This window comes from Rhinolophus ferrumequinum, chromosome X, assembly GCF_004115265.2.
Source record: "Rhinolophus ferrumequinum isolate MPI-CBG mRhiFer1 chromosome X, mRhiFer1_v1.p, whole genome shotgun sequence".
Classification (NCBI taxonomy): domain Eukaryota; kingdom Metazoa; phylum Chordata; class Mammalia; order Chiroptera; family Rhinolophidae; genus Rhinolophus; species Rhinolophus ferrumequinum.
The window spans coordinates 522,685-629,268 of NC_046284.1; the positions used below are offsets into that span (position 1 = coordinate 522,685).

At 38.0% G+C, this 106,584-nt stretch overlaps 2 protein-coding genes, 1 long non-coding RNA gene and 1 pseudogene across 11 annotated transcripts; 1 reads left to right on the forward strand and 3 right to left on the reverse strand.

Annotated features, from left to right (window-relative positions):
* Positions 1 to 763: 763 nt before the first annotated feature.
* On the reverse strand, positions 764 to 1,279 carry ZCCHC13 (zinc finger CCHC-type containing 13). The gene has a single exon (XM_033115814.1). The coding sequence runs from the start codon at positions 1,277 to 1,279 to the stop codon at positions 764 to 766; it is 516 nt and encodes a 171-aa protein (XP_032971705.1).
* A 5,473-nt stretch (positions 1,280 to 6,752) lies between these two features.
* On the forward strand, positions 6,753 to 47,120 carry LOC117022311 (uncharacterized). 9 transcript variants are annotated; one of them, XR_004423025.1, is made up of 9 exons: positions 6,753 to 6,939; positions 16,784 to 16,924; positions 27,561 to 27,662; positions 27,970 to 28,039; positions 28,707 to 29,771; positions 37,382 to 37,594; positions 38,196 to 38,316; positions 40,557 to 45,212; positions 46,560 to 47,120. It is a non-coding gene; the product is annotated as an uncharacterized LOC117022311 (long non-coding RNA). The 9 variants fall into 9 exon arrangements; XR_004423026.1 differs by having other exon boundaries at positions 27,575 to 27,662; XR_004423028.1 differs by lacking the exons at positions 27,561 to 27,662; positions 27,970 to 28,039; positions 28,707 to 29,771 and having other exon boundaries at positions 46,560 to 46,750; positions 46,909 to 47,120.
* Positions 47,121 to 63,877: 16,757 nt separating this feature from the next.
* LOC117023764 (ribosome biogenesis protein NSA2 homolog) lies at positions 63,878 to 65,722 on the reverse strand. Its single transcript, XM_033108923.1, has 2 exons — positions 64,800 to 65,722; positions 63,878 to 64,218 (listed from the first exon to the last, which is right to left on the reverse strand). Exons 1-2 carry the CDS (start codon positions 65,405 to 65,407, stop codon positions 64,080 to 64,082), a joined length of 747 nt encoding a protein of 248 aa, XP_032964814.1. The 5' UTR covers positions 65,408 to 65,722; the 3' UTR covers positions 63,878 to 64,079.
* A 20,547-nt stretch (positions 65,723 to 86,269) lies between these two features.
* LOC117023773 (dnaJ homolog subfamily B member 6-like) lies at positions 86,270 to 86,962 on the reverse strand (annotated as a pseudogene).
* Positions 86,963 to 106,584: the final 19,622 nt, after the last annotated feature.

Consider the following 106,584-nt stretch of genomic DNA (forward strand, 5'->3'; position numbering starts at 1 on the left):
TTTGGTCATTTTTTTTTCTCATTGATCTCTCTGTAAGCTATTTAAACACATTATACATATTTTTCTGGTTTATTTTCATTAAACTATACACTCCATGTAGGGCCAGAGAGAGATGTCTTTCAATGTTATTTAAAAGCTAATGAAGTCAGAAAATTCAAGCAATCAATGCATAATAAAGTTAAAGTTACTTTGACAAGGTCATAGTCATTTCTAGAATCAGCTTTATTTGTGCAATGTATCTCTGAGGAAATGTCACTACTTAAGTGTGTCTTGTGTATGTAAGACAGAAGCATCTGTGGCTTCCCACCCCAGTCTCTATCGTTTCATCTGGTGTTCTTTTTTTCTATATCTATTTATCTTCATTTGACAACTATGTATTTTACTTGTTAACAGATTCCAGGCCTGTGTTCACAAACTTGGTCTGATTTGTTTACTGATATATCCCCAAGTTCTCCAATAGTAGCTGGTAGGTCTTAATTAAAGGTTAAATGAAAGTACATCCAAAGAATCTAGAAATTACCTAAGGTTCAGAATGACCGATAAGTGGATTCACCTGTGATGCACAAACACATTAATTATAAGACATCTAAAAGTGAATTCCTTTTTTTGAGATATTTTCCCCCCAGCTCTTTCCTTCTTTAACATGGTAATTAAAGCTAACTGGCCTGGCCTCCATCTATCAATCTTCGGTTATTCAAGCAGTTTCAGAGAAAATAATACAATTATCAATCAGTAAAAGGGGCGGGGGCAGAAAGGAAACAACTTAAGCAGTAGCTTCAACGGGGCATTCCCGGGCTAAATGGCCGGCCTTGCCACAGCGGTAACAGTTGATCTCGGTGGTCCTGCTGCAGTTGATGGCCATATGGCCCATCTCACCACACCGGTAGCACTTGATTTGGTTGCACTCTTTCTGAATGTGGCCGTATTTGCCACAACAGTAGCACTTGTGCTCTTCCTGATGGTCGCAATCACGAGCCAGATGTCCTGGTCTGCCACACGTGTAACAGCACAGCTCTTTCTCTTGCTTACGCTCGACACAGTCTTTGGCGATGTGGCCACTTCTCCCACAGTTGTAACAGATGTCCTTGAGAAGGTCACAGTTCCTAGCGTGATGCCCTGACTCACCACAGCGGTAACAGGTATCAGGTAGAGTGGTGGGACTGCACTCAGAACCTCTGCCATGGCTTCTGGCCCCGCGGCCTCGAGCCCCTCCTCCTCTAGGGCATTCCCGGGCCCAGTGTCCTAAGCGTCCACACCGGAAGCATTCCTTACTGCTCATGGCTGCAGTGACATGTGAGATCTTGCAGTGAGGGGGGCCACCACCGCCCCAGAGGCCCTGACGCGACTCCCCTTAGGGCGGCTTAGAAATCAGTGGCTGTTTTTCTATAGGGGCCTCCACGACGTCACACAAGGTTTGTACACGGCCCCATTCATATGTCACAGGCGTTCCAGCGGCCATTCCCTCCTATCCTTGAAGCCAAAAGCGCCTCTCAATGTTTTCCGTTTTTTAAAAATAAAAGCTTGGGTCGCTGAATTTGAGTTTGAATCCCTCCCTTTTCAGAAAATGTGCCCTGTGGGATTTCTTACAATTAAGACCTACACGTTCTTTGTGGTCTAGTAGATGACCAATTTTTACATATGCACTATGGACATAGGAAAAATACATGTGAGATGTGTCTAATCCAGTAAATGAAAGACACAAATGATAACATATTAGACTAACCCATTTTTTTGTTTTAAAAAATAAAACACAAATGTCCATAAAGATATGACATACATAAGATAGAAAAAAAATCTCTAAAATGCCGGAAAGATTTACTCACAATTTAGCCTATTTTATTGTACTAATCTTAGTTTTCAACATAGTCACCACCATTTACGTTATAAAACATAACACAGTTGAAGCATTCAGTATAAATAATTCATTATTACTTGGGAAATAAATTACAAAACCATAATTTACATATTGGACAGATTTCCTCTCTGTTTTCCAAATTGTTTATGTCTTATATAAACCTCATAAAGACCTATGCACATGTTGTTCATTTATATAGATACAGAAATAAGTATGGAAAACTACATACTGAAATATCAACAGAAGCTATTTTGGGGTTATATGATTGAATGTGACCTTTTTCTCCTTATTTTCCTTCTCTGTAATTTACAATTTTTGAAAATATTTTGGGTTGTTTAATTTTAAAAATTCACAATAAACATTTTTCTTTAAGTTACAAGTTAGCTATATGATTTGCTTATGATTTTTTTCAGGCAGCCAATACAAATGTATTTGGTAAAACACGGATATAAGAATAGTGAATGTAGGGTATTATGCTAAGTGAAACGTCAGAAAAACAAAGACAAATACCACGATTTCACTTATATGTGGACTAAAGCGTACACAAACACACACACACACATACAAACACACACACAAATAGACTCATAGATACAGAGAACAAACTCATGGTTGCCAGATGGGAGGGGGTTTTGGAAGCTGGGTGAAAAAGGTGAAGGGATTAAGAGGCACAAACTGGTAGTTACAAACTAGTTCCAGGGATGTAAATTAGAGCATAGGGAATATCGTTGATAATATTGTAATAACTATGTATGGCCCAGGTGGGTACTAGACTAATTGGGGGATCACTTCATAAATTATATAAATGTCTAACCACTATGCTGTACACCTGTAACTAATATATTGAATGTCAACTGTAATTGAAAAATAAATAAATAAATTTTAAAAAAGAATACTGAACATAGCTGTTGCTCTTTATTTTGAATTTGACTTAATAGGCATGTGCAACTGGTTCCATAAATGTAATGACAAAGAAAAATGTTTTCAAAAATGAATAAACGTTTAGAGCCAAAGAGCATGGGTAGTTGCTACATACAGAGTGATGAAATAAATTTTCTTCCTAATCAATTAAATGGTGCTGTATAAATGGTTTCAAAAGCAAAAATTCTCTCTTTAGTTCAAAACTTGATATATGCTTATTAAATTAACCTTATCAATTATCATATTTAAATCTTCCTTTAGGTTTATATTTTTATTAAAGTAATGAATGCCCATAGTTTAAAGTATTGATTTTTCAATGGATCAATATCCAACATTTACATAACTATAACTATGTAAATGATACTCATGGCTGAGCCATGAATACTCTGATCACTTTTCATTACCTACACAGCATTTTGTCTCCTGGAGTTACTGTCATTCTTCATGTATTAATTTCTCATATACTTTTCTCCATTCTATTTCATAGATCTATATGGCTATCGTTATGAGTACCATACAGTCTTCACTACTGTGACTTTACATTTTGTTTTGAAATTAGGAAGAGTGAGGATTCCAACTTTGTTCTACTTTTCCAAGATTGTTGTAACTATTCTGAGTCCCTTGCATTTCCACATGAATTTTAGTGGCAATTTGTCACTTTCTGCAAAAAAGGCAACTAAGATTTGATATACGAGGTCTGTCGATTAAGTTCGCGAACTCACCCTAGAAAAAGTGCTACATACCTCATTGTTGAATATCACTACAGTCACCGTTGAAGTACTCCCCTGGGGAAGCTATGCACCGACACCAGCACCTAGTCCACCCTTCAAAGCAATTATGGAACTTTTTTTCTGGAATGGTCATCAGAGCTGTCATCGTATTACCCTTGATGTCCTGAATGTCATCAAAATGTCTTCCTTTCAATATTTCCTTTATCTTCGGGTAAAGAAAGAAGTCATTGGGGGGGCTAGATCAGGTGAGTAGAGAGGGTGTTCCAATACAGTTATTTGTTTACTGGCTAAAAACTCCCTTACAGACAGTGCTGTGTGAGCTGGTACATTATCGTGATGCAAGAGCCATGAATTGTTGGCGAAAAGTTCAGGTTGTCTAACTTTTTCACGTAGCCTTTTCAGAACTTCCAAATAGTAAACTTGATTAACTGTTTGTCCAGTTGGTACAAATTCATAATGAATAATCCCTCAGATATAAAAAAAAGTTAGGAACATCTTTGCAACAAGTTCGCAAACTTAATTGTCTGACCTTGTATAGTGTGGAATCCGTAGACCAATGTAGGGAGTATTACCTTAACAATATTAAGTCATCCAACACACGAGCACAGGATGGTGTCCCATATTTTAGGTTTTCATTTTCATTTCAATGTTTTGTAGTGTTTAGTGTATAAGTCTCACAGTCTTTTGCTAAATTTTCCCCTAAATATTGCATTCTTTTGGATTGTTCATTGTTAGTATATAAAAACATAATTATTTTTGTATATTGATCATCTATCCTGCAACCTTGCTAAACTGAACTGATTTAATAGTCTCAACAGTTTTATAGTGGATAATTTAGGTTTAGGATTTTCTATAGACAAGATTATATCAATTGCAAGTAGGGATAGTATTGAATTCTTCCTTTCCATTCCAATTTACTTTACTCAAAGTCCACCAATCTAAGTGTTAATCTTATCCAAAAAAACACCCCACAGAAACATCCAGAATAATAGTTGACCACACATGTGGGTACCATGACCCAGCCAACTTGGCACATAAAATTAACCATCATAACCTCTAAAAGATGGTCATTTTCCTAAGAAATGTTATAGGGTGGGGGAAAACACGGAAATAGAACCTCGGAATGTAAGCCTAAGGTGGATGGATACAATAGGGGCCTCCAAATTTCTCTTTTATCACTCCTGAGGAACTGCTTATGAACTGGGAAGGTCAGACAAATAGGTAGGCCCAAGACCATAAGTATTTTATAGAGTTCAAGATTTACAAGCTGTGCCTCCTTCTTCAACTTCTCTTCAGATGGGACCATAGTATATTAGGGAAGTTTTGTCAAAAGGAAGAGAAGTGGGAAAAGCAACTAACTCTATCTGCAAAAATTATTATATGCTAACCTCAATTTTATAATATTTAAAAAATAGAATGCTGTCCATTTATTAAAAATGATAAAGATGATAATTGGGAACATGAAAAAAAGTTAAAACAACACATTACATCTATAGAAACGTTGATGTTAAACCATTACATATTTAAACACAAATTGAAAAAACAAAGATAAGCTAATGGGCTGGAAGATTTTTTTTTTCGGGTGATGAAAAATTCTAAAATTGTGGTGATGGCTGTACAACTCTGTGAATATACTAAAATCCATTGCATTGTACACTTTAAGTTGGTGAATTGTATGACATGTGAATTATATCTCAATAAAACCTTTGTAAGAAAAAAGGGAACACAAATAAAAGCAATTGTTATAATAGTGTTGTAGAACTCTGGGCAAAATTTCCTTTCCTTTCCTTTTATTTTATTTTTTTTAAAGATTTTTTATTGGGGAAGGGGAACAGGACTTTATTGGGGAACAGTGTGTACTTCCAGGCCTTTTTTCCAAGGCCAGTTGTTTCAATCTTAGTTGTGGAGGGCGCCCTTCAGCTTCAAGTTGTTGTCCTTTCAGTCTTAGTTGTGGAGGGCGCAACTCAGCTCCAGGTCCAGCCGCCCGTTGCTAGTTGCAGGGGGCGGAGCCCACCGTCCCTTGCGGGAGTCCAACCGGCAACCCTGTGGTTGAGAGCCCACTGGCCCATGTGGGAATCCAACCGGCAGCCTTCGGAGTTAGGCGCACGGAGCTTTAACCGCCTGAGCCACCTGGCCAGCCCCAATTTCCTTTTATTTTAACTCTTAAGAAATAACAAATGATTCTTTTAATTTAGGAGAGAGGTTCTTTGTACCACTATCACTTCAGGGGATCTCTTTTTTCTTTCTGAATATTGTACATTGTTCTATAACTTTTGTGCATGTTATGTAAAAAACAAACTTCCATTATTTCTCTGAATAATGTTAATGTAACATTCTTAATTAATTAGAAAAGATGATAATGTACACATTTTATGGGTCTCAGGATTTATGGATTTGTGGGTCTCAGTTTTTGACATTTCCAAAGTGGCTTTCTTAGAAAGCAAGAAGAACCAGATATTAAAGTAAAACATCGTGAAGAGAACCAAATATTATTTTGTATTCTCTTCTGCTCACATCCAAAGAGGAATCCATTTTCACAACCTCTTAAAACGAATATGTGAATTTCTCACAGAAGACAGGAACAAGCCTGCTATTTAGCAGTGAAGGGCACTGAAGAGTAGCTTTAATGTCCAGACAATACCAGGGTTGTGAAGAGAAAGAAAAAGGCATTGTATATTGCTACCTGCCCCCAAACTGAATGAACACCTTTGCCCTTTTGGCTTCGTGCAAGGGGTCTTTTGGTTCCCTGTCTCTGGGTCTCCTCCTTGGGTTTATCATCCATCATCACGCGTCCTGTTTGCTTGACACTAGCTGGTTGGGCCTAGCTTGAGAGCTGCTTTGGAGAAAATTGTGTGGATATAATACCTTTTTAACAACACTTTTTGCAATTTTTTTTTAATACTGTTTGCAATGTCAGGCACTCAGGGAGAAGAGTAAGACGCCGAGTAGAGCTGCGGGCGGGTAGGGAAGGCCACTAAGGATAGCAGAACCAATAGGCAGGCAACAGGGAGACTTAGCAACGAAGGTAGTAGCCTGAGAAGAATGGGAACGGGATTGACTAAGGAAGGATGGGCTGAGGAAGGGATGGTGGTGGAAGCCGCTTTGACCAAGGGAAGGCCAGGTGAAAGAAGCTAGGGATCCGCGCCAAGACCGCCTGAGGTTAGCCTTCCAGAAGTGGTTGGAGGTGGGGGTGGGGAGGAGAGGGAGTGCTCAGCGCATGCGCTGGAAGCATTGCGGTGATCCTGCAGAGGCAGTCCTTAGCTGGCGTCAGACTTGCGGCTGGAGGCACGGCTGGTGTGCCTGGTGTCCAGTGCCACCTTGTCCTGCTGCTGCCACCCTGGCGCCGCGAGCTCTGTGCCGATGCTCCCTTCACCCTGTCTTGGGACGGCCGGCACTAAAAATTCATGCTGCGACACTCGATTCAGCCAGGAGGTAAAAAAGGAACGACATAAGGGAAGAATGTGGAGGGCGGCGGAGAGAACTCGGGCCAGGGAGATCCTTAATTTGTTTGTGTGTTCTCCCTGTTCATGAGCGGGAAGAAATTGGGGGGCTGTGCGGCCACAGATCTACAAAAGGGCGTTGAGCGTGTACTTCCCACTGTGAAAGGAATAGATTCCTTTCCTCTAACCAAGGCTGAGGTACCTGGGCGTCGGTATTTTCCCTAACGTCCACTGTTAAACAATTTTGGAGTGCCTCATGTGTAGCAGGTGTATTTGAAGGGCGGGGCCCTGGGACTAGGCTCATCTGATCCTGAGAGCTTTCTCTGCCTTTGTTCAGGGTGCTGGGTCTTAGTATGGAGTCCGAAGGTATTCTAGCCCCTCCCTGGGGGTCGAGGGGAATTCAATCCCAATTTGGCATCTGTTTGGATCACCTGCAACGCAGCCTTTTCCGTACTCCACTTCCCTAGTTTATCACACTTACCACCGTTAGGGAATGCTGGTCGTGGCTCTCCTTGAGCACTGGGGCACAACTGTAGCAAGAAACACGTCCAGATAGCCATCAGGCGCGAATATATAAAAAATGGATGTGGGAGGGCAGAGAACAGGGGAGGACCGGCGCGGTGCCGGGGTATATTTGGTAGGCTGGGGAGGTGCAGGAGCACGCAGGTATGTTTCAGAAGGCCGGCGGTGAGAGGGGCGCTTGTGGGGGAGAGCGGGAGGTACGCATGCGCAAGCCTTAGGGCGAGGGTCTAAAGTGTATTTAAGAAAGGAAAATTGGTGGTAGACGGTACCCGCTGTTGGGGGGGGAGAGTGAACGTGCGCATGCGTATTTGAGACGGCGTTGCCGGCTTTAACGGTAGGGAAGAGGCGCGCATGTGTATGTTAGCCGGAATGACGGGGAGGGGAGGCGAGCCGCGTACGCGTAATTCAGATTGCAAAATGGCGAGGGGGGAGGTAAGTTGTCCTTGCTTGGCCATCTTGGGCTAGGAGGACCTGCAGCGAAGCAGATCTACCGTTCTAGTTCAGTGAAGGGATCAGCCTGAGTTGGAGTTGCCCTTGGCTGCGGCCAAATCCACCGGAAATTAACCCAGACTCTTAGCCTCTCGCTGGACTTTGGATACTGTGGGTTTAAAAATGCGGAGGCGATGGTGGCTCTATAGGTTTCGGCAGCTGGCTGTGGATAGGAAATGCGGAAAATCGGAGCACTTGGAGACCGGCCACATTCGGAGGACTCTCTGTCGGACTTGCAGATATTGCTTCGCTGAACTTGGCTCTGGACACATTCTCTTATTCCATCAGAATAGCAGAACACAGTATAGTCCCAGTATTGTGAGAATCTACTGATATGTTTGTCAGAAGTCCTTGATTTTCTCCCCTTGAAAATATTGGGGTGAAGATTTGGCTGTGCTTCCAAATCCTTTGTTACTCTTTGCTTCAAACCTAGGATTTGGGCAAATGGTAATTGGTGGTATGAAGGTGACCTGGGCTCACACCCTTTCCTCTAAAATTATTTTTTTCTGTAAAACTTTGAGCACGGTTTCGTCTAGGGAGATGACTTTTCTTTTTAGGCAGCCTTACTGTCATGTCTCTCAGAGGGCTGTCAGTGAGGATCAATTGTTAATCGCGAAAACTAATGATTTACCACTTAGATGTGTAATAGAAAGGGCTCAGGATTCAAAGTTAAGACAAGTCTTTTCTAGTAATCCTAGCTGTAATCTCATGCTGGTCCTTTACTTTCTCTGGGCCTATTTCCCTATCTAATAATAATTATGCACAAACGTCTACAGCACCTAAACTATGTATTTTTACACGTCTTCACTCATTTACTACTCTGGACAATCTTAGGAAGTAACAACACCATTGTTCACCATTTGAGGAACACAGATTGAGTAATTTGTCCAAGGCTTTACCTCTAGTTGAATGGCTGAAAATGCATTTTTATCCAGGTACTATGGCTCCAGAATCCTGTACTATTAAACATCATGCTTTACTGCCCTAAAATGAAGGTGCAAATTTAAAGGACCCTTCCTTTATTATTTCAAATTTTGTTTGTAACTTGCCTGTGCTTTTTAAGAAAGGACACCTGTTTGGTGCTTTTTACTCAGTGCATTTGTCTTCTACACACATAGAAGACAAAAAGGAAAGAATTGTTGATTTGGATCCTAGTGGGGTGGCCATCCTTATCTACCCTTGTCTTCTGTGCTTTTTGTTCTGCAGAGGGTTTAAGATGGCCGACTGTGGCAGGCTGGACACACCCTTCTTGTTTTGCCAGATTTGAGATCTAGTCTATTGCTTTGAGACAACCCGTCATTTGCTGCAGTAGAGATTTTCTTTTTACCCATTAGTAATATTTTGGTGTATTAATACAAATCTCTAATACTAAAGGAAAGGTTATTGCTTTTTTCCCCTTATACTACAAGACTGAAATACCTGCATTTCTTTTATTTTTTGGTTAGGATAGATATTGGAGTAGAATTACTACATCAAACGGTATGAACATTTTTAACACTCAACATGTGTTGCTACATTTCTTCCACAAAAGGCTGTACCAATTTTTACTCACTCAAGCATTGAGTAGTATTTGTTTTAAAAAATTATTTTATGGATAAAAACCAGTATTATTTAAATTTTGCATTTCTTTGGTTATTAGTGAGTTTGAATTCCTTTTTCCTCCGTATATTTCTTAGCAGTTTTATTTTCCTTGACATGATGATAGCTCATGTATTAGATTGATTTATCTGCTTGAGTTTCAGTTTAGCGTTTCTTATTGTTATCTATTTTAATGTGTTCTGTAAATAAAGGCTATTACTCAGATTTCTGTAAGGTTTTAAATATATACTACAAGTTATTGTTTGCCTTTTAATTTTTGTTTTTAAATTTTTGGTTAGCGGAGACTTGAAATCATGTGGTCAAATCTTTTGTGACTTTTCTTCCAGTGTTTACATTCCATAGTTCCCTCAATCTAGAAATTTGGTAAATATTCATTGCATCTTTGAGAGTAACCATTAAGTATGGGGAAAAATCCACAATTTCACCACCCAGAGATAATAAATGTGTTAACTTCTTTTCATTCTTTCTTCATTTTCTACAGTTGCTCATATATTTGTACTATTTATATCGTGTTTTGTGTTTAACATTATAAAATGAATTTCTCCATGTTAAATATTCTTTGTAATTGTCATTTAATGGTTTCATAATATTTTGTTGTATGGAGGTATTTTAAGATTTTCAGTATTTAAAATTATGGAATGAATGTCTTGTCATTTAGTTTTTGTTTATCTGTTTTGAGTTATTTTGTAAAATAGAGTTGCAGAATTAGAATTATTCATCAAAAAGTTTGAACATTATAAAGACTTGCCATAGTAGTGTTCCAAAAAATTATGTCAGTTTTTATACCCAGTCATTAAGGTACTTAATTTTTTTTGTTTTTTTGCTAACTTTGCATAGTTAGCAAATAGTAAAATAGTAAAATAGTAAGAGGACGGCATCTTTGTTTTACAGTACGTTTCTCTTATTATTGGCGAGGCTGGACTCTCAAATGGTAATTATTAGCTCATTTCCTTTTGTGGACTATGCAATTTGAGTCTGAATGTTATCTCTGTAAGAGCTCTGCATTATGTGCTCTGTATAAGGATCTATTATCACCCGTCATTTGTTGCAAATGACAAATGTCATTTGTTGTACATCTACTCCTGGTTTATGTTTGTTGCCATTGAGTCTGAAGATATTTTTGTGATGCCAAAGTCAGCTGCTGAGTGGGGTACATGTCAGATTCTTGGTAGCCAATTTGAGATAACATTTGTCTGTCCTCTAAATAGATAGCCATTTCTTTTTATCTAAAAGGAAAGCATTCTTGAGTTCTGCACAGCAGTGGTGTTCCCTGGCTGTGGGTGTGGGGAGAAGACATGGCAACATTTTGTCCCTAATAAGACACCAACTTAGACAAGACACAAAACTGTAGTCTGCTCTCCCCCTGCTCATTCAGGGACCGATCTTATTTTGAATATTTATGAGTGATCTGGGAGAGGATATGAATGTAGTGTAGTGTCCATAGTTGTAGATAACACTAAGATCTTTGGGGATATAAAACCCTAACAGGAACAAACTGCAACACCTGAGAAGACTGACAGTTGGCAGAATGAACAGTATAGGCAAGAGCAGTGTATGACTTTAAGGGAAAGTAGTATGTTAAGCATAGAAAATAGTAGCCTCAGAGACATTGGGTCCCAAGACAGGGATCTGGCTGTAAATGGCAACAATTGATTGATGTCATCAGCTCAGTTTACTGGTGCACAGACAAAAGCCGTTAAAAACCGAGGCCTTAATTAAGAACAGTATGGGACACAGAAAAATTCCATCTTGTCCTGGTATAAAACCATTTGAACCAATTGACTAGTTAACAGTGGATGTCTCCTCAAGGAGTCTCTTGCTATCTATCACTCACTGAATTTTGAAAAGAGTACAGGAAGAGTGTGTTACCTCTTTGTTTCCTTTTTCTTATTTATAATGTATAGGTGATTTAGATTAAATATTCTGAAACCTCTTTGGGGAGGGTGTAGGGTAGGGTGGGTGTCTTATTCTGGTTTCCTGAAACTGGGTCTGTTATTTGTGGTTCAGAGAATCAGTTTAATTAATTTATTAAGTAAACCTTTATAAATGATTCCCACTCCATGAGCTGTATACTCTCTCTTTTATACTTAATAACATTGTAATTCTTTTATGTTTTCAATGAAGAGATTATTGGATTTAGAGGTGCCAAGCAGAGCTGTAACTGCTTTTTGCTATCCAGTTACACTGGGTTAATCCAGTTAGTTATAAACTCCTATTTTTTTCAGGATTTTGCTAATTACAATTACAGATGTTAAAACAGGTTTATGTGTGTGGTGGGGAGGTTGACAGATACATAATAAGCAAAACAAAATGAAACAACAGCAAGAAAGCTTGTGTCGTAAAGAAGGTGGTTAACAAGGTCTTTTACTGAAGGTCTATACCTGTCTTGTGCATGGGAGTCCCATTTTACACCATGCCGTTGTCTAGTTTCCAAATTCATCTATCATCAGGAGTTGGGGAGAGCTTGGGTTTTTGAAATAGCCTAAAAGCATATAACCTCTCATTTCTACAGTTTATTACTCCCCTCTCTTGATGTTACAGCAGCCTGGAGCAGCGCCCCCTGGAAAGAAATTTTACATCGGCCATTATAATACAACCTGATAAGTGTCACAGCACTTATCAGGTTGTATTGTAATTGTCTGTGTATTTGCCTCTCTCCCCTCCTATGTTATCAGTTATACTGTGAGCTCCTTGAGGGCAGGGACAGTGTCTTCATCTCCAGAGCCCAGCCTGGCACATTAGTAGGCCTCAGTAAATGTTTATTGGATGAATAAATGAATGACTCATCAACAAACCTTTATTGTGTGCCTGCTAACGTGATCTCCACAGGCTCTGGACTGTCAGCTTCTTCTTCAAAATGTGTGTGGTCAGAGACTAGCTGTTTCTTTCCAATTATGTATATATATTCTCAAGAGTTTCTCCTGAGATAAGGCTCTTTTTGTGTTTGGAGTTTGGTCCTTGGTATTTACAGATGTTGCTAGCTACTGTTCTTACTGTTGCCAGTCTCTTCTTGGTGGGACTTGCGTGATAGCTGCTGGATTGGGCGCCTCATCCTCACTACCCAGTGGTTGCTAAATGGTTCCAATTTGTAGATTCATCCCCTTTTCACTCCTCTTCAGGTCATCCTCTGAATGGTATTCCTAGGTAGGGCTGTGCATTCTAAATCAGGGGTGGGCAAACTACAACACGTGGGCTGCCTAGTTTTGCAAATAAAGTTCAATAGGAACACAACTGTGCTCATTTGTTGATGTTTTGTCTGTGGTCTCGTTGGCCTCCACCAGCAGAGTTGAGTAGCTGCATCAGACATGTTGGCCCACGAAGCCTGGCCCTTTCCAGAAAAGGATTGCCTACTCCGTTTTTGGATCATCATTCAATAGTGATGGTTCCATTCCCCTCTCCATTCACCAGAAATACTTTTAGCATCTCAGAAACTCATTTATTTACCTCATTCATTATTACTTATGATACGTCTTTTTCCTATTTTACAGAGGGGTCAGCTAGGATACACTTCAAACTAGGAGAGTATAAGCCCTCCCCTAGGGTCTACAGTCAGCCAGTTATACTGTCTTTCAACTTCAAGTTTTGAGCTTCCACTCTAGAAATTCCTTTTGTTATATCCTAACTTCAAACATGTGGACATTTCATTGCCTTGGTGCCTTATTCCTTGCCACCCTCCTTTCTACACAGCTCTTTGAAATGACAATATGGAAAATGAGGTACTAATGTGAGATGAGGCAGAAAGGTAGGCTGAGGCAAATGTTTAGACAGTCTGAATGCTAATTTTTAAACAAAGAAATGGAGTTTGTGAAATAGTCACTTATTCAGACTTAAATAGGAGTGAGCTTGGACTATCAAGAGCTGAGGGCCCTCCCCTCTACCTTTCCTAACCTACCACACCTTGTCTTGGTAACCTGCCTGTGAGTATATTGTGATTCATTTCATTTCATTAAAAAGAGTTCCAAGTCCAATGCAAGAAAGCTAGATCTAAAAATCCAATATGGAGAGACTATCAGATAGTGTCATTCTTGGGGTAAAATAGACGGAAGGAAAGGTCTTGCAGTATTATTTTTGAAGTTCTTATTAGATTTTTCCCAGCATTCTATTATGCAAAATTTCAAACACGCATACAGAAGACAGAAGATTTGAATGGATTGTACAGTTAAAACCCACGTACCCATCACATCTATGTTGCTGTATTTGCTTTATTGCATATTTATCTAATAAAATACTTGTCATCCATTTTGATCTCATTTGTATCTGACCCATCATGGTGCTGAAAAATAGTTTCTTTTGATTCTTTTTTTTTTTTAATTTTATTTTTTAAATTTATTGGGGTGACAATTGTTAGTAAAATTACATAGAATTTCAGGTGTGCAATTCTGTATCACATCATCTATAAATTACATTGTGTGTTCACCACCCAGAGTCAGTTCCCCTTCCATCACCATATATTTGATCCCCCTTACCCTCATCTCCCACCCCCCAACCCCCTTACCCTCTGGTAACCACTAAATCTTTTGATTCTTATCTGTACGTATTTTCCAAGTTGGCATGGATACCATTGCAGCATAACTATGTAAAAGTAGATCTGCTTGGAAATGAGAGTCCCGGGGAGGAGCCATTTTGTTTCCAAAAGAAAATGGCTGCAGCTCACTGTTGTTTACTGGAAATAGTAGGAGAAGGAAAGATGGAAGTCCAGGTCCAGTGTTAACCACTCTTTCCAATAATAGACTGGCCTGCCCTTCATTCATTTCACTGTCTTGGGGGGCAGGTGGTTTTCTGAAGAGGCTTTCTCTTGGTTCTTTACAACAAAGTCACATCAAAATGCCACTGAGATGATACTTGGCATTAACACAATTCCTTGGAATTTTTGCAAGTGGATTTTTAATTTGGACTACTGTCTAGTATTCTTTTCGACCTTTTCTGTTAACAATAGCCATAGAGTTAATGAGGAACCACTACAAACTCAAATCTTATCATTATCATGAACATAATAATGGTAAATGTTACCTGTTTGTGTCTGTCTCCCTTCATTTAAGCCTAAGGGCAGAGGCCGTATCTTACTCATCTTTGTAAGTCTCTTAGTAATAAATGTTTACATTAATAAAAAATGCATTATTGCATGTAACAACATAGGCAAAGATTTAAAAATGCTATGCTCGTGTTGGTGGGGTATGTCCAATTTTAGTGTAACCATTTGTTAGGGGCAGTTTGGCAGTATGTATTAGTGGGCAGAATAAATATTGTATGTCTTTTGCCCTAGCAATTTCATTTCTAGGAATATACCCCCAAATATTCTAAATGAATTTAAATATTCTAAAGAAAATCTAGAGAAATATCCTAAGGTATTGTAAAAGACTTAGGTATGGGAATGTTCACAATGTTGGTAGCAGTAGAAAATGGAAAAACTTAACCTTTTCACGAGTAGGAATTTGGATAAATAAATTTTAGTGTATTTGTGTAATAATACAACATAGACATTAAACATAAAAATAGTCTGATAGTTTGGTATTTGACAAATAGTCTGGTATTTGACTTTGAAAAATCTACCCAGTGTATTAATTGAAAGAAAAGATAACAGAGCAGTTCTATGATTTCATCTCATTTTTGTGAAATAAAAATTCATGTTTGTACATGCACATAAAAGTAGTTGGAAGAAGATTCCCCCAAAAGTGTTAAACTTTTTGGGATTCTGTGAATTTTAGTTTTTATCCTTAACATATTTCTGGAATTAAAAAAAAAAAGTGCCTTTATGACTTTCAAAGTTAGACAAACATTGAAACTATTTCCATTTTGAAATGTGTTGACCTGAACAGAAGTGGAATAAATGGGGTGGTGAGGCAGCAGGAAACTGGAGCAGTTTCGTTTGGAAAAGAGCTGGGTGAGGTGGGAGAAGGCAGTGGTGGAAATAAGATTGCTGTCTCCAGAGGAAGGCAGTAAGTACCAACTACTCTGTTCTTGGTTCCTTAGCAGAGGCATTTCACACATCACAGCTTACACTTACCATTTATTGCCCACATCCCTGTACACATTCCTTTCCCACCCTTGTCTCTCTGGGCTTTAATAAGCTAAATAATTACTAGTGGCAACAGCTGCTTGTGGGTATTCTTGCCCTAGTAATGGCTACTTTACTTTTTCCAGTAAAGAGATGGCTCAAACTCATCAAGGCTCCTGACCCTGCCCCTCCCTCCCTCTACCCCCCATCTACAGTGGGAGAGCTTTCTGCTTAGGCCTCCTGATCACTAGTAGGTTATAAGACATAACTTTCTGCTGCTGATGATGAAATAGTTTAGAATGAGCCCTGAGAAACTGCTCCTTGGGTCTGCCTGGGGTTTGAGGGTTGCCTGCATCTCACTGAGTAACAGGAAACCTAGTTGCAATAGATGGTGCTGCCAGCATTGAATGATAAAAATTTATTGCCTGGGCTTTGGGCCATCGCTGAATTGCAGAGTTCTGGGTTGCTTTTCCTGCTAAGCAGCTAGGACCTGAGAAACTTGGAAGTAGTAGTCTGCTTCCTTAGAAAGAAAGGACCCTTGGGGATCTTTGGCTTGTCCTTTGTGTCTCAGCTCTGAGTACCATTCTTCCTAGTGGTTGAGTCTTGGAGGTAGGGGACTAGCCATAGACCTACCTAGCTCCTTGCAGATATGTTCAGTTCCTTTTCATACATGGGTAAGGTGAGTCCTGGTGGCAGTTGAGATTATAAATGAAAATAAATCACAAGTCTTGGTCCAAAGAACAGAGTTTTGTTACCTTCCTCTTCAGTGTGAATCAAATGCAATGTGATGACTACATGGAGGTTTGATTCCATTTTACAGGGCTGTTTTAGTCAGGAGTATGGAATGGAGGGTCATAACTGCCAGACATAGAAGGTCCCCTAACAGATCAAGTTTACCACCATTCAAAGATAAGGATGTTGAGGTTGAAAGAGGGGAAGGACTTACAGGCAGGCCAGCATAGGACTTTACATCTGAGTTCTAACGCTTTGGTAGAGTTACTCAGTGACTCTCTACCCAACTTATCTCATTTAAAATGGAGGCAAGAATCCATAGTAAATAGTAATTGCAGGCGGTACAACAGCTTTTGCCAGATAAAGAACATGATTGTGACAGTAATAATAATGCTTAGCAAGAGTGAAATGTGACTTGACTAATGTGGTAATGAGGTAAAAGTCAAACCTTGACTGTTCTGTCTCACATTGTTTCTCCTTCTTTCTCCCAATCCTACAGGTGATAAAAATTGCGATTCGAAGCCATGCCACTGGTGAAGAGGTATCTTGAGCCCTGCCTGCCCCAGTGAGGTTACTAGACAATTAGGAGAGGCTCAAATCAGCATTTTGCACGTGGTTGTGAAACCATTGTGAACTCTTGGTAAGTGGTCAGTGGCTTTTGCTCACTGAACCCCAGTTCTCTTCCATCCTCCTTTCCTTTTGGGACAGCAGACCTGTTGTTTTTTCTTTTTCTTTAGGCTAGTCATCTAACACCCACACACAACTTTTGAAAATTTCGTTTAAGGTCATATTATGTTAATAGTAGTGCTTATCACTTGTAAGTACCTTTTCTGTTCCAGACAAGTGCTTTTTTGTACAAATTTGTTACCTCATCTTAACAGTAACTCTGGGAAGTAGGATTTGTTCCTACTTTACTGGTAATAAAAGTGAAGATCAGACAGGTGATATCGCCAACGCAACACAGTGTGTGTCACATTGCAGAGATCTTAACTACCTCACTATATGCGAAGTCTTAGTCATTGGGACTTCCTGCCTCCTCGTGGGGTCGTGGGGTCGTTGTCACTGTCTTCTTCTAGAACATAGGGTCACATGTGAAGAGTTCATTGTCAAAGGGAGACAGGTGGCAAGAGCCATGTGTAGGTCCCTCTAACTTATAGAGATGACCACTTAGAATGGACTACAATTTCTTTCTCTCCTATTTGTTTATCTTTGTCTTCTCACCTTTTATTATTACCCTCATTCTCCTGCATGATGTTTATGTTGCACAATTTCTATAGGTTATGCTTTCTTCTACACCAAACAAAAACATTGCTCTTAGTAATACTTTATCTGATGTGTTTCCTTGGCAAGGGAAACAAAAGAAAAGTAAGCAAATGGGACTACCTGCAAACTAAAAAGTTTTTGCACACCAAAGGAAACTATCAACAAAACGAAAAGGCAACCTATTGAATGGGAGAAAATATTTGCCAATGATACATCCAGTAAGTGGTTAATATCCAAAATGTATAAGGAAATTGTGTAACTTAACACCAAAAAGTAAACAATCCAATTATAAAATGGGTAGAGGACCCAAATAGATATTTTTCCAAATAGGACACCCAGATGGCCAATAGACTTATGAAAAGATGCTCAATATCACTAATCATCATGGAAATGCAAATTAAAACCACAATGAGATATCACCTCACTCCTGTCAGAATGGCCATCATCAATAAATCAACAAACAAGTGCTGGCGAGGATGTGAAGAAAAGGGAACCCTTGTGCACTGTTGGTGGGATTGCAAATTGGTGCAGCCACTATGGAAAACAGCATGGAGGTTCCTCAAAAAATTAAAAATAGAACTACCTTATGACCCAGCAATTCCACTCCTGGGTATTGAGCCAAACAAATCCAAACACTAATTCGAAAAAAAAATATATGCACTCCTGGGTTTACTGCAGCACTATTTACAATAGTCAAGATAATGGAAACAACCAAAATGCCCATCAATAGATGACTGGATAAGAAGAGGTGGTACATACATACAATGGAATATTATTACTCGGCTGTAAAAAGAGTGGAATCTTACCATCTGTGACCACCAGGATGGACCTAGAGGGTATTATGCTAAGTGAAATAAGTCAGACAGAGAAAGACAAATACCATGTGATCTCACTTATGTGTGGAATCTAAAAAACAAACAAAAATAAAATAAAAGGCAAGGTACCTTGATAGTCACAATAAAAATAGCTGCTGTGTGGGACCTACACTCAGCACTCCACAGGAATCATCTCATTTAATTCCCACGACAACCTAATTTATTCAAGGTCACAAAGTTAGGAAGTGGCAGAGGTAAATCTGAATTCTTGCTGTGTCATGCCAAGGTCCATTCACATTAAGTCTTAATCATACTAGACTACAACCTTCAAAATAGGCTTTGATTTTTTTTTTTTTTTAATGTGGTACACAGATGAAGCTATGTGAGCAATGGCTGTCAGAATTCAGAGAAAGGATTCAATATGGGTTGATAGAATGATATAGTAAACAGAGAGGATTTGGGGACAAGGAACAGCTGGATTTTATAGCCCTGGAAAATGGGTAGGGGATATGATAGATGGTGGAAAGGTCAAGTGCCCAGAGGTGTATGGAGGGCTTGTTACGAAGTACGTAGCTGACATTGATAGCTTTGGCAGGTTCTAGGGACACAGGAATCCAGGCAGATAGTTGGGACTTTGTTCATTGTTAATAGGTTGAATTGTGTCCCCCAAAAGATATGTTGAGGTTCTAATCCCCAGTATTTGTGAATATATTTGGAAATAAGGTCTTTGCAGATGTAATCAAGATGAGGTCATACTTGATTAGGGTGGGTCCTAATCCAACATGACTTGTGTCCTTATATGAGAGGGAAATTTGGACACAGAAATATAGGAAGAAGACCATGTGAAGATGGAGGCAGAGACCATAGTTTTAAGCCGCCTAGTTTGCGAACATTTGTTATGTCAACCTGTGAAACAATAGAAATACATATACATATCTGCCTCCAGTTCCTGTCAAAGCTCTCCTAAACCCCTTGTAATTTCCTAAGTGATAAGAGTGCTAGGCGCCTCTTTTGTTCTATTATTTAGTCTTTGACCCCTGGTTGCTGACACAGGACTCCTAAATCCTTTGGAATTTCCTGGGTGATGGGAGCATCTTTTGTTCTAATGAGGCAACTCTTCGTGGGCTCCTGGATTGCTTCTCCATGGGGGCTGAGCACCAGAGAGACCAAGCCATGAGTAGAACTACGAACTTTCAGCCTGATCCCCCATCCTTCGGGAAGGGGAGAGGGACTTGAGACTGAGTTAATGATCAATCTTACCTACACGTTGAAGACTCCATAAACATCCCAAAAAGATGGGGTTCAGAGAGCTTCTGGGTTGCTGAAAACAGAGGTGCTGCACCCAGAATACATGCAAGTTTCATGCACTCTGCCTCATACCTCACTTTATGTATCTTTCCACTTGGCTGTTCATCTGTATCCTTTATTATATCTTTTATAATAAACTGCTAAACGTAAGCAAACAAACAAAGCATGGTGGCTGGAATTGGCCCGTGGGCTGGAGTTGTGACATTTTACTCTTACAACTTCTGCTTAGTCACTGCTTTTCTCCCCTCCTCCCCTAATGTCTTAGAGCACTTTTTCATCTCCAGTCTCTGCTACTGATGACTTGTTTTTGTCCATATTTCAGAGTTATAAGTGTTGTGCCTACTTGCTCGCGGACCGTGAAAGAATTCATAAGTCAGGTAGAAATATAGAAGAAAGATTTATTAAAGTAAGAGAAGGGTCAGCTGGGCAGAGTCTGCTGGAAACTACTGCAAACTACTGCATCGAGTTTTTGTTTGGTCTCAAGTTTTATATTTTCTAACCAGGATGTAAATTGCTTCGGCCTGTAGTGGAATTTTCTGTTGAGTTTAGCTTTGTCCGTTGGGGTGGGGGAAGGTGCAGTTAAGCTGGTTATTGCAACCTTTGCTTATGTTATGTAGATTTAAGTTGGAGCCTGGAGTGGATCTCATACAGATGCAAAACGTCTCCCAAGTCACAGGGCCAGCACTGAGCGGAAGTAAATAGAAACAATGAAACTAGTCTGCATAGTAAATGTATAGGAAGCAGAACCATTAAGGCCTGGCGGAAAGGAGACAATGAAAGAGAGAAAAAAACTTTAAAAAGTCCAAGGCTAAATTGCACTTGTTAAATCAAATTACACCAGAGATCCAAATCTCAAAATAGAAGACTTATAGGGCCACCATTACAATCCCCTGTCTTAACATTCCCCCATCTCTGATCGGCAATGAAAAATCTTTGGAAATTGGGATGAGGGTCTGTCTTCTGTAACTGCTTCAGAGCTGGTCGGGGGCGTAGAGCTGTCCTTACCTACAAGAATAAACTTCTGAGAGCACTGGTGACAATAGCCAGATGGGATGGTCTCTGGTTTTCTGCCTGATATCTTGCTTCTACTACGAGCTGCTTTCCCTATACTCCGTCTTCCTGCCTTCCTCTACCTCCTAGCGACTGAATACTTGTTTTTTTCTTATTCATAACTTGAGCATTATGCCCTTAGGTTGGTTTCTTCTAGCTTCTAATGCATCCATTAACAACAGGCTTCTTCATACTTTATGTGAGGGGTTGCAATTGCAAATGCCTGCAGAGTCCCGATCGGGTAAATGTGTAAGATGCTTATATTTTCTTTCTTTCTCTTGAAATGCTTCTTTGGGTTTTCTCTTTTTTTTGTTTTGATTTTGGCTTTTCTTTCGTTTATCTACTTCTGATAGAGACATTGGAAAAGAGATTTCTCTGCTCTTCAAATAAAAACAAGAGTGTTTGGAATTGCAGTCACCTGGAATGTGCACCAAAGGCTGAAATATTGACAGGATTTCCATCTCTACAAGGAACCAGATTTTTTTTTTAATTAAAGTTTATTGGGGTGACAATCGTTAGTAAATTTGCATAGATTTCAGGTGTACAATTCTGTAATACTTCATCTGTATATCACATTGTATAGGAACCTGATTTTTTATTCTTTTAATGCTACAGGCCCACACAGTGTGTTTATAAATGCTTTTACAATCTCATAGTTTCTACTTCATGATTTTGGCATATTTGTAGTGTTAAGTTTTTTCCACGTGGTATGGGAGTTTGCAGTTTCCCCTGGACAGTATTTAAAACTAGGTCACAATTTTTTAAAAAAATTAATTTCAGGTGTACAAAACAATGTAATAGTTAGACATTTACACCCCTCACAAAGTGATAACCCCCATCCCCAATCTACTGCCCCCTGACATCATATAAATCTATTACAATTCCATTGTCTCTATTCCCTATGCTGTACTCCACATCCCGTGACTGTATGTGTGTGTGTGTGTGTGTGTGTATATATATATATATATATATATATAGTCATAGTTGACATACAATATTATTCGGCTTCAGGTGTACAGTGCAGTGGTCAAGCATCTACACCGTCCATGAAGTGGTCTCCCTAATAAGACACGTGCCCATCTGACACCCTACAAAATCTTTACATTATTGATTACATTCCCCAAACTGTCTTTCATATCCCTGTGGCAGTATTGTAGTTACCACTTTATGCTGTGTAATCCCTTCTCCTTCTCCCTCATCTCCACCCAAAACTAGGTCATAGTTTTGAATAGAGTTGTGTAGATTAGAATAGACTACATTAGGAACAAATAAATTAAGATAGAATGTAAATAATAACATATTGGTCTCCATCCGGCTTTGTGAGGTTTTTGTTTCAGCTCTGATTGTGTATATGCGTATCTTTGGTCCAATGTAATTGCATTTCTTACTAGGATGTCCTAAGAGTCCAAATAAATTCTATATTTGAATAAAGAAAATTTAAAAGTAAAGAAAACAAAGTTCTGTTTCCTCTCTGAGGAAAATGGTTTGAGGATTGGAAATGGTTCTAAGACATCTGGGAATGTTGGCAGTGGGTTTGTATCATCCGTTAACTTTAACTTCATTAAAAAAATTTGTATATAAGGTATACAATATGATGATTTGATATACATAGTGAAATGATTACTAATGTGGGGAGGAAGAAACTTTCCTCTACCCTCCAGGTTCTTCTGGCTGCTCTAATAATCAAATAGATGTGAGACAGATTAACACGCGAAAATAAGCTGATTTAATACGTACACATGGGACACTGCACACAGGAGAGTCAGAGACTCCACAGGCAGGAGAGGTAAGGAGATAGAAAGGGACCTGGGTAGAGAAGACATCCTGAGCTAGGGTTGAGGTAAGATGCCCTGGGGGCTTCAAAGGGTCACTACAGGATGAAAAGAGCAGAGCAGATGGTTAGTGACTATCAGGTTGCCCTGCCCTATAGGTGGGTCAAACACAGATGGTGGCTGATCGCTGATTGTGGCTCAGGCCCCTAATTGAAATTCTTCTAGGCAGTTAAAGGGACTCTGGAGCCTGAAGGTAAAATTGCCTTTAGTTCAAAGTAATTTGCATACCACTGATATGTCAGTTATCTTCTCACCTAGTTACTTTTTTTTTTTTTTTGATGAGAGCACCTGAAATGTACTGTCAGCAAAATTTCATAGTCAATCCAGTATTAACTGTACACATGCCTTCCTCACTCATCTTCCTCATAGTATTTGCATCCTCATGACTGGCTTTGCCATTACCCTGTCTTTGGTGAGGCTTTTAGCTTCAGCTTTTACTGCTAATTACGAAGTTCTCATTGTTTCTATTCAAATTCCAACGAGTGAGAATCTAATTAGCTTAGTTTATCTTTTTTTTGTGCAGTGCTTTTTAGACTTGTCATAGACTGCTGGCAATATATGCATTGATCCCAGCAACTGCTCAGTGGAGAAGATGTGAAACAAAACCTGGTCACCAAGAGCTGCTCTATCGCTGGGACAATGGACAAGGTGGTGGTCTTTAGAAAGCAGTGGGTGTACTTTTGGTAGGAACCTGACCTGATAGGTTTCCTCCAATGGTTCTCAAACCTGTGGTCTAATTCATGTTATTCTATGACTGTTGAAATGGTAATTGAGCTTTCCAGGGTCAGCAGCTCATTGTGAGAAGAGAAACAACTGTCAAATCCTGCTTTCCTCATTTCTTTGAAGTTGCTGTAATACAGCCACAGTTGCCTCAGGGTTTCACCCTAAATGGATACATGTATGAGTCACAAAGGCAATTGTGTAATTAGTGGCTTTGCCACAGCATAAGCTGCACTTCCAAAAAAAAAAAAGTTTCATCCTGTTGTGTGGAGGGGATTGTGTGTGATTTTCACTCCACAGTCACCCTCTAACAATTCCAGATGTTTCATATTTCTGCTGAGGGTCTGTTTCCTGCAACTATATACCTGTTACAAAGTTCTGAACTAATTCGGCTCTTTGATCTCAAGAAATGAATCACTTATCCTTCCTCATTGATAGGGTTTGTCATATGTAAACATGTAGAACAATGTGGAAGATAGGGGTTTATTGTTCCTGGCCATCCTTAACCACTGTTCATGCTTCTTTTGCTATTAACTGTGGCTTCCCCAACCTTGATTTCTCTCTCTACCTTCTAGGTTCTGCTCACTTGTCCTCATAGATTGGAGTTCCTTATAAATTTGCCTTCATGAACTCCTTTAGAGAAGAGACTTAAAGTGTCTGTTGCAAGGCTTGGCAAACATTTTCTCTAAAATCCTTTAGCCTTGTTGGCCACACAATCCCTGTTGGAACTATTCATTCCGAGAATCAGCCATAGCTAATGAAAGCAAAATCTGTCCGCAGCCAGATTTACCCTTTGGCTGTAGTTGCTGACCCCTTGTCTGTTCCCTACTTGTTTATAGGAAAGTTTCTTGTTTATTCTTTCTCAATATTTACTTAGCTACTGTTCTCCAATTCATCATTAACTTGAATTTAAGAATTACTTTGTAAAATTTTGCTTTGCCAGAAAAATTCACTTGGGGATATTATAATAGCATTTGATTTGTAAATTCATTTGCTCAGAATTAACATGTTTACAACATTTCTCCCCTCGTAGAGGCATTTATTCAAGTCTTTTTATATCCTGATAATCATAATTTTCATTATGTGGATCCCAATATTTCTTATGGTATTTTATGCCATATGTAGCCACAGTTAATTATATGTTTTTTTTCTATTTTAATGACTGGTTATTTTTCCTACTTTATTTCAAAATGGAAGTGCTATTTTTCCTGGTTATAAAGAAGTACTTTTTATAACCAATTGAAGTAACACAAGAATATAAAGAATACAGTCAAGATAAACTATAATCCCATCATTCAACTAAAACCACTGTTAAACTTTTGGTGTATAGACTTCTTCAGTGTCATAGTCTCTTTGATGTTACTGAGCATCATTTTATCTACTTATACCACCTGTTCAGAATCTGTGCCAATTAAGCAATTTTATGATTGATTATAACTTGGTTCAGAAAATGAATATGGTCTGCATGTAGAAAGAAGTGTTCTGGTTACATTGATGGTACATTTTTTGTAGTAAATTAAGAAATTGGCGTGTTAAAGATTATTTACCTCTCATTATATGTCAGCTATGATGAATGCCCATATAATTTATCTTTGTACAGTCAACTCATCATTTCCTTACCAACCATAATTTTTAGTCACAGAAGCTGCAGTGAATTCTCTCAGGGCCCTGAGCATGATTTGTTCCCATGAAAAAGAACCTAACAAAAGATTAATAGTGTGGACATGTTCTTGGCAACAGGCATGAGCGGAAGTATGCATTTGGAAGTATTAGAGAAGAGAATGTGATAGTAAAAATCAGTGGTTATAGTAAGGAGAAAATCCCCTGTTTTCTAATTGTACGTACAGAATTACTTTAGTCAATTTAGAGATAGCAACATGTGTATGCTTTGTCCTGGTCCTGGGGCATTCAAGTAAAGAGAATTGCATGAAGTATTTGTAACTAAAAAATATGAGTGCCTACTGGAACTTGATAGTAACGCCATTAACTGAAAGTAAGATATCAGATATTTGAACTTAGAATAACAGCTTAATATCTAAAAAGAGGTTTTGTATCACTGGGAACAAGTTTAGGAAACAAATGTAATTTTTCTTTTTTTCGAGAAGCATACTCTCTCCCCTTACCTCCCCCCCAGCCCCCCACCCCAAAGACTTGCCTGGTGGGGAAAATGCAGTGTTTTGCCTAAAAATCAGCTTGCCATTTGGTTCTGAGTCAGAAGTAATTACTAAGCTGTGAGTTTATGTTCTATAGATGTAACCTCATTTATTGACAGTTCCAATTCAGTGATTTAAAATGTGACAGTAAGGAGAATTATAACCCAAAACATCTAATAGTTATAATGTAAATATGTATTATGTTTAATTGCGGTTGTTAAAATGCAATTTGAAACTTGGGGGGAAATAAAGGTTGCCTATATAATTTGGCAGCTCAATATAAAAAAAACCAGATGGTGTGTTGGGCTGCTCACATAGGCGCGTACCAAATTCCAGACTTCCAGAAGGAAATAGTCTCAGGCCTGCTATGTTAACTCTTTCCTGTGTACATTGGTTGCATGTATAATAATAGATAAAAATTAGAGCATTCTATAATTGATCACGTTCAGACCCTGGTTTTAAGGAAAGAGGCAGGCCACTTTGATAAGAGTGATTTTAAATATGTGACTTGTTATGTTTGGGGCATGTAAAACATTTTGGGAGCCTTTTAGGTTATGTCAAAGTGTGACCTAAGTTTTTTGTGAAGTATTTTTAACAAAATCTTTTGATACATGGCTTTTTTTTTTTTTTGCTTCATTTTTTTTCTCCTCCTAGTGTTGCAAATAGTTAACTGAGAGAAGTGTGTTAATTTTAAATGTTGGGTGTCATTCCTTCCCCACATATTAAGTTGGAAATTGACATTCAAGGAACCATTCTTTCAAAAAACAGTCAAAGGGTATATTAAATTTTTGTTCTACAGTTTCACATAAATTTAATTAGAAAACTGAAAGTTAATTTAAAATAACAGGCCTCTCCATTTGACAAGATTTAAAAGCAGATTTTCCTATCTGGACATAATTCGATTCTGCTAATACTGTTTTCCCCCTTTATCAGAAATTGGAGGAATTGCTGTAACCTCTTTGATGCATTTTCCTGGTAAAGTTAAAAATGTTGAAGTCTGTACACCAAAATGTTCACACTGGTTATCTTCTGAGACAGATTTATGTGTTTTGGGTGCTTTGGTTTCTCTTTGTTTTTTTTTAATGAAAATATATCGGAAAAAAGTTAATAATTTAGTTGGTGGATTAACGAAAGATTAAAGGTGTTCTGACACCAGTTCTCTGACAGCACCTGGCACTCCTGCAGTTTAATTCAATCCTGTTCCCAGAAGTTAAGGGCAAAGTCTTCTGAAGACTGTCCCCCTGCTTCAGCTAACCTTAAGGCTGCCTGGTAAATTCAGGGGTTCCCATTACTGTCTCAGGTTAATTTGCTAGAACGATTTCCAGAACTTTCTGAAAGGGCTATATTTAGAATTATAGTTTTATTACAAAGGACACAACTCAGGAGCAGCCAAATGAAAGAGATGCGTAGGACAAGTTCTGGGAGGGTTCTGAATAAGGAGCTTCCATGCTGACCCATTGGTCTTAGGACATGACACCTTCCTGGCACATCAAAACGTTCATCCACCAAGAATTCCTTGAGCTCTGGGTGTCCAGAGCTTGATTTTATTGGGGTCTTATGTCATTGGCCACTCAATTAAGTTCAGTCTCCAACTCTTCTCCTCTCCCTGGAGGTCTTGGAGTGGGGCTGAAAGTCTGAACCTTCTAATCATATTCTTGGATTTTCATCCCTTCTCTGGAAACTCTCTAAAGGGCCTACTTTGAATCATCTAGTTAGCATAAAGTCCGGTGTGGTCACAAGGGGCTTCCTATGAATTACAGAAGAACACTCCCATTTCAGGCTTTTAGGAGTTCTGTGCTACCAAAGGGGACAAAGACCAGATTTATTATACATTTTTACATTTGCCTATGGGTTTCTAAGGTTTTTGTTCTAGTTCTTATTTGTTATTTAAAACTTGAGTGCTTCTGAACCGTCACCTCCAGCCAAGGCAGCCGAGGGTATTTCCTCTTGTGATGGCTCCATCCTAATAACCTTATATGTACATATTTATGCAAATTAGCCTGACTTCATGGAAGAAGCCTTTGGAATGAGAATTGTTCCAAAGTGCTCCATTGGCTTCCCAAGTAGATAACTGCGTTTTAGACAAAAAGATTCCTGGGAGTCAACCTGCCATCAAGTCACCTGTTTTGCCCCAGACGTTTCTTTCCAGGTTCAGCTTTGGACATCCAGGCCCCTCTGCGTTCAGCTCTTCAGCCTCCATTTGACTTCGCATTTCATGCACTGCAGAGTTAAGTCAGGTGAGGCGTCATCATGTCCCGTGGTCTGTAATGTTGCTGGGAATAGGGCCGTCTTTCCACAAGAGGGAGAATAAGTTATAAACCAGAATGCTTTGTTCAATGGGTTGAATTTTAGAGAAAAGCCATTAATAACATAGATTTCATGGTCTTTTACATTCCAAGAAAGCTTTGAAATTGTTTGGGATTCAGGTAACCCACATATATCAAAGGAAGTTAAGTATTAGATTCCACTGAAGTGCAGCTAGCCTCCCACATCAGGGCAGTGCTTTCCTAAACACGTTTGTTTGTTTGTTTGTTTGTTTAATAGGAAAGAAAACGGCTGTGCACAGAGGGAGAGCCGAGCATTGTCTATCCTTCAGAGACACCCCTGTGGCAGGGTAGGAGGAGGGTGGGCTTTGGGTATCAGACCTGCGACTCCAGTGTTCACTGTGGCCTTTTGGAAAGTCAGGCTTTACTCCTTTTTCAGTAAAAAAGAAAAGAAATCCCTTTGGGATTGAGAATCTTTTCTATTTATTGGCTCTCAGCCTTGATGTGGTCTTGAAGTTTTGAAATTTCTAGCTCTTAAGTTTTTTCAGGTTTAAGTTAAATGCACTTAAATTGACATACGCATGAACCATTTTAGTTGCAGTGTGCACAAGTCCTTACCCCAAGCATGGTACCGGGGTCAATTTGTTACCTGGCAACATGGTCCCAGTTTGTTACCTGGGAACATGGTCGTTGCAACATGGTCTTAAGAATGAATCATGTGGCCCTTGGTCTCATTTTACCTCTTCAAAGGTGGTTGTGTGTGCTGGGCTGACTGTCAAAGGCTTCTTGTATTGGGCTCTGGCTTCTGCTCCATGCCTTGCCTCCCTGCCTGTGTCTGTAAGCTCAGGTGACTCAGCAGAGGGTGAGCAGGGTGAGCCGGAGCCCTTTGTAGGTTCCCCCATTATCTTCAGCCTGTGACTTAGGTTAGTCTGTCCGGTAAGTCGCTTTGTTTCACCCTGGCCCCTGAAGGATGCCAAATATCAGAAACTATAATCACTTACATGTGTCCCCTTACAGCACACCCTAAGGTAGCTTTCCTCAGAATCTGGAGGTGCCTTCAGATCCAAGGAGCACGGTGCTAGGACGAGGCCTCATTTGGCATTATTACACTTTCCATGGTCAACAACCTGTTGCTGCTTTGGCATAGTGCTTTGAAGAAATCAAGCATCAGTCCAAGAAGAAATGTGATCAAAGCAGCTGTCTTCACATCACCGCATCTCCCTGGCAAGGCCCAACCATACCTCTGCCCTCTTAATGCTGGTCCTGGTTGTGTGTATTATGGGGATCAGTGATGGCGTATGCTCTGGGTGAATTCAAGCACTGGGAGAGGGACTACTTCTGGCTGTCATTTAGAGAAGTAGAAAAGGGGTGGTTTTCTGTAATGTCACGCTGATAGGGAGCAGCATGGAGGGGAGGTATATACCCTGTAGGAATCGGAAAACAGGTTTTTGTCACCGCTCAATGCTCAGTATGTTGCAAATAGAGTTTTGGGACCATCATCTTCATATACAAGTCCCAACTTGAGATGCCTCCATTATGGTATCCAAGAGCCCTCTCCTCCCCTCCCCTGGCTTTTCATGCCCTAGGGGACTCATGGGCCAGCCTGTGTCCTGCCAGTGTGTCCTGAGTATCTATGATTGTGCTCAATTTGGGAGAAGGGTGGGGAATCAGCAGTATTAAGATCTTAAAAGACTTTGTGTATTTCAAATGCCTCAAAGAATCTTACAGTCTGGTACATGCAGGACATTGAAGCAACAAATACACATAACTAGAGACATACTAACTTCACTCGAAGCACGTAGTTCCCATGCTTTCCACTTGAACTTAAGAGAGGTTAAGTAAACGCAGTAGTGCTGCGTGCATGCTAGAGTTGGGCGGTCTTAAGGAATACCATAGTTGTGTTAGGGCCACAGCACGTGGTAAATAATGTAGTGACAGGGTTTTCAGTCAGTAGGATGGTTGCAGACACTGACCTGCAGAATAACTTGGAACAAGTTTATGATGAAAAGAAAGACTGCTTTCATCGGGAGGAGGACTGAGCCTGATGCAGTTTGTCTGTGGTGCCCTCAGAAATTGATGAAGGTAATCTTGGTTCATGTCCACCACAGTGGCCAGTGCCCCTTGTCTTATTTGTCCTTTGCATGAGGTGTGCTTACTGTACTTAGTTTTTAAAGGGGCCCTAAAGTTTCCTTTGCACTTTGATTCACATCTCACCATCAACCACATATTAAAATCACTCAACAAAGGAGAGGTTTGCAAGCTTTAAAAATGACATACTGGAAGAGGTGGGAATAAAACTGGCTTCTGAATCATCTGTTTTAGACTAACTCCACCAAAAAGAAAACCAAGTGGCATTTTAAAGTGAAAAGCATTGCTGTTTTGTATGGGCAGCTCACCACAAAATTGTGGGGAAATAAATTCTTTTCGCGGTGACCTTGGAGTGTGGGTGGGATTCATGAATACACTTCCCTGCTGGGCTGTTTCAATAATTGGAAGGAGCACAGAAGATTTGTCATCGTTGGAAGGTAAGGTCGGTTCACCATTGCTTCCTCCCTACCTTGCATGTCAACTACAAACAGGTCTCCCCAGAGTCCATCCTATACCCCATCCACACAAAGGCCCTTCCTAGGGCCTCAGCATATTGTGCAGTGCTCCCCATCACAAACCCCAGTACAAAGAAGAAATTACAATGGCAACAATGTTGTAATGTTGTAGGCAGTGAAATTCCTTGATGCCTACTTAGTATCAGTGCCTATCTTCCATGTCTTTACAATCTGAAAAGGCTCTGAGACAATTTTATCACCTGTAGTGCCCTTTGGGAACCATATGTTGGCAATACAATCTCCAGGCACTGGCTTTAAGGACATTTTTCCTGCTAGTGGACAGGAAGGTCTAGTCCCACTAGCACTTTCTGTCTTAGTCTAATGGGGCTCCTCTGAATGCTGCACTTCTCAACTCTCCCCAGACGGGCTTGGTTGAATTTTCAGAGTGAATTTCTACTAATACTATCATTAGCCGTTACTATTCCTTTCAAGCATTCTGCCTAGGCTATATTACTTACATTTTCATAAAGTCAAGGTTATGCTGACAATTCCCTACATTAATAGTGTGGCTAAGCTTTCTTAGCAGTTTTTGGTAAATGTCTTTGGAATGTTGCTTTCTTGAAAGCGTGTTGATGCCATACCCCCTTTTTTTTTTAACATTTTTTTTTTTATCATACCCCTTTTTTCATTGTCCATTTGCTGCTCCTAAGTAAGCTCCTGTAGACACTGCCTTATTGTTGCATCAGCGACAGTCAGTGCTGGAGAACTGCTGTCCTAAAGTACATCTTACACATGGTGGTCCGTTATTTTTCTAGCTTAAATGAGTTTTCAGACAGGATTTAACACCCAGTTAATTGGCAGCTAAATTCAGCAAATAGATTCTCTGCCGTGCATTCAGTTATGAATTCCAATTTCAGTTTCTCTATGGACACATGAGAAGTAAGGACATCTTTCATATGTAGCTGCATAACCCTGTCCCTTGGTAATCTGGTGCAGAGTCTTCTGTTACAAAGTTTAGACCTAGTAAAATTTTAGAATTTTGCCATTCATTAACAAACACATTGCATCTTAAGGGCCTTTGATTCTAGGAACTAAATATTCATACTAACATATATACTTACACAGTGATATACCAGTCATTCTTTTTAGGTGCAATGTTTAATTTTACATAGAAATCCATTAGCTACCGTTGTTTCCCCGAAAATAAGACCTAGCCAGACATCAGCTCTTAAGAGCTGGTCTTACTTTACTATAATATAAGACCGGGTCTTAATGTAATGTAATATAATATAATATAAATATAATACTGGGTCTTATATTAATTTTTGCTCCAAAAGACGCATTAGAGCTGATGGTCCGGCTAGGTCTTATTTTCAGGGAAACACAGTAGTTGGGTTATTTCCATCCAGTGCAAATAGGTAATGCAATCAAGTTGCCCAATTGGCACCCACTTTATCCATTAATTGCAATTTGTAGTGAAATAATGCTATTGGATGTCAGTTTTCTGTGGGAAATTTGACCTTGTAAAATGGACACAGATGGTACTGCAAGCCTGGGTAGCTAATACTTCATCATATTTGTGTTAATTCGTGTTGCTGTTATATAGCAGCCACCTATCATATTTGTTGGCACTGCCTACCAGCTTGCAAATAAGAGTACAAATTTATGGAGTTCCCTGTCTACTTTGTTGTCCCTTCAGGGGTGTCGTTACCTGCCAATGTTTCGGGGTGTTTTCCAGTTTCATTTCATTAGCATCCCTCAATTCTCTGCCAGCACAATAGGCTTTAGAAAGAAAATTTGCCACAACTGATTTCCATATCTTCAGGAACCTATCTGCTTTTTGGGGGAGTGATTTTCGTCTCAACTTATCCCATTGCCCATCGTATCTTTCACAAAACTTATCAAATTTGGTGCTTGTGTTGGACAAAAAGACCCATTACCATAGGTCTTCTGTAATACTTCATTTGTCTGTCTTCACAGTGTCATCCTTTAAAATTATTAGCTTGATTTGAAGAAAATTCCTCCCACTGCACTACATGCAGCTTTGGGAACCAGCAATTCAGTAATGAAGGCATTTGGTGGAGTAACATTTTAACACTGTTTGGGGATCTATATTCCATTGACCGTTAGCTCTTCATGCTGAATGTGCCGTGCATGCATTGGATTTATTCCCATTGTCATTTGCAAGTAATTTTACAACACTTATCTATCTCCCATATTGATAGCGAGTATTTATCCTGGCATATTTCTAACTTTCAGATTCGACACTGTTTCAGAGTTAGGCAATTATTGGGTGTTTTTCTACTAAATTTGTCCACACGGCCTCACTTTTTAGCAGGTGCCAAGTTTCCACTCGAATTTTTGTTCTGAACGACCTTTGACAGGCAAAAGTATGTATGGGTAAATTTAGTCATAAGCATATGCCGGATTCTGTTAGCCTCAATACTGTCTTATGGCCATTATTTTATTATTAGTTCCACTGCTTATTAAATCTATGGTAATTGCGTGGACTTTTCATAGGTTGTAATGTATCAGGCCTTTCCAGACTTGTCTCTAAACTGCGGACAAATTGGAGCTAATCCACAATGGTATGCTAGCCAATTGGCATATTCACCGTTGCCCTTTGGGAATTTAGATGCTTTGAAGTTCATGTGAATGTCTGAAACTGGTGCCATCAGCGGTGCTACATAATCAGAAATATTGAGATTAGTAGGAATCTGGCGCCATCTTGTGGACACAAGGTAACCGTTATGCAGTACCTAATTTGTCCACATGATGGCGCCCTTTGCCAAATACTGAGATACCACAACTTACTCCCCTATTTTCCAGTAGTAGTATTACCATCTGATTCCTCTATGTTGAGTCACTAATATATTGTAAGATTGTTGAGCTTCTTTTATTATTAGACATTTAAATTTTAACGAGTACTCGTAGGTTTAGGTATCTATTGGTAGTGTGATTTTCTTGTTTATAGCTCACTTTGGTTGTGTGATATGTAGTCTTGCCAATTACTTAGTTCCAACATAACATGATAAGAATGGGGTTTTCACTTGTAAAACTTCAAGAAAACTTCATTCAGTTTTTGCAGTGTAGTGGACAAAAAGGAAACAGTGGAAACCCAATGTTACTCAATTTACCCCAAAACACAATGCCTTTTCAATATGTTAAGTTTACCACTCCCATCAGAAACAGGGTCATAATATTACAATCTGATAGTACTAAAGAGCCAAAAATATTTCAGTCTTCATAAAAACTGTTTATTCGATTCTAATATTGTTAATTTTATCTCCAATTCACTGAGGTAAGCAGCATTTTTAAAGTAGGTCAGTGTAATTATTATGTATGTTACAGTGGCTATTTTCCTATAAGTTTGGGCGTCTGCCACCAAATTTCTGCAGCTTTTTGTGTCCTTCATTGTCAAAAAGTATTTCAAGGTTCGCCATCTTGTGGACACAATAGTTTTCTTTCTATATCCTGTAGTACTGTATTAGTCCACAACACGTCGCTCTTCTCAAACGACGTGCCATAGCCTGCATCACAAATTTGGTTCTGACAGAGTATTAAAATAGTAACCTGAAGACTCTGCTAATGAGCCAAAAATACATTTGAGGAATTTCAAGGGCACTTATTTCATTTCTTGATTTTGTGCAATGACAGGTTCTAGCTCAAAGTTTGTCATTGGTGTTTGAGTGCAGTATAGTTTGTGTACAATTTGTTTAATTCAGTATCCCTCCTTCTTAGCTTAATCATTCTGATTTATCACTACCAGTTTTTAAATTTCACTAGCAAACTGAAAACTATATGGATGATTTCTTTACATCACATACCAAAGATCATGTGTTTCTCCTCAAACCAGTCACTCTCACAGGAAAACATTACTCCATATATGAAAAATGTCTGAGGGAGTAAATTGTTAAAGGCTTAATGTACTATTCCAAAATTTCCAATATTGTTATTTCATATATTTTATTGTACTTTTGTTGCAGTAACATTAGCTGACTTTGGTTAAATGTAAGCACATGCCCTATAAGCTGATATGACATGGTTTTTAGTTATATCCTCTTGGCTTGATCCGTTTATCATTATGGAACATTCTTCTTTGTCTCCTGTTATAGCCTTTGTTTTAAAGTCTATTTTGTCTGCTATAAGTATTGCTAATCCAAATTTTTTTTTTTAAGTTTCCATTTTCATGAAATGTCTTTTTCTATCCCTTAGTGTGTGTATTTTGATCTGAAGTGTGTCTCTTGTAGGCAGATATATAAGGGTCTTGTTTTCTTATTCAGCCACCCTATGTCTTTTGATTGGAACATTTAATCCATTTACATTGAAAGTAATTGTTGATAGATATGTAGTTATTGCCATTTTATTTATATTTTTGATCTTTTCCTTTTAAAGAAGTCTCTTTAACGTTTCTTCTACTGGTTTGGTGGTGAGGAACTCCTTTAGCTTTTTCTTGTCTGTCCTTTGATTCTAAACGTTAGCCTTCCTGGGTAGAGTAGTTTTGGTTGTAGGTCCTTGCTTTTCATCACTTTGAGTTATTTCGCGCCACTCTTGGCCTGGAAAATTTCTGTTGAAAAAATAGCTGATAGTATTATGGGAGCTCCCTTGTAGGTAACTAACTGCTTTTCTCTTCTTGCTTTTAAGATTCTCTCTTTGTCTTTAACCTTTGCCATTTTAATTATGTGTCTTGGTGTGGGCGTCTGTGGTTTCATCTTGTTTGGGACTCTACGCTATCTGGGCTTGAATATCCATTTTCTTCACCAGGTTAGGGAAGTTTGCTGTCATTATTTCCTCAAATAGGTTTTTAATCTCTTGCTCTCTCTCTTCTGGTACCCCTGTGATGTGAATATTGTTATGCTTGATGTTGTCCCAGAGGCCCCTTCAACTCTCCTCATTTTTAAAATTCTTTTTTCTTTTTACTATTCCAATGGCTACTTTATCTTCCAAATTGCTGATTTGATCCCCTGCTTCATGTAATCTGCTATTGATTCCTTCCAGTGTATCCTTCATATCTGACTGTTTCTTTTTTTATGGTTTCTATGTCTTCTTATCCTTATTATCTCTTTGTTGAAGTTCTCCCTGAGATTACTGAGCATCTTTATAACCAGTGTTTTGAACTCTATCTGGTAGATTGCTTGCCTCTGTTTCATTTAGCTCTTTTCCTGGAGTTCTGTCCTGTTTTTTTATTTGGGACACGTTTCTTTGTCTTCTCATTTTGGCTGCCTACCTGTGTGTATTTCTATGTATTAGGTAGATCTGCTGTGTCTCCCAGTCTTGGCAGTTTTGCCTTACGTAGTAGGTGCCCTAACGGGCCCAATGATGCAGTCTCCCTGGTCACCTGAGCTAGATGCTCCAGGTGTGTCTGTTTTGTGGGTTGTGTGTGCCTTCTTGTTGTTGACCCTTGATTGCTATTGGCACGTCAGTGGTGGTCACCAGATTAATGCAGACTCAGATTTGGTGCTGGTGATAAGCCTGGGGCTACTCAGAAAAAGGGACAGAGCATGCTGAGGCCAGCTGCCACCTGCCTGGGGCCCAGGGACCCCCGAGAGTTGTCCAAGAAAGACCACAACAAGGGCCAACACACTCACTGCCAAAAGCTCAGATTTTTCTTCTTGAGTCATGTTTGATTGGTTGTCTTTCTAAGAATGTGTCCATTTCATCTAAGATATCTAATTGGCATACACTGTTTGATAATATTCCCTTGTGATTCTTTTTGTTCCTGTAAGATTGATAATAATGTCCCGTCTTATTCCTGATCATATTTTGAGTTTTCTCTTTTTTAATGGTCAGTCTAGCTACAGGTTTATCTTTTTTTTTTCATTGTTTCAAAGAACCAAATTTATTTTCCTTGATTTTCTCTATTTCTTTCATTTATTTTCATTCCAACTTGTATTATTTCCTTCTTCCTGATTTATTTGGGTTTAGTTTGCACCTTTTTCTAATTTCTTAAGGTAGTTTGCTCATTTGAGATCTTAATTATTAATGTTGGTAATTATAGCTACAATTTTCCCTCTAGGGTCTGTTTTTATTGTATCTCCTAAGTTTTCTATGTTCTGTTTACATTTGCTTTCAAAGTATTTTCTAATTCTCTTTGTGATTTCTTCCTTGACCCATTGGTTATTTAAAAATTTGGTGCTCTATTGTTAGATGAATGTTTACAATTCTTATATTTTCCTGATGGATCCTCTGATTAAAATAAATTTTTTTTTTTTTTGTCTCTAGTAACAATCTTTTCTTAATTCTACTTTTTATTGGTATAGCTACTCTAGCTGTCTTTGATTACTGTTTTGACTGGTATATCTTTTTCCAAACTTTCACTTGCAACCTGTTTGTGTCTTTGAATCTAAAATGTGTGTCTTATCTTATAGATAGCCTATAGATGGATTGTATTTTTTAAATGTTTTGTCAACTCTTCCTTTTGATTCGATTTAAAAATTGTTTTGTTTAATGTAATTACTGGTAAGGTAGGACTGATGTTTTCCTATTTGTTTTCCATGTGTTTTATGTCTTTTTGTTTCTCTGTTCCTCTATTACTGCCTTCCTTTGTGGTAAATATTTTTGTTCTATTTTAATTCCATTGTTTCTTTTATTATATTTTTTGAACTATTTTTTTCATGTTTGCTTCTATTTCAGTAACATCTTACCTTAAAATAATTGACTTCACATTAATGCCAACTTAATTTCAGTTGTGTTCAAAATTTGCTTCATTATAGCATTGTTCCCTTTTTGTGCTATTATTATGCAAATTACATCTGCATACAATATAAACATCAACACAGTTTTCTAGTTATTCCTTTATGCTCTTGTATTTAAGTCAGAAATAAGAAGAAAGTGTTACAAATAAAAGTAGAATTTTTTTTTTTAATTTATTGGGGTGACAATTGTTAGTAAAATTACATAGATTTCAGGTGTACAATTCTGTATCACATCATCTATAAATTACATTGTGTGTTCACCACCCAGAGTCAGTTCTCCTTCCATCACCATATATTTGATCCCCCTTACCCTCATCTCCCACCCCCCACCCCCCAAAAGTAGAATTTTTGACTTTTATATTTATACAGTTACTTTTAGTTTCATGTACATGTGAGTTTCTGTTTGGCGTCCTTTCATTTCTGCCTAAAGAACTCCGTTTTTTATCTCTTGTAGGACATGTCTGCTAGTACTGAATTCTTTTGATTTTTGTTTATCTGGGAATGTCACAATTTGTCCTTCATTTATCAAGGATATTTTTGCTGGATACAGAATTCTCAGTTAACATTTTTTTCTTCAGTAGTTTAAATATGTTATATCGCTATTTTTTGGTCTCAATGGTTTATGACGAGAAGTCAGTTTTAACTTATTGAGGATCCATTGAACATGGTAAGTTGTTTTTCTCTTGCTGCATTCAAGATTCTGAAGTCAACTGAACAATTAGACTATCATGAGTATAGATTTGAATTTCTTTGAGTTTATCCTTTTTGGCATATATTGATCTTGCAGGTATAGATTAATATTTTTTTTCATCAAATTTGGCAAGTTTTTGGCCATTATTCACGTATTTTTGCTATCCCCTTCTCTCCTTTGTTACCTTTACTAAGAGTAATTCTTTTTCATTATCTTATACTAAGAGAACTTAAGGCTATATATAGTATTGGCTGAATCTCATAAGTAGTGTTCTTATTTTGTTGTGCACTAAAAATGTTTACTATATAATTTACATTTTATTATATAAATTAGTATATGTTACATTTTATTATAATTTATATTATTTTATTGACCCAATAGTTATTTACTGTGAGGACCTCTGGTTTGAACTACTTTTTCTTTTAAAAAATATGGTTTTACTGCATTATGATTAGACAATGTGGCTGCTGTCATTTCCCACATGCCTAGTTTTTAGTAACAACTTTATCTAGTAAGGCAAGTCCCTCATTCTTATTTTTTTTTAAATATCTCTATCTTCATGTACTTATTCTTCCAGGAGACCTTTAGAAACTTGTGAAGTTTTCAGTACAAATACCACTGGAATTGCAATTGGAATGGCATTGAATATATAGGTTAACTTTTGGAGAGCTATCGTCTTTGTACTCTTCTCACACATGGTATGTTTCTCCTTTTATTCAGGTCTTCAGTATTGTTTGTGTGTATCTATTCCACTGATTATCTTTAATATTTATTTCCTAGTTTCTGAAAGAATCAGGCAAATGTCTTAGGAACTGAGATTCTGGTGGGAAAAGTACAGATGTTATCTACATAGACTAGACTCTTCAGTATAGAATGTGACAAAATGTATTTGTGGATATGATGTTACCATTTCTCCCACATGGCCCTAGGAGCCTGCACTATTTAGAATGTTCTAGATCCCTGTTTTTTGTAACTACAGAGGTGATAGCTAATATTAGGGAAGTTATGTAGTAAGCCATTTGTTTTTACTGCTGTCAGCATCCCTTTGACCTTCCCCTTTCCCATTTAGAAGTGCTTCCTCCATATTGCAAGCTTCTAGGGACTCAGTGCTGACTGTTTACAAGATATGTATCCATTGAAGACCTTCAAACCGTCTAATATAGAGCTAACTGGTTGTGTTCTTACTACAAATGTTTAGAATCAGAGAGGTAAGAATCCTGTTCCACCTGTTGGTTTTGTTTCAATTTTAAGATCAGCTCTCTGAAAGGGGGCTAGAGGAGAACATCCAGGATACAGAGAGTGATTTGGACTTAAGAGTCTATGAGAAGGGCCGGCCCGGTGGCTCAGGCGGTTGGAGCTCCATGCTCCTAACTCCGAAGGCTGCCGGTTGAATTCTCACATGGGCCAGTGGGCTCTCAACTACAAGGTTGCCAGTTCAATTCCTCGAGTCCCGCAAAGGATGGTGGGCAGCGCCCCCTGCAACTAAGATTGAACACGGCACCTTGAGCTGAGCTGCCGCTGAGCTCCCGGATGGCTCGGTTGGAGCGCATCCTCTCAACCACAAGGTTGCCGGTTCGACTCCTGCAAGGGATGGTAGGCTGCGTTCCCTGCAACTAGCAACGGGCAACTGGACCTGGAGCTGAGTTGCACCCTCCACAACTAAGACTGAAAGGACAACAACTTGAAGCTGAACGGCACCCTCCACAACTAAGATTGAAAGGACAACAACTTGACTTGGAAAAAAGTCCTGGAAGTACACACTGTTCCCCAATAAAGTCCTGTTCCCCTTCCCCAATAAAATCTAAAAAAAAAAAAGAGTCTATGCGAAGCATCATAGGAGCTGTTTTGAGGACAACTCCTCAAAAATAGAGGGTTTGATGGTCTTTTCAGATTGATTATGGAGTCAGGAATGGTTGGTTTTTGCTTTTGAAAGCAGTTGTAGTTAATGGAGAAACAAATTTAAGAACTGCCCAAAGATAAAAATACTCTTGGAAGTGATACCTAGTGGCATGTGTGACCACTTGGGATGGAATTTGAGAATCTCCCTGCATAGAGTGAGAGGTTGGATTACAGGCACTTGAAAGTCACATTTATTCTTGAGATTTTGAGTGTCTGAGTCAGGGAAAATGATTCAATACACCCTCCATGTTTTACTGATGAGGAAACTGAGTACCAGAAGTAAAACTCAGAATATTTTGTAGGCATTCTTTGATTTGTATTGGGAGGAGGTGAAGACCAGACTAGATGATTTCATGGGTATAGAAGGGTTGTGTTGCTTTTATCCATCCTTTAGTATACTCTTGGTTGCAGCTCACCACATTAGATTAAGTGGCATTTTAACAAACATTGATCAAAAACACTAAAGGTTTAAGGAGGAAATTGAAAGCTTTAGTAGCAGGTTGTAGAAGATATTTTGGGTCATGAGGTCCTTCTGGGTTGCCTTGAAACCATTTATTTTCTGCTCCACGTTCAAGGGTTATCGGGGAAGCAGACCACCAGAACATGAGTTATATTGTAAGCTTGCAATCAGTCTAGTGTGGATGGAAATGAGGTCTCCATCCTTGCCCACAACTCTGGGAGCCACTATTCACTCATGGTTCTGTGACATAGGCTCAGAGTGATGGCTCTCTTTGTTATGTTGTAGATGTAGAACCTCAAGGAAAGAAGGACCTTAAAAAGTCTTATATTCAAAACAGCTTATTTTAATTTGACCCTAATTCCTTTTATAATATACCCAACAGATGGTCTTTTAGCCTCTGAGTAACTGCTCTTACTGATGGGGGAACTCTTTTATGAGTCAACTTGTCTCTTCTTTCAAGACCTCTTTATAGTATTGAGCTGAAGTATATTTTTCTTCAGCTTCAGGTCACTCAGCATTATTTGTATTGTGCCCCAACTCAAGAATATTGCTTTATTGTTCTCTCTCCTGAATCTTCAGCTTCTTCTCTCTGCTGCCTTTTGAGCTGCCAGGCAGTGTGCTGGGTGATGGGGATATGGAGACGAACTAGATACAGTCCCTGCCCTCAAGGACTTCTCAGTTTAATGAGAGAGTTCGATATGTACAACAGTATGGTATGCTCCACAATGGAGGTATGTATAAGGTACTAATGGGGTTCAGAAGAGAAATCATTTGACTGAGTCTGGAGATGCTAGAGGTTGGAGGAATTAGTGCTTAAGTTCATTCTTAAAAGAAGTAAAGATTGACTGGGCAGAAAACAGATGGAAGGACATTCTAACCAAAGGCATGGACACTGGAAATAGAATAATGAATTGGGAACTACAAGTGGTTCATGAAATTAGGTTGGAAATGTAGGCTGAGAATAGATTCTTAGATAGTATGCCATGAAATTTAGATTTCATTTTGAGTGTTTTAAGAAGGGGGAGCTTTCGGTAGTCACTCTGCCAGTAGTATGGAGTATGTTCTGGAAGATTTTCAAATCTGGACAGGGAGATCAGTTAGGAGGAAACTATAGTAAAGGTGATAAATGATCTAAGGCCACAAGAAATGGGAGTGGAGAAGGGATAACCTCTTAAGTAAGATTATAAAAACACAGACATAATAGAACATGGGAAAATTAAGGTGGTGAAGAGTGGGAAGAAAATCAAGGCTTTCAGACTTTGGCAAACGTGCACCCTCCTACTGCCAGCCCTGGTCTTGATGGAAGATCCTCTGATGTTCTTTAAATGAGTGTTGCTGTGACCAGGGCTTGGCTGTACAGATTTTGTAAGTTTCATTCTCAGGAAAACATCTGAACAGCTGCAGGGCTCTTATAGTATTACTAAGTTCTATCTAAAACCCACTCAGGGAAGAAATGGCCTTATTATTGTGTCGATAGCTTTATTTTGCTTAGGGATTTAAAAATGTTCATGGCTACAACTCCAAGTAAAAAATACATTCAATAATTGAAAACCTAAACATGTCCAGTGTTTTTCTCTTTTGTCAAAGCAATATAAACACAGTTTTCTTTGGGAAAGTCTGCACTTAAGGCTCAGAGCAGTGACCCTGGGGATTCAGAGAATGACTTTCTGTGACTAGAATGATTAATAATAGATTATATTTAAGTAGGCCTTATGCATTTTCAGTGGACCTTATGTAACTAGCCATCCTGAAGGGGAATAGTAAGAAGACGGGCTGGGAGACGAAGTCCTGAGCAGGATGGCAAAGCAGCACAGTGAGAATTTGGGCCTTGGGACTAGATAGCCTGGGCTCCAATCTGCTGTGACATGTTTTCACCTCAAATGCAAAATAGGGATTATAATATCTTTTTGCAGTGATTTCAGTGAAGGGGGGGACGGTAAAGATTTAATGAGACTATTTATGTAAATTGCTTAGAACAGGTCTGGAATATGCTGCTGATAATGATGGTAACCATGACAAGGATAAAAGCAGACAGTTAACGAGAGGGTGCTTGTACTTGACATTGTCAAATAGGTTGGGAAACCAGATGAATTTTGTCCATGCCCTGATCGCTAATGTATTGCCTTTGTTCTTATTTCCAAGTAGAAAGCTGTTGAAAAGTTGTGTAACATCTGAATAGGGGTTATCTTAAAAACATAGACAAATGCTTTGGAAATGGTCAAAACTGGATTTGAAACGTGACTCAACTGCTTACTAGCCGTGTGATCTAAGGCGTTACTTAACCTCATTGAACTTCAGTTTCTACATTTAATACAATAACTAATCTGCAGGGTTTCCATGAGTATATTTGTAAAGTGTATGCCAAAAGCACTCTATACATTATAGCTATTATTGTTAGTTCTTGGACACTCACCGCGTGACAGAAACAACAGCAGGCCCTGGTGGCTGGGAGGACTTCATGGATCCAACAGCAGCCTGGAGTTGTGCTCTTCTGAAGAAATCCTACTCGGATGGATATAATACAACCTGCTAAGTGTCCTAGCACTTAGCAGGTTGTATTATCATTGTCCGTGTCTATGGCTCTCGTCTACCAGACTCCAAATTCCTTACGTGCAAGGACAATGCCTTATTCATCTTTGTATTCGCAGTGCCTAATCCAGTGCACATTGTAGGTCTCATTAAATGTTTGTTGAATGAAAAAATGAATCATCAACAGACATTAATTGGGCGCCTGCTCTGTGATCTCCATGGGCTGAACTTCTCCCCGCCAGTTGCCTACAACGTCCAAGCTGTCTTCAATGTGCTTTCTCCTGAAGCTTACTCCTGTCTTCTAATTCTTTTGTGGAGGATTTTTCTGTGTAGTGCAAAGATAGCAAATATACTTCATCTCAAGGACCATCTCCAATTGATTGATAGTGTTTTCTAAAAAGGTTCTGAAGCCAGGTCTCAGCTCAGTGTGAACAGGGTTTATAACTAATTAGTGATGCTTGCTGAGGGTGGGGGAAGAGGGAGCAGTAATACATGTGCCACATACATGTCATTTAATATTGTGTTTTCCGTAAAATACTCTTGTTTCTATGCCTGCGTTTTCGTCATGGCTATTTGCAAGGTGTTCCTTGTGTAGGACCAGAGTGATCGCTGATCAGCAACTTCATCCTCAGTCTGGAATTTGCTCCTGTGGCTGGTATTCACAATTTCCCCCTTGCAGCTTTACCTCAGCCATCCCCTTACCTACACTGACAGGTAGGCCTCCACTTTCTGTTCAGCACTCAACAGGTTCATATTTCCGTTTTCTTCCTTAGTGTGATAAGTCATTATTGCTCCATGAGAAGCCTGCTTTCTGTGAGAAGATAGGACAACTAGAATACAAGTTAAACCATTCTTCCAGGGCCCTACAGTGAGTCATCTAAGCTGTGTTAATAAGGGAGAAAATTGAATGTGGTTGCAGGCAAGGGCAGGAAGAACCGAGAAGGTAGTCATTGTAGATGTGAGACAGAGAGGTGATAACAGATGGAATAAGATACTGAAAGATGATGCAGGTAGGTGGGAGGGTGAAAGACCTATGGCTCTAGAATGTGGCTGGAGGGTTAGCCTCAGGTGAAAGGAACTACCTGTTCACTGGAGCATAGGGATAGGGATAGGAAGGACACCTAACAAGGGTGTTGAAGATTTCTAATTGTAGAGGTAAATGATGGAGAGCAAGATGAGCAGCGACAGGATTGTGTAGGCAAACTAGAGTTTCTAAGGAATATCCAAAATGTCTGGCCTAAAGTCTGAGTGAGGCCATTAACAGGAGAGCTTCTATTATATCAAAGTGAAGAACTAGTTTCAAACTTGCATAGAAACTCAGGAAAATAGAAAGTGTTCTTGGGCCATGGTCACAGGCAACATTTGGTTGCCTGGGACTGACCTTGACTGATTGAAGAGTACACAGTTAGCAAGAGGACTTACACAGAAATGGATCTGAGAATCCAGACTACATGGAAGGACATTAGATCAGAAGTGAGCTCAGAGTCTGTGAACAAAGAGGGGACTAGTGTGATCAAAATAGTTGACTAGTTGGAAAACTGGAATGATAGGACCTGGAATCACAAAGTAGATTTTGTAATGTTAAGATTTCACAACTGGAGTAGTCTCGATACCTGTGAAGCAGCTAGGACATCAAATGGTCATTTATATGGATATTTAAGTGACCCATGGTTACAGTAAAAGCTTGGCTGGGGTGAACACTGTGGGCCCGATACAAGAGGCTTCAGTGAGTGAGAAATGATGTGGAGGTTGGCATTGGGGTGGAGTATGAGCCTCGGAAGAGTGGCGGGGATTACTAGAAGATACAGACCAGTTTGCACATTGCACTAAGGTTTTGGCCAGCAGAATGAATGCCAGAGAAAATGATCCATAGTGAGTACCTTTTGCCGGCACCTTGCTATATGCTATCCATTTACCCATTTTGGGTCTGTCACCTTTTAGATGTGACGGTGAGCAGCAATCCCAGGGGAGGACAGCTAGGGGAGCCGCTGGCCGTAGCACTGATGGAGTCCTGTGGATATCTCCTCTAACTCTTTGAAAGAGCAGCAGACTGGTCAACTTGAAGTGGCATAAAGATTTAGGATTAATTTTTTTCCTTGACCTTGACCTAACTTCATTGAATGGTACAAGCTTTTGTTGGCTGTGCTCCGTAATGTACTTTAGCCTCTGAGTGTCTAAGTTGAGGTATGAGCTAATACTGTCTTTCAAAAAATCCAGGCACGGAACTTTAAAAACACATATTGAGTAACTAGAACAAGACACACAGTCCTATTATCTAATTGAGCTTTAAAGATGAAGGGATCCATCCTGTTTAAACCCTACTGTAGCTGTTTCTGTTCTGTTGGGAAGGAGGCCTAGAAATTGATGCAGAGGGATGACCCTTAGGACTTGGAAGGTAAAGATTAGAAGAGTGTCTGTGAACCCTCTGACATTGCATGCAGTCAATTTTCTTGTTATGATCTTCAAATGAACCAATATTCCAGGAAAGGTTTGGAGGCACTGTGTTTGAGTGGCCAGGACTTCAGACAGCCCACCCCCTCCTGTGGGGGCTGCTTTATATTTATTCCTTAGGAGGAGCTGCTGGAAGACTTCATGTGAGAGAAGAAAAGGAAAGAAGCAGAGGATAATTACAGCCTCTTTTCATCTGAGCTTCACAAAGCATGATTCAACAGAGGGATCACTCTCCTGAGACTCTCCAGACCACAGGTTGCTCTTTTCAACTGCATGCTTAGCTCTCTTGAATGCTTTTCTTTTCAGAAGTTGTACTGTATGTGTCCATGAACTGTTATTTCTCATAATGAGCAACCTATGTTTACAGCAAACAAAAACAAAAACCCTAAATTCTGGCATAATACTTGTCCTATTAGGCCTCCAGTAGTTAAAAATTGCTGGGTCCCCAGTGCTGGTAAGTAGGCTACCAGAGGAGTTTGGATTTCAGCAACAAAACACACCAGCTTCATGGAAGGAAGGCAGTCAATTGACTTGAAAGTAATCTGTCAGTCATCTGCAATTGGGGGAACATTCATGTTAATCAGCCTGTTACCCACTACCACCTGATGTCATGGCAGCCACTCCTGGAGAGGCTGTAGTCAAGGCCAGCAACTCTATGTCAACTAATTATGAAATGCCAGGAGGGCTTGCCCCTACCCATGGACCCCTTCTGACTTGGTCATCAGAGGTTAAGACCTGTCTTAGACATATGATATGTAATTACAGAAATCTTATGGGTTATTAGTAAGCAGTATTAGGAGTCCTGGTTACATTTTGTCTCTTTGGGGGATGGGCAGGATAGGGCATGGGGGAAGTGGAAAGCCTTGTGCCTTTCAGATGTTCCCAGTGATTACTTAGCTGACCCTCAGTTACACCTCATTTCTTCAGATCCCTTCTAATATACGCATTGCTCTTACTAACCACTTCTCATTCTCTGCCCCACTCTGATGGCTTTCTCCAGGTGTTATTTTCCCTTTTCCTTCCCCAGGGTATCTGTAATAGCCCCTATTTGGGAACAGCCTTATTGTGAATAAGTGTATGACGCCTCAGTGAGTGTTGGGAGTGAAACCCATGCTTCTCTCTGGAGAGATGAGTGGAGGGCAGAGAAGGAGAGGGAGGCTATGAAATCCCATAATGGAGCAACAAGTGTTTTGACTGTTTAGTGGGTATTGGACCTAGAAGCCTTCATGAAGGGAGCAGACCTGAGATCTGATGTTTGTGAGTGAAGTCCTTACTGCCCCTAGGATGGCAGGAAGCAGGGAAGAAAGTGGGGAGCGGGGGGGGGGGTCATAAAATTCTTTACTTCAGTGCAGGAGCACTGAGACTCACTCCACAAACCTGTGGTTTTTGAAGGTGGATTGAAGGTAAATTGTTGCACTTCTGTCACAACTTGTAGAATCATTGGCACCACTCTTCTCAGGTAGGGCTGCTTTTGTGGGGGTCTCTGTTGACCCTTATTGAGAATTGACCCAGAACAAGGTTTGCAATTTAGACCTCTCTGGTTCAGTCACAGGGTATTAACGGAGTGGGGTTTTTTTGTTTTTTGTTTTTGTTTTTAAACAGGATAGATGAGCCAGAAGCAGTGGGCAGAATGGCTCCAGGCAACCCCAGTCATCAGATACGGCATAAGGGAACTATATAATGAAAGGTCAATCCTTGGACCTACTGTCATTCTCCAGAGCATGATGGAATAAAGAAGAGCTGCTTTGCAGAAGGGTTGTAAAAGATCCTTTCACAGAAGAGATTTAGACGAGGTGAAATTTCCAGCTACGTAAGATGGGCTTTTAAAGACATCTGTTCCCTACATGGGTCATGGAGATGGATCCCAGTATCAGCCTGGGGCTGACTAGGCCAGTTTAACTTGGTTTCATGCTCTTGGAGTGATTGCTGCCACTCTGTCTCCCTTTGGCAGGTGTTCATCTGCAGTGAGTCCTGAAGGAGCAAGAGGACAAGCAGCCAGGGACAACACTGTGGCCTTCTGAGTGAAGACAGCAACTGAAAAGATGATGCAATGGACTAGAGTGAAGACAATGAGCTGCCGCTGAGATGCCAAGGGGCAGCCAGATGGCTCAGTTGGTTAGAGCACAAGCTCTCAACAAGGTTGCTGGTTTGACTCCCACAAGGGATGGTGGGCTGCGCCCCCAGCAACTAGATTGAAAACGGCAACTGGACTTGGAGCTGCGATGTGCCCTCCACAACTAGACTGAAAGGATAACAACTTGACTTGGAGCTCATGGGTCCTGGGAAAAAAACACACTGTTCCCCAATAAAGTCCTGTTCCCTTTCCCCAATGAAATGTTTAAAAAAATAAATAAATAAAATTACAACTAAATTATAGAACAATCAACCTGGAGATTCATCCGAAGTCTAGCTGAACAGAACTCCAGTAACTAAAGATGTAAAGAAGCACATCAAGACTGGAAGAAGGGGCAGACATGAAACAGGCCCGTTCCACACCTGCATGTGGCGGTTGAGAATCAGGAGGGATATCTCGGCTGTGGAGGTCCTACCTGAGGAGTGAGGGGTCCAGCCCCACACAAGGCTCCCCAGCCCAGGGCATCAGTGATTGAAGAAGAATCCCTATAACATCTGGCTGTGAAAACCAGTGGGGGGATTAGTCCACCTGGGTGAGACAGAGGGCTGCTGGAAATCCAGGCATCGTCTTAAAGGGCCTGCATAGACTCACTGAACAATTAGAAAATTAATAATTGATCTAAACAACACTAGAATCAACTTGTCATAACTGACATTTGTACAACACTATATCCAACAGCAGCAGAATTTATATTCCTTGCAATTGCACACGGAATGTTCACCAAGATAAACTATATTCTAATTCATGAAATAAACTAACAGGTTGGCTTCTTTCACTTAGCAATATAAATTTAAATTTTCTCCATGTCTCTTCATGGCTTGATAGCTCATTTCTCTTTTTTTAAAAATTTTTTTAATTGGGGAATATTGGGGAACAGTGTGTTTCTCCAGGGCCCATCAGCTCCAAGTCATTGTCCTTCAGTCTAGTTGTGGAGGGCACAGCTCAGCTCCAAGTCCAGTCGCCATTTTCAATCTTTGTTGCCGGGGGCGCAGCCCACCATCCCATGTGGAAATTGAACCAGCAACCCTGTTGTTAGAGCTCGCGCTCTAACCAACTGAGCCATCTGGCCTGCCCCTCATTTCTTTTTATCCCCCAATAATGTTTCATTTTATGGATGAACCCAATTTATCCATTCAACTATTAAAGGATGTCTTGGTTGCTTCAAATATGGGGCAATTATAAATAAAACTACTATAAACATTCATGTGAAGGTTTTTGTGTAATCTTAAGTTTTCACTCATTTGGATAAATACCTAGAAGTGTGATTGCTCCACATCCTTGTCAGCATCTGTATTATTAATATTTAGGATTTTAGCCATTCTAACAGTTGCGTAGTGGTATCGTTTTAATCTGCAATTTCTTAATATATGAGGTTGAGTATCTTTTCATATGCTTATTTCCCATATGTATATCTTCTACGGTGAGATGTCTGTTCGAATTTTTGCTCATTTAAAAAATCAGGTTGTTCATTTTCTTATTATTGAGTTTTAAGAGTTCTTTGTGTATTCTGGATAACAATCATTTATTGGGTATATCTTTTGGAAATATTTTCTCCCAGTCTGGCTTGTTTTCTCATTGTCTTGATAGTGTCTTTTGCAGAGCAGAAATTTTTTATTTTAAGGAAGTCCAATTTATCACTTCTTTCTCTCATGGATCATGCTTTTGGTGTTGTATCTAAAAAGCCATTGTCAAACCCAAGGTCATCTAGATTTTCTTATATGTTATATTCTAGAAGTTTTACAGTTTTGCATTTTACATGTAGGTCTATGATCTATTTTAAGTACATTTTTTTGAAGCATGTAAGGTCTGTGTACATCTCCCAATCAAAGCTGGTGAGTGGTAGCCAAGAGTACAAGGACTCCTTTTCTTTACCCAGTCCCTACTAATAAGATGGACATTCCACTTCAGGTGTGGAGGGCCTAGAATATTGGAACCCTGACTTCTCCCCCTTACCCCACTTTCTCGTGGGGCAGAAGTTCCACACCGGGAGAGAAAGAGCATAGAATTCAAGAGACTACCACTCCAGCCAGTATCCATAGTAGTTTTTCAGAGAGTTTTCCCAGGGGTCCATGCAGTCCACAAGAAAAGTTGAGCTCCAAAGCTCTACCGAAAAAAAAATGACTATTTGAAACAGAGTGTGGAAAGTTCAAGTCTAAGGGCAGTCTTTAAATCATTAGTTCCTCTCAATTAACAGCGAGAGACCAACTAGTTTGCCAGAGAGAACCAGGGAAAGATATAGCTAAGAAAAGCTCTCCTGGGAGTAGAACCAACCACAACGATTGGCTTCAAAAACTGTCATGAATTTCATTGGATCAGGACTGCTGAGCAATTTATACCTCACAGCATTGTTGAAAACACTAGAGCAGTCAGCTGGTAATTAGTAGAGCCTAACAGATAGAATATAATAATATATGAAGCAGACAGCTTAAAAGAGTTCAGATAGTGAAAGAGAATACTGCTAAAATCTCATCCCAAAGTGACTATGCACATGCTCAAGGCTTCACAGTACAAGGTAAGAGTCTTCACTAGAACATCCTAGCCATGAAACAAACAACAAAAACCAAGAGAACAACAATAAAAACAAGTCTTGTAGAGGGATAGGTTACAATCCAGGGTTTAACATATTACATAAAATGTATAAAGACAATGTCTCATCAAATAGAGAATATCAGTAATGATACAGAAGTTATTTAAAAATAACCAAATGGAAGATTAGTACTTTAAAAGTAAATAACAGATAAAAAATTCATTAGTAGGGCTCAACAGATTTCAAGTGGCAGAAGAAAGAATCCATGAACTCAAAGATAGGTCAATAGTGCTTATATAATCAAAGAACAACGAGAAAACAGAATAAAGGAAAATGAAGAGAGTCTTAGGGAAATGTGGGAAAACTTTTAACATACCAACATGTGTTAACAGAAATATCAGGAGGCAGAAAAAACGTGAAGACATATGGATGGAATGTCAAATTTGATGAAAAATATGGGGTGGCTGGATGACTCGGTTAGAGCGCAAGCTCTTAACTAGGTTGCTGGTTCAATTCCCACATGGGCCACTGTGAGATGTGCCCTCTGTAACTAACGATTGAGGGCGGCAACTGGACTTGGAGCTGGAGCTGAGTTGCACCCTCCACAGCTAGACTGGGGGAAAACGACTTGACTTGGAGCTGATGGGCCTTGGAAAAACACACTGTTCCCCAACATTCCCCAATAAATTTTTTTTTTTAATTTGATGAAAACCATTATTCCTCTCCAAGGTCACCATGTGTGTTGCCTAGTACTGCGTGTGAGGGAACCACCAAGCAAAGCTGGAAACAAGCTGCAGATGTCTTTCTATCTGTCTGTCTCTTCCCCCCGCCTCTCCTTTTCTCTCTGTTTTCCAGTCCTATGGTCGGAAAATGGGGCCTTATTTACCCCACAATGCCCCACACTTTTTTTTTTTTTACTGTACCCATGGCTGGAACCAAGCAACAGGTTGACAGAGAAAAAAAGAATGAGTGTTTACCCTCCTGTGATAAGCAGAATTTGTAAAATGTTCTCGCAAAGATGTCTCACTCTAATTCTCATTGTCTGTAACTATGATGTTACTCTACTGATTATGCTGTTACATGGTGCAGTTGACCTTAAGATAGTAAGATTATAATTGATTACCAAGGTGGGCACATTGTAATTATATGAGTCTTTAAATGCACAGTGTTCTCCAACTGATGGTAGAAAAGGAAGTCAGAGAAATGCAGCAGAGTGGGAAGGTAGAGATTTTATGCAGACTTTCATGCAGACGCTGCTGGCTTTGAAGATTCAGAAGGCTGCACGAAAAGGAGTGCCAATGGCCTTAAGGAGATGAGACCCAGCTAAGAGCTAGCAGGGGAACAGAGACCTCAGTCCTGCCCTGTTAGAAGTGAATTCTGCCAACAACCCAAATGACCCTGGAAGAAGATTATTCCGAATAAGAGCCTGGTCCAGTCAACATCTTAATTTTAGTCTTATTTTACTATAAGACCAGGTCTTATATAATAATATAATAAATATAATACCGGGTCTTATATTAATTTTTGCTCCCAAAGACACAATAGCGCTGATAGTCCGAATAGGTCTTATTTTTGGGGAAACATAGTATTTTGAAATAATCACAGAACATTCTGTTCATGACAAGGCCTATCCTAAGAGAAACTATTTTACCAGAGCATAACTGACTGGAGTTTTAGTCCGTTAAAGGGAAGGGAAACATCCAACTCCAGCCTGCTGTAGACTTCCATGTGTTGGAAAGGAAATGAACTCTCATCCCACCAAAGGGAGAAAAATCTGACAAGCACTTGTGAAAGTCATAGGTCGGGGCAGAGGTCCACTAAAATCATGAGAATTTATCACAGGACTTTAGAACATTTGCCTACTCCCCACAACACATATTTACCACCAACTCTAAAAGGCCCGTGTACAACAAGGGGAGCAAAACCAAATAAACCACAGAAATTTTAAGCCTCTGACAGCTACATTTATAGCAAACAGTAAACAGCCTAACTCCTAGCTAGATAAACATAAGACTTCACACTAAAGGCTCATTTATCTCAGTTACTTTAACTGACTACATCATTTCTGGCTTTCAACCCAAAATTACATGGTATAATAAAAGATAAAAAACAATATGAAGAGACAGAGGAAGCATCAGAACAGACACAGATATGGCAGAAATGTTGGAATTATCAGACAGGGAATTTAAAACAACTAGGATTAACATGCTAAGTAAGGGCTCTAATGGAAAAAGTGAACAACATGCAAGAATGATGTATAATGTCAGCAAAGAAATGAAAACCATAAAACAGAATAAAAAAGAAATGCTAATCAAAAATACTGTAACAGAAATAAAGAATGCCTTCGATGGGTTCACCAATTCAGTGGATATAGCCAAAGAATTAGTGAGCTTGAAGAAATTTCAATAGAAACTTCTAAAACTGAAAAGCAAACAAAAAAAGTGGAAAAGACAAACAATATACAAGAACTATGGGACCATTACAAAAGTTGTAACATACACATAATGGGAATATCAGAAGAAGAAAAAGACCAGAATAAATATTTGAAACAAAAATGACTGAGAATGTCTCAAAATTAATGACAGACACCAACCACAGATTCAGGAAGCTCAGAGAATAGGACAACCCCTCCCCACCCCACCCCATCCCCCCAAAAACCTACACAAAACAACAACGACGAACTATACTTAAACATATCATATTCAAACCGCAGAAAACCAGACAAACAGAAAATCTTAAAGAAGCCAGAGAGAGAAACACTTTACCTATAGAAGAGCAAGGATAAAAACCTATTTGGGACTTCCCTTCAGAAACCATGAAATCAAGAAGAGAGTCAAGCAAATATTTAAAATGTTAAAAGAAAAAAAAATTCCACCAATTTAGAATTCTGGATCCAGTGAAATTATGCTCTGAAAGTGCAGGAGAAATAAAGAATTTCACAGACAAGCAAAAACTGAGAGAATCTGTCACCAGTAGACCAGCGTTGCAAGAAATGTTAAAAGAAGTTATATAGGTCAGAAACTCAGATCTTCAGAAAAGGAACAAAAGAAGCCACATAAATTAAAATGTTTTCTTATTCTTAATCAATCTAACAGATAACTGTTCAAAATAAGAATAGGAACAAAGTATTCGGTGGTGATTGCTTATGAGTGATTGGAATGAATGACAGAAATATAATAGACAGGAGGGAGAACTGGAAATACTCTTTTTATAAGATTCATGCACTACCCAAGGAGGAGGATAGTTATTTAAAAGAGAACTTTTCATTAGTTATAAATGTATATGGCAAACTCAAAGGCAATCACTAAAAAGTAAAAAAGAACTAGGATATGTTTAAAAAAAAAGAAGAAAAAATGTAATCATATAAAATATTCAATTAAAACCAGAGAAGGCAGAAAGAGTAGAAAACAAAAAAATAATGAGCAAGGGCAGGAATAGAAAATAGTAACAAATATGGTAGGTATTAATCAAATTCTATCAATAATAATTTTAAATTTCAATTGTCTAAATACAAAAGTTAAAATATGGAGACTGTCAGAATAAATAAAAAACAAGACCCAACACTACTCGTATGTTGTTTACAAGAAACCCAATGTAAATATGAAGACACAAATAGATTAAAAGCAAAGGAATGGAGAAAGACATACCATGCTAACACTAATTAAATAAAGGCATCTATTCTCCAGGAAGACATGACAGTCCTTAAGGTGTATGTGTCTAACACCTGAGTACCAAAACACATGAGGTAAAAAGCTGATGGAATGGCATTGACAAAAAGATGAATCCACTACTATAGTTTGATATTTTAAAACCCCTCTATCAACAGTGGGCAGATCCTTCAGGCAGAAAATCAGTAAGGACACAGCTGAACTGAAGAGCAGCATTTCTCAGCTGGATCTAATTGACATCTGTACACTACTTCATCCACCAACAGCAGAATACACATTCTTCTGAAACGCACATGGAACATTCACCAAAATAGAGCACTTTCTGGTCCACAGAAGCCACCAAACAAATTTAAAAGAACAGAAATCATATAAAGTATGCCTTCAGACCATAATGAAATTAAACCAGAAGTCAGTAACACAAAGATAGCTGGAAACCCCTAAAGTACTTGGAGATTAAACAAAACAGTTCTAAATAACATCTTGGTCAAAAAAGAAGTCTCAAGAAAAATTTTAGGAGCGGGCCGTTTAGCTCAGTTGGTTAGAGCGCGTGCTCTTAACAAGGTTACTGGTGCTATTCCCACATGGGCCAGTGAGCTGCGCCCTCCACCACTAGATTGAAGACAACAAGCTGCAGCTGAGCTTCCGGAGGGGCGGCCGGAGGGCTCAGTTGATTAGAGCACGAGCTCTGGACAACAAGCTTGCAGGTTCAATTTCCACATGGGATGGTGGGCTGTGACCCCTACCACTAAGATTGAAAACGGCAACTGGACTTGGAGCTGTGCTGTGCCCTCCACAACTAAGATTGAAAGGAAAACAACTTGACTTGGAGCTGATGGGTCCTGGCAAAAACAAACTGTTATCCAATAAAATTTTTTAAAAAATTTTAAAAAACATTTCAAACTTAATGAAAATGAAAATATAAAAATGTGTGAGAAATAGCAAGAGCAGTGCTTAGAAGGAAATTTATAGCATCAAATGTATATATTAGAAAAGAAGATCTAAAATCAATAATCTAAGCTTCCACCTTAGAAACTAGAAAAACAAATTAAACCCAAAGTAAGTAAAAGAAAATAATAAAAATTAAGAGCATAAATCAATGAAATTGAACACAGAAAATCAATAGAGAAAATCAATGAAACAAGAAACAATTTCCTTGAGAACATCAATGAAATTGACAAATTTTTATTAAGGTTAATTAAGAAAAAAGAGAAAAGACACAAATTATTAGGATCAGAAAGGAAAGATGGGCCATCACTACTAATTCCATATACATTAAAAAGATAATTAGAGTATTATGAACAACCTGATGCCCACAAATTTGATGATCTAGACCAGCGGTGTCCAAACTGTGGCCTGCGGGCCAACTGCGGTCCGCGATCCATTGTTAATTGGCCCTCAGCAAATTCCAAAAATATATTTAGTTTACTTAAATAAACCAGGTGAAGCAATACGTACTTCACCTCGAGTGAGTGGCCCGGCTGTCTGTGTATTTTACCGCATATGGCCCTTCGTGAAAAACGTTGAAAAAAGTTTGGACACCCCGATCTAGATGAAACAGACCAATTCCTTGAGTAACACAATCTACCAAAACTCACACAATGAGAAACAATCTGAATGTGCATATATCTATTAAATAAATTGAATGTATAATTAAAAACTTTCCAAAACAGAAAGCACCAGGCTTTCAACAGTCAATTCTACCAAACATTTAAGGAAGGAATGATACCAACTCTTTACCATCCTTTCCAAAACAAAGAAGCAGAAATAATACATCCTAACTCATTTTATGAGGCTAGCATTTCTCTAATACCAAAACCAGACAAAGACATTACAAGAGAGGAAAACTACAGAAAAATATCACTCGTGGGCATTCATGTAAAAACCCTCAACAAAATATTAAATAGTAATATCGAACTCAACAACATATAATAAAATTATACACGAGCAAGCAAAATTAATTCCAAGTATGCGAGGCTGGTTCAACATTGAAAAACCAATTCATTTATTCCATCATATCAACAAGCTTCAGAAGAAAAATTATATGGTCATATCAATAGATGCAGAACTTGACCCAACTTTAACTTACAAAATTACAATAAAGAAAACACATTCGCAAAAGAATAGACAAATAGATAATAAAACAGAACAGAGAGCCCAAAAACAGACCCTCGCAAATACAATCAACTCATCTTTGATAAAGGAGCAAAGGCAATATGGTGTTGGACAATTGGGTATCTACATGCAATAAAATTAAAATAGACACAAACCTCAGACTTTTCACAAAAATTAACTGTCCCATTTTTTCTTTTTAACAAGTAAATCCATCCCAATCATATCTTGACTATACATAAAATTCTTTTCTCAATATTTCTTTTCCACAAACCTGTAACTTTCAACATTCATTCACCGTTTGTCTTATCCTCTTCTTTTTTATCCTGGAACAACCATTTACTTTAGGACAAAATGACTTTTTATTTCCTTTACAAAAACAAATAAAACATGTTCTTCATGCCTTTCCTTATCCAAAAAACATTCTATTTTCCTCACCTACTTTTCACAGAGTCATTTTCTCTCACTCTTATTATCTCTAGTAGTTTTATAAAAACCGATACCTCTTTTAAAAATCAATTTTGGAAATACCCTCCAGAGGTAGAGAAACATCACATATATACAACATATTTCCAGAGACACATGTAAACATAGACACAAACAGAAAGCCAGTAGCTTTCATTCCAAAACGTTAGCCATGAATCAGGAACCCACTCACATAGGTCAAACTTTTTACCGACATTAGCGATAGATTACGGGGCAAAAAACCTCTACAGCAGTCTGTATTTTTACAGGCCCTCTCCCCCTTACTTAGTGTCTCTGGGCAATGTTTTGGTTATCTCCTGGGATGTTTTACATTTGAAAGCCATGACAAGTTTAACAACTTCTAGGGGAAAGAGATGTGTTCTCCTAGGCGGTTTGGGGTAATTGGTATTTAAATTTTCCTTTGCATTAAGAGCTGCAGGGCTTGTTAAGTCCCCAGTTCCTTATCAATCAATCACAACTTTCTCCTCTTCATTCTCATCACTTTCCTAGATACCAGCTTTTAGCATTTTAATCAGGCTTTGTCACAAGCACGCAGATCTTAATCATCTTAATCGCTGGCATCCTGTGCCCTCCTAGCTTTGCAAAACAGCATGCTAAAGTCTCCAACTTCTTATCCTGCTCCCACATCTTGTCTGGCAGCCTCGAAGCTGGCAGAGCAGTGGACAAGCACATGTCCTTCTCTAATGTCAGCTCTTCTTCCAACTTTCTAACCTGGGTTTCCGCCTCTAGTTAGGCATCGCTGCCCACTTGAACTGCCCAATGTGCTCCGCATAGTTCCTCAAAGGAGCCCATTAAAGCAGCTAGTGTTTTTAGGGCGTCTTCATACTCACATAGTGGTTCACAAGCATCTAACACATGGCCACCCCTCCCCACACAGAGTTCCACGGCCAACACAAGATGTCCCCCTCAGATGCCTCTTTCCCAAAGCTCATCTTTTGTCTCCAGGCTGGCTCACAACTTGTTGGTTCGTAAACTGGCCCCCAGAGGAGGGCACGGAGAGACTGAAGAGAGGCGGATCACTGCAGATGAGTAGATAACAGTTCTAATGAGCATGGGAACTTACTTAGGACGCTTGTCTTGGGTACTTCCAGATAAGTTTCCTGTTCCCACTTGCCAAACCTTAAAAGTATCTATACAGGTCCTCACTGGGTCCAGTCACATACACCGTCCAGATGGTCTCAAGGCTGCATCCTTGGGGCAGCTTTGGGCACAGGGAAGGCAGGGGAGGAGAGGGAGTGGGAGCCTCCATCTGCCTGGGTTCAGCTCACCAACTGGTGGGCACGTCTTCTCAATGACCTCCCCAACATCTTGCAATATTTGATTTCAAATTTTCTTCATATTATGGAATTATTTTGAACTACAGTTTCAGCATATTCTCTTTTCTGTTGCTTTGGTTTGTTTTTCAGGGACTTGGATTATTTATGTTGGGTCATCTTTGCCTATTACCAATACTCCCCACTTCCTTTTGAATACTTTTTTTTTTTAAAAGATTTTATTGGGGGAGGGGAACAGTGTGTACTTCCAGGACTTTTTTTCCACGTCAAGTTGTTGTCCTTTCAGTCTTAGTTGTGGAGGGCGCAGCTCAGCTCCAGGTCCAGTGGCCGTTGCTAGTTGCAGGGGGCACAGCCCACCATCCTTTGCTGGAGTCTAACCGGCAATCCTGTGGTTGAGAGGACGCACTCCAGCCGACTGAGCCATCTGGGAGCTCAGCGGCAGCTCAGCTCAAGGTGCCGTGTTCAATCTTAGTTGCAGGGGGTGCTGCCCACCATCCCTTGCGGGAGTCGAGGAATCGAACTGGCAACCTTGTGGTTGAGAGTCCACTGGCCCATGTGGGAATCAAACCGGCAGCCTTCAGAGTTAGAAGCATGGAGCTCCAACCGCTTGAGCCACCGGGCTGGCCCCCCTTTTGAATACTTTTGATTTCTTTCTTCATTATATTTATCAAGGTATAATTTGGGTACAATAAAGTACATAATTTAAAGAGTGCAATTTGATGGCTTTTAATATATGTATATACCTGTGAAAATACAACCCCAATCAAGATATGTAACACTTCCATTATCTCCCCAAATTTCTTATGCCCTTTTACATTCCATTCCCATCCTCAGGTAATGGTTGATGTACTTTTAAATCACTAGAGATGTTTGCATTTTCTACAATTTTATGAGTGGAATTACACAGAATGTCCCCTTCATCTATATTGTTATACGATCAGTAGTTCCTTTCTTTACATTGGTAATAGTCCACTGTATGTATGTAATACATGTTATTCATATATTTATACTGTTTCCCAGAAATAAGACCTAGCCAGACCATCAGCTCTAAATGCATCTTTTGGAGCAAAAATTAATATAAGACCCTGTGTTATATATTATATTAAATACCCAGTCTTATAGTAAAATAAGGGTTTTATATGTAAATATTTGTCCCCCCTTCTTCCGCCTACCCCCCCCCCACTCCGGTTCAAGCCGTTGTTTCTCAGTCTAGTTGTGTAGGACAGAGCTCCCTGGCCCAGGCTGGTATTAGGAGCCTTGCGCTGCCCCCGCCCCGACCCCGCAGCGGAAGCAGTCGGTCGCCAGTCGTCAGTTGGCAACTCACAGCAGCTCATGGCAGCTCTCGCCGGCTGCCGGCCGCTCACACTGGCCACCGGCTGCTCATGGCAGCACACGGCCACTCACGGCAGCCCAGCTCCAGGGACAGCTGTTGTTCAAAATCTCAGCTGTAGAGGGCGCAGCTCACTGGCCCATATGGGAATCGAACAGGTGACCTCAGCATTAGGAGCACGGCGCTCCAATCTTACCTGAGACACTGGGCCGACCCCCAGTCTTATATTAATTTTTGCTCCAAAAGATACATTAGAGCTGATGGTCGGGCTAAGTCTTATTTTCGGGGAAACATGGTATGTTTATAGCCATTTAAGTTGATTGCAATTTTCTACTATAGTGAATAAATCTATGTTGTATACATAAGTCTTTTTGTGGACATACATTTCCATTTCTCTTAGGTAAATATTAAAGAGTGGAATTACGGGTTTTATGAAAGGTGTATTTTAACTTTATATTTAAAACTACCAAACATTTTCCAATGAAGCTGTCGCATTTTGCAATCCCAACAGCAGTGTAGGAGTTCCAGTCACTCCCTATTTTTACCAAGTGTTGGTATTGTGAGTCTTTGAAATTTTTCCCATTTTAGACTGAAATAAATTAATTTTCCTCATTAAAATCAACAGCAGTATTTTCTCTACTGTTTCTATAAAAAACACAAAACATTTTTTTGCAAGTTTTCTAGATTTTGCTTGTAAATCTAGATTAGGCAGAAGACACAGTCATCGAAAAAGCCAGAAGAAAACATACGAATTCGAATTCGTTGTCATTATCTTAGGCCTTTACTGAGCCTAAAATGTAGGTAGGCTCAATAAAGGAATGTAAATATCGACAACAGGAAGTGAAACAACGGCAGGCAGTTTCATTCAAATTTAACTGTAACTTGTTCTTTTCCATTTGTTTGATAGAGACAGACTCTACAGTGAACTCCTTGCTGGGTGATCTCACAGTTTCTCTAACTTTCTGTTAATCTTCTTAACTGTCCATTACAAATTTTTAACAAAAGACTTAAAATACCTACTAGTCAATGATCAATTATGAGTTTCATTGTGCAGTTTTATAAAATGTACCTCTTGCCTTAATATACCAGAATGTTACTAGCAGAAATAACACAGAAATGCAACATGACACTCCAGTAGTGGTTTTTGGAGGAATATATTTATCTTTAAAGCAAGAAAGTAGACAGTAGCTACTGAACTGGTAGATCACTGATATGAGACCAGAGACTATACGAGACCATAAATAAACATATTCAGTGATTTACTAGCCTACATACACCTTCAACGTTTCCTTCTAATATCAAATATAAGATGAAAAAAATTTAAACATTCTCTTGGGTATTCTCAATAATTTCTGAACTGTCGTTCAGTTCAAATATTTTAGAATTTCTCTTGTGATTCATTCCTTGATCCATGGATTATTTAGAAGACTGTTGGTCATTTCCCAAGATACTTTGGTATCTTGTTATGTTATTGTTGATTTCTATTTAGTGCTTTTCTGTACAGAGAGCATACTCTGTATGAGTTTATTAGTTTAAGTGTATTAAAACATTTTGTGGCCCCAAAAATGGTCTGTCTTGGTGAGCATTCCACATACATCTGAACACAGTTTGTATTCTACAGTTGTTGGGTATAGTGTTCTATAAATATCAATTAAACGAGGGTGACTGATAGTGTTAGATTTTCTATATTTACTGACTTTTTTGGGAGCTTTTTATTCTATAAATTGCTGAGAGAAAGGTAAGTTGTAATCTATTGCATATATTTACCACCTTTTAAAAGTCAATTAACCAGTGAAAGGACACTTAGATTGTTTCCAGGTTTGGCAACAGTAAATAAAGCTGGGCATTGGGTGTTTTTTTAATTTTAAAAATTTTATTTATTTTTTTCAATTACAGTCAATATTACTTTATACTAGCTTCAGGTGTACAGTACAGTGGTCAGACATTTATATAATTTACAAAATGATCATATAAAGCTGTTCTAAAAGTTAAAGGTTTTACTCTGGGAGGAGTCAGCCAACTATGGCCCAATCTGGCCCATCATGTTTTGTGTGACTAAAGAGCTAACAATGGTGTTTACATTTCAAATGGCTGGAAAAAACTAAAGAATATTTCATGACACATGAAAGTGGTCTGATCCAAATTTTACTCTCTGTAAAAAAGTTTTGTTGGAACGTACCCATGCTCATCCACTCACATTTCCTATGACTTCTTTTGTGTTACAACAGCAGAGTTAAGTAGTTGTGATAGAGACCACATGGCCCACAAAGACTAAAATACTATTTGGTCCTTTACAGAAGATTTCTGGAGCCTTGTCTACGACGAATACTTAGGGATAGGATTAATGGATCATACAGTAAGAGTATATCTAACTTTATAACAAAACGCCAAACAGGTTTCAGAATGGCCGTATCATTTCCCCTTCACACTATTTACTCCTCCCCAGAACTTGACTGTTGGTTTGTTTTATATTGTTGTTTTGCCAAACAGGTGTGTACTGTTACCTCACTGGGATTTTAATTCATGTTGCTAAAGGCTAATGGAGCTGAGCATCTATTTATAAGCTTATTTGGCATCTGTGCATGTTCTTTGGTGAAGTGTCTTTCCAAATATTTTGCCAATTGTTGGAGGTTTCTTGTTTTCTTACTGTTGGAATGTGAGAGTTCATTATATATAGTCTGCTCGTAGGCACATTGTTTGGTATATGATGTGTGCAATATCTTCTCATTCTGTGAATCCCTGAGACTGAACCTACATCCTTACTGCAGAGAGCAGCAACTCCCCCAGCCAACACATACGGTTTACACAGCCTGGCCAGCTCCCCCAGGCTGCAGCCACCTTAACAGCTAAAGATCAGGTTACAGGTGGATTTCTCATAGAAGCAGAGCTCTCTATTTGAGTCCCTACTAAATACTTGTCTCCCCGACCTTAGACTTCTGCTGTCCCTGTGGCATCCAGTTACAGGGGGCACCTGTGCCACCATCCAAACTGATGAGTCTGCTAGTGGTCTCTTTCTTTTTAGCACTATGAAAACTCAAGTAAACTCCCAGAGTGACCTGACTCCAAGCCTAGGTGATCTGTTAAAACATGGCTCAGGTCCTGGGGAGCATGATGGGAAAAAATTGTTACTAATACTTGGACTATTTCTCTTAATTTGTCTTTTGTCTTGCATGTGTCTGTATCGTGGCTGTGGACTGTCTCTTGAATATGGGCAACTGGTGACTAAGCGAGCTACCTGCAGGCTATTGAAGCCCCTCACTGACTGTTCCATGAGACTGCTGTTGGATCCGGGCCAGAATAGAGATAACGGTCCCCTTTGAAACTGTCTGATAACGGATGTCCATTCTGACATGAAGCAGCAGCCCCCCTGCCTCCTGCTACACACTGCTTTCTAGAGCAGGCCACTGTCCTGATCAAACAGGCCATTTTCTGTACCTGGTGGCATTCACATGAATGCCACCGTGAATATCCCCACCACTTATCCTGTATCGATCTTTGGGGCCTGTCAAGTTGTGTGGAGGACATCCATTTTGTCTCGCAGCTGCTCAAGACATACTTCATCTGTACTAAACTGTTAATTGCCAGAGTGGAGTGGCCTGCTTCTTTCGTGGATCTTCCATGCCCTCTGCTTATGGATTTTCAGTCTCAGGGCTTTGTCATGGCTGTGCATGTAATAACAGCATGCATGCTAGGGGCAGATGCACATATTCACACAGACTTGCGGTGAGCCCAGGATTTTATAAACAGCACTACAGTGTCGCTTACCCAGTTTCCTTGTCTCCATGATCTCCCCAGAACTTTCTGGTTACATGGCGCTCCCAGTTTTGGTCCTTTAACCAGAAAACTGGTACTTTAGTTATACTTGTGTGCTGCATTCTTCTGTGATTAAGCTGATACCTGGAGCCAAGCAGCAGATGAGACAGTGAAAAAACAGAGAAGGTTGGCATCACAATCTTGAGACCACAGTTCCTCTGATGAGAGTGGCAATTTCTTCTATATCAGAGTTTTAGGGTCCTCTGGACACCATTGTTCTTCCTGTCCTAGTTACCTCACTGACAACTTGGGAATGCTTTGAGGGATGTGGTACAAGAAACTGAAATACAGAAAAAAAATCAGCAGACTACCCCAGTAATCTAACATAAGCAGTTCTTTCCCACTGTTCAAATTGGAACTAGATGGTTTCTCACAGCAATGCTTACTTCCATGTTCCTGGCAGATACCTCAGAAAAAAAGATAATATACTCACAACATACAATGGCACATTCTTCTCCATTCCACTTGGTATGGTTTACCTTTCACAATCTTCAAATAGCTGCTTCGTGCATTCTGTAGTTTTGTAGCTGCACTTAACGGGAGAAGAAAGGTGGAGTTTATTTACTTGCTTCATCTTACCAGGAAATGGAACACATTACTTTTCAAGTTCCTGTATTTAAAAGGGGGTTCTTGGTGACAGCATTCAGTTGGATCCTGGTTTCTTCTTTTTTATTCATCCATTTGAAAAATCTTTTAATTCATTTAATACCATTTAATGTACGCATTGAAAAGTTGCTGTGTAGACCTGTATTCTATTATTTGTATACATTTTCTCTTCTATTGAAATACATTTCAGTATTCCATTTTAATTTATCCTTAGATTTCTGGGCATTTCTTTGTAGAGCTTCTCTAGTTGCTACTCTTCAGATTAAAATGTACAGTTTCTCAGTCTTCTTAGCATAAATATTTTACAACTTCAGGGAGCATGTAAAAATCTTTCCACATATAAGTTCCTTAAACTTCCCTCTTTTTTGTTCAACTAAATGAACATATTTTTAATTGTTTTTATTGTACTTTAAAAAAACACACAAAATTCACCATCTTAATCACCTTTAAGTGGTCCAGTAGTGCTAAGCATACTCACAATGTTGTGGAACACATCTCTAGAACTTTCTCAGAGTTTGCAAAAGTGAAACTCCACACTCACTAAACATTAAATTCCAGCCACACCCTTCCCCATGGAAATCAACTTTTTGTTTCCATGATTTTCACTACCTTAGGTACTGCATATAAATGGAATCATATAGTAACTGTCATTTGTTGAGTAACTTGCTTCACTTAGCATAATGTCCTCAAGGTTCATCCACATGACAAGATTCCTTTTTTATGGCAGCATAATATGCCATATGCATATGCCGCACTTTCTTTATCCATTATCTGTCAATGAACATATGGGTTGCTTCCTTTACCCTTCCCTTTTATTTAGTTTTCTGATTCAGTACTTTTATTTAAGGCTCTAATTTCCTCAATGTGTATAATTATTCTTATAGTTCATTGATTTTTTTTTTTATAACTGCTTGTTTAATCATTCAATTTCATGAACATCTAAATGCTAAACAGACCCCAAAATAAAGACCAATTTGTAAAACTGGGCCATTTTAATGTTCTTTACAATAGAATAAATAGTTCTCTTGACTGCAGACATGGAAGCTGTTTGGTACTCAGAAACATCACAGTAAAGGTCGTTTTCTTGATTGATGTATAATCTTCAATAATGATAAGGAGTTACTTGTATGAACTGCTGTCAAACCAGTAAGACTGCATTTATGCATCCATCATTTTCAAGATTGTTGGTAACCTGAGCATATTTTCCCCAAATAACTTTGCCTCCTTGTGTCACAAAGGCCCAACTCGTTCACGTTCACCTCAATGACTGTACCTTTGGTAATAACACCCAAAGTTGTATAAAGTGGGGATGAGGGATTCTTTTTTTTTTTTCAATACTAAGCTCCATGAGGACAGAACTCTGTCTGTTTTGTTCAGTGTTGTCTAACTTTTTTTTTTTTTTTTTAAATTTTATTGGGGAAGGGGAACAGGACTTTATTGGGGAACAGTGTATACTTCCAGGCCTTTTTTCCAAGTCAAGTTGTTGTCCTTTCAATCTTAGTTGTGGAGGGTGCCGTTCACCTTCAAGTTGTTGTCCTTTCAGTCTTAGTTGTGGAGGGCGCAGCTCAGCTCCAGGTCCAGTTGCCGTTGCTAGTTGCAGGGGGCGCAGCCCACTATCCCTTGCGGGACTCGAGGAGTTGAACCGGCAACCTTGTGGTTGAGAGGACACACTCCAACCAACTGAGCCATCCAGGAGCTCAGTGGCAGCTCAGCTCAAGGTGCCGTGTTCAATCTTAGTTGCAGGGGGCGGAGCCCACCATCCCTTGCGGGACTCGAGGAATTGAACTGGCAACCTTGTGGTTGAGAGCCCACTGGCCCATGTGGGAATCGAACCGGCAGCCTTCGGAGTTAGGAGCATGGAGCTCCAACCGCCTGAACCACCGGGCCGGCCCGAGGGATTCTTTTTTACACCAAGGATTGGCAGGCAAAAGGTAGCTTTCAGTTCAGGATGTGTTACATGTGCCTTCTTGAAACGTAAGCCCATTGGCCTAATGAATCTTTCATATTTAGGTGGTTTTCGAATAAAGCCATCTCCAACAAAGCAGACTTTAGTAACCATCCTCTTCCATGCTTTCTTCTTTCTCTTCCCTGTTCGAATAACTTTTAATACTTCTGTTTCTCCCTGGGCACGAACTTTGGGCAGAGGGACTTCCCATTTTCCCGCTTTTTCTTTGCATTTTTGTTTAATCATATTGGAAAGCACTTTAGCTCGGGACTGTCCCTCTCTGTCCAGTAGATACACAGGTACTGCTCCTTGTGGAGTCTTTTCATCATTCTTTTGTTTGGTGTTTCTCTTTTCATGCACCTTGATAGTCTTTTTCATCTGTATTTTCTCAGCATGGCGCTGTTTATGGTAGAGTTTAGCTTTGAGACCAATCATCTTTTTTGCCTTCTTTGAACGTTCATGAGCCTCTCGACCTTCCTTCTTTCTCTTTTTCTCATGGTAATCCAAACGGTATCCATAGCGCTTCCGGTGTAACTCAATATGTTCGTTTTGTGGCATGCTTACGACCGCGCAGACGCCAGGCGCAGTCCCCTGGGCGCAAAGAAGCTCTCGACTTGCTAGTTCATTGATTTTTAAAAATTATAACTGACATACAATATTAGTTTCAGGTGTAAAACATAGTGATACAACATTTATATTCTTACAACATGACTGATCCCTGTGATAAGTCTAGTACCATCTGCCACCATACAAAGTTGTTACAATAATATTGACTATGCTTTACTTTACATCCCCAAACTTTTTTTTTTTAATTTATTGGGGTGACAATTGTTAGTAAAATTACATCGATTTCAGGTGTACAATTCTGTATTACATCATCTATAAATCCCATTGTGGGTTCACCACCCAGAGTCAGTTCTCTTTCCATCACCATATATTTGATCCCCCTTACCCTCATCTCCCACCCTCCACCCCCCTTACCCTCTGGTAACCACGAAACTATTGTCTGTGCCTATGAGTTTTTGTTTCTCATTTTTTTGTCTTGTTCTTTTGTTGTTTTTGGTTTACATACCACATATCAGTGAAATCATATGGTTCTCTGCTTTTTCTGTCTTACTTCGCTTAGCATTATACTCTCAAGATCCATCCATGTCGTCACAAATGTTCCTATATCATCTTTTCTTACCGCCGAATAGTATTTCATTGTGTATATATACCACAACTTCTTTATCCATTCATCTATCGAAGGACATTTTGGTTGTTTCCACGTCTTGGCCACCGTAAACAAAGCTGCAATGAACATTGGAGCACACGTGTCTTTATGGATAAATGTTTTCAGATTTTTTTGGGTAGATACCCAGCAGAGGGATTGCTGGGTCACATGGTAATTCTATTCGTAATTTTTTGAGGAACCTCCACACTGCCTTCCATAACGGCTGCACCAATCTGCATTCCCACCAACAGTGTATGAGGGTTCCTTTTTCTCCACAGCCTCTCCAACACTTGTTACTATTTGTCTTGTTGATGATAGCCATTCTAATTGATGTGAGGTGATGTCTCATTGTGGGTTTTATTTGCATTTCTCTGATGATTAGTGATGTTGAGCATTTTTTTTCATATGTCTATTTGCCATTTGTATGTCCTCGTTGGAGAAATGTCTCTTCAGGTTCTCTGCCCATTTTTCAATTGGGTTGTTTTTTTGTTGTTGAGTTTCATGAGTTCCTTGTATATTGTGGATATTAGCCTCTTATCGGAGGCACTGTTTGCAAAAATCTTCTCCCATTCAGTTGGCTCCCTCTTTATTTTGTCGATGGTTTCTTTTGCTGTGCAGAAACTTTTAAGTTTCATATATTCCCATTCATTTATTTTAGTTTTTACTTCCATTGCCTTTGGAGTCAAATTAATAAAATGCTCTTTGAACCCAAGGTCCATAAGTTTAGTACCTATGTTTTCTTCTATGCAGTTTACTGTTTCAGGTCTTATGCTTAAGTCTGATCCATTTTGAATTAATTTTGGTACATGGTGACAGATAGCAGTTCAGTTTCATTCTTTTGCACGTGGCTATCCAATTCTCCCAGCACCATTTAGAGGCTGTCTTTTCTCCATTGTATGTTTTTAGCTTCTTCGTCAAAAATTACCTGTCCATATTTATGAGGTTTTATTTCTGGGTTCTCAATTCTACTCCATCGGTCTATGTGTCTGTTTTTCTGCCAATACCATGCTGTTTTGTTGATTGTAGCCCTGTAGTACAAGCTAAAGTCAGGGAGCGTGATACCTCCAGCATTGTTCTTTTTTCTTAAGATTGCTTTGGCTATTCGGGGTCTTTTGTGGTTCCAAACAAATCTGATGAGATTTGTTCTATTTCTTTAAAAAATGCCATTGGGATTTTGATGGGGCTGGCATTAAATCTGTATATTGCTTTGGGTAATATGGCCATTTTAACTATGTTGATTCTTCCAATCCATGAGCACGGAATGTCTTTCCATTTCTTTGTGTCTTCTTCAATTTCTTTCAAAAATGTCTTATAGTTTTCAGCATATAGGTCCTTCACATCCTTGGTTAAGTTTATTCCTAGGTATTTTATTCTTTTTGCTGCAATTGCAAAAGGAATTGTTTTTTGTATTTCTTTTTCTGAGATCTCATCGTTATTATATAGGAATGCAATGGACCTTTGTACGTTGATTTTGTAGCCAGCAACTTTACTGTATTCGTCGATTGTTTCTAATAGCTTTTTGGTGGAGTCTTTAGGGTTTTCTATATATAGCATCATGTCATCTGCAAAGAGTGATAATTTAACTTTTTCATTCCCAATGTGGATGCCTTTTCTTTCTCTTGCCTGATTGCTCTGGCAAGGACTTCCAACACTATGTTGAAAAACAGAGGTGACAGGGGACAGCCCTGTCGTGTTCCTGAATGTAAAGCAAAGGGCTTCAGTTTTTCACCATTAATTATGAGATTAGCTGAGGTCCATCCATGTTGTTGCAAATAACAAGATTTCATTATTTTTTTATGGAAGAGTAATACTCCATTGTATATATGTACCACCTCTTCCTTATCTATTCAAAGAACACCTACATTGCTCCCATATCTTGGCCTATGTAAACAATGCTGCAACGAACATAGGGGTGCATGTCTTTTCAATATTGAAATGTTTTTCCAGTACCCATCAACTCCAAGTCTTTTTTTTTTTTCAATCTAGTTGTGGAGGGCGCAGCTCAGCTCCAAGTCAAGTCGTTTTCAATCCAGTTGTGGAGGTTGCAGGTCACTGTCCCATGTGGGGATCAAACTGGCGACCTGGGTGTTATGAGCGCTGCACTCTAACCAACTGAGCCAACCGGCTGCCACCTATTTTTGTTTTGAAGAACCTGCACACTGTTTTTCATAACGGCTGCACCAATTTGCAATCCCACCAACAGTGCACAAGGGTTCCCTTTTCTCCACATCCTCACCAACACATCTTATCTACTGCCTTTTTTTTTTGATTCGGGAAGGGGAACAGGACTTTATTGGGGAACAGTGTGTATTTCCAGGTCTTTTTCCAAATCAAGCTGTCCTTTCAATCTTAGTTGTGGAGGGCGCAACTCAGCTCCAGGTCCAGTTGCTGTTGTTAGGTATAGTGGGCACAGCCCACAATCCTTTGTGGGAGTCGAACTGGCAACCTTGTGGTTGAGAGGACGCGCTCCAACCGAGTCATATGGGAGCTCAGCTCAAGGTGCCGTGTCCAATCTTAGTTGCAGGGGGTGCTGCCCACCATCCCTTGTGGGAGTTGAGGAGTCGAACTGGCAACCTTGTGGTTGAGAGTCCACTGGCCCACGTGGGAATCGAACCGGCAGCCTTCGGTGTTAGGAGCAGGGGGCTCCAACAGCCTGAGCCACTGGGCCGTTTCATCTGTTGACTTTTTGATAATAATCATTCTGACAGCTGTGAGGTGGCATCTCACTGTGGTTTTGATTTGCATTTCTGTGATTAGTGAGTGATGGTGAGCATCTTTTGATACGTCTATTGGCCATCTGTATGTCTTGCTGGAGAAATGTGTGTTCAAATCCTGTGCCCATTTTTTAACTGGATTATTTATTTATTTTTGATGTTGAATTGTACAAATTCTTCGTTTTGGATATTAACCTTTTATTAGACAGATCATTTGCAAATATCTTCTATTCAGTAGGTTGTCTTTTCATTTTGTTGATTTCCTTCACTGTTAAGAAGCTTTTTAGTTTGATGTGGTCCCATTTATCTTTGCTCCTGTTGCCCTTGTCTTAGGAAACATATCCAGAAAAATATTACTAAAAGCAATGTCAGAGTTTACTGTCTATGTTTTCTTATAGCAGTTTTATGGTTTAGGGCTTCACACTTGTCTTTCATCCATTTTGAGTTTATTTTGTATATAGTATAAGAGAGCAGTCCAGCTTAATTTTTTTGCATGCATCTGTCCATTTTCCCCAACACCATATAATAAATGAGACTGCCTTTTCCTCATGGCATATTCATGCCTCCTTTGTCATAGATTAACCAGATAAGTGTGGGTTAATTTCTGGGCTCTTCAGTCTGTTCCTCTGTTCTGTGTGTCTTTTTCTGCCAGCACGATGCTGTTTGGATTACTATAGTCTTGTAGTATAGTTTGAAATCATGGAGCATACCTCCTTCTTCTTTCTCAAGATTGGCTATTCGGGGTATTTTGTGGTTCCATATACATTTTAGGATTATTTGTTCTAGTTCTGTGAAAAATGCCATTGTTGTTTTGAATAGGGAATGCGTTGAATCTGTAGATTGCTTTAGGTAGTACGGACATTTTAATGATATTAATTCTTCAAATCCATGAGCGCATTCATGTGTCATCTTCGATTTCTTTCAGTGTCTTACAGTTTTTGAAGTACAGGTCTTTTGCCACCTTGGTTAAATTTATTTCTAGGTATTTTACTTTTTTATGATGCAATTGCAAATGACATTTCTCCCCTGAATTTCTTTCCGATAATTCATTATTACTGTATAGAAATGCCACTGGTTTCTGTACATTAATATTCTATCCTGCATCTTTACTGAATTCATTATTTCAAATTTCTTTTAGAAGTCTTTAGGATTTCATATGTCATCTGTGAATAGTGAGTTTTCCCTTTTCCTTTCCAGTTTGGATGCCTTTTATTTCTATTTTTTGTCTAAATGCTGTGGCTAGGACTTCCAGTACTATGTTGAATAAAAGTGGTGAGAGACCCTTCTCCTTTATTAGAGTCATATGCATTACATCCTTATACAAGGAAAGCTTTTTTTTTTTTTGCAACTTGAATCATAATAAAAGCACAAAATATGCTATTATATTTACACCAGTGTTTGACATTTTGAAATTTCTTTTATTCCTGATATTCCAAGTTTCCCTTTGGGATCATTTCTCTTCTGTCATAACTTTAATTTTTTTTGCCCAGAGGTTTGCTGACCACAAATTCTCTTCGTTTCCCTTTATCTCGAAACATCTTTATTTAGCTTTCCATCCTGAAGGATATTTTTGCTGCATGTAAAATTCTTGTGACATTTCTTTAAGCATTGTAAAAATGTTCTACTGTCTTCTGGTTTCCATGGTCTCTGATAAGGAATCCAGTTACTGAATTGTTTTGCTATATGTATCATTTTTCTTTTTCTTATTTCAAGATTTTGTCTTTCCTTTTCAGCAATTTATGATATGGCTGGGTGTAGTTTTTTTTTTTTTTTTAAGCTTACTCAGTTTGGAGTATTCCATGCTTCTTGAATCTGTATTCAGATCTTTCAACAAATTTGTTAAACTCTTTTTTTTTTAGTATTTTTTGTGCCTCACCCTGTCTCTCCTTTTTCTGGATGGACGTCAATGTCACAAATTGTAGAACTTTTAGCATTGTTCCACAGGTTCCTGAATCTCTCTTCAATTTTTTTTCAATATTTCTTCCTTCTGTTCTTCAGACTGGATAATTGCTATTGGTCTTTCTTCAACTTCACTGATTTTTCTACTATCATTTAAATTCTGCTATTGTGTGATAATTTCAGTATCAGAGTCATCTCACTTTTGCCATCTGTTGAGTGTCTTAAGCGTTGTTGAGATGTTCCTGGCTTGTATGCTGAGTAATTATGGAATGTATTCTGGGTATTTGAAATGTTTTGTTATGAGACACTTAGCATTGTTAAAATCTTACATAGAATGTTGATTTTTTTTAACCCAAAAAATGACCCATTTAAGTTCAAGACACAAGTTCCAAACCATCTATTGTGGCCATGCTTCCAATTATCAGCTTGCTTTACAAAGTCTTTGCAGTACTATCGATCTGTAACAAGTGGGTGTCACCATGGACCAGTCAGAGACCTAGGCACAGGTGCACTCTACTTTTAGTTTTCAAAAAGTTTTGTGTGCTGTTTTACGGTCACAGTCACACTCAGGGTAAGCCCAGAAGTTCATATATAATTGTATGCAATTTCTTTCTCAAGCTGCCTGCTTTCCTCGATCTCCCTAACACTCCCTGGATTGGAGGGCCCCCCTTTCTTGTTCCTCTAGCTACAGAGCCCAGGCTTGATCACCCTGCCATTTCACAGACTTTAAAACTCCTGTGGATGCCCCTGGAGCCCAAGCAACCAAATGATAGGTTATAAAACACAGTAACAAGTATTCTCCCAATGCTGTTTGGACAACTCCTCTAGTCATACAGAAGGATTCAACTTCCCCCATTTTAGGAGCTTACCAGCAGCCAATTATATCATCACCAAAACACCACATGATTTTAGCTTCTGAATTGAGGCTTCTCTGTTGGCTGAGGTAGGGGAGAGTAACAAAAATTAAGGGATTTTCCCTACTCTGTCCCATAAGGACTCTCCTTCCCACCACTCAGACTAGAAAGAGAACTCACCTCTTAGAGCCCTTTCTACCTACTCAGTGTGTATTTCAGATATTTAGAATGCATTTGTGCCCAGACTGAGTTATGGTAGAAAATAAAACCAGGAATCTTGATGATAAATCAGTTGTACTTTGATTTCTGCCTCCTTAACGTATTTGCCCACTATTATAAAATTCCTGAGCCTCTTTAGTTAATTGCTTCATGCATTATCTACAGGGTTTCAACTTGCATTCTGTGAGAGTGGAGTTTGTACTCTCTTCCAAGATCTTTTTTCAATACAGTGAATTACATCAATTATCAAATGTTAAACTAAACTTTAATTATTGTCATAAATTCCAGTTGGCCACGATGAATTATGCTTTGTATATGCTATTGTATACAATTTACTAAATTTTCGTTAAGGAATTTTGCATCACTGTTCATCAAGGATATTGATCTGGTAGTTCTATAATCTTGTGTGATGTATTTGCTTGATTTTGGTATCAGAGTAATACACACCTTATGAAAAGGGTTGGTAAGTATTCCCACCTCCTCTATTTTCTAATTCTTTGTGTAGGATTGTTAATTTTTCTTATTTAAATCTTTTATATAATTCACCAGTGAAGTCACCTGGACCTGGACTTTCCTTTGTAGGAAGAATTTTATTACTGACTTAAATTTGTTCATTGACATGAGTTGTATTAATTTCCTATTACTACTCTAAGGAATTACCACAAAATTAGTGGCTAAAAAGACACAAATTTATTATCCATTAATGTTTAATGCTGCTATTTATATGATTGGATATCTTCTTACAATCTTATTTCTTTTCTACATGTCTCCTCTGTTTTTTCCCCGTTTCTCCTCCTCTTCCTTTATTTAGATTATTTGAATATGTTCTAGCATTACTTAATTTACCTTTGGGAGTTTTATTTTAAATATCTTAATGTTCCCCTGTGGATTACAATATACAGGGGGTGCCCAAACAATGTATACAAGTGGACACTTTGGTTAATGTTGCTCAAGCAGTAGTTCACCATCATCAGTAGTTTCTGGATGGTGATGGTAACCACTTTGAGCACCTCTTGTAATTGCAGAAGTCACACGTGACTTTCATTTATCTTTTGTTATTGGTATATATTGAATATTACAATTTTAATAGTTTTTGTTTTTTAAAATGTGTATACTTTTTTTGGCATTCTCTGTATATTCTAAACATTTGACAATCCACTTATACTTAACATTATACCATTTAATGTTAAAAATGGATACCTTGTGACTGTATAGGTTTATATGCTTGATATCTCCCCTCAGTGATGTTACAACTGTTATATTTGTTACTTATAAACAGATAAATACAGGTGAACATTATAACTTTTGCTGTAATTAGTTGTCTCATAAAAAAATTAAACATAACAAGGAGAAAATAATTGTCCTTTCCATTTAGTCAGATAATTACAATTTTCAATACTCTTCATTCTATTCTGAGTGTTTGTGTTCCTCAAAAGTTAAACATAGAATTATCACATGACCCAGCAATTCCACTGACAGATACAAACCCCAAAGAATTTAAAAAGCATTCAAACAAAAACTTCTATAACAGTCTATTCTAGCACTGTTTAAAATAGCCTAAAGGTAGAAAACATCACAATTGTCATCCATCCACAGATGAATGGTAAAAATGTATGTGCTAAATCCATACAATGTAATATTCATTCATTATAAAGGAATGAAATACTGATACAATGATAATATATAAAACCTGAATGAACCTTCAAAACTTTATTCACAGTAAGAGACCAAGCACATAAAGCTATATATGATCCCATTCATATGAAATATCCAGGAAAGGCCAATTTATTATATATTATAGAAAGGTGATTAATGGTTTCCAGGAGCTGTGGGGCAGGGAGGAAAATAGGGTTGTGACCAAAGGGTCTCTTTTTTGTGTTGACAATATTCTGGAACACAGTGGTAATGGCTGCACATTATAAATGAATTAAATTTCACTACAATTTTCACTTTAAAATAGTTAATTCTGTTATGTAAATACAATTTATAAATTATAAATTAAGAGAGTAAGGCAATACTTCAACAAAATTGTCATTTTAGCACAAAAAGAAAACAAAATTCTACATTTTCATCAGTATATTGAATACTAAAACTTTTTGAAGATATTTTAAATAAATCTAACAAATGTTAGCCAATGTTTTAAAAAACTTTTATTAAAAAGTATACTTGGCATGTAATATTAGTTTCACCTGTATAACTTAAATTCCACATTTATATACTTTACAATGTGATCACACCAATAAGACTAATAACCACCTATCCCTGTGCAAAGTTATTACAATATTATTGACAATGTTCCCTATGTTGTATACTACATCCCTGTGATTTATTGTATAACTGGAAGTTTGTATCTCTTATTCCCCCACACTTTCATCCCCTCCCCCCTGGAAACCATCAGTTTATTCTCTGTATCTATGAATCTGTTACTATTTCATTTGTCTATTTTGTTTATATTGCACATATATGTGAAATCATACATTATTTTATCTTTCTCTGACTTACTTAGCGCAATACTCTTTAGGTCCATCCATGTTGCCACATAAGCAAGATTTCATCCTTCATCTAAGGCACTAAATTCTTCAGCTCCAGCTCCAATTCTTGTTTGGTTCTTATTAGTTTCAATCTCTTTGGTAAAGTACTCCTGTTCATTAATTTTACTCATGAGCTCACTGAACTGTCTTTCCAAGTTTTTGTGTAGCTCACTGAGTTCCTTCATGACAGCTATTTTGAATTTTCTGTCAGTTAGATCACAATCTTCCAGATTTTAAGTTTGGTTCTTTGAGAACTATCATTTTCGTGAAATTATGAATTATGTTACCGTGATTTTTAATGGAGCTTTTAAAGTTGTTCTGCCAGAGCATTCGAAGTAACAAACACTTTTTTTATTTAATTGGGTTTTATTTACCTAAAAAAAATTTTTTTGGGGGGGGGCTTTGTTCATCTTGATTCTAGTATTTCAACAAGTTGGTAATTAGTGAGGCCTTTCTTCTGTTTTCCAGTAATTGGCGCTATAACGTAAGTTTTTGGTTTCTCCTAACTTATATATGAGAGCCAGCATTTGAGGCCTCTGGTTCCTGGAGTCTCAGTACACATGTGCTGCTGCCACTGTGGGGGTGGGAGGCACACCTGGGTCACAGGTGTTGTTGCGGTGACTAAATCCTCTGGTTTCATGTGCCTCCAGGGTTCCTGGATCCTCTGGTCACAGGCTTTGCTGCCATTGCTCCTCTAGTTAAACCACCTACCTCCACTAGACCCAATCCACCCACCTTCAGATATACAGATGTATGGACCTCTCAGGCTTCCTGGTGTGCATGTGTAGAGGAACTTTTGTTGGGAAATGGACATCCTTCTGGTTATAACTTGAAGGGGAGAGACAAAGGGAATGGCTTACACCGCCACAATGCTGATATCACTCCCTTTTTTCTTTTTAACTTAAATCCGTTCCAATCTTGGCTTGATTACACATAAAATTTTATTCTCAAGATTGATTTTCCACAAACGTTCTACAACTTACTATATCCATTTATGTTTCGTCCTATCTTTTTTTCTCATTCGTTTTTTTAAATTTTTTTTTTATTACTAAAGTTTATTGGGGTGGTGATTGTTAAAGATAGATTTCAGGTGTACAATTATGTAACACATCATCTATATATCACATTGTGTTTACCACCCAGAGTCAGCTCTCTTTCCATAACCATATATTTGATCCCCTTTACCCTCATCTACAATCCCCCTACCCCCTTACCCTCTGGTAACCAATAAACTATTGTCTGCGTCTATGAGTTTTTATTTCTTCATTTGTTTGTCCTGTTCTTTTGTTGTTTTCAGGTTTATATACCACGTATCAGTGAAATCATATGGTTCTCTTTATTTCGCTTAGCATTATAATCTCAAGATCCATCCATGTTGTCGCAAATGACACTATTTCATCTTTTCTTATGGCAGAATAGTATTCCATTGTGTATATATACCATAACTTCTTTACCCACTCATCTACTGAAGGACACTTTGGTTGTTTCCATGTCTTGGCCACTGTAAACAAAGCTGCAATGAACATTGGGGCACATATATCTTTACGGATAAATGTTTTCAGATTTTTTTGGTAGATACCCAGCAGAGGGATTGCTGGGTCATATGGTAATTCTATTCGTAATTTTTTGAGGAACCTCCACACTGCCTTCCATAGAGGCTGCACCAGTCTGCATTCCCACCAACAGTGTATGAGGGTTCCTTTTTCTCCACAGCCTCTCCAACACTTGTTACTATTTGTCTTGTTGATGATAGCCATTCTAATTGATGTGAGGTGATATCTCATTGTGGGTTTTATTTGCATTTCTCTGATGATTAGTGATGTTGAGCATTTTTTCATGTCTATTGGCCATTTGTATGTCCTCTTTGGAGAAATGTCTCTTCAGGTCCTCTGCCAATTTTTTAACTGGATTTTTTTGTTGTTGTTGTTGAGTTATATGAGTTCCTTATATATTTTGGGTATTAGCCCCTTATCAGAGGCGTTGTTTGCAAAAATCTTCTCCCATTCAGTTGGCTCCCTCTTTATTTTGTCGATGGTTTCTTTTGCTGTGCAGAAGCTTTTAAGTTTCATATAGTCCCATTCGTTTATTTTAGCTTTTACTTCCCTTGCCTTTGGAGTCAAATTCATAAAATGGTCTTTGAACCCAAGGTCCATAAGTTTAGTGCCTATGTTTTCTTCTATGCAGTTTATGGTTTCAGGTCTTATGCTTAAGTCTTTGCTCCATTTTGAATTAATTTTGGTATGTAGTGACAGCAGTCTAGTTTCATTCTTTTGCATGTGGCTTTCCAATTCTCCCAGCACCATTTACTGAAGAGGTTGTCTTTTCTCCATTGTATGTTTTTGGTTTCTTTGTCAAAAATTATCTGTTAATATTTATGTATGTTTATTTCTGGGTTCTCAATTCTATTCCATTGGTCTCTGTGTCTGTTTTTCTGCCAATACCATGCTTGTTTCGATTATCGTTGCCCTGTAGTACAAGCTGAAGTCAGGGAGTGTGATGCCTCCAGTATTGTTCTTTTTTCTTAGGATTGTTTTGGCTATTCAGGGTCTTTTGTGGTTCCATACAAATCTGATGATTTTTTGGTTCTATTTATTTAAAAAATGCCACTGGGATTTTGATGGGGATTGCATTAAATCTGTATATTGCTTTGGGTAACATGGCCATTTTAACTATGTTGATTCTTCCAATCCATGAACACGAAATGTCTTTCCATTTCTTTGTGTCTTCTTCAATTTCTTTTAAAAATGTCTTATAGTTTTCAGTATATAGGTCTTTCACATCTTTGGTTAAGTTTATTCCTAGGTATTTTATTCTCTTTTCTTATTCTTAAACAATGATTTTACTCTAGAGAAAAAATTACTTTTTTCTTTAACAAACAACAAAAAAAAGTCCTGTATGTATTGTTTTTCTGTAAACACATTCTAGTTTCCTTATCTACTTTTCATATATTGTCATTTTCTTTCACTCTTATTATTTCTAGTGGTTTTATTTTTATATATTGAGCTTTTGTAATTTTTGCTATCCAGTGAAAACTAGGAAGCAGGCAATTGTGAACTGCCTATCATATACTAGCATTATTTAGTAGATTAGGAAACTTATAAATACAGTCCAAAATTTTTAGAAGTATATTCTTCAATAATTCTTGAATGTGGCAGAAAACATGTTTATTAATAGATCCAAAGATCTTCTCTCTGTAAAAAATTAAAAAGCCAGAAGATAAACTTATATGTAGCATTTACTGCTTATCTTATTTGGAAATCATCCAATTAGTCAATGAATATTTACTATTTAGTTTAATTTAGTATAAACTTTGATCTCATTTACATTTACTTAAATTGCTTATTTTTAACAATTACGCTTGGATTAGATATTAAACAGTTAACCATTATCTTTATTTTTCTTGTTGACAAATTTTGAAGATATGCCTGCTTTTATTAAGCCAACAAACTTAAACTAGCTTTTATTTATTAATGATCATGTGAACTTAAAATACATTTGGGTTAGTTTTTATGTTATTGAGAGTATGCTTGATTTTCTTAAATCAATTAAATAGAACTCTTTACGATTTAATTTTGGCAATACAATCTGGAGGTAGAAAAACTATCACATATCTATAACACACATACATATATAAACATAAACATACAGACGAACAGAGATTTTATAGCTTTTGTTTTAAAACTTATAGCCATGTCTCATGCACAAAACTCAAAAGAACAGTTAGATCCAAACTGTGTTTTTGGCAGATGGATTAGGTCAAATGAACTGCTCAAATGATCAAAGATTTTTACTAAAGATTTTTTTTATTTGCATGCTGTAAGGATCTTTTTAGAGATGTTTCTTAAGGCACTTTGTCATTTAGAAGCTTCTGCATACCAATCAAAAAACACATTCCATTGCCTCTGAGCAATTTGCAATCCTCTCTTTTAAGGGTACCCTTTTAAGTGAACTTAGAGAAGATAAAGGTCTCCAAAATGGCCACTGGAATTCCAGAAGTTCATCCATTTTACCAGGAAGGCACAACCTCTTGTCCAAAAACCAGGTGGAACCCACATTTGCCTTTAGATTCCCTAAGACATCTTAACTAAGATGGGTGTTTTCCAACAGCTGTTCTAAAACACAGGGAATCACATATTCGTTCCTTTTGAACAGAATAAGGTGACTTACTCAGAAGCTCTAATAAACAAAAAGAGAAAATAAAATCAAGTGTGCACAATAAAGTTGGAGAGCTCAGAACGCAGAGAGAGCAGAGCTCAGATCCAAGACTTACCGTAAAACTCCAAGGTCAGCAAGGAGGCATCACGCTTAGTGGGCTCTATGGGTATCAGTACCTTGTTGCTCACCGGTCTCGGCTCAGTCACTGGATGCGTCTTCTTTGGATCCCATTTATGACACCATTAACTGTCAAATATTCAGAAATAAAAAGTAAAACCAGTAAGTCACTGAAGTAGCAATTACTAAAATTTTATTGTGCAAACATCAAAAAGACAGTTTCCAAATTGGGAGCACTAAAACCAAAACATGGAATTAGCCTCAGGTGTATATCATAACAAAACAGCTTATACTGAGAAAGCAGTGACTGTTTATTTTTCACAATGATTGGTGATAGTATCAAAATTTTCAGTAGTTACCTTATACTGACCTTGGGAAAGAGTTTAAATTTTGCTTATTTCCAAAGACACAAGCAAGAAAAGACCCAGGTCAAGTTAATCTTGCAAAATAATCTAAATTAAGCTTTGTTTATAAGACTAAACTGGTTCTATCTGCCCTGGGAATTTTCAAGGCTGGCTTTTGTTTTTTATTTCAACAAATCCAACAGTTATACCCATATTGATACATGCAACATGTATGAATCTCAAAAAAATGTGAATAACTAAAGCCAAAAGAAAAATGAATATATTTTGTACTATTCCATATACCCGGGATGCCAAAACAATGTATACAAGTGAACACTTTGGTCAATGTTGCTCAAGCAGTAGTTCGCCATAATCAGAAGTGTCTGGATGCTGATGGTAACCCCTTTGAGCACCTCTTGTGATTGCAGAAGTCAAACATGACTTTATTCATCTTTTGTGATCGGTATATATTGAGTATTACAATTTTAATACAGTTTTCCTTTCTTAAAATGTGTATACAATTTTTTTGGCAGCCTCTGTATATAGTTTTAAAAATGCAAACTACTGTACACTGACCAAAAACAGGTTAGTGATCACCACTGGATACAGGGAGGTGTTTGTTGAGGGGTGGAAGGAATGCAGTACAAATGGACAAGGGAAACTTTTCCTGATTATAATTACGCTCATTATTGTAAATATGACAGTTTTGCATAAGTAAAAACAAAGCAAATTGTACACTTTAAACAGTCACTTCATTTTTTTGGTCAATTATGGTTCAACATCCATAAATCAATTAATATGATACATCACATTAGCAAAATAAAAAGTAAAACCCATATGATCATCTCAATAGATGCAGAAAAAAATTAGACAAAATTCGACATCCTTTGAAGATAAAAACTCCCAATAAAATTGGTATAGGAGGAACATATGTAACATAACAAAGGCCATGTATAACAAACCCACAGCTAATATCATACTCAATGGGGAAAACCTAAAAGCCTTTCCTCTAACATCAGGAACAAGACAAGGATGCCCACTATCACCACTTCTAGTCAACAGAGTATTCTGAGTTTGAACGATGGCTCAGACAAGACAAAGATATAAAAGGCATTCAAATTGTAAAGGAACAAGTAAAACTCTTATTATTTGCAGATGACATGATACTAAATATAGAAAACCTTAAAGACTCCAACAAAAAACTATTACAATAAATGATTTCAGTAAAGTTGCAGGATATGGGATCAATATACAGAAATCTGCATCTCTATAAACCAATAACAAACGATCAGAAGCAATTAAGAAAACAATCCCACTTATATAATTGCATCAAAAAGTATAAAATACCTAGGAATAAATTTAACCACAGATGTGAAAGATCTGTACTCTGAAAACTATAAGACACTGAAGAAAGAAATTGAACACGATAACAAACAAATATAAGTATATAACTTGTTCATGGACTGGAAGGATTAGTATTGTTAAAATGTCTTTACTACCTAAAGTAACATACACATTCAAGCAATCCCTTTTAAAATACCAATGTCACCTATATAATTTTACTAACCAATGTCACCAAAATAAATTTAAAATAAATGTATATCAATGGCACTCTTCTCAGAATTAGAACTAATCCTAAAATTTATATGAAACCACAAGACCCCAAAAAGTAATCTTGAGAAAGAACAAAGTGGGAGGAATCACTCTGTGATATCAGAGTATACTACAAAGCTACAATAATCAAAACAGTACAGTACTCACATAAAAAAATATAGAGGTCAATGGAACAGAGAGCGCAGAAATAAATCTTCACTTATAGGGTCAATTAATCTACCACAAGAGGCAAGGATATAGAATGGTGTAAAGATGGTCTCTTCAATTAGTAGTGTTGGCAAAACTGGACAGATACATGCAAAAAAAAAAAAAAAAGAAAGAAAGAAAAGAAACTAGACAAGTTTCTTATATAAGAAATAACCTCAAAATGGATTAAAAACTTAAATGTTAGACCTAGAACCATAAAACTAGAAGAAAACATAGGCAGTAAAGTTGTTAATATCATTCTTAGCAATCTCTTATTAAATACAGAGGGTGCCAAAAAAATGTATACACATTTTAAGAAAGGAAAAAACTGTAATAAAATTGTAAAACTCAATACATACCAATAACAAAAGATGAATAAAAGTCACATTTGACTTCTGCAATTATAATAGGTGCTCAAAGTGGTTACCACCAGTGTAACTTTAATACAGTTTTTTCTTTCTTAAAGTGTGTATACATTTTTTGGGCACCCTCTATATATCTCCTGGAGCAAGGGAAAGAAAAGATAAAATAAATGAAGGGGAATACATCAAACCGAAAAGGTTTTGCACAGCAAAGGAAACCATGAGCAAAATGAAAAGACAACCTACTGAGTAGGAGAAGATATTTGCAAACGATACATTCGATAAAGGGTTACTATCCAATATATACACATAAGAACTCATACAACTTAACACCAGAAAAAAAAATTCCAATTAAAATATGGGCAGAGGAACTAAATAGACATTTCTCCAAGTAAACACAGGTGGGCAACAGACAAATGAAGAGATGCTCAACATCATTAATTATCAGGGAAATGCAAATCGAAACCACGGTGTGATATCATCACCTCACACCTGCCAGAATGGCCATCATCGATAAATCAACAAACAAGTGTTGGTGAGGATGTGGAGAAAAGGGAACCCTCATGCACTGTTGGTGAGAATGCAAATTGGTACAGCCACTATGGAAAACAATATGAAGGTTCCTCAAAAAATTAAAAATAGAGCTGCTCTGGGGGTGGCCAGATGGCTTAGTTGGTTAGAGCGTGAACTCTGGACAGCAGGGTTGCAGGTTCAATTCCCACATGGGCCAGTGAGCTGTGCCCTCCACAGCTAGACTGAAGAAAACAAGCTGCCGCTGAGCTTCCAGAGGGGCGGACGGATGGCTCAGTTGGTTAGAGCGTGAGCTCTTAACAACAAGATTCCCGGTTCAATTCCCAAATGGGATGGTGGGCTGAGCCCCCTGCAACTAAAGATTGAAAACGGCGACTGGACTTGGAGCTGAGCTGCGCCCTCCACAACTAGATTGAGGGACAACGACTTGGAGCTGATGAGCCCTGGAAAAACACACTGTTCCCCAATATTCCCCAACTGAAAAAAAAAAAAATTACTTAAAAAAAAAAAAAGAGGTGCCCTACGACCCAGCACTTCCACCGCTGGGTATTTATCCTAAGAAAACAAAAACACTAATTCAAAAACATATATGCACCCCTATGTTCACTGCAGCATTACTAGCAAAGCTTGGTTCTGGGTTCATGAAAATTTTGATGTTATCTGTAGACTTTCCTATATGCTTCAAATATTTTATTAAAAATAGAAATAAGATGTGAACTTTTAGGACAATAACGTATATAAAAAAGGGCACTTTATTTTATGTCAATTATACCTAAATACGACTTTTAAAAAAAGGCTACTAAAGGAAATGTCAAGCTACAGATTCAGAGAAAATTGCAAATCATGTATCTGATAAAAGAACTTACATACAGATTAAAATAAGTTCATCAACATTGCTGCCTAAAATAACAAGGAAAGAAAAAAATGTGCAAAGTATTTAAGTTGCTACCTGGTTTCTTGATGCTTATAGTGAAATGTGAGAGGAGAGAGAGAAACTGAAAAAAGGAGTACTAATCGTGAAGGAATTTAGACCTAATGGTTTGAAAATTTCTATTCTCTCCCGAAGGCAAACTATGTTAAAGTTTAAGCAATGCTTTCCAAGTAAGGATCAAGTCCAGAGTCCTGCCAGGAAAATAAGGTCTCAAGGTGAAGGTGAGGGTATGGCTCTAAAAATCCTTTGTTAAGGCATCAGAAAGAGAAAATGTTGTGCCTCAGAATGTTAAGTCGAACAAAAGACACTTTAAAGAATTTAAGTGTGTGCCTGAGCTTCAAACAATATGGCTAATAAGAAACACAAAAACTTTATTTACAACCCTCCCAACAGAAGACCAGGCTAAAGAAAAGCTTAATTGGAAGAGATTTCAGGGAGTAGTGTTTATTCTAGGAGACCAAAAACGATTTTAAAAGAATTATAATTCCAAACACACCATCAACTTTCACTGAGAGACAGAAACACAAGAAAAAAAAGACTTTGAGCTGCCAAAACCTACGAGCAGAGAGCAGGCTACAAAAACAACACAGTTGAAAACACAGGCTAGCTACCGTATAAAAGGAAGGGCGATTCTGACAGGGACCAAGAGCCCTGCAGAATTATTCCTTGGCAGAAATGGAGCTGAGTCCTAATCAAGGAACTCCCCCAATTTTCCTGTCTGGATTTCAGAATTCCTACCTATTCCTTTGGCCTCTCATTTTCTCCCTGTTTTGAATGGGAATGTCTACGGGGGTTTTCTTTATTAGTCTGGCCCCTGTGTGTTGAGCAAATGGAGCACGCACATACCCCTCCATTACTCTCCCAGCTACATGCTATCATTGCCACAAAATCCATCTTTATGTGGTATCCCCATTAACAAAGATTTCTCAGTATTCCTTTTACCAACTGCTTTTTAGTTCATACAGGGAAAAAAGGGTTAAAAGCCAAAAATAGAATACTAGCTTTTAAATTTAAATATTTAGCTACCTTTCCTGTTGTCATGTCTTCATATGGAGTTGGATTACTGTCTAGTATCCTGTCAGTTTAGCATTTCCAGTTTAGCAGAAGGGCATGTCTACTAGTGACAAATTCTGAGTTTCTGAAATTCCTTAATTTCTCCTCCATTTTGTTATTGTGGTAAAATATGCATATTTTTGTTATTTTAACAATTTGTAAGTGCACAATTCAGTGGCACCAAACACATTCACAATGTTCTATAAATATCAACACAAAATCAATATCCAAAATGTTTTCATAATCCCAACAAAAACTGTACTCACTAAACAAAAACTTGCTCTCTTCCCACAGCCCTCAGTTTCTGGTAAACTTTATTCTACTTTCTGTCTCTATGAATTTGCCTATTTTAGCTATGTCAGAAAAGTGAAAGGATACAGCATTTATCATCTGCTTCTGGTTTATTTCACTAAGTACAATGTCTTCAAAGTTCATCCATGTTATATCACATATCAAAACTTAATGATGTTCCATTGTACATATATACCACATATTGTTTATCCATTCATATCTTGATTGACACTTGGGTTGTTTCCAATGTTTGGATATTGTGAATAATGCTGCTGTGAACACTGTACAAATTAATGATTGAATCCCTTTTTTCAACTTTTTTGGATTTATACCTAGGAGTGGAATCGTTGTGTCTTACGGTAGTTTTATGTTGAAACTTTTGAGAAATTGTTAAACCGTTTTACACAGCAACTGCACCCTTTTAAATTCCCACCATCAATTCACAAGGCTTCCAAATTCTCCATACCTTTGCCAACACTTATTTTTTTAATTACAGGTACATTTGTATGTGTGAAATGGTATGTCATTGTGGTTTTTATTTCCCTAATGACTAATATGTTGAACATCTTTCCATGAGCTTACTGGCAACTTGTATGTCTTCTTTGGAGAAATGTATATTTAAGTCCTTTGCCTAATTTTGAATTGTTTTGTTTTTCTTTTTGTTGTTGAGCTTTAGGTATTCTTTATAAATTCTAAATATTAATCTCTTATCAGATACCTAGTTTGAAAATATTCTAGCTTATTTTTTTAGGTTGTCTTTCTGCTTTATTCATAATTTCCTTTGATACACAAAATTTCTTAATTTTCATGAAGCCCAATTTAGTTTTTCATTTGTTTCTTGTGCGTTTGGTGTCATTCATGAAATCATCACTAAATCCAATTTCATTAGGATTTTGTGCAGTGGTTTTTTTCTAAGAGACTTTATAATTTCATCTTATAATTTCAGGTCGTTGATCCATTTTGAGTTAGTTTTTGCATATGGTACAAGTTACGGGTATGATTTTATTCTTTTGCATGTGAATATCCAGTTCTCCAGGCATCATTTGTGAAAACACTGTCCTTTCCCCATTAAATGGTCATGGCACCTTTGTCAAAAATCAATCAATCATATATATGATGGTTTATTTCTGAGCTTTATATCCTATGCCATTGGTCTATATATCTGAAATATCAGTACCATAGCGTTTTGCTTACTGTAGCTTTGTAGTAAATTTTGAAGCTTGGAATTGCAAGTCCTCCAAATTTATTAATATTTTTTAAGGCTGTTTTTGCTAATATAGGTCTCGATATTTCACATGAATTTGAGGATGGGTTTGTCTACTTTTACAAAAAAAAGTCATTGGAATTCTGATAAGGATTGTATTAAACCTGTAAATCATTTTGTTTTGGGTGGTATTCATCTCAACAATATTAAATCTCCCAATCCATGAACATAAGATGTCTTTGCATTTATTTAGGTGCGCTTTAACTTCTTTCAGCAATATATACCAGATTCACATTTCTTTTATTCTTTTTAAGCAAACAACAAAGACCCAGTTTACCAGCTTTACATTTTTAAAACTAAGCTTAAAATTACATATTTAAACAACTGTCAAAACTTACTACATTGACAGCATTCACACACATCCTGAATTTATATTAAATTAGAAACATATTACCATTGATGCTTAATATCTTAGACTACTAAATACTAAAATAACAACAACAAAAAAACCTGAAATTATTTTCGTGGAAGATTCATCCTGGCAATGCTAACTTCACAGCAGGCTGACACTACTTGGCTCACATTTCAAACACAACAGACAAGCACGTCCGTGCTAGTGTTAGTGTACAAGAGTCATGGCCATCTTGGAAAACATTTAATAAAAAAGCAATGTGTGGGGGTAAAGGGGAAGGTGAGGGGATTCAACAATCAGTAACCACAAGATGGCCACGGGGTTTGAAAATTAATCTGGGGAACGTAACTTAGTGGTTACCAGAGGGTAAGGGGGTTGGGGGGTGGGAGATGAGGGTAAGGGGGATCAAATATGTGGTGATGGAAGGAGAACTGACTCTGGATGGTGAACACATAATGTAATTTATAGATGATGTGATACAGAATTGCACACCTGAAATCTATGTAATTTTACTAACAATTGTCACCCCAACAAATTAAAAAAAAAAAAAAAAGCAATGTGCACAGAGAAATTTACAACAATTTTAAATATGAAAAAAAAGGTACTGGTATGTGGTTCCAACAATAAACTCAAGTCAATGAGAACTAGGGGCTCCAATGAGCTGTTTATGAATAATTTAGGTATAGTTATACTGAAAGTTGAGTTCTTCAAAATCCTCAAAAAATATTCCTATTAATCCTCAAATGGTGCTTCTTATAGTTTAACACTTCTATTTAATCTGTGCATTGAATTACTTGTTATGCAAGTGCAGCAGCTGCTCCTTGCCATTTATCATTAAGGACTTTGGACATCTTCAACTTCTACACTTTCTTGACCATCTTGACAATCTCTTTGTAAAGATTTGTCTGCCATTAACTATTTTAGTAGAGGTTGGTATAGATTTGAAGTTGCCCATCCCACTTCTACTAAATGATGTAGAAGAGAATGAAGTGAGGCTTTCACATCCTAGTGAATTGAAGGCAGTCAATCCTGTATCAAAAGAGAACCTGCCTCCAGAAGATGGAAATTCACTGAAAGCAGAGGAAAATGATCCTCTGCCCTGGCTCCTGCTTCCATGGGGACCCTTTTGATTCCCAAAAAAATTCTCTAATGGGTCTTCATTGGAAGTTGAATGTCTGTTCTATGAAAAAAATTCCCTGAAGACACTATCTGGGTTATGGAATGTGAAGCCAAACAAATGGATGGACAAAATGATCTCAACCTCCACCTCCACCATTGAACCCTTCTTTGCCTATCTGTCATAGATGTCCTATTTTCTGATAACACCTCATACACCTCAGCTACTTGTTTGAATTTTCTCTCTGCTTCTTTTTTATTCTGTTTTATCGGGATGCCACTTCAGTGCCAGTTTCCAATATGCCTTTTTGATATCCTCTGCTGAGTCACGTCTCTACATGCCTAGAACTTCATAGCACTCCACCATGTTTTAAGAGGCTATGGAACAAGTCCGAGGATGAAGCAGTAGGCGACATGAAGGAAGAGTGGCACGGTAGCAGGCCAGGTCTCCCCTTGGCTCTGGAATGGCTATGCTGGCAACAGCAGTAGAGGAAATGGCTCCTCGTGCTTTTCTTTCTCTCCTCAGATTTAACTTTTTAGGTATCATTAGAAAAGAAATTACATTCTTAATTTCATTTTTGGATCGTTTGTTCCTGGTGTACAGAAGTACAACTGATTTTTATTAGTTGATTTGTAGCCTGCAAATTTGAAGAATTTATTTTTTAGTTCTAGTAGCTCTCTTGTGAATTCTTTGGATTTTCTAAAAAGTAGATCATATAATCTGTGAACAGATATAGCTTTACCCCTTCATTTCCAATGCTGATGCTTTCTTTTTCCCTTGTCTAACTAGCTTTAGCTTTTACTTCCAGTAAAACATTAAACAGAAAATGGTGGAAATGGGCAATCTTTACTTATTAGTGAAATTAGGGGTAAAATTTTCAGTCCTTCATCATTGAATATGATGTTAACTGGGGGTTTTTCATAAATGCCTTTTATCATGTTTTGAGGAATTTTTCCTCTATTTCTAGCTTTCTAAGAGCCTATATAAAAGGCTGTTAACTAGAAAAAGAGCAAATTAAACTAAAAGCAAGCAGAAAAAAAAAAAACCAGATCCCAAATCAATGAAATAAATATAAAGTAATAAAGAAAATCAATGAAACCAAAATGTGGATCTTAAAGATTAATAAAATTGATAAACCTCTAGCCAGGATGATCAGGAAACAGAGAGAAAGCAAGATATTACCACAAATGAGAAAGGTGACACCACCAGAGAGTATAAAGATACGAAACAAATGATAAGTAATTTTATGAATAACCTTATGTCAATAAACTCAATGACTGAAATGAAATGGGAAAATTCCTTAAAAGATGGAAACTATCAAAGCTAACTCAAAAAAGAAAAAAAAAATATATATATATAAAAAACTTGAATACTCCTATATCAGTTAAGACATTGAATTTAAGGTTTAAATTCTTCCAAAAAAGGAAACATTAGGCCAAGACAGATTCACTGGTGAATTCTACCAAACATATAAGGATGAAATAATACAGATTCTACAAACATTATTTCAGAAAACTTAAGAGGTATTACTTTCCAACTCATTTTAATGAATCATTCTAATACTGAGACAGGTTAGTTAGCAAGTTGTTAGGCAGACAGGAAAGATCCCTGGTGAAATTAGCAAAAGGCAGCCATATCCTGAAACTCCAGGTTCTGGAATATCTCCTTCACTCCAGGACAAAGATATGAGAATGCGCCCTGAGGTTAATAAATTATCTCATAAATCCCTTTTGGCCAGACAAAGGAGCAGATCTGATAGGAATGGGTTAGTTAATTCCTTTAAGGTGGGCAAACAGGACAAACCTGATGGCCGAATTCCATTAGAAGGCTCCAGCCCCCTTCCCCAAACGGGCAAGGGAAGGTATAAAAGTAAAAACTTTTGCCTCAGTCACTGAGCACCCCCATTCGAGACACCCTCCCGCTCGGGAGCTCTGACCCTTTGCTTTCAATAAACTATCCTCTTTTTAAAAAAACTCCTCGCCTCTCCTTGGTATGTGCTTCCATTCTTCAGTTTCATGGGACACGATCCCAGCACAAAGAAAATATCCTACATCAATACTAAAACCTCACAAAAATATTGTAAGAAAAACTACAAACTAATCTCCCTCATGAAAGTAAAAGTAACAATTCTTAACAATATTGTAGCAAATCTAATCCAGCAATATATAAATAGGATAATGTATCTTGACAAAATAGGATTTATCCCAGAATTGCAGGCCTATTTCATAATTCAAAAACCAATCAATGTAGTTCATATATCAAATTCAAAAAGAAAAACCATATAATCCCTTCAATGAACACAATAATGGCACTTCACTAAATTCAAAGCCCATTCTTCAAGAATGAAACTTTCAAAAAAACTCAGAATGAAAAGAGTGATTTAACCTAACAAAGGAAATCTACAAAACAAAACCCTACAGCTACTACCGTGTTTCCCTGAAAATAAGACCTAACCGGAAAATAAGCCCTAGCATGATTTTTCAGGATGACATTCCCTGAACATATGCCCCAATGGATCTTTTGGAGCAAAAATTTATAAGACCCGGTCTTATTTTGGGGGAAACACAGTATTATGCTTTATGGTAAAAGACTAAATGCTTTCACCTGAAGGAATGAAGATAAGGATGCCGATTTCCACTTCTGTGCAATATTACAGGAGTCCCTAGGCAGTAAATACAGGGGAAATATAAAGAAAATGCGATAGAAAAAGAGGAAGTAAAATGTCCTTATTTGCAGGTGATATGATCCTACATTTAGAAAATCCTAAGGAATCCATAACAAAACTACAACTAACAAAGAAGTCTAGGGAGCAATAGGACACAAGAATTAAAGCCCCCAAATCAATTGTATTTCTATAAATAGCAATACATTTTCTAAAAATGAAATTAAGAGAACACTATTTTGAATAGCATCAAAGGAATAAAACATTTAAGAATAAATTTAACAAAAGATTTATTAAAAACTAAACTACAAAATATTGCTTGGAGAAATTGAAGGACATGTATAAATGGAAAGAAATATATGGAAATATATGTTCATGGATTGGAAGATGCGATATTATTATGAAGACAACTCTCACCAATCTGATCTATAAAGTCAATGCAATCCATACCAAATCCCCGCAGGCTTTTTTTTTTTGTAAAAAATGGCAAGCAGAGCCTAAATCCAAGGGATGCAGAATACCCAAAACAATTTTAAAAAACAACAAAGTAGATATTTCATTACCATATTTTAAAACTTGCATAAAAGCTACAACAATGAAGATAGTATAGCACTGATGAAAGATTAGATACAGAAATAACTGATATACTGGACTTTGACCAAAATTAAAAATTTTAACGCTAGGTGGACATTATAGCAAATGAAAAGCCATGCAGTGGGGAAAAAATACTTGTAGACCATGTTTCTGATAAAGGACTTGTGTCATATATATATACAGAGGGTGCCACAAAAATGTATACACAATTTAAGAAAGAATGTATTAAAATTGTAATAATATGTACCAATTAAAAAAACAGATGAATACAAGTCACGTTTGACTTCTGCAATTACAAGAGGTGCTCAAAGTGGTTACCATCAGCATCCAGACATTTCTGATTATGGCGAACTACTGCTTAAGGAAAAAACTTAACAAATTACGCTGAGGGTAACCACTTTGAGCACCTCTTGTCATTCCAGAAGTCAAACGTGACTTGTATTTATCTTTGGTTATAGGTATACATTGAGTATTACAATTTTAATACAGTTTTTTCCTTTCTTAAAATGTGTATACATTTTTTTGGCACCCTCTGTATATAAAGAACTCTTACAGTAACAAAAAAATCTGAAATGGAGAAAAGACTCATATGCTATCCCCAATACATATAAATGAACAATAAGCAAATGAAAAGATGCTCAACCTCATTAGAGTTTAAGGAAATGCTAAATAAAGTCACAATGAAATACGACTTCATGCAAACTAAGTAGTTATAATAAAAAAAGACAGGCAGTAAGGAGTGATGCTGAGGATGTAGACAAACGTGAACTCTCAAATACTGCAGGTGGGAATGTGAACTAGTACAGCCACTTTGGAAAACAGTTCAGCAGTTTCTTTAAAAGCTAAATAAACACATACCCTGTAACCCAGCTATTCAACTCCAAAGAATCTATACAAGAGAAATGAAAACATACAAGGATATTTACATCAATGTCAAAGGACATAGCAGCATTTATTAATAATAGCCAAGAAGGAAAGAAGGGAAAGAATTCAACTTTCTGTTGAGTGCTAAATGAGGAAAGAAAACCGATGTATATCTATAAAATTGAGTAATATTCACTTCTAAAAAGGAAATAAAATACTGATATATGCCACCACAAGGATAAACCTCAAAAACACTTTAATAAGTGAAAGAGATGAAATTCAATAGAGTAAATATCACATTTCATTTATATGAAATATTCAGAAAAGGCTCATTTTTTGTTGAGATCAGCGGTAGCCTGGTACAGAGAATGGGACAGGACTGAGTATAACAGGCTTGAGGAAATTTGTAGAAATAATGAAATGTCCTAAAACTAGATTGTGGTGATGGCTGCACACTATACAAATTTACTAAAAATAAATGAATTGTGCATGTACAATGGGTAATTTCTATGATATATTGTACCTCAATACAACGTTTAAAAAAACCAAATTAAAAATTTGAACTAAAAATGACATCTGCAATTAAAAAATTCACTTGAGATCTCAGTAACAGAATGGAGGCAGGAAAAAAGAGCCATTGAATTTGAAGACAGATCACTATAAATTAGCAAATCTGAGCAACAACAAAAAAAGGTGAAAGAAAACAAACAGAGCTTTTGGAACTACGGGACAACATCAAAATGTCTAGCATACAAGTCATCAAGAGTGCCAGAATGAGGAAAAAATGTTTGTAGGAATATCAACCAAAAACTTCCTAAATTTGATAAAAGATAAAATCACATATCACCTCTCTCAGCAAACCCAAACAAGATAAACCGATAGAAATACACATCCAGAACTATCAGTCAAACTGCTAAAAGCCAAAAATACAAAATAAATAAATAAAATTGAAAGCAGCTACAAAAAAAAAAACCAAAAAAACACCATTTTATACAGGGAAACAAGGATTCAAACAACTGCAAATTTCTCATCAAAAACCATGGAGACAAAGATGGTAGAAAAACATCTTTTAAGTGATGAAAGAAGAAAAGCCATCACCTAACAGCTCTTAATAAAGTAAAAATGTCCTTCAGGAATGAAGGTGAACTGAATATACCCTGAGATGAAGAGAAACAAAGAGGATTAATCTCAAGCACAGTTGAGATGAAATGATAAAGCCTTCTTTACTCTGAAGGTACAGGATATCCAGGGGAAGCTGGTTTCCTTAGGAATGAAGAGCAACAGAATCGGTAAATGAATAAATATAAAGGACTATTTCCCTCCTCTTTAAGTGACTCTCAAAAGGAGAAATCTTAACACAGTCTGGTGGGCTTTCAAAACATATAAATATGAAACACATGGTAAGTTATTACAAAATCAATGGGGAAGCATAAAGAGATCTATGTGAACGGAAAGGCTTACATTTTACTTGACATGCTAAGACATGAAATCTATATAAACTGTTAAGTGACTGCAAGGTATGTAATATTATAACCCCTACAGTAAAACAAAACAAATTTGAGATATAATCAAAAGAACATTTAAAAGAACATTAAAATGGAATAAAAAACGTTCAAATAATGCAAAAAGGAGAAACAGAAACAAAAATAACAGACGGCAAAGCAGACACATAGAAAGCGAGAAACAGCATCACTACATCCCTTAAGAGAAGAAAAGGTCTTGACAACTGCAAACTGATGATTTTCTTGACCCTAGCAATGAAGTCATTGGGCAAAAGATTATACAGAAATTTAGAGAAAAGAAGGTGCCTGCAGAGAAAAACGGAATCTGAGCATTTAATTACTGGACCAAATGTCACAGAAAGTCATATAAAAGCTAAAAGCAGGTAGGAAGGATTAACTAAAAATTCGTCAATAAATTGCTAAAGGCCAAGTGTGGGTGGGCTACCAGGAGAATGAGAAGCCCCTCTGGGTTTCAAAAAGGGGGTTGGGTTGCAGTCATTCACCTGCAGTCTTTACCAACAACAAGAAAGAAAGCAGAAAAAAATTCCCCTGGGGCTATGTGGGGGGAGGGGAGGAGCAACTGAGGCTGCAGTTCTGCCCGGATACATCACTCCTATTTCTCTGAGCCAAAAAAAAGTTCTTAGAGAAAACCTGCAGCCTGAAGCACTGGGGAGAGGAATAGAGGGCAGAGCAAAATTACCAGCAGGCCTCCTTCCCGTCAGAAACAAAAGCCTCAGTGCACAGTGTGGGGACACTGGTGGAAAGCAGCCACCTGTGGGTAAGGAGAGAAAGAAAGCTTTAGCCTACAGCAGGAACAAAAAAGCCTGCTGGCTGACTCTGGGTGGTGAGCACACAATGCGATATATAGATGAGGGTTATAGAGATGTACACTTGAAACCTATGTAACTTTACTAACCATTGTCACACCAATCAATTTAATAATAACAATAAAAAGCAATACCGGCTGGGAACAGCACTACATCTGAAGGTGCAGGACGACAAGGCCACACCGCAAGTCGCAGATTCAGTCTTCATCAGAACAGCAGAGAATGCCTCCTCCCCGCCCCTCGTTCTTCTCCAACCACAGGCTAACAAGCATCAAGTCAAGTCAGAATCACACACAGGAGAGTTGAAGGAGAGAGACCCTCTGTGGGGGGGACCCACAAGTGGGGTAGTGGGGGACCCACAAAGCCAAGTAGGGCCACACAAAGTGTCATTACACGGTCCAAAGCCCCTGGTGTAGAAAGCACAGTAACAAGCTTCCAAAACAGCCTAGACAAAGGAAAAATGATTTTCTGAAAGAATATAAAATATTTACTTCAGGATCTATCTTACATACAGCATGTCTGACTTGCAACAAAAATTATAATCCATACAAAAACAAAGGGACAAAAAACAATCTGAAAAGCATGCAATCTTCAAAACCAGAGTCAGATAGGCGATGTGGGAACAGATAATTTAAAATGACTAGGATATGTTAAAAACATAGGCGACAGGTAAGGTCACACAGGTAATATCTGAAGAGAGATGGAAACTACAATCAAATGAAAATGGCAGAAATGCCTTTAATGGGCTCATAAGTAGACTCAACACAAATGAAGAATCAGGGAACTGGAACACAGGCCAATCAAAACAACGCAAACTAAGGTGCAAACAGAAAGTAGAAAAGATTAAAAAAAAATCATTCAAGACACAACTATGGAGACAGCAAAAAGATCAGTTGTTGCCAGAAGTTGGGGGGAGGGGGGACAAATAGGCAGAACACAGAGGGCTTTTAGAGCAGATACTCTGTATGATACTCTAATAGTGGACACGTCATTATACATTTGTCCAAACCCACAGAAGGCACACCACCAAGTGACCTGTATACAGCATTATGACTCTGATAGCTGTCAGTCACAAGGTGACAATCATGCCACAGCATCCCGTGAAAGGTGTGTTCAGTGAACGCCCTAACCAGTTAACTCCAGATGCAGGGTGGAGTGTGACCACTTGGATGCTTTATTAGACTGCAGATGGGGGCACCACACCCAGTCTCCAGCATACGATCAGAGCTCACTGACGGCTCCTCGCTCAGGCCTCAGCCGATGAGCTGACACCCACACCTGCACTCGTCCTAGACGGAGCCCTTGAAGCCTCACCTCCTGACTGTCTCACCAGCCTGGCCTGATGCCTGACGCTCCGCACCCCATCGCCATAGGGACTCTTGCTGGACACCGGACTCTCTCTCATCCTTCTTTCCTAAGACCCTGTTTGCCTGGCCTAACCCTATCGCTTGCAAACCTGTGTGACCCTCTTGTGTGAATCTGCTCTACCTGGACTACTGGAGGCTATCCTCTGGCCAGAGCCCTGGTTAATGCCCGTGGGAAACCGAGTCAGTAGGACTAGATCCATGGCTTTATTCTAATGAAGTCTGGCATTGTGGAAAGACACATGTGTGTGAGACTGCTCCTTTGATAGCTACATCCCGCTCACGACATGAACCCTCGTGTAAACTAGGGATTTTGGATGATGATGTGTCAATGTAGGGTCCATCAGGAGCCAACGTACCACTGTGGTGGGAAATGTTGATAATGGGGGAGGCCGTGTATGTGTGTGTGTGTGTGTGGGGGGTGTAAGGGGTATATTGGAAATTCTCTCAATTTTGCTATGAACCTAAAACTACACTGAAAGATAGTCTGTTTTTAAAAAAACTGCCATACTCCTTTAAGAAACAAAGTTGTTGATTAGCATTAACATCGTGCCATCAGTGCTGTTTCTAAAAATACATGTTTCCTTTTAGGTGTCATCTACGTTCTCTGTGACTCATTTTAATGAATATTTGTATATAATGAGTAAGATATGTGTTCACACAGTTTGTATATGTGGTGCTCCAACGGTTTCAGCACCTTTTGTTAAAGAGATTATCCTTTTTTTGGTGAATGGTCTTTCCATTTGTGTGGGAATAATTCATTAGCTTTGTGTGGATCTACTCCTAGACCCTTCCAACTGCTCCACTAGTCTTTGTATTTCTTTCACCAACACCACATAGTATAGATGACTCCATCTTTATTGTAAATGTAGAAGTCAGGCAGTGTGAGCTTTCAAATTTTTCAGTTTCCCTTTTTTAGAACTGTTTTGGTTATTCTAGTTTCTTTGCATTTTTATATAAATTTTAGAATAAGCTTGGCAATATCCACAAAAAGAGGATGCTGAGATTTTGATTGGAATGATATTGAATCTATAGACTGTGGACAAAAAAGCGGCCGCAGACTAAACCTGATGAGCTCAGGGGAGGCGTATATGGCAGTCCCTACAAACTCAGAGACCAAAATTAAACACATAGGATGGTCTGAACATAAAAATTCCCAGCTAAAAGCGGGTCATGGCGGGTAGTCAAGATTGTATAACATGAATTAAATCATGAAAAATGCCAAGATGACAGTTCTTAAAATTATATGATAGAGACTTTAAAACAACTATTATAAAAATGCTCTGACAAGCAATCACATTCTTACAACAAATATTGGAACAGAAAATCCTGTCAACATATATGATATAAAGAAGAACACATGGAAATTTTAAAGTTAAAAATACAATAACTAAAATTTAAAAATAGACAAAAGCACAATGGAGATGGCAAAGGAACTTAAAGGAATAAATAGTAACTATCCAATACTAATAGAGAAAAAAAAATTCAATATAAATGTACAAAGGCTCAGGAAACTATGAGACAGTAACAGAAGGATAGAAGAGTTTGGGATTGAAAAATTTGAAAAACTGAATGCCTGAAAACTTCCCAAGTTTGGCAACACACACAGACATACAGTTTCAAGAAACTAAAAATAATTTCAAAAAGGATAAATACACAAATTCACAGCCAGATACATATAATGTTATTAACCAATGTCATCCCAATAAATTTAATTTTTAAAAAATTTAGGAAGAAAACTAACGAGTATTGGTGAAGATGTGGAGAAAAGAGAACCCTTGTGTACTGTTGGTGGGAATGTTAATTGGTATAGCCACTGTAGAAAACAGTATAAAGGTTCCTTGTAAAATTAAAAATAGAACTACTATACAATCCAGCAATTCCACTTCTGGGTATTTATCCAAAGAAAACAAAAACATTAACCTACAAGAATTGCCAGAGGGAGTTCTTTGGTCTAAAATGGAAGGATCAGACAGTAACTCAAAAGCATATGAAGAAATAAAGAACATGGGTAAAGGTAACTACATATGTAAATATAAAAGCCAGTATTATTGTATTTTTGGTTTATAACTCCATTTTCTCCCCTGTTTTTTTCTATATGACTTAAAGAAAAATGGACAGGCTGATCCTAAAATTCATATTGAATTGCAAGAGGCCCTGAATAGCTAAAACAATCTTGAAAAAGAACAAAAATGGAGGACTGACATTTCCCAATTTTAAAACTTACGACATACAATCCACAGTAATCAAAACAGTATGGTACTAGGATTAGGACAGATACAGAGACAAATGAAATAAATTTGAAAGACCAGAAACAAACCCATATATCTATGGCCAATTGATTCCAAAAAGGGTGCCAAGCCCATTCAATGGGAAATAAAGTCTCTTCAACAAATGGTGCTGGGACCACTGGCTATGCACACGTAAAAGAATAAATAAAGCTGGACCTCACATCACATACAAAAGCTAAGATCCTAGAACACTTAAGAGGAATACATAGCGGTAAGTCTTCATGACCCTGTATTTGGCAAAGAATTCTTAGATTTGACACCAAAAGCACCAGGAACAAAAGAAAAAATTAGAAGAATTAGACTTCAAATTTAAAAAAACACACAAACAAAACTGTACACCAAAGGACAGTATCAAATAGTGTATAAAATACCAACAGAATTGGGGGAAAAATTGCAAATCATATATATGTTAATAGTCTACTATCCAGAATACATAAAGAATTCTTACAACTCAAAAACAACAAAAAACCAAACACCCAAATTTAAAAATAGGCAAAGGACTTGAATGGACATTTCTGGAAAGAAAATATACAAATGGCTAAAAAGTACATGAAAATATCCCAAAATCATTAGTCATTAAGGAAATGCAAATGTAAATCACAATGACATACTGCTTCAAACATACTAGGAATGGTTGAAATTGCTTTAAAAACCAAAAACAGGAAATAACAAATGTTGGCAAGGAAGTATGATGATTTTAAGTTTAACTTATAGAGAAATCACCAAACTGTTTTCCACAGTGGCTCCACCATTTTATACACCAGCAGCAATGCCCGACAGTTCCAATTTCTCTACTTCCTTGCCAAGACTTATTTCATGTTATGGATTTTTTAAAAACCAGATTCTATTCTCAGTTTATAAGAAACTTCATTGGCCTGTTACTATAACCCAGATAACAGGCACTTAAAGATTAATCTTTTTAAATTGACTTTTCCTTTTTAAAGTTCTCTTAAAATTTATTTAAAAAATCCATGCTAGGAAAGGTTCATATGTCACCAAAGTTTAAGAAATGCATAGGAAAAATAATGACTGTTTAAAATCATGTTTACCTCTGGGGATGAGGGAAGAGAGAAATGCAATCAGGGATGGGTACACAGAGAACTTCAACTATAACGGTAATGTTTTCTTTTTATGTTTGGTTGGTGAAAACAGAGGTTCACTGTATTATTCTTTGTATGTCTATATATGTCTTAAATATTTCATAAGATATACAGAAAGCCCCCCAAAAAAACAAGACGAAGAAAAGAAAGTTAATCTTACGTTCTTTCATCACCACCACCGCCCCCCCCACCAAAAACATGGGACCATATTAGATGGGGTATTCTGTAACTTACTTTTCTCACATAACAATCCATTTCAGCATTCTCTAGATCAAAAAAGTGTAAAGAGATAAATTAGTTTCCACAGTTGCAAAATATGTCATAATACAAATGTCCTACAATTTATTCAAGTATTCTATTGATACACGGGTTGTTACTTGTCACAAAAACAAAGCTGCAAAGGCATCCTGTTCACGCGTCCTAATATACTGGTACTTTTATCTCCGTAGGATAGATTCATAAAAGTCGAACTATTTGGTTCCAGTATGTGGTCAAGTGATCCTGTATTTTTTTTTTATTTTCCCAAATATTGCCAGATTACCTTTTTAAAAGGTTGCAGCAAGTCAGTAATACTCTCTCCAGCAATATATGAGTGAGATACAGACACTTCTTAACTAAAATTTTTTTTAACCACATAAGCATTTAACAACAGATTAGATGTAATTTTTTACTGTCCTCTCCGTATAGTAAACATGTCATGCTTAACATAAATAAATTTACTTTCACCAAAAAATCTGAACACAAGAAACCTAGCTCTTTTCTTATACGGTGAGTAATCAAGCTAACAATCCACAAAATAATGTAGCAATTCCCCGCAAAGATTACCTGTACATACATACATACACACACACACACACACACACACACACACACAGACACCCTACCTTTGAGATGCTTCCAGAACAAATATTAAGTGTTATATTGTATGGCCAAAAGTCCTCATTTAGGGCATAGAAAAAAAAGGTTTTTTAACCTAGCCCACAATGAATGTTACATACTAATTAGCCCATCAAAACTACGACATTTGCATGCGAAAGGCAGCACGAAGGAAATAAATTAGGAGAGGCCCAAAGGAGTCAGGCTGTTCCTGAAAGCGCTCTGGGGAGACGGACTCTTTCATTTGGGGTAGCACGTTGCCAATAATGGTGCATTTAAACGAGAAAAAATGAGAAAACTCGAAATGCCGCCGTGGAGCTACTTTCTGCAACCGCCTAGCCTCATCAGTGCTGGTAAGATGACTAACGAGAAATTATTCTCCGATATTTTGAAGCTAGAAGAGCGAGAAAAATGAAATACAAGCCAGCCCACCCCTTCCCCCACCAGGCAGGCCACGCGATCCTGAAGTGTGGAGCCTTGCTAACGACTTTTTTACCGGCGGGAGGTTGGGCACTCACCACACTACAGAAACGGGCCAATTTCTGGACTTTCCTTAGTAGATTCGTCTATGGCCGCCTTTCCAAACCTGGTACGCCAGCACTACTTGCGCGCCATTCAAACGCCGCCATCTTAGGTCTCAGAGGAGCCGTTCGGATAGGTAGATAAAAGCCAGTTGGTAGGCGTTACAGCCAAATAGGTCCCGCGCCCAACCGCGGTGCACCACCCAAATGGCTCCGCCGGCAACGAGAGCCAGCAGCTCTGCGGCCCCTCCCTCAGTTTTCCTGATTGCTTGCTTTTCCTCTCACAGCCTTTGCTATCTCCGTTGAAATTCCCTCGTTCTTCTTCTTTTCTTTCCTTTCATTTCTTTTTTCTTTTTCCAGCCCCAGTATTTTTGTTTTACCTTCGCTCTGAACTCTTTCTTCCGTCCACATTTCTAGATATCTCTTGTTCTCAGTTTTCATTTACCTCACAAATGTGTGAGGTAAAACAAATCTGCCTTTCTGTTATTTCACCAAATTACCGCAACATTATAAGATAAGCTGAGGACTGATTTTTCCCTATTTTATAGATGAGGAAACTAAGGCCCAGAGAGATGACTCAATTTCCCAAAAGCTGCAACAGCTACTTAGTGTTAGAGTGGACAAGAACCTAATTTTTTCCACTCCGGTGAGCTCATTGCTCATGTAGATCATCAGTCTACTCCCCACGAACTAATTGAAAAGATGGGAAAACTGAAGACAAAGATGGAAAAGGTTTGGGCCTAAATTCGTGCTGTGAGTCAATAACAAAAATGGATTCAAAACAAGCTGCTTCCTCGTTTAATTCTGTAACAAAGCGTCTTCATAAAGGAGTTGGGGATGGTATTCTCCATCCTGAAAATCCTTCCTCTTCTTTTAGACTCAGCTTAAGTCCTGACTCCTCTAAGAAGCCTCTATATTTATCAAAACGTTTATCTTTTTTTGCCCTTCTCCATGAGGGAAACTACACTAGCTGGATGCTAGCCCCCAAACCATAAAAAGAAAGAGGCTGAAATTTGTTTGTAAAGTATTATGGGTGACTCATTCGGAAGGTTGCGGAAGGTTGGTGGGGGGAGGTTTATGCTGCACAGGAAAGGAAAAGACCATTTAGAGGTACCAACCCTTTCCAAAGGTATAGTTTCTCCCTACATTGTAATGTTATCTCTAGCTTTCAAGAACCCAGCATGAAACACCTCTTATTCTATTCATTTGCATCATTACTTTTTCTTTCTGTGTTTTGTCATTGTCACTCTCAAATTGAAGGTAATGGTAGGGAGTTGTGTAAACATCTGGGCCTTGATGTATGGCCATTCTTGTGTAAAACACTGCATGGAACCCATCTGTGTTCCCTCAGTAATGCGGTGGTGAAGAGGTCTTAGTTTAAGTTTAAACTGTGTCATTTCCTACGGGCGCTTGAACTCATCTGTGCACATCTTGGAAATCGGTAGGGCAGATGCCAGAAGTCAATTGCAAAAGGAACTGTTGGACTCCTGAGAAAGAACTCATCCTAACAGAGGAGGGAGTCAAGCAAACAACCGAGGTTAAGTAGAAAATCAGTTCTGGGTATCGCAGGGGATCTGTGACTTTAATTGTGTTTTTGCATCAAGTACCATAGCTCTTGTTGTACTATAAAATGTATTTATTTTGAGCTAGGTACACAACATCTCTCTATACTAATTTAATGGTAAGTAGAAACGCGGATAAAAATAGTGAAACCTATTGCAGTTTTGCTTCTGATGACTTTTTCTTTCTGGAACAAATGACTATTTGGATTTTAAAGAAATACATATAAGTAAATAATTAGCAAGAAGCATTAGAACAATAGGCTTGTGAAGCTGCTAGTCAATTTTTTTTTTGGGAGAAACCTGATGCACTGGTTTTTATTTAGTGGTGTTTCAAAGTGAAAGGTGCTAGATCCAGAGACCTAGTAGAAAAGCTCTATTAATTCACAGTCAAGGTGGAACCACATACCCCTGCCTCCACCCACTCACATTTCTCATTAATCTATCTGCCTTGATTCCAACCCAAGAAAAATGCCTCCAGAAAACACCAGAAATGGAGGTTGGTGTCAAAGGAGGATATACTTGTGTTGTGGGAAGAAGGGATCCAGCTTCTTTCTTTTACATGTGAATATTCAGTTATCCCAGCACCATATGTTTAAAGACTAATCTTGTTGAAAATTAGTTGACCATAAATGTGAGGGTTTATTTCTGAGATATCAGTTCTATTCCATTAATTTATATGTCTAACCTTATGCTAGTACCACCAGTCTTGATTACTGTAGCTTTTAAGTAAGTTTTCAAATCATGAAGTGTAAATGCTACAACTTTATTTCTTTTATCCAGATTGTTTTAGCTCTTCTGGTCCCTTATAGTTCCATATGAATTTTAGGATCAGCTTGGCAATTTTTTAAATCATCGAGCTGGGATTTTGATAGGGCTTGTGTTGAATGTGTAGAAAATGTGGGGAGTATTGATATCTTAACAATATTAAGTCTTCCAATCCATGAACACAGAATGGATGTTTTCCTATATACTTAGGTCTTAAATTTTTTTCAATGACGTTTTGTACTTCTCTGTTAAATTTATTCCTGAGTGTTTTTCATGCTATGTTAAATGGAATTGTTTTCTTAATTTCATTTTCACATTGTTCATTGCATGTGTATAAAAATACAACTGACTGTTGTAAAATAGATTTCTATTATACAACCTGATTAAAATGGTTTATTACTTCTACTTTTAGTAGTATTTTATGGATTCCTTAGGATTTTTCTATATGAGATTACATCATTTGAAAGTAGATTTACTTCTTTCTTAATCACCTCTGAGAAATCTATTACCATGTGAGGTAAGATGTTTACAGGTTCTTGGGGTTAGGACAAGGGCCATTATTCAGCCTACCAAAGATGCCCTTTTCCAGTGTGAATAAATTCCCCTCTATTTGTAGTTTGTTGAGTGTTTATGTCATGAAAAGGTTTAGACTGTGTTAAGGGTTTTTTTCTACATTTATTTCACATGTTGAACCAACCTACTGTTCTTGCAATAAATCCCACTAGGTCATGACATATAATCTTTTCTAACTTGTTTTCAGATTCAGTTTGGTAGTATTTTGTTGAAGATTTTTGTGTCTATAGTCATAAGAGATACTGATCTGTAGTTTTCATTTCTCATGATGTCTTTGTCTGGTATCAAGGTAATTCTGGTCTCAGAGAATGAGTTGGAAATTGTTCCCTCCTCTTCTAGTTTTTGGAAGGGTTTGTGAAGGACTGTTATTTTTTTCTTTAAACATTTCTTAGAATTGACCAGGGGAGCCACCTGGACCTGGGCTTCTCTTTATGGCCTTTTCTTTCATTACTATCTCTTTAGTTTTAGAGGTCTATTTGTTCTTGAGTCAGTTGTTAATAGTTTGTATTGTTCTAATTTTGCATGATCCTTAAAACTATTTCTGATGAAATTTCTACAGGACGTACTTCATCAGAATATTTATGAGCCAAGTCATTGACTGCTTTGCATAAATCAGAAGTATTCATAGAAAATAACTTTTCTCTGGTTAAAAATGAAAATTCTGAGGGCACTTCATTTAACTTTTCATGTCTCCACTTCAAATGTGAAATGTATAATTTTCTTAATTTATATTTGATATGTGTGTTCCCCATAATAATTGATGCTCTCATCTAATGATTTGTACATTTCCAATTTATTTACCTTTTTTTTTTCATTTTCAAATTCGGGGAGAATATTTGTTTCTCTTGATAAAGTTTTACATTCATAAACCATACTTTCAAAATTTGTTTCTTTCACTATTATTTAAATTACGTAGAAACGTATATATGGGAACACATTTATTTCCTTTCACCTCAGGCTTTAATATGGCTCAGCATAGCACTGCTGGGTTCTGATTTGATTTAAAATTTAAGTTTTGTTCATCATGGAACTTTTGTGTTAATTTTAATTTTAAAAATATTGCATTTACGAATTCACACCCACTAGAATGGCTGTAATCAAAATGACAAAAAAGCATTGGCAAGAATGTGGAGAAATTGGAACCTTCATATATTGCTGGTGTGAATGTAAAATGAGGGATAGTTTGGCAGTTCCTCAAAAAGTTAAACCTAGAGTTACCATATGACCCAACAGTTCCACTCCTAAGTATATGCTCAAGAGAATTGAAAATATATGTCCCCACAAAACCTTGTTCATAGCAGCATTATTCATAATAGTCAAAATGTGGAAACAACTCAATCAACTGATGAATGGATAAACAAAATGTAGTATATCCATACAATGAATGAACCTTGGAAACAGTATACTAAATTAAAGAAGCCAATCACAAAAGACCACATATTGTATAATTTCACTTACATGAAATGTCTAGAATACACAAATCTATAGAAAGAGAAAATAGATTTGTGGTTGCCTAGGACTGGCAGCAGAGGGACTGATTCCTAATGGGTACCAGGTTTCTTTTTGCAGTGATGAAAATGTTCTAAAAATAGATTATGGCGATGGTTGCACAACTCTGTAAATAGCTAAAAACCATTGTATTGTGCATTTCTAAATGATGGAGTTTTATGATGTATAAATTATATCTCAAGCTGTAAAAAAGTAAACAAGTAATTACATTAAAATACGAAGGTGTGACAATTAAGTTCGCAAACTCATCCTAGAAAAAGTGCTACATACCTCATTGCTGAATACCACTATGGTCACCTTCGAAGGACTCCCCTTGGGAAGCTATGCATCGACGCCAATGCCTAGTCCACCCTTCACAGAAATTTTGGAACTCTTTTTCTGGAATGGCCATCAGAGATCTCGTCATATTACCTTTGATGTCCTGAATGTCATCAAAATGTCTTCCTTTCAATATTTCCTTTATCTTTGGGTAAAGAAAGAAGTCATTGGGGGCCAGATCAGGTGAGTAGGGAGGGTGTTCCAATAGTTATTTGTTTACTGGCTAAAAATTCCCTCACAGACAGTGCCGTGTGAGCTGGTGCGTTATCGTGATGCAAGAGCCATGAATTGTTGGTGAAAAGTTCATGTTGTCTAACTTTCACGCTGCCTATTTAGCACTTTCAAAAGGTTAACTGTCCAGTTGGTACAAATTCATATTGAATAATCCCTCTGGTATCAAGAAAGGTTAGCAATATCATTGCAACAGGTTCATGAACTTAATTGTCAGACCTCATATTATCATATTGATTGCTGTAGTTTTGATGTGCTCTTAAATTCTGCATCCAAAACAAGTGCTGTACCTGACCCTAATCCTGGCTGTGGGAATCAGTGACTCCCAAAGGCTTCTTGCATGACATCATGCATTGCCCACAAGCTAGTGATGCTGAAATTCCAACCTTTAAAGATTGTCCCTTCAGCCTAAAGTGTTCACTCCCATTGGAATGTTAATTTCTCAAGAGTAAGAGACACGGAGAATATCACAGTAAGTATTGTTCATCATTGATATCTTGTAGATGAAGTTATTGGTTTTTTTCCCCCTAGAGCATTTTTCAATGTGAAAGTATGAGACATTAGGGATCTAAGGATGAGAGACGTCCACGAAAAAAAATAAAAAGATTGAAGGCCACAGAAGCAAACGCTGCCTTTTAAATATGAATTTCTTATGATCAATTTATCTGATACTTATTGAATACCTACTCTGTGTCAGGCTCTGGGCTAGGTGCAGGGTTAGAGCAGTGAAAAGGACAGGTATGTTCCATGTCTTCAATAACTTCACAATTTGGTAGGTAAGATAGAACAATAAAGACCTCATTTTGTATAGAAAGCATGACAGAGTGCACAGAGGAGGGAAAGTACTGGCGTTTGCACAGTGCTTTAGTTTACAAAGCACCTTCTCAACCACGATCTCTTTGAATCTTCACAACAACCCTTTGAGTTTTGCAGAGCAGAGATTGGTATTCTCATTTTATACCTGAGAAAACTCAGGTTAAGCTAAATGGTAGTCAGGACTAAAATCCAGGTTTCATTTTTTCACTGTTATCTGCAATTTCTCACATCCAGGAGCCTGTCTATTCTCCTTGGCTCACAGTGCTGGAGCTTTAAGAGGTGTGACTGAATAAGTTTCATTTTCTATCCTCCCTCACACCCTTCAAAATCTGCTATCCTGGATATTTCTAAAAACGCAGCCAATACTGGAAAAGGATGAGGGAAGCAGGAGTGAAGAGGTCTTTAGCCAAATGATATATGCACATTGTAGTGAGATATACTAGAGTTCTGTATGAGTTCTTCGTCAGCCTCTTTCTTTTAGCCGAGTAGAATAATACATAGCAGTATTGATCACCTCTAAACAAAAAAGCTCAGTCTATTCAAATGTAAACTTAAGCTCCCTGCCTATTATATTCTGTGTAATTTCAGGGAAATCCAAAACATGTTTCTGATTGATTTGCATTTATCTCATAAAAATGTTGAGAAAGGGCTATGTGCTGCCTCAATGCCTTTTGTGGCCTCTGTAGTAAGCTTCAGTTATCTTTTGTCGTTCTTAAAAAACTAGGTCCTTCTGTGTTAAGGACGTGGAAGACTTTGAGAATGATGGGTGTTAATTCTTTTTCAAACTTCTGGTAGATTTCATTAGTGAAGCCATCTGATCCTGGATTTTTCTCTGTTGGGAGGTTTTACATTACTGATTTAATCTCCTTATTTGGTATGGGTTTGTTCAGGTTTTCTGTTTCTTCTTTGTAGTTTCTATGTTCCTTGGAATTTGTCCATTTTGTCTAGGTTACCTAAATTTTTGGCATTCAACTGATCATAATAATCACGTAGTACAACAAGGTCTATAACTGTCCCCTCTGGCATTGGGAAATGGCGAGTGGTAGGTTGTTAAGGAAAAATGCCACAATGCTCTCTTAGTGTATTTTGGCAGTCTTTCTTCATTAAGCAATCCTCTGCTTGCCCTGCTTTTTTTATTATTATTATTACATTATAGAGTTCTGAAAAAGTTGATTCTGACAGTTTTCCCCAGCTTAGTGGTTGCTTCAGTGGATGATGAATCCTTGGAGCTCCTTCCTCCTTCATTCTCAGCGATGTCACCTGTCTTCACCATTTCATTTTGATGATGACAATTTTCCATCCTGTGTTTAATCATATAACCATCAATCTATCAATCTATTAATTCATCTTATGCTTTGATGCATTTGAAAGTAAATTGCAGACTTCCATATACATTCTGACACTTCCCTATGTATATCATGAACAGAATTCAATATTCTTTTATGTTATTTTGAACTCTGATGTAAAGTATATTATACACAGTGAAATTCACAATTATTAAGTATACCATCACTGAACTTTGACATGTGTAACTCCATGTTTTTTTTTAAAAAATAAACACAAAAACCTCTCCCAACAGCCTAATATACCCTTGAAGGACACCATAAATGATG

Excerpts from the sequence above, each read along its gene's own strand:
- ZCCHC13 (XM_033115814.1), bottom strand. The coding sequence starts at position 1,279 with ATGAGCAGTAAGGAATGCTTCCGGTGTGGACGCTTAGGACACTGGGCC.
- LOC117023764 (XM_033108923.1), bottom strand. The coding sequence starts at position 65,407 with ATGCCACAAAACGAACATATTGAGTTACACCGGAAGCGCTATGGATAC. Across the intron at positions 64,219-64,799 it reads CTTGGTGTAAAAAAGAATCC|CTCATCCCCACTTTATACAA; the intron begins CTCGGGCCGGCC and ends AAAAAAGAATCC.